Source organism: Erigeron canadensis, chromosome 8 (genome assembly GCF_010389155.1).
Source record: "Erigeron canadensis isolate Cc75 chromosome 8, C_canadensis_v1, whole genome shotgun sequence".
NCBI classification, from domain to species: Eukaryota; Viridiplantae; Streptophyta; class Magnoliopsida; order Asterales; family Asteraceae; genus Erigeron; species Erigeron canadensis.
Window position 1 is genome coordinate 29,590,073 of NC_057768.1, and position 144,179 is coordinate 29,734,251.

The 144,179-nt window shown below is 33.0% G+C and overlaps 10 protein-coding genes across 19 annotated transcripts in view; 4 read left to right on the top strand and 6 right to left on the bottom strand.

Moving 5' to 3' along the window:
- Positions 1–19,503: 19,503 nt before the first annotated feature.
- Positions 19,504–20,314, bottom strand: LOC122580059. The gene has a single exon (XM_043752330.1). It carries the CDS (start codon positions 20,195–20,197, stop codon positions 19,694–19,696), a length of 504 nt encoding a protein of 167 aa, XP_043608265.1. The 5' UTR covers positions 20,198–20,314; the 3' UTR covers positions 19,504–19,693.
- A 2,550-nt stretch (positions 20,315–22,864) lies between these two features.
- Positions 22,865–27,658, bottom strand: LOC122578158 (UDP-galactose transporter 1). Its single transcript, XM_043750057.1, has 5 exons — positions 27,453–27,658; positions 26,343–26,592; positions 25,641–25,848; positions 24,117–24,348; positions 22,865–23,283 (listed from the first exon to the last, which is right to left on the bottom strand). Exons 1-5 carry the CDS (start codon positions 27,561–27,563, stop codon positions 23,062–23,064), a joined length of 1,023 nt encoding a protein of 340 aa, XP_043605992.1. The 5' UTR covers positions 27,564–27,658; the 3' UTR covers positions 22,865–23,061.
- Positions 27,659–35,892: 8,234 nt separating this feature from the next.
- On the bottom strand, positions 35,893–39,997 carry LOC122611118 (phosphatidylinositol 4-phosphate 5-kinase 1). The gene is made up of 8 exons (XM_043784087.1): positions 38,737–39,997; positions 38,488–38,652; positions 38,231–38,396; positions 38,025–38,135; positions 37,492–37,685; positions 37,278–37,408; positions 37,083–37,176; positions 35,893–36,572 (listed from the first exon to the last, which is right to left on the bottom strand). Exons 1-8 carry the CDS (start codon positions 39,819–39,821, stop codon positions 36,263–36,265), a joined length of 2,256 nt encoding a protein of 751 aa, XP_043640022.1. The 5' UTR covers positions 39,822–39,997; the 3' UTR covers positions 35,893–36,262.
- A 25,508-nt stretch (positions 39,998–65,505) lies between these two features.
- LOC122578388 (agamous-like MADS-box protein AGL104) lies at positions 65,506–71,318 on the top strand. Of its 6 annotated transcripts, none has more exons than XM_043750341.1 (15): positions 65,506–65,587; positions 65,862–65,971; positions 66,428–66,533; positions 67,194–67,276; positions 67,973–68,136; positions 68,253–68,306; positions 68,470–68,485; positions 68,656–68,717; positions 68,875–68,908; positions 69,026–69,087; positions 69,554–69,653; positions 69,751–69,798; positions 69,893–70,032; positions 70,284–70,408; positions 71,100–71,318. In XM_043750341.1, the coding sequence occupies exons 5-15, from the start codon at positions 68,090–68,092 to the stop codon at positions 71,174–71,176; spliced, it is 765 nt and encodes a 254-aa protein (XP_043606276.1). In that variant the 5' UTR covers positions 65,506–65,587; positions 65,862–65,971; positions 66,428–66,533; positions 67,194–67,276; positions 67,973–68,089; the 3' UTR covers positions 71,177–71,318. The 6 variants fall into 6 exon arrangements, with proteins under 6 accessions (XP_043606276.1, XP_043606277.1, XP_043606279.1 ...); XM_043750342.1 differs by having other exon boundaries at positions 68,076–68,136; XM_043750344.1 differs by lacking the exon at positions 67,194–67,276.
- A 2,410-nt stretch (positions 71,319–73,728) lies between these two features.
- LOC122579375 (RING-H2 finger protein ATL58-like) lies at positions 73,729–77,698 on the top strand. Of its 2 annotated transcripts, none has more exons than XM_043751540.1 (3): positions 73,729–74,050; positions 74,877–74,959; positions 77,317–77,698. In XM_043751540.1, exons 1-3 carry the CDS (start codon positions 73,814–73,816, stop codon positions 77,585–77,587), a joined length of 591 nt encoding a protein of 196 aa, XP_043607475.1. In that variant the 5' UTR covers positions 73,729–73,813; the 3' UTR covers positions 77,588–77,698. The 2 variants fall into 2 exon arrangements, with proteins under 2 accessions (XP_043607475.1, XP_043607476.1); XM_043751541.1 differs by having other exon boundaries at positions 73,729–74,017.
- Positions 77,699–81,464: 3,766 nt separating this feature from the next.
- Positions 81,465–91,340, top strand: LOC122578968 (vacuolar protein sorting-associated protein 52 A). Of its 2 annotated transcripts, none has more exons than XM_043751039.1 (21): positions 81,465–81,573; positions 83,200–83,271; positions 83,401–83,495; positions 83,788–83,845; positions 84,862–84,957; positions 85,177–85,278; positions 85,397–85,480; positions 85,983–86,063; positions 86,260–86,403; positions 86,496–86,587; positions 87,394–87,475; positions 87,721–87,903; positions 88,020–88,135; positions 88,215–88,273; positions 88,396–88,496; positions 88,660–88,710; positions 88,799–88,978; positions 89,061–89,195; positions 90,076–90,150; positions 90,624–90,681; positions 90,768–91,340. In XM_043751039.1, exons 2-21 carry the CDS (start codon positions 83,245–83,247, stop codon positions 91,070–91,072), a joined length of 2,124 nt encoding a protein of 707 aa, XP_043606974.1. In that variant the 5' UTR covers positions 81,465–81,573; positions 83,200–83,244; the 3' UTR covers positions 91,073–91,340. The 2 variants fall into 2 exon arrangements, with proteins under 2 accessions (XP_043606974.1, XP_043606975.1); XM_043751040.1 differs by having other exon boundaries at positions 83,208–83,271.
- Positions 91,341–93,467: 2,127 nt separating this feature from the next.
- Positions 93,468–107,339, bottom strand: LOC122580320 (histone acetyltransferase HAC1-like). Its single transcript, XM_043752596.1, has 17 exons — positions 107,248–107,339; positions 105,516–105,804; positions 103,974–104,082; positions 103,236–103,551; positions 102,653–103,150; positions 100,639–102,194; positions 100,198–100,494; positions 99,823–100,101; positions 99,604–99,732; positions 99,321–99,521; positions 98,680–98,822; positions 98,284–98,596; positions 97,410–97,549; positions 96,524–96,602; positions 95,318–95,710; positions 94,486–94,703; positions 93,468–93,887 (listed from the first exon to the last, which is right to left on the bottom strand). Exons 2-17 carry the CDS (start codon positions 105,692–105,694, stop codon positions 93,773–93,775), a joined length of 4,965 nt encoding a protein of 1,654 aa, XP_043608531.1. The 5' UTR covers positions 105,695–105,804; positions 107,248–107,339; the 3' UTR covers positions 93,468–93,772.
- A 12,123-nt stretch (positions 107,340–119,462) lies between these two features.
- LOC122580322 (histone acetyltransferase HAC1) lies at positions 119,463–123,821 on the bottom strand. Of its 2 annotated transcripts, none has more exons than XM_043752597.1 (7): positions 123,729–123,821; positions 123,471–123,559; positions 122,603–122,711; positions 121,839–122,178; positions 121,443–121,480; positions 120,520–120,737; positions 119,463–119,780 (listed from the first exon to the last, which is right to left on the bottom strand). In XM_043752597.1, exons 2-7 carry the CDS (start codon positions 123,545–123,547, stop codon positions 119,699–119,701), a joined length of 864 nt encoding a protein of 287 aa, XP_043608532.1. In that variant the 5' UTR covers positions 123,548–123,559; positions 123,729–123,821; the 3' UTR covers positions 119,463–119,698. The 2 variants fall into 2 exon arrangements, with proteins under 2 accessions (XP_043608532.1, XP_043608533.1); XM_043752598.1 differs by having other exon boundaries at positions 123,471–123,556; positions 123,729–123,808.
- Positions 123,822–133,259: 9,438 nt separating this feature from the next.
- LOC122578232 (protein GrpE-like) lies at positions 133,260–140,947 on the top strand. Its single transcript, XM_043750142.1, has 3 exons — positions 133,260–133,540; positions 138,990–139,499; positions 140,515–140,947. Exons 1-3 carry the CDS (start codon positions 133,334–133,336, stop codon positions 140,731–140,733), a joined length of 936 nt encoding a protein of 311 aa, XP_043606077.1. The 5' UTR covers positions 133,260–133,333; the 3' UTR covers positions 140,734–140,947.
- Positions 140,948–141,549: 602 nt separating this feature from the next.
- LOC122579459 (DIS3-like exonuclease 2) overlaps positions 141,550–144,179 on the bottom strand; it is a 7,565-nt gene continuing 4,935 nt past the window's right edge. For both annotated transcript variants that reach the window (XM_043751643.1, XM_043751641.1), the window contains exon 6: positions 141,550–142,328. In XM_043751643.1, the coding sequence (XP_043607578.1) occupies positions 141,990–142,328 (339 nt within the window). In that variant the 3' untranslated portion in view covers positions 141,550–141,989. The remainder of the gene's footprint in view (positions 142,329–144,179) is intronic.

The following is a 144,179-nucleotide window of genomic DNA, read 5'->3' on the forward strand; positions in this document are numbered from 1 at the left end:
TCTAGTTTATACTATATATTATTAAAAAAAATAGCCCCTATTGTTGAAAGTTATACGAGGGAGATTGTCTAAACTGCCCCTAATGATTAAATTACGCTATCAGTCATTTATCTTTGAGTTAATTACTGAAATGGTACCTCACGTTTGCGCCATATTACTGGTTTCATACCTTTCCTTTCGAAATTACGGTGATCATACCCAACGTATGCAAATCTCCACTCGGACCATATTGGAGGCTAACGCCGTCAGCTGGCCATTAAAACCTCCCCCACGTGACTTGCACGTGAGGGGTAAATATGTAATATCGCGTTTCCTAATTACTGAAATTGTACCTAACGTTTGCACGATATTGCTGGTTTCATACCTATATGTTTCTTAATTACTTAAATGGTACATAATGTTTAATTATTAATTTATTTTTATTATTTTTAATTTGTTTTATTTTTCTTTTATAAAAATTCTCCAAAACTTGTTACAATTTAATGAAAATAGTCATAATACACTTATAATCCACTCAAAAATAATACCAAATAGCTATTTCATAACAAAATATAAGTTTTAAAGTTCACGAATAACCAAAAATAGCAATAAAGTATCATAAAACAATTTTAAAAAAATTTGTGAAGAAATTTTTTTTTTTTGAAAAAATTCCGGAAATACCGCAGTGGTAATACCAGAAATACAAGTTAGTATTTACTGCGACACGAAGCTTAAAGCAATGTTTTAAATACCCGTAAATACCGGCTGATATTTCTGGTATTCCTGGATATTTCTGGTATTACCGTTGCGGTATTTCCGAAATTTTTAAAAAAGAAAATTTATTTTTTTAAAAAAAAAATTATTTTTATGATATTTTATTACTATTTTTGGTTATTCGTGAACTTTAAAACTTATATTTTGTTATGAAATAGCTATTTGGTATTATTTTTGAGTGGATTATAAGTGTATTATGACTATTTTCATTAAATTGTAACAAGTTTTGGAGAATTTTTATAAAAGAAAAATAAAACAAATTAAAAATAATAAAAATAAATTAATAATTAAACATTATGTACCATTTAAGTAATTAAGAAACATATAGGTATGAAACCAGCAATATCATGCAAACGTTAGGTACTATTTCAGTAATTAGGAAATGCGATATTACATATTTACCCCTCACGTGCAAGTCACGTGGGGGAGGTTTTGACGGCCAGCTGACGGCATTAGCCTCCAGTATGGTCCGAGTGGAGATTTGCATACGTTGGGTATGATCAGCGTAATTTCGAAAGGAAAGGTATGAAACCAGTAATATGGCGCAAACGTGAGGTACCATTTCAGTAATTAACTCTTTATCTTTTATAATATCTCAATTAACTTTTTACATCAATTATCTACACCACTCGACGCCGCATCTACTACCAATACTCACTCTCACTACCACACTGCGCCATGACCATCGTCGCATTGCATGGAACCGTGCTAATATATATAAATAAGATTTGACATCATTAAATGCATCATACACTAGTTAGCGAATCTCAACTAATACTCAACCTTTAATTATGGGGGTGAATTTGTTGACTCGCAAATTTTGGATAGAGTGTTAAATTAAAACCGACGATTACAAAAGCATGTGATAAATAATTGAATATACAGAACTAAAGAAATAAACGATATGATGATCTTAATAGCCTAATTAAGAGAAATCATGTTGACTAAAATGACGAATCAAAAGTTCAGTACACATTCAAAACTAAAGGGACACCAAGTCAATAGACGGATGATGGTCTCCAGACCTTCATTGATCAACAGGAAGTAGCTAATGATGAAAATGCATCAATTTAATCAGGTAGTTTAATGTAATAATGTCAAACAATGTGTACACATGTAAACATTAATTTCATCATCATTATTAACATTAACATTATTATCATGTAAATGTGATAATAAAACAGTTGCTAGTATTAATAGCAGCATAGTTTGGATCAGTGATAAATACTCTAGATTTTGAAGATAGTAAGGGTTCAATTCTCATCTCATGTAAAGGCAAAAGGTCTTTTTTACCATTTAAGTAGAACTTGAAAGCAGTCTTTCTATCTAGAGTAAGGTAAGGTCTATTTACATACTAATCTCCCCATACACCGTCGAAATATTAAGACTCAGAACCCACAGAAAAACAAAAGTGAACAGTTTCTTTCTTTCCAGTATTGAGGGCTATTCATTGTCAATAACTATACAAGACTAAGAACATGATTAACATCAATAAGCTGCATTGCTGCAATAAGTTGTAACAAAATTAAAAGAAATGTCTATAGCTAAGTTAAACTTATATAAAAATTAACACACTCCTCATTTTTAGATATAGTTACACAAAGTTACATATGAAATTATTAAATTACTCTTAAGAAACACCCATTATGAAAAAAGTTTTTATAAAATACCAAATTTGTCATTAATGAATTAATCTACACTCTAAATCTTTAATTTAATAATTAACACTTTAAACTGTTGTCTTCTAAAAATTTCCACTATCACAATTACATCAACCTACACTACTTGACATCGCCACCACCACCAATAGTACCATCCCCGACACCACTAGACTGCCTTCCTCACCACCGCTGCCGCATTGCCCGGGTACCATGCTCGTACTCTTTTATAAAAATTATTCACCACTTACAAATAGAAAGTGTTAGTTAAATGTTACATACGAAAGTACTAAATTGCTCTTAATACACACCCACTATAGAAAGAATTTTTATAAATTACCAAATTTGTTCTTAATGAATTAATTTACACCATAAACCTTTATTTTAATAATTAACACCTTAAGCTCTTATCTTTTTAAATATTCCACTATCACCTTACATCAACCTACACCACTTGACACCGCCACCACCACCAATAATACTGTCACCGACACCACTAGACCGCCGTCCCCGCTACCGCCATCGCATTGCGTGGATATCATGCTCGTAGAATCAGCTAATTCCAGTGATCCAATCCAATAAACAGATAACTGTTTATGTTATTCGGCCTTCATGAGGGTTTTTTTTTTCCTCCTAGATAGTTAGATGTATACATTAAACGGGTATTGATCCCCGACCACTTGTAAATGACAGAACATATATCATATATGTGATCACTAATGGTTGAGATTATTTTTTTCTTCCAATCATCGGATTCATATAAAAGCAGAAAACTACAATTGAGCCGACGTTTATTTTTATAGTAACTTGTGAATTAAAAATTTGGGCGCTAATGACATTGCATAAAATACTGGCCGACAATTTGAGGTTGTTGAGAAACAAATACACTATATTCTATACGTAGAAGGCGACATCGTTTAGCACAAATATTAGTGGGTCATCTGGAGTACGGGTACGCTGGTTATTTATTTATTTTTAAAGATGAATTTCGATTGAAATTACTCGTAATTAATTAAGGTTTTTGTGCTAAACACTAAAGTCAATGATATATTTATGGGGAGTGCTTACTTTCTATACATAATTTTACCAACAATCAAAGCACAGTTAAGTACTGCAAAGCCCTTATATCAAAATATACAAAAATATAAATGGCTTCTAGCAAAAACTAGAAGCGCAAGATGTAAAAAACAAATGCAATTAAATTCACACTATTTAGGCCCAAACTAGTACACGACCTAGAGTACTGAACACATCTATTGATTTTTATGTCAAGGATCACAAAAAAAAAATTCAAAATCAATTCACTCAATTTCTGTGTAACAATTAACGTGCAAACACAATTTATTTGGAAAAAAACTAAAACACGTAAATTGTATATAAAAAGAAAAATTGTCTAATTTCTTCTTTTATTTTCTTCAATTTTATGAATTTCATCAAGATTCAGACAGAAAACCTAGACAAAATCCAAAACCACCTCCATTGAACAACTATTTAAAGATGAAACATTATATAATTTCAAAATGTAGGAATAGTTGTAACAGAGAAATCGTTAGGCTATAAATGCAATTTCAGTAACAATAGGCGACCAAAAAGTAATTGAGTTACTTACTCGGGGTAAAGCTACAGTGTGGATAGTGTAATGAGATATATGGTTATCTATCTTATCAGCTTATTTTTAATAATAAGTTATTATTTATTTTGAATCACATCTTTATCAAGTTATTGGTTACTACTTACTAGGTAGTCTAGTAGTGGTGACTGATAAGTTAAATATAAGAAACTTGGTGAAGGTTTTAATTTGTAACAAATCCATATTAAATAACATAATTGACATTGTATGTCCCTATTCCTTTCTTTTTCATAAACAAATTTTACTCATTTTAAAAAAAAACTTGGTTAATTTGTTATCTCTTCTCAAACATTTCATTTCATTTCATATATACATCCATTTTTAATTTATTTATAAACCAACAACACGTTAATTATTTAAGCAAGTGAGAAATCTGTTACTCAAAGTTGATTTTAATTCACTTACTTTTGGATAGATTGAAACAGGTAGTCTTGCTTGAAGCTTGATGGGACCATTTAGACTAAGGTCGTGTTTGGTTCGCAGATTCTGATGGAATTGGAATTGAATTATATTCCTTAGTGCGTTTGATTGCTCAATGATGAAGGAATGTCATTCCGTTGGAATGTCAACATTCCCTCATTTGATAGAATCTCCATTCCATGAGGATGGGGGAAGAAATCTCATTCCGTCTCTCCCTTAAATCTTCAAAAAATGAAAAACATTCCATCAAATTCCATTCCATCAGATTCCAATTCCTTCAATAGATTCCATTCCATCCAAAAACATTCCGTGAACCAAACGCGCGATCAATAATGATCATTTTGAGTGTCAACTAATTAATGACGGAATTAATATATTATTTAAAGCATGAAACTTTAGGTATCGGAGATTACTTTGGCACTAAAAGATGAATTAGGTACAAGTACCAAGCAAATCATTATTAAAAGATTGTCACATTTGTAACCAAGCTAAACTAGTTCGATCATAACTTTATAATGAAAATGACATAAAAAATATATATATTATCTTTTTATATATGATGCTACATCTATAGCCAGAACAAAACACAAGTGCACTACTTATATATGGATTGGTTTTGACCCGAAACTGGAAATCGAACCAACACCTTTTTTTGGAAGAGCATTGGAGTTGAATTAATATATCATCCGGCCAGACACCGGAGAGGAACAAGTTACATCAAATAGGCCGTGCTGATATGCCACGAAAGCCAAGAAAAAAAACGTACAACTTATTACAACAATTAGATAACCATAAGAAATTCAGAGATATGACTACCCGAAAAATATCATCACCGTTGTCGCACTTTGCTCAGAAACATGTATCAATCTGATTCTTATAAAGAAGCCACCACCAAATGGAGATCGAGAATACCCGGCCACTAGGCAATGTTTATGGACCTCCAAGCCATATGGTTTGGTTTTTGAAAACAAGAAATTATGATATTCGGTTTGAGATTAGGTTTTAGTTATTTTTAATACTATTAAAGTTGTAAATAGAAAATTAAGCATACAATTAAAACAAACTACAATGGTCATGGTTTGTTTTAACTAATTTTATGTTTTACATAATTTTACTTGATACATTATATATTAACATATATATTCAGAGGCATTTTCGGTTTTACTCACGGTTTTGAGTTCGATCTTTAGGGATGATAAACCTTGAGGGTTTTTTCCTCTGAATACTTGTAACAACTTATAGTCAATATCTCGTTGTCTAGAGTATATGCAAAGCTTCACCATTATATGGTGAGATTTCTCTGATGTCGAATACTGACTGAATGTCTGGGGAAAAAAACATATATATTTACTATAAATATAATAATTAAATGATATAATTATAACTGAAGTAGATTTATGTATGTTTGGTTCACTTTGGTTTTTCAAATGAAACTATAAACCCAATCAAAATGTTCAATATTTTCAAAACGATATCCAAATCAATTGATTCGGTTTTTCTCGGTTTGGATCCGCTTTTGAATGGTTGGTTTTGTTTTCTCACATACCACTTCATATTCAAATACGGGTTAGACCTCGACTTGAAAGCCGACACTCCATACTTTAAAGAACGATTTTCTTGGTGACAGGATTAATCGTAAGGTCCACTGGGCCACTACCACCAAATATTGCTCCAATTCTCCAACTTACACTATTCAAAATAGTTGACTTGATGGATGTTTGTTTAGACCCAATTTTTATATAGACGCTACTTAATTATCGCATATATTTTATGTTAACGATATATAATGGCATATATTTTTGGTTGAATGATAATATAAAGAAAAAAAATATTTGTGTTTATGTTTAACTATATCATTATGTTTTCAAACACGTTTATGGATATATATTTATATTTATTAGACCGATATTATTACTCAAATAATAAAAAGTTTACATGTATAGATTAAAGATATTTTTAATCATACTTCACATAGGTTTTCACGTGTATTAGCCTGGTTAAAAAGTGCTGTTAAGTTTTAATGCATAAACTAAAAAGACATGTAAAACGTTACCCCATAAAGTTATGAGGAAGAAAAACTACAAATTTACATATTGAGTCTTATTCTAGGTGGTTAGATTATATTGATCCTCTAATCAAATTCTGAAAAACGGTGGAGCTATAAAGACCTCAATAGGAATGTTCAATTGCCTATTGCCACTACACATTTACATATGTAGAAAGATTATTTTCCTTGCGATGTTAACATTTAGACATATGCATTCCACACGTTATAAAAGAAACTTGCTATTTGTCAAAATAAATAAAAAAATAAAATAAAAAAATTAAGAAACTTGCTATTTATCTACAAAGATTTGAGTAACACACTAAAAATATTAATATATTATATTGTGACAATTTTCAAATCTACGGGTGAGATATAAACTTTTTAGTATCCAGTGACCATTTTAAGGAAGGAACAGTGTATCATGACTCGCATGCACCGATCTCCCACCCACAAGAAGTCACATACCCTCACATTACACACACATCCATGGACGAAAACAATTTCTGCATGATATAGTTGTACATTGCATAATAAATTTTATACCTTTGTTGTAGATAGCTAAAACTCTTTGTTGTAGATAGCTAAAACTTATTGTATGAATATCACTCCCCATATACAATACATATGTTAGAACACATTGTTCTTAATTATACTCAAATATATAACTCTTTATATCTTTATTTTTTCATCATACTTGTTTACGATGAGATTGAGTACTTTTATTGATGATATATTGTGAGGTAAGATGATCTGTACACCATCTATTTTCAACTGTATACCATCAAATGTGCTTTAGAGAGTTAAACTGTACAATACCGTGAAGCACGTTTGGTGGTGTACGGCTAAAAGTATGTGTACAGAACACTATATATATATATATATATATATATATTATACACATGAGTTCCAATCTAATGAAATCACCTTTAAAATGAGAACATTATAAGAGCACTAAAAAACTTTATTTTGATGGAATTCCATAAAATTAACATAGTTTATAACTAATTATAATTATTTAAATGTTTAACAACATGTTGATCAATCAAAATAAAAAAAGCGCATTCATCTTGGTCATATTTATTAAAATGGATGCATAAATTTAAAAAAAGTTATTTTGTCAGTTTTAATGGATCAATTGATTGTTAAATACTTAAATAATAATAATTAGTTATCACTATATTAATTTTATGGATTTATGATGCATCAAAAATGAAGTTTGTAATAGTTCTCGCTTTAAAGATATTCTCATTGAAATATCACCCTTATACACATAATATGACCATGGTGTGATTATGGTTAAGAGTAATGTAAATAAAAACCTAAGTGATAGTTATTGCCTTATTGGAGTAAGTAAAACATTTAATTTGTACATTACTAATGTTGTATGCCGTAGTTTTTTTTTTTTTTTTTATAAAGTTTTGTTGGGAAAAAGTGCATTTTTCCACCACTTTGGACATCAATAAATATATAGTCGTGTGACATATATTGCGAACCGTTTAGTGGATTTTGTAGTCTTTGGCCAAGGCTACGTAACAAACTAAAATGCGTCCAAATTGGGTTAAAGGTGAATGAGATATCGAGTCTCAAAGTTGTGTGTTTGGTGCATAAGTTGGAGTTGGAAAAGCTTTGTCCCACATTGGTGTGGGATATAAACTTTTACTAGTTTATAAGTAAAGGTTTCTAAGCTATGTCAAGATCTTGTGTTGTGTTTTACTCTGGCTCCTACCCGCGCGTAGGGGGGGTGCAGAAAACGGGTTTCTAGGTCAAAATTCTCTGAACCAATGCGTTACGCGAAAAATTGGGGCCTGCGCGGTGCTCCTTTTTGCTAAATCACCATTATAGCTGCTTTAATGTCAGTTTTAATATCAGTACAGATTTGTGTGTATATAAGGACCTATCAGGTATTTCATACCACACACACATTCTCTGCAATTTCGGTCACGAAACAACAACCATCCCTGTGCTCCATTCGTCTTTCAGGCAAGTGTTAAACGTCCGGCAGTAGTGAATCTGTTTAAGGGAATTGTGTCAAACACAAACCCGGTTCTTCTTTATTGTTATTACATTTTCTTGTTTTGCAGGGAGCTTTCAAATCGCCTCTTTTATTTAGTTCCTCCATTCTGTTCTTGTTTAATTCCTTTATCATTATTTAATCATTTTGTAATATATATATATATATATATATATATATATTTAAGGAATTACATATTGTTATTATACTGTTATTTCCAACAAGTTTTACCTATACTCTTTAGATATCTAATTACATAATAATCTACCAATATATATATAACAAAGTCCTAAATTCATTCTTAAACATATAAGAACCTTTAGATGAATTCCAATTTTGATTTATAACCATTAGATCAAATTTAACTATTTTATGTTTTTAAAATGACAATATTAATACTTTCACTTTATATTATGTACATATAGATACGTGCATGATCATTACATAAACATAATAAAGGCTTATATATTAATTGCAAAAACATGAAAAGTTAATCACACATGTACACATATTTTTTATTCGTAAAAGTGTGGATTATATGTTTACAACAGAAGATTTAACTTACGTTATTTTAACCGGGTCTGTGCTAAATAGTCTCTCACCCTTAATACCATGTAAGAGGAAAATTCTTTAATTAAACTGCCTAAAGGCACAACATTTAATTGGGATAAAACTCCACTATATTTACTTTTTTAATTTTTTACAGCAAGAAATGTACATATTAATAAATATGGAATTCTAGTAAAGCATTAGACGCCCGCAAACAAATGTAGAGAGATACAATTACAATGCAATTGCAAAAGCAATTACCTAGAACCGCTACAACTCGACTCGATCTAAGAACAGACACAAATTACACAAGAAGCAAAGGATTAGAGACTTGTGTAAGATATTTTGTACCATTGATCTATTTGCTCATGTAACAATAGTAACCACTATATTCAAACCAATATATGTAAAAATTTCTTATATGTCGGGCAAATATAATAATAATACTTTTAAAATGATAACGATAAAAACACAACATAATTTCTTATGTATCAATAATTAATGTATTTACATATCAAATAAGTACTAAAAATCGATATAAATATGAATATTTTATTATCATAAAAAAATGATGAATAAATATGATACTGATACACTCAAGATAAATGTAAGAATATAAGAGTTTTGCTAAATGGGAGCACTAAGGACTTTCATTAATGTTCATTAAATAATTTTATATTAATAATAAAAATCAAAAGTTAACTTTTTTTTAATGAACGTTATATGAATCCTATGAATTTCATTTAATATTTTCTAAAATATAAAACGTTACATTATTCAATTTCAATGCTTTAAAGTGTTGTTATAGACTTTAATTATAATTAACATTCAATAGGTTACACTTCAGTAATTTATAATAATTAAACTGAAATTTTTAGTGTTTACTCATTTTATTTCTATTTTTTTATTTGCATATAAGACAATTTTCAAATAAAATTTTGCAAACTTTAATATATCAAATTTTACCGTTGTCTTAAAGATGTGCATTATAAACTTATACTGTGAATTAAAAAACATAATTTTGATGAACAAACTTATAGTTGTTCTCACCAATTTGAGTATATGTACCGTATATTATCCCGTATCTATAATAATAATTTCATCATCTTTTAACATATCTTATATAATCATTAATTATGTTTTTATAGAAACTTAATATATTTATCTCGCGTATTACGCGGGAAAATAATCTAGTTTAGTTATAATAACATGTCTAAGTAAATCAATCTATTTATAATATAACTAAAAGAGAGGGTTGGGGTATACTTGACACCCCTAATCCCCCCTAGCTTAATCCTTCATTCTTATTAATCCTCTAATTTTTTAATATTAATCTAAATTAATTTACACTTTTTGGTTTCCATCACTAATTTACACTTTAACCCTAATCTAAAACAATTAATTTACACTTTATGATTTCTCATCACCAATTTACACTTTAACTCAATTTAAAAATAATTAACTTACACTTTTTGATTTTTCATCACCAATTTACACTTTAACCCAATTTAAAAATAATTAATTATAATTTTTGGTTTTTCATCACCAATTTACACTTAAAAATAATTAATTTATACTTTTTGGTTTTTCATCACCAATTTACAATTTCACCCAATTTAAAAATAATTAATATACACTTTTCGGTTTTTATTGGTAATCTATAATATAATTCACATACGACAACAAAAAAAAGAAGTTACGATCAACTACAAAATGTTTTTTCTTTTTATATACTTTGCACATAATTAATCATTATTATTATTTTTTAATATTGAATTCTTATGTTATTGTTATTATTGTTTCTTTTAATTTAGTTTGAGGTTCGTTATGGTTTTTTCTTGAACAACAAAAAATATGACCACATTAGTTCATCTTGGAGATCTTAAGCCAACACATGTTAACCATCATTTACGACTTCGTGTTGTGCATGTATGGACTGTTTCGGAGTGGAACAACCCCAAAAAAATCAAAACGCTCATTTTCAAATTATATAGTTTACACTTTTAGAATATAAGAAACTTTAAATTTTTTATTTAACTAAAGTTGAAAAAAAAAAAAAGTAAACTGGAATCAATATTTATATGGAGTTTATTTTCGTATGTTTCTTCTTTAGTTTTCGTATTGATTAAGTTGTGATATATGACTTAACTAATCTAAATATTATATATTAAATTTTGTATTTGTAACATGTATTAACTCTTAGGATTTACGATTATATCTTTCTATAACCCTTTAGATATAAAGTTAAAGTCTAAATTTGCTATGAGTAGGTTTTTGATTACTTTAATATGTTGACTTTGATTATTTTAATATCGTTTTGAAAGTAGCTCATTAATGGTGTATACTTAAGATTGACGATTATATCTTTCTATAAGCTTTTAGATAAAAAGTCGAATTTTGCTATAAGTAAGATTATGATTATTTTAATATATCGACTATGATTATTTTGAATATGTTTTGAAATTAGCTCATTAATGGTGTAAGTTTTTAGCCGTTGTTATTCTATCAGGGGAAAAATACTACATATTGAGATGGTGTTGAATATTTTAGTATGATTATTTAGCATGATTGAAAAATTCATCATTTTAGTTTATGTATAACAGATATATTTCGGATCTTATGAAAAACATGGTATCAATTTTAAATAATACATTTAGATAAAACTCTTTGATCCACGTTATGTTTAAGATTTAACACAATAGGAGATGGTTTTGCAAAGTTTTTGACTCAACTCTTTTTTTTTATCAACAATTTGTTTCCCTATCTTTCTTGCATTAGCCAATAAAATCACTTGATCGACGTTTGGAATGTCCTTGGTTGGGTTCCTTTTTTATCCTGAATAATTTTCCTAGATCTGTATACAAAGATGTTTATTCGATTTTTATGGTTAATTTATTTGGGGTTCCTTTTTTATGTTTATTCGATCTGTATACATAGAAACACACACTACAAAAAAAATTTCATTTGTCCACACTTTTAGTGGAGTGTGAATAAATTAAAAATTTTGTCACGCTTTTTTGTGTGTAAAAATATATAGAAATAAAGGTGGGTGAAAATTTTTTCACACTAAAAAGTGTGTAGAATTAATTCTACACACTAAAAAGTGGGTGGAAATTTCTTCACACTTTTAATTCTACACACTTTTTAGTGTGAAGAAATTTCCACCCACTTTTATTTCTATATATTTTTACACACAAAAAAGCGTGACAAATTTTTTAATTTGTTCACACTCCAATAAAAGCGTGGACAAATGAAATATTTTTTGTAGTGACACTTAAAGAACGTACAAGTTTTTTTCATGTTATTTTTTTTGCTATTTGCAGGACAATATCATACATGGCTCAGTCAATGATGAATGGATTGAAAATTTTAAAAGTATTTTGACCGATAGAGTGGCTATTCAGCTAGCAAATTTCCAAGTTGATTTCGATATATCTATTTAATATATTTGAATTTCTAATTTTTTAGTTTTGGCTAATATATTTTGAGACTATCTGTCCACTGGACGAGTCTGAACACTACTAACAATATATAACTTAAATTTCTTTAAAGATACGTTTGTGTTAATTAGCGCATGTAAACCCGGTTGCAACAAATTAAGCACGGCGGTACAATTGCGTATCGCATGACATGCATGGTCTTGATCAGGTGGATCGACAAATTAATTACTTCGGTTTTAGTTTTGGTTGCTTTACCAAGTTTGTTCTCGATGCCTTAATTTTTTTATTATATCCCACTAATTTGGTCCGTGGATTAAATCAATAATCTGATTTTGGTGATTGCACATAAACATAATCACGTTAAATTCAAACGTCATACTGTTTGTTAATTCCGCCATCCCGTTTATACATTATTTTTTTGTTGTGGCCATTGGGTTTCGTAATCAGATTTTATAGCAGAGATGATTGTGGGCATTCAAATTGATTGATTAAGTTAATCAATCACTATATTACGTTATTTCTATATATCTCAAAGCTCTTAAAGTTTGTGGCAATATATAATGTAACATCCCATTTCTAAACTCAAATATGAAGTGTTATTTCCATACTTAAACAATAATACGAGGGTGCTAAACAGATTTATCTCTTAATATTTTTACAATTATCATAGCCTAAACGATCCTTGACCTTAATCTTCAACAAATCCTTTATGCGCGGAAGCTAGTTAAATTCTATTTCTCTACTCTTTCTTAATACCTGTCGTAGAGAAAGAAAAACTGCGGCTGAGCCAATTGTGCAGTGCGCTGATATAGAAATACATATAGCAATGTACAAAATAGACAAAATGTATTTTTCAAACAGATAAAACATTTAACTCGTACAAAGATTTAAAAGGTATTTTTAATGAACCAAAGTATTAAACAGAAACTTTAAATAAACAAATAATAATTCTAACAAATTTATTCATACATACGATCAAAACAATATTTTCATATTTTCCAAAGGAACATATCAATATCCAACTTATCAAAAAACTTACAAAGTTTCATATTTTCAAATCTAACATTATCAAAATATCTACATTTTAAAGTAAAATGTCAGACAAATGTACAATGGACAGATGTACCCTACAAATGTGAAATGACGTGTCGGGCACAACACAACCATCCACCTTACCAGAATAGAACCTACAAACTAGAGTTAACTCATAGGTCTCCCAAAACCAAAAGGCAATATTTTTATTGCACACATACAAACAGAGACGTCGTAACCAATCACATTGTCATGGAAGTGTCACACCATTGGTGCCCCCAATGATGTGCCTGTAGTACCCCTACAGGTGGTTAATTAGCTCGGGGTTTTCATATATCAAAACAACTTTATAAATAGCTTTTCAAAAATAATCTTATCGTACAATGTTTCAAAAGCTTTCTTATTTCAATTCAAAATTTCATCATATATATATTGTTTGTCAAAAGAATTCTCTCATATCTATAATACTTCTAAAATCATAATTTAGATAAATCCTTTAAACATAACTAACATATAAACGAATCGAGCAAAATAGTTTTGAGGCCATAAAAGACATATCAAAATCAGTTTAATAACGGAGTAGAGTAACGCAGAAGGAAACATACAAGTTTAAAACAAAAACCTGTATTATTATATAACGAACATAGTTTAAAATAGGAATCCATACCTGAACCGTAGTCTAAAGTTCTAAAGCCGATCAATCCACCATAATCCTTACAAATCTACATCGAAAGTTACTCTAAAATTAAACTCATGATATAATCTCCCCGACTACTGATCTCTAACTAATAACATCATCATCCTTACTAATATCTAGTCATGTTAATCATTTGTATAAAGTTGGTTTAGTAGTAAAGTCGGACGGTGACACGAACAAAACTTGTGACAAAAGAGGTTATGTATGCTAAAAGTTTTATAAAAAAAGGTTTGTAGTCATTTAAAATCAATCTCAGTATAGTACTAATAAATATTAAAATCAAAATCTCAAGACAAAAGTAATTAACTTTGAAAAACACATGAATTTTATCATCAAATTAGTTATCTGACTACTATACAAAAATATCCCATGAAGACATCGTCTTCTTCACTTAATGCTAGTTTACAAATAATGGACTTCATATGCTTACACATTTAAAGACGCTCATTGTCGACTACACAATTTCGGGTTCTGTTTTCGTTAATCTGTTAATAGTGTCGGCTTAATGTTTTTGGTGGCTCCAAGCGAGACAAATTTTGTGGGCCTTTTTCGATGACTTAAAAGTTTTGATTCAAGTCTATTCTCCCCACAAAGTTCTTTGGTACATGATGCTTACCGTGATCTAAGGATCTATTGACAAGTTTAATCGATAATCTCCCAATAACTAACATCTCAACTTATACTTTCACAGGAGAATGGAATTGATAAAGAAAATGTATGTATTAAAAAGTTTGGAGCTGGCCATTAAAAAATAACATAAATTAGAAGTTCAATAACATATTTACCTTGTCAATCAGTGGAGGAAGATCAGTAGGACCAAAATGAGTTCTGGTCCTTTCGAAATTTTGAGATATAATTAACAACTATTTAATATTTTATAGTTAACATTAAAATTGATGTGTATTTATCCCTCTCAGAAGTTTAAGATATATATATATATATATATATATTTAGAAAAAATTTGATCCTCCTGAAATGATGTTCAAGTTCTACCATTGTTGTCAATTAAAATTTGGGGGCTTATCCACTTGGTGGCCTAAGATGTTGCCTAACCAAAGTATATTATTCAACCGGCATTGTGTTAATTACTTATTTTAGGACTCCAAATAGAAAATCTGTTTCGACATCCATAAAGATTAAGAGTGAGTTTTAGTTTCGACTCCGAATTCATGACACCCAAACATTGGGATCGATTATAAGTTCTTGTTTCGTAGTCCGTTACTCGTTCTAAGACTTATTAGTTATCGTCATTAGATCTTGAATGTAACTATTAGCAATATAACTATAAAACATGATACAAACGAACCAGGGGCGGTACCACATGGGGGGCAAAGGGGGCAAATATTCCCTCAAAATTTAGATTTTGTCATGTAGTTTAAAATGTTTCATCGTTTTTAAAATTTAACATTTTGACCCCTTTTATATTTATATTTCACGGATTTTTTAATTTTGTCCCCTCTGAAATTTTTTTCTGGCTGAAACGACATATGATAAACATTAACATGGCTAGAGATATACCTTCTAAACCTTCGAAACAACTTCTGCTATCCCGCTTAATGATTTCAAAAGATGGACATCGTAATGAACATAATTTGGTTCCTCTCGATCGAATGTACATATATTGTTGTAAGGTCGTATTGTTATTTGTGAATGAGTACGTAAGAGATTGTTTATAACTATGTAGAGTTCGATTCAATAAATGGTGAATGAACCCGATGAAGATCACGAAATTATTTAAAGCCTAGATTTAGCCGACTTCTTGATACAAGACGTAAATTATGGGCTTTCAGTTACGTAATGTGTATAATTATCTCTAAGGCCTAAATTTATCCATGATATTTTAATCATTATATACTCGTATAACTTAAACTCTTAATTTTATGACATTATTTTATTTATGTACATTTATGCACATTTATGCAAACATAGTTTTCCTTCTATACCCAAAACATCACTATTTACCTATCATACGTATAACTAATTATTGTTAGTTATTTATTATTATGTTTTATAAAAATTCGGGGTATTATATATAATCTTAGTATCCTAAATAATCGAGTGGTTAGTGGTAGTGATGGGTGTGAGGTTGATTGTGGCCTTGTGGGGGATAGTGGTCTTGGCCTTTTTGATGTGGGTGGTGGAAAGATAATTGATACTTTAGTTTATGCGCCTCTATAAGCTTATTTAAAAAAGAAAATTCACTCATATAAATGTGTTAAGAGTCTTAGAGATATGTACAAATATTGCAATCATCTGATAATTTCCTCATGCATATGTTATTTGCCATAAACGATAATTATTAGAATTGAAATATGTCACTAATCTTTTCTATTTAACCCAAAATAAAAAAATTATATTAAATTAAAAGAAAGGGACATGTTTCCATATACGAATCATTGCTATACGATATGCCTACTCTAAAAATATAATAAGATGGTGACTGCCAGTGTCACAAGTCAACTATGTATGAAAATGACCAAATATATATATATATATATATATATATATATATATATATATATATATATATATATATACAGGAGATGGGAATATAAGACTGTCGGGTATCTAAGTTTAGGTGTGGAACACTCACAGATTGTTTTTTTAATTTATAAAAATTATGGGGGCCCATGCATTTATTCATTAAAGAAAAAATAATAAAATATTAGTATGTGAGGGTTTCCACACCTAAGCTTAGGTGTCGGACAGCCTTATATTCCCTTTTCCCATATATATATATATTATATATTGTTATTTAACATTAAAAGTTTACATTATATTATTAAAAATCATTCAAGAAGCCATCACCCTCAGCTAGTTTTTTTCTTTCTTAATATATCATAGGGTGTCGGGATGATGCTCTCACATATGCCTAATTTTCTCGGTGACCCAATAATATTAACTCACATGCATTTTACAACATCACAACATGTCACCCCCATCTTACATTTGTACCATTTGGTTTAGTGGTGTCATCAAGATCTTTTAACAATTACAAAGGTAATGATAAATCTAAGTTATTAGCCTATAAATCCTCCTAATTAATATGATTGTGACATATGAAAAATCATGGGGTGAGATTAGAAAAGAGAATTAATGGATTACATGTGTTAATAAGTGGATATATTAGAAGGATTTTTAGAAGAATTGGTTAGTAAAATTTATCATTTTCCAATTATAAAACACTTAAATAACATTTAACTAAATAGAAGACATATACTATACCCTAATAGCTATCAAGTTGCACTACATATTTTGTGTAATTCAACCATAAGCAAGAACCCTATGTGTATATATGATTATTAATACCCGTGCAATGTGGTGGTGGTCGTGTCGGCGACAGTGTGGTGGTGGGGGCGACTGTTGGTGATGGAGACAGCGTCGAATGATATAGTTAATTGATGTAAAAATAATTGATTTATTGGATTAATGGTAGATATTTTAAAATATAAATGATTGATAGTATAATTTAATCATTAATGTTAAAGGTAGTATAGGTGAAAATATTTTAAGAGGTTTAAGTGAAAATATTACGCATATTCAACACTTTTAAAAATAAAGTGTTGCTTTTTTTCTAAATAGTATAGATAATCTATACTAGTATAAAAAGATTATATTTTCTTGTTGAAAAGTTTTTTTAAAAAAATGAGTCGTGAAATAACCATTATTTTACCTTTAATAAATTATTTACATTTTGAGTCTTTGCTTCTAAAATATCTTTACTATCCTTTTAGATCATTTACCTACATCAATTACCACCATCACTAGCCGTCGCCACCATCACCACTCGTTGTTATCACCACCGGTCGCCACCACCACCATATCACCGCTGCATTACACGGATATTCTTTTACACTTTAAAATTTTTCCAACTTAATTTTTTACATCAATTACATTTACATCAACTTACACCATTAAACTTAATTTATTAACCACGTCACAATATTTCTTTTCTTGACCTATCCCGATGGGTTTGCAGTCATAACTCTCCGAATTTTCAAGTTTAATTCAAACCTGAGCCCAACAGATTTAACTAAAACAGTTTTTTAGCATGGATATCTTACAATTTGAAATGTTTGGACAGGTTTATTTGAATGATGTGGCATAATTTCATTGGTTGTAATCGTGTCAACTTTTGGTAGTGAATTGGACACCTTTTTATCCTAAAGTTAAAACAATTAAGTTTATCTACTTAAAATTTAAATTTACGATAACTATCCAATGAGATCATCTACATATTTTTTCAATTTTTGTTGTAGATTCTTTAATACAAATGAATCTCTATTGGGACAAGTGGGAGAGATTTTCTTTTACACAATGAACATGTGAACCATTGTCATCCACATGCAACACCTAGGCCATGCATTATTAATTGGTAGTTTGAAAATTACGAAAACCGCATGATTTATAGATTATTAATGCAGCTTGTAACTATTTTAACGTGACGCAACATTATTATACTTGAAGTTTTGTACGATTGTTATTAACTATACATAAATACTATCAATAATAATAAGAATAACAAATTATCATAAGGTTTGAATCTCACTTTTTTTAATTTTACAAGAATGGATTATTAAGAGGTTTACAATAATTATGGGTTCCACCAATGTTCAAAACAAACGTAAGATACATATACTAGACCTAACAACTATTTGGAACACATTTTTAGTTATTTCAAACTTTCAATAATTATTTGAAAACTTTAAAGTCAAGTATTTCATGTTTTCAATCAACAAATGTATGCCTTAAACGATTTAAACAAATGAAGTAATTTGTTATCTTGACTTTTACCCATAATTAAAATGATTGTAAACTATGATCATATACCAAAAAACTCTAGTGAACTAAATACGGGAACAATTTATGATTATCAAATTACATGCCACTGAATAGTCACTACAAATAATGTTTCATTTGTTCACACTTTTAGTTAGCATAAACAAATTAAAAATTTTGTCACGCTTAGTTAGTGTGGACAAATGAGGTGTTACAAATTAATCATAAAAGTCTACACTAAAAAGTGTGAACTTTTGGTTTTATACATTTTTTAGTGTGGATAAATTTCGACACACTTTTAATTCTACATATTTTTATCCACATAAAAGCGTGACAAAATTTTTAATTGTTCACACTAAGTAAAAATGTGGAAAAATACAATATTATTTGTAGTGAGTAGGTGGTTGATAAAGTTTTATTCAAACAACTAATTACGAGTAAAAAAAAACATAAATTACAAACAAATTAAAAAACAACAACTATTGAATTTACTTGACAACATCCACCATTAATTTATCAAAGTCTATACAAGATACCACATTACAACATGTTAAAATTTTTAAACAAGAAGAAGAAAAAAAAAAAAGTGGCAAATGACATTAAACATTGACACTTACATTTTATCAACTGCTTCATCATATATATCTTCACCAGCTAGCTAGATATATATATAGTGACTAAAAATAATCTTGATCAGAAGATCTTCGTCGGTAAACAATAGATTCCGAAACCGAACATGTTCTCTTACAAGAAGAATACATACTAACAACAAAGCCATTTCTTTGCCCTGCTGAAAACTTTTCATCTTTATTAAAAGCAACATTAATATCGAACTTCTTATCTTTTGAACACTCCAGAAAAGCAGCTAAAAAAGGATCTTTTCCGAAACTTCGACTATTATTAAACTTCTTCATGGTTGGTAACGGATGTATAGCATTTCCTGATGGTGGTAAAGGAAGAAGAGGATACGAAGATTCATTGTTTTTACTTGTATTTTTTTTGGGGATCCCAGGGACCTGTTCCCATGAAAATGGGATCCCGAGATATCGTAATGGAGTTGATGGTATTGGTGTATGATCAAGTGTTTTTGATGAAGAAGAATTATCATTAAAAGATGTGTCAGAAAATGAGAATGATCTGCTCATCCGGCGAGTGTGTCGCCGGATGTCTTTGGAAGACATAGGTGTATGATTTTTTCTTTTCTTTGTGTTGTTGTGAAAGCTAGTAGAGACAATATATACACTTTCCAACTTAAGTGGTGGTTTTATTATGAGTCAAGTAAATTGTTGATGTAAATGGATGTGTATGTATATATACACTTGCATGTGTGTGTTATTGTTGTTGGTCTTTTGGACTGTATTGATTGGTACAAAAACGAAGACTATAATATTAATTTGTCAGACAGGTATCAATGGATCTATAGTTTTATTGATATAAAAAAGTTATGGTGGATGGTTTTCTTTCTAAAATATACTCGTATATGATAAAATAAAATAAGAATTGACAGGTAGGAATTGAGTATATAAAAGTTATGATACTATTTCGTCCAAAATCCAAAACCAAACTTTTGAGGGAAGTTTTGATCTATTAGTTTATGTTTTCCTGGACAAAAGAAGAAAGGAAAAGGCTTGTGCGATATTCGAACCTCCATTTTTATAAACCTCAATATAAGTTCCATTTTCGGCTACTAAACCAACTCATTACGTATCTTAAGATGATCAACTGATTAAACCGGTGTGTCTGTTCAAGTCGTCAGTTAGTTTGTATATCTAGGTTTTGGCTTGGCTCGTATTCGTAGAAACCCAAGAAGATTCCAAGTTGAATCAGGCACAAAACTAGTATTCATCATACAAACTTTCCAAATTTTGATAAAAATTGGTCATTTTTTAGACAAGAACTTAGGTAGAATTTATAACTTGCAAATTTTGGTCGCCTTCACGCACGAAAAGCTTGAAAACCGGCCATTTATTTCCCCTCATGACTAGCGACCACCGCACTGTCGTTTGTCACCCATGAAATAGATGTGTTAGGGTCCATTGTAATTTAAGTTTGTAATTAGCACGTTGTACGTACTCATTTTATAAATACTAGTGAATACAACGACATTCATGGAATGACATGATATTTTAGCAAGCATGGGACACTACCGACCAGTCACATAGTTATTGGAGATATGTAATCTCACAAGACTATTATGATGATGATGATACGCAAGTATTAGTAATTAACCTAATTATTGTGTTAAAAGAATACAATTCGGTTCATGTTTCTTAAAGTTATAAATGTATGAATTATTAAATTTTTCATACACGTCGCTTTTGATTGTTCAAAAATCAAAATGTTACTTTCCTGGTATCGTTTGTAGCATTTTACTTGTTTAACATGTTTAAAGTTTTGTTTATCATGCCCAATGGACAATATCAATTTATATAAGGTATTATTGTATAATGTTTGATGCCAAACATTGTTTCATTTCTTGTTTTTAGCTTGCAAACACTACTCTAGATTTTTATTGCACGACATCAAGGGTCATATATCGTCTTGCTATATAGGTAGAATTGTGCTTTTACTTTATCATAAGAAATACTCTTCTTAGAAAATAACTTTATAAATAATACGTAAAATACAACCAAAAATAACCATAACAGATAACTAACCCTAACCAAAAGAAAACGAACCATACCATAACGGTGTACGAAAAAAGTTAAGGTGTAGACAGTATTACCCCTACTTGGCATTAGTCTCTAAAAACAAGGTTGGTAACCGCTTGATCCAACCTTATTGATTTAATGCATAGTGTATTCATATAAAAGCATATCGTGCATGACTAAGATGTGTTTTGAGGATATAACTTCCCTAAAGCATGTTCCTTGGGTGATCATTGGCCGTGCTGATCCTGATCCTGTTTCTTTTTCATCTATGTTTGCATCAAACAAGTTATGTAAATAAGGAGTGAGTCTGCCAAACATAAACCAGAAAGAGAAAGGCTACTCCATCTAGAGATTAATTCACTACCTGATACAAGATTTCACTACCCGGAAAGCCAGAAAAGGTAAATGATGAACCCAATGCAACCGAACTGGGCAGGGGGCTGTTCTAGAAATATTGACCCAAACTTTGTTAATAAGTTTTGTTATTGGTAGTAAAGTAACCAATATAACCAGTTCCATACTTCCACCCATGCTATATGGCATTTCCCCTTTATACATATTTACATAAATGATTTCATCATTTAATATGTTATATGTGAACTTTTATTTGGGACCAAAGTAATGCACATTGTTTAGCCATTATCACTAGCAGTCTTTCTACTCCTCATAAAGGTACAACTGATTAAATCTCACCTCTTCATACCTCAACTTTGATGAGATCAAGTTTGGTTGTTAAGGTTTACCTAGCTAGATGATTTTGTATGTTCTGGGCTGAATATAGAAATTCTTTTCCATCAAACCATCAGGCAAAAATTTCCAATGATCAACCAAGTAGTGACCAATCCAAACTTAAAACCCACAACCAACCAACCCACCAACCACGAATAAACTGAAACAAAGAGTCTGCAGAATTTTACTACAAGTTCGGTTTTGGGTCTTAACTAACCCATCAATGACTTATAAAACAGAGTTTAAGATCAGGTGTAACATACTTCAGAACTCAGAACAAGCTATTAACTGGTTACCAGCCACAGGTCAGACTGCCAGCGGCTAATAAAAACCAAGATTCATGATAAATAACACTGTGACCCAACAGTACCGGAGTAATCAGGCTAAAACAAAGATAGTAGGGCCATTATATAATGCATAAATATACATATACATAGATACCGTGTCAGTTTTTGGGCATTGTTCATATATCAGTGAATCGGTGATCAAAAAGATAACACATTATATTAATAATTGACAAAATTATATTATATCCTGCTGAACACATACTAATTAAATTTTAAAGGCAAAATATATAAGGCGTCCCCTTGTATTCTCGAATAGCGACTAAAAACTGCATCAACACTTCAGTAAAATAATTATATTTCTAAACACCGATAACAGAACTAAACTTTATCATCTATTTTATCGTTTACAAGTGGAGCCATTTCCATACGAGACCGCGGGGTCCGTGGTGTACGAGGGGTTCCTGGTAATTGGTTAGCAAGCTTGTGTCTTACATATCCATAGAAAGTACATCCTACAAGCGTTATAGCACATCCAAATGCGTTCGAAGGCGAAATTGGATTCTTAAATATCATCCATGAGAATGCAACCGCAAATGCCACCTTTGTAAACAAGAAATTTGTTTTAGGATCAACTTTAAATTCATATAAGGCTTTATGCAATTGATATTTCCAAAATCAGAAATATGTATTCATTGAAATTGTAAGGAGTCAATCTCAAATGTGTTAAAGGAGTTGAAAGTTGCCAAAAGTGTACTTAAAATGCATAAATCAGAAAACCTCCTAAATTACTTTTAGCAGAAACAGCTTCTTTACAAGCCAAATATGCACACAATAATACCACGCATTGCCCTGAGTGGAACCCTAACCCACAACCTTTTGTTTAGTGGATCACCTTGACATTTATATTATGACTGTAACAACATAGTAAGCGTTATATTATTTAACACAAAAATATGATAAGACAATTTATTTAGGATACCAGCCTGATTGACCAGCCATCACAGTCACCCCTATTAACTAATCGGCTCAACCCTAACATTTCGCCACCTGTGGAGATTAGAGGTCACGAAATAGGAATGTTAGGTGGCAGGTATGGGTCAGGTTGGGTTGACGGACCTTTTGTTATGGTTCGAGTTAGATTGACCTGAAAGACTTTGGAAATTTACCACTGCTATACTACTTGTTCCCTTTTAAGCTAACAAATTTAATTCTACACGTGGGCCTCGCCCTTTCCTTGTAACAACTATGAACCATAATCGACCCAATTAAGCAAATGAGTCGACTGCCACCTCTACTGATATTTATCACTTTAACTTGACTGCCACCCAAACAATGCTTTAAAACACACACACACACACCCATCCTTGCTCAGCAAAACTTGTATGGGTTTTATTTTCCAAAATAGATACTAAATAGATTGAAATATGGAGTACCTTAAGATTTCCAGCAACATTGAAGGTCACAGCGGTTGTTGAATGGATGACATAGAATATAGAAAAGTTAAGACAAAATGCTGTTACTCCTGAGCCAATAATAATAATGAAGGCTGACATGGGTGCTGGGTTTGTTCTAATCCATTCCACGACTCCTGCTCCCTCTAGAAGCAGTGCTGGGATTGCCAGTATCATAGTTGCAAATGGGGCCATGTAGTACACTGTATTTATGCTGTAGAAATACAAAACATACATAAGGTTACCACAGATCAGACCATAGTTTCATTTAGAAGAAGGGCGAATTTCACGGTCCTTTAACGTTCTTTTCGTCATTTTCTATTTTAAATAATGTGCTCCAAAATCGAACATGGGATTAAAATAACAATAAGAAACCTGGTCCTGATCCCTTGTTTGATTAAACACTTGTTACATAGTTCTTATAACATTGATTCTCAAAATATGCTACCTAAGATACAAATTGACTGAAACTGCGGATTTATAAATGTAAATTTTCATTCAGAACCCCTTCTTTCAATGAACAGAAATTGTAGCAAATCACTTGATATATCTTACATAGTTTCGCAAAATCTCAAAAGCCGTTCCACAAAGTGGTCTTGTGGAACAAACGCACATCATAAATATCCTAATCATTTAAAAAATTTATGAAAAAAGAAACAACAAAAAGAAACAACAAAAAGAAACAAACCAAAAAATGAAGAACCAAGGATTTAAAATTGTAATTAAAAATGCTCACGTTTTTTAAAAATTATCTTACTCGACGTTTTTGTATGTTCACATATTGAAGTCCTACCCCAGACATTATATTCTGCATTCAAATACAACTAAATCGCAAAAATCAAATCTTTGGCTCTAACTCTACATCTCTATGGCAAAACAAGTTTTATGAGAAGCTGTTTCACTTCAATGAATTTCATAACTGGTTGCATGTTATCAAACTTGAGAACATGATTCTGTCACCAACACCCCCCTCACTGAGTTCATAGTCACCAGAAGCCCAGAAAGGTCGAACGAATTTAAAAATTGAGTTGTGAGAATCCATTTTATGCTATGAAATTTTATGATGTCAAAACATCAAGAATAGCGAGCATGCGGGAGGATTTAATGAAAAGACACTGATAATGCTACAATTTAAAACAGATTCGGCTGAATATATGATATTTCTGTAGCAAAGGAAATAGTAGCAGAAAACGCCAGCTTAGAATCATTAGTTTGCCTAGTATTACAGGAGTGATCAACAAAAGAAACCATGGTATACATTAAATTGAACTAATGCTACAGTTCCAAGTAAAACTTCACATCAAGAAACTAGTATATGCCTTTGTACAAAACCAAAAATGTGCTTTAAATAAGGGTTTCTGGTTTCTATGAAGGGGGGTACAAACACACGGGCCATATCAAGTTATCAACACATGGCATACAAAGTACTTTTTCGCTCTCAAAACATTATTCCCTTTCAAACATTATAATAAGATACGAGGGATAACAATAGAGAATGAAGGATACCTGTCGAACTTATATCCATGAAGCAAAGACTCTGCAAGAATAGTTTTTGTAGACGTGGCAAGACACCCAAATAAAGCAGCACAGAACCCGAATGTGTTAAAGCTAAGTTCTGTAACAGACGTAAGAAATATCCCTCCAACAATTGGAACTAGGGAAGCCCAAATTCTCCAGTCAAAGTACTTTCTCCATACCAACCACTGCAAAATGACTGTTCTAGATGCGTTAGCATTAAGGGTTGCTGGACTATGCATTTTGAAGATGAAAATGTGACTGTTTTAAGTAATCAAAGTAAGATAAATAGATGTGAAAGAACAGGTTGGAAAAGATAGTTTTGGATGTGTTAGTCCCGTTTAAAGTTGTGGTTATTATATAATCAGATATTTGAAGATTTTAGCAGGTTCTGATTATTTAAAAATCAATGATATAGCGACCAAAACGCTCTGAGAATAACTTAAACAAAGTGCTGATTAGGTCATTTTATTTTACCCTTTGATTAACTTTGTTGCATTTAGTATGAAAGTGATTATATGATCCTAAAGAATTGAAATTCAGAAGGAGAATCTGTATCTGAACATTTGGGTCGATAACTGTGACTACAAGTAACACTAATCAGCTTCAAAGCGAGATGCAGCTATATTTCAATTATAACAAACAAATAAATTAAAACTTATATAAAATGGCTATCGTAATTATATATCTAACCTGTTGTAGCTGGAGTAAATGACTTGATTGTTTGCATAAATGAAACGGGTATGTAACGCAGGCTGACATTCCCCAAAACTATATTCATACAAAACACAAATGACATAGGAAAGATCCTTCTCCATCGATCTTCCGGTTCAACAGATATAAGTGGTTTAACCTTCAGCACTTTGATCGCAATATATGCTCCAATCGATGAGCATATAAAGTGTACACTTGATACCGTCAAAGGGAACTTAAAATCAAGTTTCTGAAACAAAAAAAAAAAAAAAAAAGACAATGCAAAGTATCACAAAACACATACTTATCAAAAACAATGCAAAGTTACACGAAACTGCATACTTATAAAATTGAGCTTCAGCACAGCTCATATAAAGTTTGTCTTGCCTCAAATAGACTTGGACTCATTCAGCACCATGCCACATCAATTATGAGATTTTTCTTTCAAGTTTCAAATCAGTTACGAGTATCATTTAAGTATTTAACTTCAAAATTTGTAAGAAACTTAACAATTTAGGTACAAAAAAAAAAACACTTGCTTATGCAATAAGTATCAAAATCTGAAGTCAATCATGTTACATCAAGAGACAGTTTATCAACCTCATCCTAAAATTTGACGCCAGACACCAAAAAAAAATGCATTATAAAATCAATGCGGTAACTAATTTACAAACTTCAAAACACATTCTCGACAATTAACAATTACAAACAGAATCACATGGTTTATACAATAAGCAAAGAGATCAAGCAGCAAAACAGCTCAACTTAAGTGTTAACTTACTACCTCAAAGCTCGACCCCAAACGAGAAGCTATATTACGATTTCACGTCAAAACTGATCCGAATCATTTTATAAATATATAGAAAAATTCCATCATATTCACACCACTAAAGTTGTAACCTTTATTCCATAACTTAAAACAAACAGTGTTATAATAATAAGCATCTATCTAAAGGTCTTAAAAACCACAATCCTGTATACAAAAAAGTTCATTTCCATTCGATACGAATCAAACAATCAAAATTCAAAACAAGATACAACATTTGCATTCACAATATATATATATATATATTAATTGAAAAAACATGACAAATAGATAGAAAAATAGACCTGAAAGATCCATTTGTTCATGATAATGACAGCAACATTAAAGCTCCACCACTGAAATATAGCAAAAATGGATCTAAAAACTGTCCATGAACATAATTTACTTTCCTCCATTTTTCTTTTTTCTTAATTTTAATTATTAGATCCAATTTAGATAAATCCACCTCAGATCCAAATTCAGTACCTAATTATACATACATGTATATATATATATATCGATTACTGAGAGAGAGAGAGAGAGAGAGAGAGATGAAACAGCAGGTATGAAGAGATTAAAGTCTTAAATTTGAGAAAATGTAAGTGTAACGGTGACTCTTGCTGCACATGATATATGCTTTTTTATTATGAGTGTATTGTAATTTGTGTGTATATTTTGCCTTTCTCTTCTTCACGCCATTTGATTTGAGAGCCCTAGTGGTGTGTATTTTGTATTTGTATTCTTTACTCTTTTTGCACCAAAAAGATGGACTGGTATATATTTAACCCGACCCAGATCCAGATCCAAAGTTTATACGGGTAGATAGATATGGTATTTTCTTTGCTAGTAAACAAAAATTTATACGATGAACTTTTTATTATTATTATTATTATTATTATTATTATTATTATTATTATTATTATTATTAAGTGCTGAGGGTATTAAGTGGCTGAATGAATTGAATATATCGGTATTAATATAATCCATATTTATAAATTTTAATTAATATTACCAAGAGATACACTCGTCAAATGGGTTGTTTAATGTTGTCTTTGTTAAGATAACGTATATTAAACTTCCTGATCACGAGTAATTCATACTTAAGTTACACTGGTACTACTTACACGATTATTCATGTAACACATGGTGAACATTCCAAATATATTGTTTTGAATTTTGATTCACAAGAATGCTATTATGCCACACTTAGAAAAAAAGAAAAAGGTATCTATTGGGAATCCTATGAGATGCTAAGTATTAAAAAAGATAGATCGAATACGTGTAGTCAATAGAGTTGATATAGAAAGGCAATTAAGGGTGCTAGGCTGCTAGCTTCTCTTCTTTTCTTTTTTATGGGTGTGTGCATAATGACGTTTTCAAATTATTGATACGATCATTTGTTCTCCATCCAAAAGATCCAAATTAATGTAACTTGAACTCAAGGCGTGCTCTAGGATACTATAGTCCTCGACAAGAAGTTTGACTAAAATATATATCACGGCTTTATATAGATTCAAAGGAAAATTATGTTTTTCTCCTACAAATTTAATTACAATTTAGTTTTTACACATATCATTCATCCAAATAAGAGTGCGGAAGTGAATCCTTGGTATAAATACATTTATATGATATATATGTCGTAGGAAGATATATAGAATGAGTTGTACGTAAGAGGATATGGATATAGAAATGCTATTTCTCAAACCGTTTGGTACGTATTTTCATTAGTTTGGTTGAGCTCCAATTCGTTCAATTTGACCTTTAAGGCCATCAAACTTTAGTGTACCATGGTTGACTACTTACATAGAAAGTGGGTAAACACCTACTTTAAGTTCCAAGTCCAAATTAAATGCTTTTTTAAATGGGCGAAAAAATATGTCTAAACTTTTAATAAACTAATAATGATGATTTCGGGGAAGAAAAATCAAACATAGAAGTACATGCCAATGATTTTTTTTGTTTACTGAACTAATCAAATCCGAGCATTGACGTTTGTTAAACCAAGTACTAAAACCAACAACAAATCCCCTTTAACCTTTGCAGCTAAAAAAGACCATACATTTATTTGATTAAAAGTGAGCCGATAAATGGCTAGGGCTGTAGAAACAGAAAAAATGGGTTTGCTGGTTTGGGCTACATATAGATTAACTCAATTATATTGGGCTGCCCTGAGAGCTGGGACTAAGCCGGTAGCCCTATTAGAAGTTATTATTTCTGAATTCTGATCAATAGTTTATATACGTTTGGGCTTTATTTTAGATAGTCCTAATTCCCGTATATTGTGGATTTCTGATCAGAAAGTATAAAGTATAAATGATAATGAACTACGTAAAACTAATATACTTATAAGGCAATCTTGTCTACATGATGCACGATGGTAAATTGTTCTATAAATTTTCAGCGAATAGGCTGGTAAGACGAAAATGCCCCGATTCACCGACTATCGACTTTGTATGATGATTGGTGATGATGATTTTAAATAATGGAAAGTACCTTATGATACAAGTTAATTTTTACCAATTAGTTTCATTTTATACATTCAGCTTTTTCTATTAGTTTATACTAGCATTGTATTCGCGCAATGCGGCGGCGGTGACGGCGACGGTGGTTTAGTGGTGTCGGTGACGGGTGGTGATCGATGACATCGACAATTGGTGTCGAGTGGTCTAACCGTGTAAGTTGATACAATGATGATAGTGATATTTTAGAAGATAAGGGTTTAAAGTGTAAATTAATTCATTAAGGGTAATTTTGGTAATATCTAATAATCCTTTCTTTAAGGGTTGTTTATTAAGGGCAATCTAGTAATTTCCTATCTAACTATTTTTTAACTTTTTTCTAAAATAGGGGGTGAATAATCATTATAAAGGAGTAGGAGAAAAGATCAATTTCATTTAATTAGTATACCTTATGAAGAGGTATGATTTTTCTTTTGGACAATTATTTTATTGTTATTACATTTTTGTAAATGTTAAACGTGAAACAGTTTACACCTACTCTAAACTAACCCAAATATTCTTAAATTCACCGATGCTATGAATTGAACTCTGGATTTTTTTTTTTTTCAAAAGGCTCAAGCCTCTAACAAGTAGACCTTTTACACACATGTACATTGGGATCTATGTAACTACTATAACTAATAGTCATAACTTTTCATTTTAAGAGTTGTAATCTTTCCTATCCAAAAGTTGTGTTATAATGTATACATATTTCTGGTTTCATTCTGGCACATGAATAGAAGTATAGAACATAATTTCTTTGTTTAGACTTGAACTCCTAGTTGCTTTGGATTAGACTTCTCAATTGTTTTGTCTTCGTAAAGATTTTGTGATACACTTAAGCAATTGATAGGGTCGATATAGTTTATGACAAAACCAAAAAAACCTACACCACACCGTATGATGTATTTGGAATAGACTTCTCAAATGTTTTGTCTTCGTAAAGATTTTGTGATACACTTAAGCAATTGATAGGGTCGATATAGTTTATAACAAAACCAAAAAACCTACACCACACCGTATGATGTAAGGTATGAAGTGAAAAAAGAATAAGGGTAATGGAGAGAACCGATACCACAATTGGATACCCATCGACTCACCCCGTATAAGTCATATGATGCTGGTACAATACCTCCATCCTAATCACCACATGATCTAGGAACCCCGAAGGATCGAACCCGCGTATTTAAACTTCACATATGGGTCTAGGCTTCATTGGTAACGGATACCTTACAAGAATTATTTTTTGTGCTAAGCATGGGGCCAGGGATCGAACCTGAGACCTTAAGGTTATCAAATGATTTCTTTACCACTAGGCTAACTCTTTATTGATATGTAAGGTATAAAGTGTGCAGATAAAAGAGACGTATCGGAGATTTTATAAAAAGGTAGATAGTTTAATTTTATAATAATTTGTTAAATATTTAGGAATATCACAAAACCATCCTAAACTTTATAAGACATGACATGTTTCTCCCTGCGTAAACCCAATTTAAAGATTAATCAAAATATCAATCACTAAGATAGTAGTACAACATACATACCGTGATATAATTAAAGAAAAAAAAAAGAAAGAAAATTAAAAACACATACATACCGTGTAAGTCGATTACATATCAATATATTTTCGAGTTTCATGCTATATTAGTCCACAACATTCCTTGCTCACGTTCTACTGATGCCAAATTATAGTGAAAAACCATTGAATTCATATGAACTAAAAGATTGGTTCATATCCAAAAGGTACGTGGAGCCAGAAATAGTTATTCAGGAAGCAAACTTAAAATAAAAAACCGTTGTCACACTATCTCATGGGTTCAAAAATTCGCATAATATCTTAAACTTTAAAAATCCCCACTATTGCTTCGATCATATTATTGGGCCTAGCTTTATACATGATGTTTTGTGTCATAGTACGTGTGTGCATATATGACATACTATATTAAGTTAGAGATGGATTGCTTCAAGATTGTCTAGCCAAAATGATTGCAGTGAATTGAAGCTCGATCTGAAGTGACCACCTTATAATTGTACGTAAGAGATTGGAGCGATGTTTTGGCTATGTTTGTAAGGCTTTATATTTTATACGTATTATGTGGTTACAACTTACAATTATATGTCTAAGTATTCCCAAAAGAAACAGATATATACATGCATAAGAATTGTGTAAATGGTGATATATACATGTTGTTTATATAATAAGACAAGTGTGAATGCATATAATAAGACATTATAACTTTTAAGTCTGCCATCATATCATATCATAATCTTATTAATACTACATCATCTCTGTGTGTGATCTAATTGATGTGAAAACACCTCACCTGTGGCATATATCAAAATTCTAACCCAAACACTAGATACAATCTTGTTGGATGGACCCTTAAAAATTTTTCTACAAGTAGTGCTCATGGTTCGATTAATCTGCGCGCACCTATTTCAATATTTACACTGACTAGTTCGAATAAAAATAATCATATGTACATGTAATGTTCCTTTCGATTATAAAAATGTTACAATGACATAAACTCAAAGGACACTCCATTTGGTCGGGATTATTGCCACTTTTTGTTGAAAAAGCAATTAATATTCTTATTTATATAGTATGTATAAGATAAGATGTTGCCAATTGGACTACCATCAGAATGCTCGTTTTAAACATTGAAATTTAATACCTTTCAACTAAAGACGACATATATAAGTCTATATAAGGACATGTACGTACGTTGTTGTATGCGAATTTGTAAGATATTTTGCAAGACTATATATATAACGAAGTGCTTTTAGTTGGTAAATTCATAAATGTTAGGATATTATAGTGTTGGATTTTTGAACAGTTTGGTTTTAGATTAAACGTTTAAGAGTAAACGAACAATTTAGCTCGAGCTCGGCTTGTTTCAAGCTTTGAGTATAGTTTATGCTCGACTTTTTTGTTGCATTAGATGCCCGAACTCGACTTTTTTACATACCGCACATACAAGAGTCATCCCGTTCTTACGAAAGCGCTATTTCACCGGTCAATAATTTTTTTCATTATTTTATCTTCATATATGCACCTATATTTTCAAAAACTAAGTACTCCGTATAACAATAGGAGTATATGAAAATCTTAAAGTGTACGTCAGTTATACAAGTATATAATTACTCGCATACATAATTATAACTAGCAATAATATATTGGAATATTCGTCAAATGTGAATAAATCAAAGACTAATTTGAGGTTTGTCAGGTATACAAAGCTTTGGTTCCGAGCTTGTTTTTCAAATAAGCCCGAAATCGCGATCGAATTCAGCTTAAGGTCGTTTAAAGTGCCAATTAAATTCGAGTAACTTGTGGATAATTAATCTGACACATTTATATACCCTAATTAAAAAAATATGATACCTATATAGCGGATCAATTTATGAAACTCAATCAACTTATCCAACTTATAATATTTGGTCGATAATTTGACCTTTTTTTATAAATTCCGGAAGAATGTAAGATGGCAACAATAATATGTATCTTTCTTAATTATTCATATTCAACCCATTTAAAAATATTAAAGCATATCCGGCCTCCTACAAATTAATAGTAGAAATCTGCACGATCGATCGATGCATGTTACTACAATATCAATATCAATTAATATAATTACAATCTCCAATCATTTATATAATCCATCATAAGAGATGCAACATACACATGCATGGAGTGTCTATATATATATATATATATATATTCTAATTTTATAAATAATAATAACTTTGTTCACTATAAAATGTTATAGGTGCTATTGATCGAGTTCTCATGTGTTTCAAATATGTTAAGAGTATAATTTTAGACTTGTACAACACATCTAACATTTACGATCTCTATCCGTATTGGATTAAGATCCTGGATCTAAAGTTCAAATGAACTTTACAGGTAAAGTTAGAGAGATTCTAACCATTAGATTAAAATCAATGATTAAGATTAAAAAGTTATATTTGAATCTTAACCATTGATTTTAATCCAAAGGTCGAGATTTTTTTAACTTTACCTATAAAGTTAGGTTAACTTTAAAGGATCTCTGTCCTTACGTTGAGTTGGAAGTGGCCCTTAACAAGATAATTAAGTAGACGGAGCAGGATAATAGTCATTAGGCTGGAAGCTCTAAGACGGCCGTAAAGCGGTGGATAGATAGATAGATGCCTATTCGGCCATCCCAGTCAAGGGTACGTAACGTACGTACGGGTTGTGGGTTGGAACTGTTTGATTTTAGATTGTATATATGGAGTTCGACTCATTAGGCTTTTCTTGATGAACCAAGAGTTGCTGTATATATACGTAAATTTGATAAGAGATCTCATATAGTTATATTATTGCATATATGCATACTACTCGATCGTAATAAAACCAATCAAACTGATCACACATCTTCACGTCGTCACACCTCTAGATTTGTTTTTTTAATTCACTTATATATGTTAAATTAAGAAAAATCTTAAGTATGTCATGATTATATATGAAACTTCGTATTTTGTGATGAGCCGTTGACGTAGTTAAATAATACCAACTTAATTCAGTGGTCATTACATATCCATATATGATAATTTTAAATTAAAATTAAAACTCTTTTTCTTTTTTCTTTTTTGAACAGCAATTTGAAATTGAAACTTCTAAACATCTATATCTATATAAAATATAAATTTAAAATTAGAACTATTCAACCATTTTAGAACATCTAGCTTTAACTCCATATACATTTCAAGTATTTAAAATGATACAAAGTATATGAAAGTTCTCTTTCTTGGTTTAAAAAGCATACATACTTAAATTCTTAATATAAACCATATTTAAAAAATGAAACACCAAAAGTCAATTATCTATCCAGTGACATTGGATTCAATAATTTTTGGGTAATTTAAATCAATGATTATAATAAACTTTGGAGTCATCATAATGATGTATTCACCATCTTAAACAAACAAATTCACATTTACCCATCTTATCTAATCAAATATATAAAATGGAAAATGATACATCTTGTTCACCAAATAGCCTAATAATCCTCCTAATACATTAAGAGGATGACATATGCTAACCACTAATTATTTTTCATAGTCCTGCCTCCTGATTTTTTCATATGTCATCATCTCATATATAAGAAGATTATTAAGCTATTTGGTTAGAAAATTAACGATTAATAATATAACATTCCATTTACCCATAGATCTATTGACCAGCTTAAACAAATTCACCTTTTTACCCTTATTTAAACATATTTTTACCAATTAATTTTTTTCAAAAATTTTATATAAATAAATAGACTCCCAAATATTTGAAAGAAAAAAAAAAAAACTAGTCCATTAGAGAGGGGGTGTTCAGTTTCAGACACAGACCCATGCTTCGGATCTCTGAAAGCATAAGACACGAAAACAGAGGCCATATGGTCAATAAAGTTGGTAATAGCCCCGCCACCCTGTTTTCCTATTATTTACACTTTTACCCCCCCACCTGCTTCAAAAGACTATTTTACCCCCGTCCTCTTGAAATTTAACAGACAACGTGCTGTCACGTCCTATATCACACACCAACCCACATCACTTTAGCCTAAACATTTGTACATACATATCTTATACTATAATATTATTTTATTATATATCGTATTCTACAAAATTGCCTCCTGTTTTATGAAAAAAGGATTTAAGGTCTACCCAGTCAACTTATAAAAAAGATTTCTCCAGTTGAAGTTATTATTTACCTTTTAAACTGGTAAATAAATCTGTTTTTTTCTTAGATAATGTAAAAAAAAACAAACTTATTTTTCTAACCATTTTTAAGATATAATACTTTTTGACTAGGCAGATGACCGAAAAAGATGATACATTTTTTTTGTGTTAATCTTATGAAGTTTTTAAGACGCACCAGACCATCCAGAATTTATAGATCACTAAATGGCAATGGTAAAACCTTTAAATTTTATTTACTCTATTTAAAATAATAAAAAGCATGTGGGCTTATATAGTAAATTTACCACCACCCTACATAGAAATGTTTTTTCAAAAATTTGCCAAATATGCTTTCACAACTTTTGATGCAACTTCCTGTGCCCCCTTCCCAAAACAAAAGTAAAAGTCGTTCAACCACACACCATTCCTGTTCTGGTCCTGCTACTACTTTCATACAACTTTGGCTAATTTACCCTTTTAACCTTGCAAGAATATATTTTGAGGAATTTTCCTAAAATATGATACAAAATAATAAAAATGTAAAAAAAAAATCTTCAAAAAATCCACCATGGTTTCATTTCACTCTATAACACTGTACATTTTTTTTACTTATTCCCAAACACCACCTTTCCCTCCTATAACCTTTTTTTTTAAATATTTCTTCACATATTCCTTGCTACCCACAAAAAATTTCAAGGAAAATAATTCAAGAAAGAAACACAGAATAATGATAATAATCAAATTCTCCCTCACCCAACACTGTACAAACAACCCGACCAATCATGGTTGTTCGTGGTCCTTGAGCCGCGGCTGATTAGGCAAAACTCAGCATGAACCAACGGTTTGATTTATAGCTCAATGGTGTCTTTCAGATTCAAAGAGTTTAGGGGATTGAATCTTTTTTTGACCGGTTGGTTTTTGGATCATCTGTCTTCTACAAAGATTCTGCCTATGAAATCACGAAACCGTTTGGAATATAGCTTTGGATCCACAGCCGAGATGGATGTAGGGTCGGCTTGTAATGATTTGTATGCATGTTCAAGCTTCTTGCTAATATCGTAGTCTTGTAAAATGTCGATGATACCAAAGTAGAGTACTACCTCGTAGGTTTCACCGCTTCTTGAAGGTGTGAAATTGTTTAATCCACCAGGAGTGTATTGGTCAAAATCACTTCGTCTGCCCATCCTTTCGGCTCTTGCTGGCATGTTCGCTCCAAGCCTAATCAACGGTTTCCTGAAAAAATAATATAACCAAAAACTTTTAATAATTATGCATGAATGTTGTAATACAAGTCAACTATTACCTACGTGCCAGATGGATCAACAAGAGCATTTGCAGGATTTTTTTTTAACAATATTGAGAAGAATAGGTCATAGTCAAAGGCCAAACAAGAACAAATGTCGAAAATGCATATATATGGTAATATTTATACATATAGGTCCCCACAAACATATATTGTCTGATGAATTCTACATCAAAATGGTAACCAAACACATTCAAATTTAATATTTTCAACCACCATGATCTAAACAACATTCAAAGAAAATGGTTGTCAGCATAAAGACCATTAAAATTTATAAATACAAGCTCAACCACCTTGGCATTGTCACAATTTATAACAATTAAATAGGCATTACCCGAGGAACATGCAGTAGCATACTAGCATTACCTAATTAATCTATGCAAGACATGTAAACATGTTCACGAATTGACTATACTTTTGGTTTCGTAGGGGAAACATACCGGCCAGCAAGAACACGGTCCATGTCTTGTAACTCAGCTTCAAGAAACCGACATCCACGCATGAACTTTTCGTTTTGGTATGAATCGCTCTTTCCTGAAATGGTGTTTGCAAATACAAATAAAGAAAACTTTAATAGGCATTCAAGCACTAGATATGTAGTAACAAGTATAGGTATTAATACGTAAGAAAATTACCATTTCGCAATAAGAACGGCGATAGACCTATTTTGTCACCGGTGTTGTCATCACGAAAATGCATGCCAACTAGAAGACTGTAATCCATTATTCTCTCGGCTTCTAAAAACTCACAATCTCGATTGATTTGTCTGGAAGCAAATAAAACCGACATTTGTAAGAAAAATAATACAAGGTATAATGTGTATGGAAGCTAGAACTGCCGAACACTAACTTGATTAGCTCTTTGAACCAGCTTTCTTGAAGGCGGAATACATAGTTGAGATCAAGATCTTTCAGCGTAGTAGTTTCATCAATTTGATCCTCAGGTTTATCAGTAGTCCGCCCATGTGACGATCCTTTAAGGTCAAATCTTCTATGAATTCGATACTCCGAGCAAAATAAATTACCCATCACAATAAACCGAGTCTATAAATGGAAGCAGTAGACGTAGTCAGATATTGTTGCAAAGCTAGGCAAATGGAACAGTATATGGAAGTGTTTGGATGTGCACTTTATTATTAGTTACACGACATTGAATAATCAGTGTCAAGGAAAAACATAGCAGGCAGTACAAAATATTCTTTAGGTGTGCTTTGTGAATCGGATTGTAACTACATGTCTAAAATGGACTATTTCTAAGTCATCAAATCATAAGAATCACACAAATTGTATACCTATTAGCTATATGATCAAATATCATTTACAAAAACACAATTCCAAACACTCCTCTATGGTATCAACAATTCAAGAAAGCAAAACCAATACCTTAATGCCGCCAACAGGTTTGACGCAATGGACACCAAAGAACTTTGTGACAAGAGAGTTCTCGTAACGGCAAACATGTTGGTAATAACTTGGCAGCATTTTGATTAAAACCTAAAGACACATTCCATAACTTTAGTCTCAAATGTCAACATACGAATAACAAATTGTTTTAGTATGTATAACAATCAATCAAGGTCTAACTATACCTTAACTTCTGACTTCTTCACAGTTTTGATCATAAACCGATCATCCTGTGTCAAATAAAAGAAACTCCCACTCTTCCCAGGTGACGAAAGCTCGCGAAGAGCATCGTTACCACAAATCGCCAGCATATAATCCGCAGGATCTACTTGAAACAATTCTCTCAAATGCCTAAAACCAACCAAACAAGTAACAAACTATCAAACAACATTCACACACTAATCCTAGATTCCTAAATGCAAAAATAGCATCAAAACAATACCTAAACACAATCGGACAATAATCCTTCCATCGAAACTCCACAGATTGATGTGGTGGAGTAAGTTTGGATCCTTCAGATGGAAACCTTGTCCAAAACTTCTCTTTCGGATCAAAATCACTAGTCTTAAGGTCTCGAATTATCGAGGCATGTTTCCCTACTGAATATCTGTAAGCAAATTACTCACTACATTAACAAATACATCAAACTAGATTTTACATAAATAGTTAATGAAACGAGTGATTTTTTTACCTGATTCCAAGTTGAAGATTAAGCATCAAATCATAATTCTTATGCCCTTTTGAAATCATCTGTCCAGGTTTTTTCGCCTCACCACCATTAAAACAGCACGGATTTCGTCTAAATTGTCGAATTTCGTCTCGGTTTAACCCCATTGCATCTCTATACAACATTGAAGCCTCAGCATTATCAATTATATCACAAGTTATATCACCAGCTTCCCCATCACTTTCCCAAATACAAATTCTTGGAAAATTTCTTTCACCATTCATACTTCCCCTTGACCCATCCACACTTGACCTTTTTTTCGCAACCACAAAATTCTCATCCAACAACAACGGTGCACATAATTTACCCCCAAATCCAATTTTTTCACAATTACTGTTCCCATTATTATTACCAGGGTAAAAAGTACCATTTAATATTTGATTCGGTTTTAAAGGGTTTTTAAAATTAAAATTATTTTCTTTACTCCAACATCCAACATAACAGCCACCATCTGGCCATGTATATATACCATGTCCTTTTGGTACACCATTTTCCCAGTTACCGTCATAACGGTTTCCGTTAGCCCATATTAAAACACCCCTTCCGTTAATAACGCCGTTACGCCAATCACCAACGTACTCATTACCGTTTTTCCATACATAACGGCCGTGACCATCTTGTAAATTTCTTTTCCAGTTACCGTCGTAATAATCACCATTACTGTAATGTTTTTTCCCGTACCCATGTTTGCGGTCAAAAACCCATGAACCACGGTAAGTATCACCTTCTGACCCAGTAAATGTTCCGGATCCTTCCATCCGACCCGACTTGAACTCACCTTCATAAGTAGCTCCAGATGGCCATGAAAATTTACCTTTACCAGAAGCTTTACCTTTTTTCCATTCACCTTCGTACATACAACCATCAGCCCATAAATATTTACCAGATCCATGTGGGACGTTGCCGGAAAAGCTTCCAATGTATAGATCTCCGTTTTGTAAACGCTTTTCAGTAGTTGCCGGAGAAGGGGTTGTCGTTAAAGTTTCAGCGACGGCGACCTGAGATCTTGACCGGGAAACTGAAACTAGGGTTTCATCGGATTCTGGCATGGTTTTTGAACTGGGTTTTTGATTTTATGAAATGGGTTGTGATTATTTTTAATAAATTAGTGACATTTTTGTGTGGAAATTATGGAATTTGTTTGAAAGAAAAAGAGTGAAAAAAATCAAGAAATAGAAAGAAAAATCTTGAAACTGAGAAAGTGAATTGTGGGTTTTGTGAGAGAGAGTGAAAGAGAAAGAAGGAGAGAGAAAGTGAGTTGGATGTTACTACATCTTTTTTCTTTTTGTTGCATTGGAAAACAAAACGTTTTTGAGAGGCTGTGTTGTTGTTGTTGTGCTTTACCTTGTTGGTTTATACTATGATGTATGTATTTTTGGTCTTAAACACACAAAAGATAATAACATTATCTTATGCTAAAATTTATCTTTACATGGAAATTATCTTTTACCCTTGTCTTACACTCACCTTCCACTTTGAAATTTACATGGTTGATCCCTTCAAGTTGCAACATTTGCAATTACCAGACCTTTCAAAAGCATAAGCTTTCTCAGCCCACATCAAACAAGGACTAATTAAGGACTAAGTCCTTCCTAAAACATCCCTAATACAAAAAATTGTTTATGATTCATCACTTAAATCACTAATCCTGTAAACATCTCATAAACATTTATTTGTTCAACTTATCCCTTCAAAAACAAGTGAGCCATGAACAAATCAAAGACAATTAGGACTAAGTCCTTCCTAAAACATCCCTAATACAAAAAATTGTTTATGATTCATCACTTAAATCACTAAACCTGTAAACATCTCATAAACATTTATTTGTTCAACTTATCCCTTCAAAAACAAGTGAGCCATGAACAAATCAAAGACAATTTGACAATTTTCACCTGATGTTGGTTAACTCGTCCATTATATGTTATTTTCGTCATTGCAACTTCTTACATTCGAGTAACATTTATAGTAAAACTATATATATATATATATATTATCATCTTTCTTCAAAGCGTCATCATTTTTTTAGTATAGAGATTATTTTATTCAATTTTTTATTATTATTTTATTGTTATATGATACATTTTCGCTTTAAATATTTGATGTAAATGTATCTATATCACATTAATACTCTATATATTTCATTGTTATTAATTATCTATATTGACAAACTTTTGTTAATAAAAAATAATCACTATATTATTGGTCAAGTATTTTTTGGATTATCAAACGTTACTATATTTTTTTATTTTTTTTATGATAAACTATTATTAAAATAGTTATGTATTATTACTCAGTTATGTTTAAATTTAGAGAAAATAAATACCCAGAACAATACAAAGGTTTACATTTTTAGTTTATTTTTAGCTTATTTATTTTTATTCCATAATGTATCATGTATGTATTTTTTGTATTAATAAAAATGGAAAAAAAATTATCCTAACATGAAAAATTATCTTTTACCCTTTCAATGTAAATACATTTAGGGACAAGAGTGTAGTCGGCAAGTTTTATCAGTAAGTTGGATCGGCTAGTATCGACACTTTGGCAAGGTTGTTTGTAGCATGTACATCGACAAGCATTGACAAGTTGAATCGGCTAGTATCGGCACTTTGGCAAGGTTGTTTGTAGCATGTACATCGGCAAGCATTAGCAAGTTGGATCGGCTACATTTGGTCAATGCTAATAAACTTTGGGTAAGTGTCACATGGCACTTTCTATTGAAAAAGTGAACTTTGGAACGTGTGTGTGACTTTTTATTTTTAATCCTCCTCCCCTAACTTCTCTGTTTCTCTCTCTCTCTCTCTCTATATATATATAACATACACATACATATTATCAAACATAATTAAACAAAACACATTTTATTATTATTAAAAAACACATTTCACAATAAAAAAAAAGACAACACATAATTAAAAGAGACAGTATGTGATAAAAACACGAAATATATTAGAAGCCTACGATTACTCATCATCTTATATTGACATACTTTCTAAGCCACGGTAAGCGTAATCGTTGAGCCACCACTTGTCGTGTTTGCGGGCATTTGACTTCCCACGTGGTTTTGTCTTCCCCGCAATTGTCGTGGTATGATTCGGCCTAAGTGCATTGGTTTGTAACCGACCTCAAAAACATCATTGACTACCCTCTTGACCTTATTGATCTCCTCCTGTAGAAACGAAGAATAGTGCTCTTCGTGCTTCGAAATGTTGTGCCTCGGTGCTTGTATTGCCTCTACCTATTGCTCGCATCATCGTATTTTCTCCTGTAGTTAGCCCATAACCACAGAGAGTTCTATTTGATGGAGGGTATCCTCTTTGATATCAGTCATCATTCGTATTTTCATCTCATCTACAGTCAGACGAGGTTGGTAAACATTCTTTTTTTATGATGAGGACGTCATTTGGTTAAAAAAGTGAGCTTGTAGAAGGATGAAAATTGGGATGGTAATGAAACTGAATTGAGCTATGCGTTCGTATTTATGGAGTGACAATCCAGCTAGCCGTTCAGGGTCTAGAAGTGTAAATGTTTTTGAATTTTTGACCGTTTGATGGACTTAAAGTGTAAATATTTTGAATTCAACCGTTGGAGGGACTAATTGTGTAGATATTTTGAATTTTGAATGTTAAAAAAACGTCTTGTAGTCTAACTTTAAATACTGGCTCCTTCATCTGAATTTTTAAATCTGAAAACATAAACTTTTATACATCTGAAATGGCTTATTCATCAAATGCCACTAGCTGAAAACCCCTAATGACTGTCGATTAACTACAGGACAATATCATGGCTAATATCCTCGACCACCAATTGTTTAAAGAAGAACTTGTTACAGTTATGCCAAAACTAAATCCGAAGAAGCAATGGTGTCGAGAACAAATCGATTATATACAAACCAGGTATTGTACTGATCTCGAGTGTCAATGCTTTACTTATTTGCAGGGGAATATCGACAAGATTCAAGTTACTCTGGAACAACTTACTTGTGCGGTTTACAACTTGAATCATTTGATCATATGGGCCAAAGCAGTTTATGAGATAAATGAATGAACTATTATGTTGTATGTTTATCTTTTAATAATTTCGAATGAAATGTTTTATTTTTATGTATTGTGTTTTTAAAATTAATGAAAATTTGGGGTTTATCTGATAATTTTTTCTTGACAATAATTGGCAAGTTTTTGGTACTACACCATAGGTTTTGACAAGTTTTGGCTTCATTTTGGCAATGACACGTGTTAAGTGTTTATTGGATGAAACCTTGCCAAAAACATATCAATTTTGCTAATGTTTGGCTCTACACTTTACCCCTTAGGGGCCTTCCGTTTTGGACTTTACGTAATTGGTCCCTCATCAATAATTTGACATGCAGAGCATATGATATATTGATATTATATATTATACGTAGCATTTTCAGGTTTTGTTCCGCTTGTAATCAATTGTGGAGGAATACATGCGATAAAGTTGAAGTACGAATGTCGTGAATTTAACGTATGGTTTTGGATAATCTTTTAACTTTGTTCGAACAAGAATGAAACTTGCACACTTAGATACTCCCTAATCTAAAGAAATTTTCCATTTTTTGTGAGTAAAGCATGCATGAAGTCGTGACAATCTATGTTATTGTGAAAGAAAGATGATAGTTAAAAACTTAAAACATATCAATGATAAAGTCCAAAATATGGTCCAATTTTCTTAGCTAGTAAACTATCAATGATCCTTGTTTGTTGTGTTTGCACAACGTTTGTCATCTAGAATGCAAGTTGATGCCTTTTTGTCATCAAGGTTGGCCCGTCAATGGAACAAAAATAATACTTGTAGTACAATACTTTTTTTATTAATTTATTATAGAATAGAAATATAATAAACGTGACTTGACTAATTTGATATAACTATAAATGTTTTTACAATTTAATTAATGCTATTCAAAGTAAAAAAAAAAAAAAAAAAAAAACCACAATGGGTTTATATCTACCAATTAGTCATACATATTGTTCCTCTTAAGAAGAAATGAAGAAAGTATGCCTTGAGTCAAATGTGGTCAATTTTTGGCATTTGGTCGGTATTAAGCTTGTTGATTTTGAATGATGGTTATCCTACAAGTTGTGCATTCTACACAGGGCCAGAACCAGGATTGAATGTGATCGGTAGTACAAAAATTTTTTTTTGGTTTCGTATCGACGTAAAGTATTGATAAAGTCTAAATCATTACGATTTTGAACATTTTTTGGATTTTTTTTTTATATATTTTGACGGCTTTAAAGAGTTTTTTTTCAAGATAATCTTTTAAAAGTTTAAAGTTAGTTTATATGACCCGTAGTATCAATAAAATATATATATATATATATCATTTTTTCAGAAAAATTATACTACAAAAATTTAACGGACCCATAACCCAGATTACCCTTCGTTATTATGTGGTTCCGCCAGTGATTCTATAAATGTAGATTTAGGAGAATGTGAATTTATCATTTTCCATTTGAATAATATGTGAACAATATTTGGTATAAAATCCATATAAAGCAATTAAGATTTCAGTATCCATATATAGTTTGATGGTTTTTAGTTGCTAGTTCTAATAGGATCGTCAATGTCAATGACTCAATGGTGTAAACTTTATCTAATACTATCATGAGAATGGTATAAGAAAGGTGAAATATAGACAACCATTAAATTAGTTTTAGTATGATCGTCAATATATAATTGTGTAAACTATGTCTGATACTATCATGAGCATGGTATGAGAAAGGTGAAATATAGACAATCATACACATACTTACGATTGATTGCTTTTAGATTAGCGTTATTTGACTCGCATAGTCCAATTAAGTTGTATGATCGTGACAAACTTTAGGTAAATTTAATAAGTACTTAATTATGAATATCTTCATCAATTAGTGATTCATAGAACACACAAGTAATTAAAATGTCATGTTTTGATCATAATAAATGAACATGGAAACGAATCGATCTATGGATATGCTTAATTATTAGTATAATCTTTGGCTTAAGTTTGTAGCATTGATAACCTCGATCGGTAAACAAGTAACGTTATGCATGGTTAATGAAATGCACAATATCAAGCTTTAAATTAAGGTCAACTAGATATGATATAATGAGGTTGATAACAACCTTTCGAGCATTTCGACGTCTCATCTTATATCTTCCATACATCTTAGTTACGGTTTGGTGTATAAAAAGATGACAGCCAGATGGTGTACGTATAAGTCTAGTTGGCTTGAATAGATCGTTATTGAAGTCAACATATATACATAATACATGATAAAGATTTGACACTAGTGGCAATGAACATACAAGATATGAGCAATATTTATGGAAGTGGAGAACTTTGATTATGAAGTTTGCAATAGCTTAAGAATACGTACATACAATGGATGCATGTAATATACACATACATATACATATAAATATACTTAATTCTTTATTATGACTTAGCTATATATATATATATATATTAAACGAACACAGTGTATATATTTATACTATGTCATAACTTTTTTTAAATCGTATTCTTTTAATAAATTTTGGTTTGTAGCTCTAGTGGAAGTTATAGTTGGAGGCGCGTACAAATTTTTCGGTTTTACTATTTTTGTAACTTCTTACTTTCCTATTGGGAAGTATATACCATACTTTAACTAATTATGCTCAAATTAAAAATGAACTAAGAGTTTGTACATCGTTTTTTGACAATTTAGTAAATTGTTCAAATTATACAACATGATATACGTGACAACTCATATGAATATTACATGTGAAAGTTCTTGATTGGTCCGTTACATATTTTAAACGTTTATACTAAGTTTTTAAGACACTATATCTAATCTAATAGTTGGTTCCCATTAAAAATTTTCGGCCATAATTATCTACATTTCGACGCACTTTAACAACTTCCTGTTATACCAATGGTCTTGCATCTTGGTCTTGATACTTACTATGTTCTATTGTAGTTTGTAAATTGTAACGTAGATAAATGTGATTTTGTTGAAACTCGGTATGGAAAGCTAGCCATGACATTAACACACTCGATTTAAACTATCTCATGTCAGAGATTGAATCCTCGACATTAACACACTAGATATCTCGCATATTTGTCTTCCATGAGATTTGAACAAACAAGCACTTTGATTGTTAGGCAAACATAAGTTTAATCCACTAGAAAATAACAGTTAATTATAAACATTTTCAACGTTGACAATGGAACACTCATTAGTACACCATGAAGCTAAAATTCATTTTAAATACCAGAGGGGGTTGTATGAAATGGGATAATGCAAGAAATGGGTTATGCATTAGGCATTTGTGTGGTCCATTCATGAATGTCTATAATTGTTGGAAGTTGGAACTAATTGTGACTCCTTTTATGAATCTTTTATATTAACTTATGGACACCCATGTGATAGTTTTGGACGTCCATGCTAACTATCCACACGATCTATTACTTTTTAAACACGTTTGAACTTTTAATTAAATGGAATTTCCTTTAAACTTAGCCTCGAATTTTTTTTTCAATAAGGTGTTCGACTGATCCAATGAGAGATATATATAGCCTTAAATCTTCTAGCCGAACGGATTATAGTCACAAGGAGCCATCCGTTCGCCTCTTCCTTAAAAGTTAGCTAGCTTGTTTTGGACATAACTTATGATAGTAAATGCCTTTCCCATCACGTAATTTAAGCCTATTTTCCATTTTTGAGACGACAACAATAAGTCAATAACCATCAAGTTTAAAGCTATCAAGCATCAATCGACTAGAAACCGTCCTACACTCCTACGCACTGGTATTTGGGTTGTCTTCTACATAATATAGACAATTCAAAGTTAGAGGACCCCTACCATGTACCACAAAAGAAAATGTCTCCCTAATGTTGAATGAGTACCACTAAAAGAAACATCGCATATGAACCAAATGAAGGGATATATTGTGCCAAATCCTTTCAAGAAATTAAGGGTGCGTTTAGTCAAGAAAACTCTCATGTTTTCCATTTTTATTTTTCAAGAAAACATGAAAAACAAGAAACGCGTTCAAATTCTATTTTTTTTGAAAAGTTTTCCTAGAAAATGAAAATTCCTTTTTCCAACTTTTGCACTAAAATTAGAAAACTGTTTTTTTCAGTTTTTGTTTTCACTTTTCTAGTTTCCAAACCTTTTATACACCTAAAATTAGAAAACAAGTGAATTTGAACATGTTTTCTAATTTTCTAAAATGGAAAAATGAAAACTCCATCTTTTATTTTGAACGCGTTTTTAAAATTTTCAAAGGGTTTTTTAGAAATGAAAAACCTTTTCATTTTCTAGAAAACTAAAAATGAAAAACTTGAAAACATTTTCTCGAACTAAACGCGCCCTAAATATTTTTACTAGGAATGATGAGTAATGTGATATGGAGTCAGGGGATCGAAATACTAAATGTTAACTTGTAAGAAATAAGTTGGCAAAAGGTTCGATTTGGATTCACTTGGATATTATATATCTATGTTATTTGTATAAAAAAAAAGTAATCATCGTGGACTCTGAGTTCTAGTTATGACAATTCAACTACTTATTAGCACAGTATTCACATAATGCGGTAGTAGTGGTCGTGAGAGCAGTCTGGTTGTGTCGTCAACCGGGTGGGATGGCAGTGACTATTGGTGCCTTGGTAATGTCGGTGTCAAATGATGTAAGTAGATAAAAATGTAACTGATGTGAAGTTAGTTGAAAGTGAACATATTTTAAAAAGAGAAGCGATCTGTACAATACTAGTTTTTGAACATACACCACTAAATATGCTTTAGAGGGTTGTACTGCACAGCACAATAAAGTATATTTGATAGTGCATCACCAAAAACTGTTGGTGGACAAATCACCACCCTTATAGAAAATAAGGGACTCATGATGTAAATTAATTTATTAAGGTAGATTGGTCATTTCGTAACTTTTTTTTCAATAAGAGCGTATAATTTTTATATAACAGTATAGAAGTATAAATGTATAATATAATGTCAATAAACGGCATAAATATAAGTAGACAAAATAACTTTAATATATAAAAAAGAAAAAGTGAAAAGGGAATGAAGGATTTTTTTTTTTGTTCGGATTATCTAAAAATAAGAAGCTACTCGTATTTTTTTTACCCGAGGTTTAACAATCTGATCAGTTCTTATATATGTGGCCGATTCCAACTAATTTCTCAGACTATAATGATTCAAACCAAGGATCTTATGAAAAATATAACTGATTGTTACAAGAGCACTAGACAATGATTTAAAAAAAAAACGAAAAAGTATTCAATAAGAAATATAAAGTAACGAAAGAGGCCCTATGCCTCCCTAAGGGTCCCTGGTGTATCCTCTTGCTCGAGCACGGTCTTGTTCCGATTATAATGACATTTAATACTTGCTTGAATTATCAATTTTTTGTCTTCCTAATTCATACAACTCTTAACAAGTGGCATATATTGACCCTATCGTCAATTAATTAATCGGCAAATCAACATTACTCTGTTTATCATATTCTAATTGGAATCGAAAGCGGTAACTTGTTATTAACATGTCCGTAAGTATGGAAATGGTTAAACAATGAAGTTTGTCCTATTCAGGGTATTTAAAAAAGCATAATTAACTCGGATGTATGTGATCTAATAAAAGTACGTATTTTAATTTGTGACCAATTTAAAATACTTCCTAAGCCATTGCAAGATTTTTACAAAATAATATTTGAATTTGAGACATCTAACGAAAACACCTGATACGTTGATAGTGTTTCTTCATCATAATCGACTATCTGAATAGGGATAAAGGTATGAGAATGTACCCAACTATGACAAAAAGGCTATGTAATGTATCCTACTACACAACTTGCTATTCAGTGTAACCAACTACCTTTTTTGAGTTATTCCACGTAATCAACCTGCTATACAAGGTAATTCATCCGGTTATTTATTTTATTTATAAAAAAAAGGAAAAACGCGTAAAAAAGGAAGAAAAAGAAACAACAAATTTTGTATCACTTCTCTCTTCTAATTCAATCTTGTTCATCATCGATTCGACCTGAAAAATCGTAAGGTTTTAATCCCGATCAAATTCTGATTATCTTCGTTCTTTCAGTTTCCTGATTAGTTGAGTTTGGTGACGGTTATGTTTTCCAGTGACACTTTGAATTTTCTGGCAATCTCGTAATCGAAAGTTTGTTGGTTAGGGTTTGTGCGGAGATATTTTCTGAGTGTTTTGGTGTTGGTTTAAGTCGTAACTCGAAGGAACAACAAAATAATCGCATCTTTAAAGTTTTCCGGCGAGATTACTATTTTTTTCGGCGAAGGTGTTTGAAAGTTTTCCTGGCAAGGATTTGTTCGAAATTTGATTTAGAGTATTTTGGTGTTAATCTTGTGTTCTAATTCAAAGTAATGAGCAAGATAGGGTTTATTCAAATCGTTTCCACCATAATTCTTTTGAGAAAATCGATCTTTCAATCAACATAATGGATCTGGCAATACAACGAAATGTGGCTGGTGGTGTATAAATATCCAATACAAAGAAATGTGGTGTATAGATCTCTTTTTCTCTACAATTAAAAGCCCACGCCACCACTCCTTATATCGCAGCTGTCGGACCACTACAACACCGCCACCACTTCCCATATCATCACCTTCATCATCAAAAACCCTAATCACCTTCATCATCAAAAACCCTAAACACCATCCACCACCAAAACTGCCGCCACCTGCCATAGTGCCATTACTACCGTCGCGCCACCTCGCAAAAAGAATTAAGCTATGACAGAGAAAAAGAGAGAGAGAAAGAGATAAAGATAGTCTGATGAATACATATCTGTGTTGTTTTTTTATTTTAATTTGTTGGATTTTGATTTTAACTTGGGGTTGAAGGTGGGTGCATCTTGTGATTTTTTTCTTTCTATTTATAAGAAAATGTTTGACTGCTTTTTTCTTTCTTTTCGTACACGTGGCAAGCTTTTTAATATAAAAAAAAAACCTGGAAGATGTAACCGGCAACTTGTTTCATAGTCAGTTGCATGCACTGAAAAACCCAAAAAACAAACGTGGTTACACTGAATAGCAAGTCGAGTAGTAGGGTACATTACATAACCTTTTTGTCATAGTTGGGTACATTCCAATGCCTTTATCCCATCTGAATATTCACCGGGGTTCAATATATACAACATAACTAGAGTAGTGTCCACACGTTGCAGCGGCGACGGTTTATAACGTGTCAGACCGCGTAACGGTTTATAGCGTTCAGGTTATTTTCATGAGATGCGTCAATGGATCATCTTACTGTATCTATCATTCTACAAATAAATCGCGGATTAGGTGCAGGAAATAATGAAGTGTAAAAACTAACTATAAAAAATAACTACTTACAACTGTAGGGGAGGAGGTCAAAGTAATTTAAAAAAATAAATAGTCAAAGCTTAAAATTTATTGCGAATGTAAAAAAGGACATAATTGGTTAATAATTTCTTGAGTTATAAAAAGTTAATTACTATTTAAACATTTCGTGATATAATTTATACCAGTTAAGATGTTTTTTCTTATCCATAGCAATACCTTCAGCAATAACTTTAGAGTTGAATGGGGTTTTTATCACAATGGGGTTTTTAGGTCATTGTGACATTGTGGCTTTTTTTTTAAGGATAATTTTAGAATTTTAAGGATAAGTTATGTGAATGTAGTGTAAATTAGATAATTTAAAGGTAAAGAGTTGAATGAGGAAGATAATAGTTTGTTTAATATGAGTATAAATACTGAAGGAGTATCATTGGAATCCCATTAATGGATTGCAACTTTTGATAGATAGAACATATAATCGGATTGGGGCCGGGGAGGTGCAAACAAGGCAATTATTTCGATATTTAACTAACTTTAGAAATGTTACAATATTTTTTCTCTATTTAGAATGCTTGATATTTTAATATCAGCTTTTTAAACTCAATACAGAATAACAGAATCACGCATCTGTGTTTCAAGTAAGACCATAAATTATATCTTTTTAATTGTTACACGACTTTAATTATATATTAATATATTAGTATTAATATTAATTTACATATCGTGTTTTTAGTTAAGCTTAATTTTAGCTTACATATTCATGCAAACAATTGATGGTTGAACTGATTGTTGAGATATTGCATATTGATGGAAAAGAAACAAAATATTAAAATTGAGACTTACTTAGCATGAATATACGTACTAGTACACATTAGAATAGCAAATTGACAATATCATTGTTTTATGAGCTTTAAAATATGTTTTGCCGATCATGATCTTTAATATTATGGTTAACACGTACACCGTGAATTTAAAATGCTATATTTTCATGAAATAATTTTTCAATGTATTATTAGTTTATTACCTTATTAAGAGTCATTAAAAAAAAAGTTATTTGTTCACACTTGGTTATAAAAAGTATGGAAAAATTTATGAATTTAATCACATATAAAAATGAAAAAATTTACATTTAAAAGTATGAATAAATTTTATAAGTTATAAATTTTTCGCATCTATAAATGTGTAAATAAAATGTTAACATTTAAAAGTATGAACAATTGTCAAATATTGTCACACTTAAAAGTGTGAGTCAATTTGTAACACATAAGTTCTTCACGCTCCCTATGTGTGAAGAAAATAGGTGTTACAACTTAACTTTTACACTCTTAAGTGTGAACAATTGATACGTTTTTTAAATTTGTTCACACTTTTAAATGTGATTAAATTAATAAAAATTTTCATACTTTTTAAAAACATGAGAAAATAAGTGTAAAGAAATAACATATTTATTTGTTGTAGTGAGTTAAGTATATACGAGTATACTTTTGAAAAGTATAATTAATAGACTCCTTGAATACATGTATATGGACAAGATATAAGACACGTATGCATGAAAAGAAGCGTTGTGTATGCAGTTGTATACAGAAGATTTTAGAGATCCTCGTATTTGTAAAGTAATATATCTGGGATACTAATGTTGGGCAATAACAATAAGAATGAGTACCAAAATACCAATATTATTCCACCTAATTTCTGATTAATTAAATTATATATAGTTAGCAGAACGGCAACCTACCTAACTACGGTAAAAACGAAGGTTGATGATATACCATTATTTGGCAATTATATGCGAGCACAAATTTTATTTTATTTTTTATCGACAAAATGGATATATAATAAAGTCACTAGCAAGAAGCTAGCGGCAAAAAAAAATAATTACAATCTAAAAATCAACAATTACCTATATATTCTAGATCTAGCGTCGGGTCTTTAACTGCAAAAACTACGAAAAAAGTGAAAAAACCTCATATCAATTAGGATCTTGAGACAGAAGAAAAACCCAAAAGAAAGACTCTCACATGTAAAGACCAAACAAACTGTTTTTATTCCAAAATGTTTTTGATACAGTCCGATACAAAATGTTATAGCTCCATATGTTATTGTCGTGTCAAACCACATTGTCATATTATTACAAGAAATCGTTTAAAATGGGACAATTATTATTGTTATTATTTATAGTTAACCTTAAGTTTGAAAGGACGAGAGAGGTACCCGCATAATGCGGCGGCGGTGGCAGCGATGGGTAGTGGTGACAGTGGTAGCGGTAGCGGTAACGGTGTGGTTATTAATGTAAAAATATAAATGTTTCGCTAATAAAACCCTAATTCATATAGAGGAGCATTTGCTTTATTAGGTATTATAAATATAGATTATAGATTTAGATAAATATAAAATATTAAAGGCAAATCTGATATTTCAAAAACGAAATAATTGAATTTAAATAGGAGGTTTTTTCTTTATAATGGAGTAAAGATGATAAAAAGACTCACTAGTTAACTTGCCATCATCAATTTGAAAGGTATAAGGAAGTAATCTCTATTCAATGGTAATGTTTTATGGTAATATCTTTTTATCTGTTTTAACTGGTTTCTTTTTTAAGAACGTGGATCATTTACTCGCAACAGGGGATCTATATTATGTTATCTTAACCGGTTTCGCACCAGAGAGCCCCCTCACTCTCAATATCTAGTAAGAGGAGAAATTCTCAACTAAACCCCTCAAAGGCATGACATTTAATTGGGGTAAAACTTTGTCCCTCTGCAGGACTCAAACCAGCTTCATTGGAAGTCTTTATTTATGAAAATCCTTTAAATGTCTTTCCTATATCTCGAACTCGAGATGATCTCCAACATGTAAATTTGGTGCTCAACCATCGAGCTATAATGGGAAATACATTTGTTTTGACTGGTTGATTAATGATTTTTTCGTTTGTCACAAAACTAACACTATCCTTTTATTATTAAAAAAAAATATTAATTGTTTCTTTGTAGGTAATCAACCCTATCATTATCAATTTATCACACATTCACACTGTTTTGCAAGCCTCATGGTCAGTTTGAATTCACCTTTCTTTTTCTTACCGAAAATGAATGCGTAATGCTTTCAACTCTTTCATAATGATTTTGAAACAATGGTAACCAATCATAACTCAAAACAAAACTGATTGGACAATTTTATTTTAACATACTAACTAAGACCGTTATCTTTGTTAATACTTAATTAAACAAATGAAATCTAATTGTCCTTGTCTATGGTTATATGCTACCCAACAAGCAATCCTTGTCGAACTACCCATACACTTATCTTTGTCAAACTAATGACAATTTTGTTCTTTTACCCTCTATCTTCGGGTTTTTTTTTTTTTAACTTCTTGAAATATACCGTCGAATAGACTATGTACACGTTTTCTTTTAAGTTAGCATCACACATGTTCTACGCAATGTGATTTCAAGTTTTAATTTTTTGTTTTCAATTTTTAAACAACTATTAAATAAAACTTGTCTCACTATTCGGGTGTCGTTTATTTTACCGGATCGTGCTACATCCAAAATAAAGTAGACATTCAAAAAGAATACCCTAGAGGTCTCCTACTTTTGGGACCCTCGAGATTCAAACTCGTGTCTTCAAGATAAAACTTGATGACCCAACTAATCAAGCTAAGTATGTCTCAAGTTTTATTAATTTATGATTGTAGACTTTGCTATGATTGTTAAATATGCAAAGAAAGAGATATAAGTTGGATAAATATAATAATTGATCTTATTGGTATAATATACTTTTATAATTTTATAAAATTAGTTTTCTTATTATATTATATACTGCTATATAAAGATAACTAGATTATAACCCCGCGTAATACGCGGGGAATATATATATATATAATGACATGATGAACTTGGTAAAAATTGAACCATTAAAAAGGCATGAAGTTACATTGATGGTCATTGAGATTGTGGTTAACGGTGACCGGCCAGTTAGAAAAATGGATACATCATCCATTAGAGGTCTCGCTAAATAATGTTTCTGTTTGATTGGATGTCTTTTATGCATCCGAATATGTCTGTATTGTCTATACTTGAGCTTTAACGTTTTGTTTGATTAATTTAGTTATTTACAAAATTTATTAACCAACTAAATTACCAATCTATACATCAAATGTTATGTGTTAATCTAACTTAAAGTTATGGATAATATCTTTACGATTTTCATACAACTATTTTTTGATACATATTTGTGATAGCTTATTATAGATTTTGTATTTGTTTTTTTTTTTTTTCCAGTTATTCATTAACTCAAAAATCGTTGAGTAATTATTGAAAAGTTATGTCAATCTGTGTATAGTACCGATTAAAAAGAAAATTTTATTAAATAAAAAGTCAAAATTTATTTTAAATATGAAAAATAATATAAAATATAAAAAATATTAGTTTCAATAATTATATAATAAATAACATTAACAAATAATGTCTAAAAATGTATATAGGGAAATAAAAATTATTTAGTTTATTGAATTAAAATTAAATCTAAAAAAGTTAAAAAAGGTATATGACATCATTGTTTTGATCTAATGGTTATAACTAAAAGTTGAACTTTATCTAAATGTCCAAACTTCTTTATTATAGAATTAAGGTTTCTTTTTGATATATATTTAGAGACGTATTGTTTTCTTTTGATTCCTTGATGAAAAACTTTAATCGCTCAGATATCTAGATATTTTAATATACTCGTATTAATAATGTAATAAAATATAATATATACTAATCGAATTACCATATTTACGTAACTTTTAACTAAATTAATTAGGTAATTAATTTTTAGTTTTGTTAAACGAAACGTAATACGCGAGTAAACATATATTTATTTTTTATCTTTATCTTTATCTTTATATACACTAAAACACAACTGATATAGTAACTTATTAACCAATTATAAGGCTCAATTTTATCAAATTAAAACTTGCTTATGTCATAATTCATATTAAAAATAAAAACTATGGACTCACACAAAAATTATTATATATATTTTTATAAAAATTTCTCACTAGTTTATAATTTTTTCTTAACATCAATAATTACATTTTATAGCCTCATTAAATACCTAAATTATAATTATTTTATATGTTACCATCAACTTGGAATATCTTTTTCCATTTTTCATCATGTAACAAATTTTTACTATATAAATCTTATCTTATCCCCAATATTTAATATGATTAATAAAAAGAAACAAAGAATTTTACATAGTTTTATGTTTTAAGTTCGAAATTTCTTTTTATTTTTATTAACTAATAACTCGCTATTTAATATTATCTTTCATTTATTTTTATGTTAAACTCTATCTTTTAATTAAATCATGAACAAAAATAGTTTTTAATCAATATATATATATTTAGTTTTTAAATTCATTTTAAGAATTCTTTTTTTTCTCTAGAAAATTCATATATTGTTTTGAATTAGAAAATAAAGGGTATAATTCTCATGTACATTTTTATTAACTATTTTTTAGTTTTTTTTAAATCAAAAGTTGGTTTGTAAGTGATGATACGCAACAAATGACAGATAAAAAATATAAACAAATATTATCTACAACATAATACTCCATCTGTCCCATGTGTCCTATTTTGACCTTTTAAAGGCTTCGTTTTATAACTTTGACCTTAAATAAATTTAATTGTGTTAAATAATTTTCGATGAAAGTTATATCAATGAAAACATATCTAAAACTTAATCAATTCATATAATTTTCATCAAATTTTATATAATACAAACAAATATATAAGGTCAAAGTTGCACAAAAAAGACTTTGAAAATTCAAAACTGAACACTTTTAGTGAGACGGATGAAGTATTACATAAGTTGAAATACACTATATGCGTTCAATGTCTTATAATTATAACTTTTTTAAATTTTCTAAAACTACATATTTTACATCTGAATTTACAAAATTAACAAATAATTTTATCTTGAAAATGTTATAAACAACCCGTGTATTTAACACGGACGTAAATGTAGTATGTATAAAAATATAATTTTCCTAAGTATTTATCAACCAATTAAAATGTTCAATTTCACTTGATAATATTTGTTTATGTCGTTTATCTAATGAAATAAAAAAACTCATTAGTTGACAATTTTTTTATTTATAGTCTTTTTGTCTCATTGGATTTTAATAAACTTTGAACTTAATATATTTTTTTGGATTATGTAAATCTTGATGAATATGGGGAATTATTAATTATCCTAATTCATTAGCCTAAAAGTTCTCATAATTCATAGGATTGTGATATGTAGAAATTAAAGGGTAAGATTAAGAAAAGAGATTAAATGGAATTCACTTATCACATTGATATGATTTTAAGAAGAATCTTAGGCTAGTGTTTAAGAAGATTAATCATTTTCTGAACCAAAATTATCCATAAACATATTTAATACCCAATATTTAGTAATTATACTATCATTACTTACTATTAAACCAAACTCTGTCTCTTTTTTTTTTCATCTTTGAACATTTAACATACTCAAAATGTTGCCCGTAATGACCCATTAACCAATCAAAATTCTTGATTTTACTAAGTAATTATTATCTTGGACCTAATATTTAATTTAATATGATTAGCATAAGTCAAAGACGATTTTTACAAAAGATTTCATTTATTTGTATCTCAAAATCTATCTTTTAGTTTGATCATGAATCTTAAATATACTTAGCTATAGTTTTTCAATCGATAAACAACAAAATATTTTGGGTGGATTGATTGGCAAGGTATATTTTTTTAGTAACATTAGTAAAAATCTAAAAGTTTCCATAATATAAATATAGGATATCCAAATATAAATATAAATATACTAAATAGTTACTTTAAAAAAAATATGGTCAATCGTTTACATAAAATTTAATATTATATTATTTATTTATTTATGGTCCAAGATTCGTAAGGAATTTTCCGTGTACATATATTTATACTAATAATAATTATTATTATTTATGGTCTATGATTTAAGGGGGTTTTTTGTCTAATCATTTAAAGTATAAGTATAAATATCGTCATTTATTGAAGATGAAATAATTAAATTTGATCTAATGGTTCTCAATCAAAGATGTAATTCATCTAAGGGTTCCTATTTGTTTAGAAATAAATTTAGGACCTTGTTATGTATATATTGGTAGATGTTCTAAGATATCTGTATTGTCATTTAAACCAAAGTAATTTTCATTGTACATGTTATATTTCACTGTCTTACAGTCAACTTATTACTAATAAAAGAAAGATGAACAAAAGAGGTACTTTTAATCCATTTATTGAGTTAGTTGATATTTAATTGCGCTAAATATATCAAACTATAAATTCGTGTGCATTTGTACACCCCAAACTCTACATTGTCTTTATCGTCATTTATATATTTCTGTAACAATTCATGTTTATTTATGATCTTTTCTTAGTTACGTACAATAATTTATCTCGTCATTTATTTTATTCTTAAATTTTCAGCTTTTTAGACAATGAAAGAGTACAATTACGATGAAATTAATTCTGACATTTTTCTTTTGTTTGTCTACATCGAATGTATTATTTAGTTTAATTTAAGATGACCATAAACTATGGATAGAGTGTGAGACAATTGTAAGGTACTCTATTTGTTAAGCGTATATTTATAAATAAACAAACACTCTTGACCTAATACTCAACATATGTTTTAGTGAATTATGTGGACAACTTATCCTTCAAAAAAACAGCAAAGAACAAAAAAGCTACTTGTATATTCTGTTGTTTAGTTTGAAAGATACAAATACGCAGATAAGAATATTCTAAAGTTGAATCAATTTTATAGATAAAGTTGGATTATTGTCAACCACTAGATTACAATCAAACGTTAGAATTTAAATTTGATATTTTGATAATGACCTTTGATTTTAATTCAAATATTGAAGTTGTTCCAACTTTGTACAAATTTAGAAGATCTCTATCCCAAATAAACTATCCTCACAACTCGTGTTAAGAACCATCTCCAATATTGTTAACTATCAATATCAATTTGCACTCAAAAAGAAAAAGAAAAGAAGTTTGGGCTGTTATTTGGTTGCAATTTAACCCATATTGACCCTTTTGAGGCTCTAGCAGTATTAACTAATGCAATTTAACCTGCTATTATTCGCCCATTTGTATTGGACTATTTTTAAATAAGGAAAGAAGTTTGGGCTGCTATTTGATTGCTGGTAATGCTGGTTTTGTTAAAATTTTGCCCGAAGCTAAGAGAACGGTAGGCCCAAGGCAAATCTATTGAATACTCTAAGTCTGATTTGTTAATGCTCAAATTATACGTATTTAATTGAGCATTTTTTGTCATTTAACGTACAAATATGACCCATTAATTAAATTAATGTATTTTAGTTACTTATTACTTGCATGAGTGTTTTTGTAGGTTGCATTGGAAATTGATGGGGAAATGCATTAAAAAAGACAATAACAATGGTGTACTGTTTTGGCCATAATTTATTCATTCGGACTCCGATCGAGACGATTCAACTTTCTACAGATTCAGAAGATTATTATCTACAAGTTTCATATTGATCACTTTCGATGAATTAGCCACCATGATCACGTTTTGGAAGTTTGAAGCATAGAGATAAAACATGAAAGCGACATTATTCACCTCAACTCCATCTATTAAACATTTGCAACAAATGAATTGAAGATTTCATTTGAATTTGCACGTTTTTGATATTATTTGGCTCAGTAGTTTGCTATTCACGTACTATAGTTGCATCCTATGTCCCCTGCAATAATGGTCTTAATTGGCACAAATCCAGATATAAAAAGAGCATGCACCAGATCAATTGAAGGTGTGCCTGAGAGGTGCCTAGGAAGAATCCCATGGTCTCCACACCATCTCAATAATAAACTAGTCCAAGGTATCATCCAAAAATCTTTAATATTAGTTTGAAATAAAATAGTTTAGTTTTCAAGTTACTTTACTCTCGTGTAAAACTTTCGCTACTTTCTGAATAAACTTCAATCACCAATTCTTAGAATTAAATTTGTAGTTGTTACATTGTTCAAAGTTACTAGTTTTAAAGCACTAGTCCGTTGAATCTTTCATTTCAAGTGTAAGCTCGATTTTTGATTCTTACAAGTTTTACTTTGTTTCTCTTAAGTTTAATAATAATCGCTTTTGATTCTCTCATTGCGAAAAGTCTCATTAAGTTTAGTTAAAATTTACAAAGTTTTGGTTTTATTTATTGGTATTATTCTCAAATTAAAATTAGGTAGATCACAAGGGTTAAGTGGAGAAGCCGTTGGAATCTAACATTTGAGTAGAAGTTAATTGTCCTTATATATTGCTTATATCGATTATTGTTCTCGTTCTGCAGTTACCAATCTTATTTGGTACACTTCCATTTCAAGGTTAGAATTTCACTTTAACTTAAGAGTTTATCAATCAGATAGTGACAGTCTGATTATAAACTGGGGGTTGAAAACAATTCCTAGTTACAAAGATCAAACAAACTCTTTTCGTTAAAAACCTATTTTTAGGCTGTAATGACCTTAAGATTTATCTTTTGCTCCTCTTACGCCAAAATTTACTTTTCAGTCATTAAAAAGCTTTCAAAAAGATCACTTGTAGTTTGTTAAGCAACGTGACAGTTCAGTCACAACCCTTCAACTTTACACTTTATTTTTTAGACTAAATTTAATATTGTTATTAACAACTAAACTAATTCTCTTGGATGATCCTGGACTTACGACTAGCTATATTATACGCGACGGGGTACATTGCCTGTGTACATAATATAATTATTAATATATCCTTGTTTTATAAATTTAAAACTTGGGTGATTTTTACAAGCAAAACGATTTAATAAAATATGCACTAAAATACATCCTCAAGGTGCAAATATAGGTTAATCGGTTCAGTTATTTTTTAGAAGTAACCAAAACCGTTATTTTTTTAAATAATCGATTCCGGTTAACCTATACCGGTTAATAACCGGTTACTCTTTGGAAAAACATGAACCTATGCAACCAATTTCGGGTTATTATAACAGGTTAACCGAAGTGGTAAACCAAACCAGTTAACCAGAAACAATACAGCAGTCAACAGAAGTCTTGAAATTGCGATATGTACAAAGCTAACAACAATGGATAGAGTAGTATATTACATGGGTTGGACTGGGCTGCAGCCTTTTGTCAAAAACCCACTATAAATGTTCTAAAAAAGCCCAGGACAAATAAAGTTAGACATGGCTAAGCTATTGCTCTAGAATATATAATCATGAGAAATTATCACAAATCTTCCATGTGGTTTGCTCAATTCGCATTTTCATCCTTGTGCTTTTTTTTTTTATCATTAGGTGTCCTTGTACTTTTCATTTTCATTACCAGTCGTCCTTGACACTAACATCCGTTAGTTTTCAACCGTTAAAACCCTCATGTGCAGTTTCGTCCAGTTTGTAACCATGAGGGCATTTTCGTCCAGTTTGTAACCACATAGACTATTCATGATAAGACTAACATCTTTAAGGTTTACACACTTCATCATCTTCCCCACAATTTACGCCACTATCTCTGACTGGCCGTTCACCGCCTGCCAACACCAGAAAAATCGCCGAAAGCCGAGAACCACAACCCCACGCCGACAACCTCCATTTCCTACCTCCACCTCACACAATCTTTCTCTAAAAACCCTAAAACGGGTTCCTTTTTCTCCCTGGGCATGAACACCACCAACCTACCACTTGCTAAGAGGGGGTTTATTTTGGCTAGGGTTTATGGGGAATTAGCGTCTGAGCGTTTTGGTACTAACCTTGATTTCTAAGTCAAAGAATCGCATGAGAAATCTAGAAAATGAGTTTTCCGGTGACATCTTTCTGGCAGCAACGGCCAAAGAGAAGGGTGGCAGGAAATCAGAGAAGAGAGAGAGAGAGGGGGGGCGAAGAGATGAAGTGAGGTGGTGGTTCTCGGCTTTCGGCGAGTTTTCCGGCGGTGGCAGGCGGTAACTGACCGGTCAAGGATGGTGGCCGAAAATGTGGCGGAAGATGATGAAGCGTGTAAAACTCAAGGATGCTAGTTTTATCACAAATAGTCCCTGTGGTGAGGTGGCGGTTCTCGGCTTTCGGCGAGTTTTTAGGCGGCGGCAGGTGGTAACCGGTCGGTTAAGGATGGTGGCCGAAATTGTGGGAAGATGATGAAGTGTGTAAAACTCAAAGATGTTAGTTTTATCACAAATAGTCCATGTGGTTTCAAACTGGACAAAATGCCCTCATGTGCAAGGTTTAACGGATGAAAACTAATGGCTGTTAATGCCAGGGACGACTGACAATGAAAATGAAAAGTACAAAGACATCTAATGATAAAAAAAGCACATGGATGAAATTGCGAATCGAGCAAACCACATGGACGATTTGTGATAATTGGAGTGGGTCTTGTTCTTCTAACCGATAAAATCCTACCACTAAGAGAAAAAACCAACTCCGAAGCTACCGTGGAAGCTTGGACACTTAATAAATCATGTGCCATGGCAGCATGAATGGGAAAGTGGACTACCTTTTCTTTCCACCAAGCCAAATTATCAAACTTTGAAAACTCTTCGGGAAGCATTGTGGCCAAAAAGTCGGTTCCAATATACCTTTTCTTTCGAGCTCACTACTTGGGACGCTACCTCAAGACCGTTTATTACTAACATTTCTCATATTATTATACAAATTTAGCCCGGGGTTCAACCGTGAGCTTGATGACCCCGAAGCCATTTGTTGGCGTATGTTTTATGTCGAACCATATTTAACTAAATACAAATCAAACATATCTTTTAAACATTTTTTGTTAGGGTTTGGTTTTTATTTGGCAATTGTGAATCGAACGATTTGGGATATAATAGTGGCCGTTGACTGATGAGTATAAAATATAAACTAGAAAAAATCCAAATATTATACAATTAATCGGTTAACCGATTTTAATTATAAAAAACCCCGATATTCGGTTAATCGATTAAGAATCGCTTTTTGGTTTTGAAAATGCAAATCAATTACTAACCTGCGGTTTTTCTTAACCTATAATCGGTTTGTACGGTATCTGTTACTAATCGGTTACGGTTATAGGTTAACTTTCGAATCGGTTCGGTTAACCAGTTTTTTTGTGCACATTTAGTCTGATGCTTAAAATAAAAATAACAAACATAATAGCTTATGTTGAAAAATACTTTTTGTTTGATCTTATTTAATAAAAAATAAACATATATAATATAACGCCCGAACCATTTTGACTCGAAAAACATACAACAATTTGAAAACTTATGTTAAACTGTTGGACAATTTTATACTTAGAAAAATATTGTCAATTTTCGTCAAAAACTAAAGTCATCAAAATTGAAAAATAACAACTGAAACCTTCTTAGTTAGTTAATATATGTCTACGGAATGAGTTTCAGGTCCCGAAAAAGTCAGACGAAGCCTCGGCAAATTTTTAGTAAATTTCATAGAAGAGGACGACTCGTGTCCTCCAGAGGCCGTCCTGATCACAAAGTCCATCCGCTGCAGTTTCGTAAATTTTGATACTTTAAACTTCATTTAACCTTTTATACTCAAAACCAAGCTTTTAACAACTGATAAACAACTTTATTTTGACCAAAAACACAAAACAAACATTTCAGAAGTCTTCATACCATCCATTTATATAAACCATACAAGTAAATGGGTCATCTTACCCATTTTTGCCAAACTAAATTTCACACTTTAACATAATTCTTACAATACTAAATGTTGAGGTGAAACTAATCAAAACACAATACCATAACATTAAGATTCATCATTTCATAAAAAAAAAAAAACAAGTTTTGGGGGTACTTGGAGCACATGGACCAAAAAGGGAATTCTAACCATCAAATACGTCCAACCATCGCATGATGGTTTCTTACCCAAAAGCTTCTTCAAATCACTTCTATTTAGCCGCTTCCTTACCTCGGCTACTACCTTCTCCTATAAGAAAATTTAAACAACTAAATCATAAGCCAAACGCTTAGTGGATACATATGCATATGAACATAATCAAGTTACCAAAACATCAAAGCAACATATATATAGCCTATCTTTTGATAGCCATTTTATTCATATCTATCATAAACACAAAATCATCACAAATCATTTTCAACATGGCCATGGATAGTGCTAGTAGGACTTTACTAACCTAATAGTCTTTATCAAACAACTATGATAGTAGGAATTTACCCACTTACTAACTTTCATAATCAAACATCAAATATGCTAGTAGGAATTTACCCACCTACTAGCTTACATATTTATAATTCAATTCTTGCTAATAGGAATTTACCCACCTACTAGCTTTCTTAATCAACAAACATATGGGTCCTAGGAATTCACCCACCTATAACCTCTATTAACAAGAACATGATCATATGCATATACACCCACCTTAAATTTTGGCTATTAGGTTCTACTTAACTATTAGGCACAATTAGGTGGTCTTCGCCATCACCTATTCATATACAATACATATCTATGAGTTCCATTATCTAAAATCTTCCTTCATTACCAAACTAAATTCACCATGAACTCATTCATTATGGTGTTTGACTCTACAAACATTTCAACACAATTTCATGATGATTTTCATAACATAATTCTAGCCAAACACCCAAAAACGTAAGGTTTATCACTAAGGGGTTTTATCATTAAAAACTCATTTACAATAACCCTAAATTTCTCCCTTTTAATTCCATTAGGGTTCTTTTCTAAAAATCCCCACATAGCAAAATTCCCAGATTCAATAGTCAAGAACCCTAATTTCTTAATTTAACAAATTAGAAGAATTTCTTACCTCAAAGAACAATAAGACAATTGAAATTCAATTTTCCTTCCTTTCTTCCTTGCCAAATTCGGTCACCACCAATCCTCCACAAGCCCTCAATTTGCTTTTTAATTATTTGAATTAAATAATTGATTTTAGAAGGATAAATTTCATATATCACCTTATCAGTTTGGAAGATTGTAGAACAATTTGGGGAAGTAAGAATTTGAGAGGGAATTGTTAGTGAAATTACGAATCATAAGTAATGGAGTTGGATACTCCATCCACATGCCACGTTATATTTCAATTTCAGTGGGTATCATACTCGTTAGTCACTAAAGTTCCAATTAAATTAACCCTTTATCTCAAAACAAAATACTAGAAAGTTAATTTAATGTCAAAACTATGATAAGGGTTAATTTTATATTACCTTAAAATGTTGGGGTGTTACATATAAGCGTTGTCATTTAGAATCCAACAATTATTTAGTCACAATCAAAAGTGATACATTGACAAGGCTCTATTTTTATTTTAAATTTTTTTTATACTTAATATAGTTAATAATTAAGAACTTAATGCTTTCAGGCAAATTTTATGTTCTTTTTTTTTTAACTTAATAAACGAAAATAACCGTCAATTACCTATTTTTTATTTAATACATACAGACATGGACGCGTTTGGTTCGCGGAATGTTTTTGGAAGGAATGGAATCTTTCAAAGGAATTGAAATCTGAAGGAACGGAATTTGACAGAATGTTTTTGATTTTTTGAAGATTCAAGTGAGGGACGGAATGAGATTCCTTCCCCCATCCCCAAGGAATGGAGATTCCATCAAATGAGGGAATGTTAACATTCCAATGGAATGTGATTCCTCCATCTTTAACCAACCAAACACACTAAGGAATGAAATTCAATTCCAATTCCATCAGATTCCATCAAATTCTGTGAACCAAACACGACCTTAATGACTAAAAAGAAGAACTAGCCGACTTTTGGGTTATAAGAAAGTTCAAATCCAACTAATCATTATAAAAAGTTATACATGATTATAAATAATTCTGTAACAGAATTCAAATTAGATTGTACATTCTCTCTTTGTTCGAGATCTTATATCAACAAAAAGGACTTCAACTTGCAACAAATTTATAGTTATTAGAAAAAAACTAATATTGGCAAATGTGTTGTGTTATATAACCAACTGGGTTGGATCAGTGGTTAGAATTCATGCCTCTGGAAATAGAGGTCATGAGTTCGATCCTCATGCCCAGCAAGGCTGGGGGTCCTTTTTTACCTATAGTAGAACCTGGAAGCAGCCTCTCTACCTTTGGTAGGGGTAAGGTTGTCTACATATCAACCTCTTCCATACACTGTCGAAGATGGTATTAGAACCCAAAACCCGTGAAAGACGACATTAGGAGTTACTTACTTAGAAAGGTACAAATATAAAACACAAGTAATAAAAACAAAGTAATTAAAACTGAAATTTTAAAAGGAAACTCCAAAATGGCAAAATGTATTTAATGTTGTGTAAAATCAAGAGAAACAAGACCTTGGGGACCTGTTCTGACAAATAAGCAAAAAATGGATTTCTCTTGAAACCCAAATTGGGTGTTAACTTAATACCCCCAAATCATGCACAAGATTCAAGTTTATTGTTCTGGGTTTCAATCAATTCGGTACGTTTCGTTTTCTAAAATGTATACTTATATATATATGTATGTATATATTGTTGATTTCATAATTCCCACAAAAAATAAATTGTGGGTTTTAGTGGTGGCAATGAAACTATAAAACCCTTTTTAGTTAGAATGATTTTAGCTGTTAAAGTAGTGATTTTTTTAAAATTTTGTTTATGTATTGTGTTGTGATAACATGGCATTTAGAGATTTTTTTAGTTTTTTTACATTTTTGAGGTGACCAAAGTGATGTCAAGATAAATGACATATGTAGGGAATGAAACGAAATGGACGAAGGACACGATTAGCTGATAAGCTAATAAGACGAGTGATGTTGGATGATCGGATTAGCTCGAGGGTCTCGTTTGTGGGCTATTTTACAAGGTGAGTATATGGCGTTGTGTTTTACGGGGTCCATGTAATTATATGCTTTTTATTGACAATATTGTTATGTAAAGTTTTTTGGATGAACAATTTATGTGAATGTCTATATGTGGTGGAGATACTTGATTGCACCATTAGGAGATATAGTTGTTACGGATAAGACCTCGTGTATTAATAACTAGGATTTTGTTAGATACGGAAAATGTCTAAATTAATATGATGCATGCTATGCTTGCTATGATAGAATTATTCGATATGATAGAATTATTCGAGTTGCTCAACTTGATTGATGATCTAAGCCAACTCATCACTGCTGTTTTGTGTGATGGTAGAATTCGCATACTATGTTTGTGAAGAATATGAAAACCATTACTGTACTTTGTAGGACTTAGGCTTACCGAACTGTTTCAATAAATTGTAACTATATAAGATATTGAATGGTAGTATGTGTAATAGTAGAGACAGGGGAGAACGTTGAGGAAACGAGGAAAAACTGTGGAGTATAACAATTGGCACTGATATTTGAAGGAGGATCATTATCGTGAACAGCTCCACGATAGAGGTATATGTAATTATATAAATATTGTCTTGCTTATCAATTTACTTGATAAACACAAGTCTTGGTATCTGTTTTCATTTTTATTTTTCCGGGATGAGAAAGTTAAAGTCTTGTTACTTATAGAACCTTTAGGGGTAGGACATTAGGGGTTAGCTTTTATTTATGGACTAATTATATGGAATGTTAGGGTATGTATTCTGTTTATAGTATGTTAAGATTAAGCAGTACCATTGCTTTTTTTTTGAACAGCAAGCAGTACCATTGTCTTTGCCGCTTTACCTTCTCTTTTGTTAGGAATTACAACCAAATAAAAATTTTTTTATTTAACAAGTGTTAGGTGAAAATTAGTGATGATGTCCACCAAATATAGTATGTATAGATTTAGCAGTACCATTGTCTTTGCCACTTTACCTTCTTTTATGGGAATTACTACCAAGTGAAATCTATTTGTTTGATATGTGTTAAGTGAAAATTATGGATGATGTCCATAAAAGGCAAATGTTAAAAGTGATTGACCTAATGGGGAAAGCACTACACAAATGACTTTTCTAGTTAAGTACTACTTCATGAATCAGGTCAAAAACGGACAAACCCCTTGTGACTTACTACATCAACCATAGACTTTCGGGGATCCCCCTTTCATTTCCTTTTTTTTTATTACAGGAACGAACTATCGTTATTTCGTTTTTGATTATCAATCACAATCACACACAGTTTATGCGGTGAACACTTAGACGTGTGATTTGGTAAGCAATTTATTATTTACTACGGCATCTCTTTTTATAATTCAAACATCTTGTACAAATTGACAAAAAATTACGGATTCTGCTAAGATTTGTAGAAAAAGTGTGTGCAATTCGTGTATTTGTCGTAGTGGCACTTACAAATGTTGCAAAGGTCATTACTACTATGCTGTTATTTATGTTAACTTTTGTACACACATATAATTTATAAATGTGACAGAGATTATGTTTCCTAAACATTTGCATAAACCTTATAGAAAGAAACTACACATACAATCTGCATATTGTTTTAAATGCCACTTAACTCATCCCCTTCTCTAATGAGTGACTTGGATACAAAGTTCACGAGTTTAAGGTGCACTAGCCCGCAAACCATGACTTTTAAGATTTCATTCATGAATTACTACAAATTTGGCTCACGTGTTTCGTACTTCATCTGCGAATATGCCTTGCTTTTTCACACTGACTATCTATGTATTGAATACTTTAGTATTTATTTTCGCTAAGTGACACTAACGGGCACCGCCACCGCTCTATCTATACGTCACCGTGCCTAGCACTGACAAAAGTAATTGCATAAATCTCTTCACATGCATTACCCTTCTTATTTCTTCACCTCTTACTTTATTACTTCTTACCCTGTGCATTATCAAAAGTCGATCAATTTATGATTCAATAATGGGGAGAGTGAAATTACAGATCAAGAAGATAGAGAATCCAACAAATAGGCAGGTTACTTTCTCAAAAAGAAGAAATGGGCTCATCAAGAAAGCTTATGAACTGTCTGTTTTATGTGATGTAGATGTTGCTCTCATCATGTTTTCCCCCTCTGGAAGAGCTAGCATTTTCTCCGGCAGTGGAAGGTATATAGATCAGTCTCGGAGCATAACTTCTCTTTTGTGCATTTAGTTCCTTTTATTTTGAGTTTTCTTTTTCCCTATTCATTACTTTCCTAATTTCCCATTTGGTCATATGACAGTGTTGAAGAAATTATGTCACGGTATATAAATCTTCCGGAGCATGAAAGGGGAAAGTAAGCATTAATCAGCGTCGGCGCTTCTATGATTATTTTTTCTTAAATTAACTTGGGATTATTGATACTCCATTTGATTTTAATTTTTTAATTTCTGATTGTTCATCGTGTATGTGCACGTTTCTCGCCTGTGGTGTATTGATGCACCGAAAACTATATGAAGGTTGCAAAACCAGGAGGTACATATTTCGCTTTGGTGCCATCAGAGACTTATTATAATATTAGCTCCTAAGTAATAAGATGCTTTCATTTTCGTTTGAGAAACAATTGCACATTTATTTGAACTGAGGAATATTGAGGAAGAATTGGATTTGAATTAAATTCGTTAACTCTCTATATTTCTATGCAGTATTTAGAAAGGGCTCTGGGGAGGTTGAAAAGCGAAGCGCAGGACCATCAGAACCTAGCCAGGTTTATTCCTTTCCGTTTTAATTTTGCAATTGAATACATCCATCTCTTATTACTCGTCTTTTATTTATTTAATTTGGGTTTTTTCTTATTATCTAATCTCAGTTTTTTCCTGTTACAAAAACTTCCGAATTTACTAATCTGTCATGTTTGGTTTCAGAAGCAGCCCAGCGAGCGGGGAGTCACGAGCTGAGGTATATAATTTTATACACGATCCTTTATTGTAGAGATTTTCTGGTTGCTTATGTTCATTGCATTTTCCAAATTATATGTTCCTTATAACTCCGTAATGATACATTACTTTCAAATAGGAAATTCAACAAGAGATTGTCCGATGCAAGTCGCATATGATAGAAATGGAGAAGCGGCTCAGGTATAGATCTGTGTGTAACTTGAAGACAGTAGAAGAACCATCAAATCTGTCAGACTGTGCACTAAAAATTAATTCAAATATCGTATCGGAGGCAAAAATAATTTAATTAGTTATAACATACAAATCTTGAATACTTCTGTTACTTCTAAATTTTTGAGATACCTCTCACCGGTTTTTAAAAGAGGACAACAAAATAATATATATACTCATTAATAGGTATACTTGAACCTTTGAGTACGATTAGTTTTAGTGACTTATTTAAAAGTAATTTTCGAAGCCCCTCTCCAAGGAAGAAATATATGAATTTAACCAGTATTTAACTAAACTAATTTAATCATAGTGAATTTGTTTTTATGGCTCGTTGCATACTCATTTTTAACTTAAATATATGTATAGATATATGTTATTGTAATCATCTCAGAATTTTGTTAAAAACTTGATAATTTAGTATCTTTTATCTCATTAGGGTCTTTGAAGGGGATCCTTCAGAAATCAGAACCATGGGCGAGGCTGAGTATCGGGAACACATCCTTGAGGAGACTTTGAAACATGTCCGTGCACGCAAGGTACATTTCGCATATCAATTTTTCAATTTAAATTCAGGGTTATATATCATGCTTAATGAGCACAACAGTAATCTGAACTCTTTCCATCCAATTTTAGCAAGTTCTAGAGAAGTACAACTCTACAGATGCACGATCAACTGCACAGGTATCTCTATATGCTTCTAACAGAAAGAAGTGAAATTATAATGATGATACTGTTTGTTTTAGTTTAGTCAGGGTATTGCTACTTATGAATGTAGGTTGCGTTACCTCAGAAGGTGATAAATGTTAACAACATGGCCAGTGGAAGCTCAAGCAACATATTTGACTGGCTTCCACCACGAGATCCACAAGTCCAAATCATGAATTTTATGAATTTCAATGGACTTCTACCCCCGAGGTAACTATAAATACATGTTCTGTAATTTGTGATTCGTTGTGTCAGTAGGTGAATGACATAAGTCTCACGTATGCGGTTCCGTGTCCAATGTCTTAAAAAATATGAGATTTTTAAAAAAGGAGAAAACTCGAGTAAATCGAAAATAGTGCTAAACTTTCATCACTTATAGAGTAAATATACTATTTTATTGAAGCATTTCTACGTAACACAAATATCTTAGCCTAATACTTTAATGTCACCCTCTTCTGCAGACAAAATGAGAATGTGAACCGAGATGGTATGATGGAGCCTGATAATAATGCGAATGTTCAACGACCTGAATTTGGACAAATGATTGACATGAATCTTTCTCCTTGGTCACAATACTATGCTACTGGTATGTTTGTCACACTTCTGATTTTCTACACAAATGCTGTTTGTGAATATATGATGGTAACATTCATATAATAATAATTTTCAAAGTTTACATGCTGGAGTAGTACGATTTTGCATTAGAGCATCTCCGATAAATGCATCAAAGCTTTGCATCATCGTTTAGGTGCTAACAGAGCATCTTTTAACAATATGCTTGCACTAAAATACTTTTATCTCCAATGTTTGAAGCAAATTGTTACACCAAATATTTATCTGAACTCTTCTACACTATAATTTAGAATTACACATTCAATTTTGTTTCAGTTAAGTTATTTTATTATATTAAATCATCTAAATTATTACAAAACTTGATTGTTTATTTAATAATTTTATAATAAGTTCATTACATGGCTAATAAAAAAAAAGTTCATAGGCAGATATGGTGCAAATTTCAAAAAACTCAATAAGTTTGTTTTTGCAAAAGCATTATTTAGTTTCATGTTGTCTAATAAACAGTTAAATTTTATGAATATGATCCGATGAATAGTGTTTGCTTCAAGTTCGGTGTAAAATGGGGTGAATAGTGTTACACCATCAGTTCATACCATTTTGGTGTGTTGCTTAGAAGAGGCTTATACCATAAATTGCACCATTATGTGTTTTAGATGCATACCTTCGGTGAGTAACTATGTATGGTATCTTGTATTTAACAGGAAATGGTCCGATGCTGATGGGAAACCCTGGAGAGCGGGCATTCAGTGAGACTTTCCTCCCGCATTATTCACCTTAGAATCAAAATTAGAGTTTTAGTCTGTGTTAATACTCCTATGGTTCTTTTCTGTTCTTTTTTTGCTCTTGTTTGTGTTTTCGATTTTGATGTAGGATGATCTCTTATCTATATATATAACACATATGTTATGTAGTTACTTGCATGCTTGTCGAATATTTTGTTGATGCATGAACTCAGATCCTCCTAAAGTTTCCATTAGTTTTTGGGTCACAAGTGGAGATGGTAAAATTGTCAGGTATACTGGGTGTGTTACGGATCTAAACAGGGTATCGAAATTTGGGTCAAAACAGAATGGGCAACTCTTTCCCTCTTTTTCAGAATTTTTCATTAATAATACTAGTATCAAAGGTTCTTACAAAAATATACAATCAAAATACAATCCGATCGTTTTCGAGTAAATCACTTTAAAATGTTGTAACCTTTGATAACACGTGGATGATCGGTTCAATCCTTTTGAGTTTTGACCCATTTCATTTTTAACCAAGGTTTAGTTAAAATTCTACCCATCTGACCCATTAGAAATAACTATGACCAAATGAGTGATACTATAACCTTATACGAATGCTAAATGATCTACCTGTCATCGTTCTTTCCATTACTGCAAGTATATCAACATTCTACTATTACTTTTCTACTAGGGACATAACTCTTTTAATTAGTTTCTGCTCAATTTCTGTCTTATTAAAGCTGCCCATTTCGAAAAGTTATGATCACTGTTGACCTTCACTTCTGATGTTTTTTTTTTCTTTTTTCTGCAAACAAGTTCCTGCCAGTTAAGCTCTCCACTCTAATAGTATATTCTTCTTGGTCATTCCCTATGTTCAGGAGTGTATATATCAACCAAATGCATGACCTTCCAAATCATGATTATTTTAGTTCTTCATTCTGGAAGTGAAAATTCTATAAAAAGTGAGCGGGAAGCCCTGGAAAACAATTGAGGAGTCTCGAGCACTCCGTTTGGGTTACAACACCGACCAACCCAACTGAGATTACATTTCCAGGATCTATTATTAATCCACAAGACATTGATATTTATCCACTCAAGTTATGTTACTAAGGTTCCAATCAACTCTTCTACTCTAGTGCTCATATTTGTTTACTTCTGCACATCCTTCTTTTACAAAGAATGGAGTTTTAGACAAATCTTTCGCTGTTTCTTATTCATCTGTTATGGTCGCGTTATCTTTTAGTACTGTTTTGTAACTAATATTTCCTTCTTCTAGAGAACATGTTGTTCTCTTGATGGAAATCAATGCCTGCAATAACATAAGCATAACTAGATTAGATATAGTGTATTAGTGTTGTCAATTTCATCATATTATATTTCTGCTCAAAGCTTTTGAACTTCACTCGCCATCGTCATATAGTTCTATTCCTTCATCAACGTGGTTTGCATAGCGTCTTTGAAGGCCTGTGGGGTTCTGTCTTGCATTGTAATCTTTGGCCTTCTGCTGAAGATGTTAATGAATCGAGTTGGTTCCTGATCATGGGTGCACTAAACTAGATTAAAACTAAGAAAACTTGTGCGTTTACGTATAGACTGAATCTATTGAAGATATATATAGATTGTGGCTATCAAAATTTGTTTTGTAACTATTGAAAAACTTGAAGTGTCTAAGATATATAGGCTATGAAAATTTGATTTTCGTGTTCCAAATTAACAAAAGTCAGTGTGTCCATTACATAGCAAAAAAAAAAAAACCAGACAAAACAATTGTCACCTAGATTTTATAAAACCAGAAGGTCATGTTAAACAACATTTGTTACGATGATCATTTCATAAGGTGAAAATATATCATAAATCATGTTAAGTAAAACATAGATAGTTACATACTTTTAAAAATTAATTAGCCCTTCTTAAAACTCCTAAGTACAGCTAAGTCGATCATATTTTATTACAATTTTTTTGGAATCTGAAAGCAGCTTCAAACTTCCCTATACACCGTTAAAGACGATATTGAAAAAAAAAAAAAAAAAAAAACCGTGAAAGATTGGGAGTTTTTTTTTCTTTCAATATTGATGGGTTGAAAAAGTAACTAACTTATTACAACTTGATGTTGACTTATAGTACTTTCCCTTCATTACACATACTTTCTACCTTCTAAAATCTGAAAATGCAACCATTCATCAACTAAAAAATGCTTCCAAATTTCAAAAAAAAAATAAAAAAAATCAGACAACTTTCCAATGTCTTGTACAACAAGATCAACAATCAATCCAGAAACCTTTCTTCCTTGCGGGTACATTTCAATTTTTTTCATACACTATCAAAAATAAGAAATGATTATCGTACCAGAATGTTAATAAATCTAACATACAATACAACTTTTAAAATATATTGTACAAGTCAGTAAAATTTATATGTGTTAAATTAATTAATACATGTGGTATAAATATCATTTTCTATCGAAGATGGTATTAAGATCGTAAAAACATGGGGAGTTATTTTATTTTAAATATTTTTTCAATATCGATGGATGAAAAAGTAATTAACTTAATACAACTTGATGTTGACTTATAGTACTACTTTCCCTTCACTACACGTACTTTCTACCTTCTAAAATCTGAAAATGCAACCATTCATCAACTAAGAAATGCTTCCAAATTTCACCAAAAAAAAAATCAAACAACTTTCCAATGTCTTGTACAACAACATCAACAATCAATCCAGAAACCAACACAACAAATTGTTGGAATTGGAAAAAAGCATTATCAGCTCAAGTTAAGCTCTTTAGAGGTTTTGCCTTTGCTTTCACTCTTGTTTTCACTTTACTCCTTTTACTCTCCTTTTATCTCTTCTATCTTCGCCTCCGCCGTCTCCGCCGTACGCCGCCGTGGCCGGTATCTTCTCCCGCTTCCAACGCTATATCCAATGTATACCTGTTATTTATCTGTTATTATTTATTCTGTTTATGGATCTTGATTTATAATACTATGTTAAATTTTCATGATTGAGTTTTTTATTTTTTTAGAAATTGAATTTTGACATCATGGGGTTTGTAAAAATTGCATCTTTTGGCTGACCCATGTTGCAGAAATGCATATATATTATGTTTTTAGTAACTTTCTTTGGCAATCTGTGAGAAAATTGGGAATTCTATTTGAGTGAGAATATTTATACATATCGAATATCCGAAATTGGTATGTTATGTTGTTATACTTTCTTTGGCAATTTTCCGTTTAAAGGGTTTCATTAATGTGACAAAACCAAATTTGGTTAAGCATTTGGCAATGTATCCGACTATGGTCCTAAATCTATGGTATGTAATCAACTTAACATGTTGCCATTTTGAGTGTGTCTAACTTTTAATTGTTTGCTATTGTATGTATTTGGTGGCATTTTTGGTGACTTGACCGCTATGTGTCATGTCACCAAAAATACCCCGAGTACATATGGTAGCAATATTTAAAATTAGACCATACACGATAGAAGCGCTCTATGTACGATACATACACTAGACTTTGGACTAAAGTTTAATACATTACCAAACATTTACCCCGACTGAATTTACATTACATTTTTTTTATGAGCGAGAAAAAACTTTTGTGCACCAATTTGTCATAATTAGTATATTACGTTTATCTTTTATGGCCATTTTCCATCTAAGGAATAGGCAATTTATGGTTTTCTATGGATTAATTGCTTTTTGAAGTTGTGAATTATGAAGTTGTTTAATGAATTTTACTTCTTATATTTTAGGTTGAGTTAGGGGTGAAGAAAGAACTGAGGGAAATGCTGCCCGTTATTGTGTTTAAGGAGAGCTTTTCTGTTACCGATACATTGTGAGTATTATTTTACTTCTATTTTGTATTCTCATTTTATAAATTATATAATATAATCATTTTCCTATATAATATGATGCATTTGCTTTGTGAGAAATTCACTAGAAGAACATCAACAAATTTGGCGAAAATTAATTTAACTTTGTTTCTTAAAAAAAACGGAATTATGAGTTTGTCTCTTATTACGCAACCTCTATCCGTTCGGATTGGAGTAACGGTTGCTTTAAAAAAAGGGTAACGGGGGGGACCCTAGCCCCTGTACCACAATTGGATACCCGTTGAATCACCCCGTATGAGCCATATGATGCCGGTACAATACCTATATCCTAATCCCCACATGATCTGGGCACCCCGAGGGATCGAAGCCGCGTCTAAAAACTTAACATGTGGGCCTAGGCTTTATTGGTAATGGGTTTTTAAAGGAATTACTTTTAGTGCCAAGCGAGAATTGAACTTGGCACCAAGTGCTTCCCTTACCACTAGGCCAACTCCTTGTTGGTGAGTAATTGTTGCTTTATAAGACTATAGTGTGATTGAGACTACTATCACTAGCATAACCTCCAAACTCAAATGATAGACCATGTTCTCTGGTGGTATAAGCAAAGCAACAAAGCTAGATTACTTTTTTTTTTTTTTTATCAAACGAACGGTGTAAAGGTCCGTGTTTTATCTTATGAGGAAATAAGCGTTATGATTTCGTGAGCTTTGAATATGTCAATTGTTCTATCACAAAGTAGGGATATCATTTCTAATAAAGTTATCATATCTGGCATTATTGGCTGCCCACCAAATGGAAACACTGGTTAATTTCTTGTTGATCATCTTTATGATTTAGGGCTTTTTGCTACTTATATTAAGTTTCTTTAATTGCTTTGTAGATATTGAACTGGACAAGTTTTTTAAGCCAACTCAACAAATATTAATGCTGAACTATTATTCCATATAAAAATTCAATTTGTGTAACATTCTTTTTTGGTACTCCAAATGGAAACTAAGCCTGCTAAGCTAAACAGAGCATGAAATTTACTACTTTATCGTACGCGATATTCTATCACTACATAATTTCATGCTTGCAGCCCGCAATAAGGAAACTAGTAAGCCTTATTTTAGCTTCTTAATCTATGAAAAATCTTCCTATCAGTTGTCCCGTACTCTTGCGTTTGTTAAAATTTTACCTACTTTTTCTGGTCCAGGCTAGACCGAGACTGTTTCAGGGACAGTTCTTGAACCGGGCCTTGAACTAGTAGTTTTTGGGCCAGATAGGACCAGGACCGGGCTTCATCATCCTGTCTTTTCTGGTCTTTTCAGGACCGGGGCTCGCGACGGGCCAAAGACCGGGCTCAGGCTTTGCCTTATTTGACCATCTTTAACCTCTTTCGAAGCAGCTTTGAGTCTTTGATACTTCAAATGACTGCTACAGTGGTACGCTAAAAATCTAAAAACTATTTGTTGCCAAATTGGCTAATTTCGAAAATAGCTTCGCACATCATGAATCGGTTAGTATGTCACGTAATTGTCTACCTAAATATTGGGCACTAGAACATATCTCAATTCTCAAATGTCAAGATCTACTTGACGATTTTTTCTCCTTAAGTATGCTGTCTTTTGAAGTTACATGCAACTTGTGGCAAGCATAAACTTGAAAGAGCAAATCAAGAACTACTTAAAATGTGTGTTTATTATTTTCTGTTATAGTGATTTTCGAGCCCCAGCACCAATATCAACTGTTTAATTTTTTGAGGTGATCTTTATATTTTGTGCAATTCCTTATGAATGGGGGGCATTTTAGGTTATGTGTTATAATAATGATAAGGTAGCTTAAAAGAAGCGGGTCAAAATGGGTCACATGGGTAAAGTGTCGTCTAAAGTGTATTTTTAATCCACAAAATCTGTTAGATTTTTTATATACAAAATAAAATTATATAATGAAAATATAAATTTTTGTAATTATTGTTTGACATACTATTTAGTTATATTTGATGTTCAAAAGTTTTTGACGCAAGGCATTTTGAGTCAAATCCAACCTGTCTCAATCATGATTCACCTAATCCATTTTGACTCATATCAAAGTTTTACTCATTTTGACCTGTTACCCAACCTGCCAAAAGCAATTTTCTAAATGTGTTAACTGTTAAACCTCCCAGATCAATTTAGGCAATTTTAGCAATCATAGTTCTGACACCACTTAATGAAAAGTTATATTTTGAAGAAGAAAGGTGGTTTATGTGATCCGGCCTGACCCGTACAAAATCTGCCATGACACTTTACCCAACCTGCCTACTTCCATCTTTTGCCACCTGTATCATTTTCCAACCGGTTTTACTTGTTCTGAATGTTAAATTCCATTGAATTTGCAGATGTTCGGTATGTCTTGGGGACTACCAGGCAGAGGATAGGCTGCAACAGATACCAGCTTGCAAGCATGCATTTCATGTGGAATGCATTGATAGCTGGCTTTCGACTCACACTACATGCCCTCTTTGCCGTCTCTCTCTTCTTGCTTCTTCTCCAACTGAACCAAAAGCAATAACCGAGGCTACATCTACCAATGCAGAAAATAGTACGGGTACATCTCTGCGGATTGAAAATTGTGGCCCGTCTTCAATAGATTCCGAGGTTATCCGATAGTTGTATGGCAAGAACTCTCAGATTATTTGGACATGGAGTAACAACCTTTGGTTAAAGTGTAGTTAGTTTATTGGACTAGCATTATAAAGTTGAAGTAAAGCTTTATCACCATGTCTTGCTGTGTAATTGTAACATTTGTTATTTTTAAGCTGTCATTTTGTTTTCATTAATCGGATAACCCATCCACCGAATATAAATATACATGTACCTACATCTTTTTGCTTCGATATAAACACAGGGTGCATAACGTGTATTTGATCATCATTTTGATCTACAAATTGCATCACCGGGTCACCACATCTGGTTATGTGGTTTTGTTGCTAGGCCCCTTTGTGGTACGGATGATGGGTGTAGGTTCAAGATCACAAATTTCTTGGATTCCTTTTTGCTATCAGAGCCAGGGGTACATGTGTATTATCTTTGGTGGATGGGTTATCCCATTAGCGGTGGTTTGAACGCAGACCCAATGGAAGATGTGAGCCAATATCTAACACTAGGCAAGACCAGATTTCATATCATTATCCACCCTCTCAAATACAAACTTATGAACGAATGGAATGTCACTTCTTATAAGGTATCATGTCTCACTCGAGTTGCGACTAGCATAAACTCCCACATTTTGACCTTCTACAAGGACGTTTTCAAACACCACGTATGTACATCCAAAAGTTCACCTCTGTTATCTCTCATTAGCTGTACCAGTTTCCTAGTCATTGTTGCAAATTAGTAATACCATATGTACATCCAAAAGTTCACACCAACATATAGGGATGTGTACGGGTCAAGACCCGTCCCGAACCGGCGTGACCCGTGACCCGAAAATGCATGAAAACAATAACTGTGACCCGGCCCGTTAACCTCCCGGGCGGGTCGGTTCGGGCCCGGGTTTTACCTGGTCGGGCTCGGGTTAAACAGGTTTGACCCGAAAAATTTGTTTCCCTTCAAAATTCGGCTGTGATTTCTATAATATATATGAACTTGGTTTCTTTTGGAGAAAGAGAGATGGTGTCATCAAGTGGATTTGGTGGTGGAGAAGTAGAGTAAGAAAGAAGAAGGTGAAAAGTGATAAAGAAATGAAAAAATATAAATTATGGTGAGGGTCTGAGGGATATAGCATACGAATATATGTGTGTAGTGTGTACCATGTAATGGGGTGGTGGATGAATGTGGTCCTGATAAAGTTAAAATACATTTATTGTCACCATTTCCCAAACTCAACTACAACCGTTAGATCATCTTGATATAAAACAAGATATATTTTCACATCTCCTATGTACCAACCATTTACTACATACATACACTCTTCCGCATATTAATCACACAATTTTATATACCCTTCTCCCCCAACACGTTTTTATGACTCAGTAATAAGCAGCAGCAGTAATGAAATTCATCACAGTTAGGGTGCCTTCAAAATAATGAAAGATCTTCAAAACACAGAAGGTTTTGCTTATGATGATGTTTATAATTTTTGTACAAACCTCTGTTCTTCATCTTTTCTCCTTTCTTTTTACTATAGATATAATTTTTATATCTATATATATGGAATGAGTATGTATAAGAAACTCCAAATATCACTTAATATAAATCTCCCATTTTAATATTCGGGTCTAACGGGTCAAACCGCGGTTTTCTGACCCGGACCGGCCCGAGAACCGTGAATCATCAGTATCATGAACCGTGAACCGGCCCGTTTGGGTGCCGGGCGGGTCGGGTACGGGTGGGTCAGTGACGGGTTACGGGTTTCCGGTCCAAATTCTCATCCCTACCAACATATACCAAAACAATATACCCTTCTCATTGTCATCGTGGATGAAACATTTGGTTTCTAGGTTAGATGAATTATGTAAAGTAAAAAAAATCAAATATGATGTCATGATCTTCTAGAAGCATTTTAAAGAGATACTTCATTTCTTTGAGTAATATAATACTTCGTATAATATAATGGGAGATGATATTGGTACCATTTATTTTATTTTGATAAATCAAACCACAAACTTGCATCATTAGCGTGTACAGTGAGTTATAATATATATATATATATATATATATATATATATATATATATATATATATATATATATATATATATATTGTGGTAAATAAAAAAATAGTGATACTCTATCACTTCTAATGATGAATATGTTAATTGGGTTTCATTTTAGTTATATGGTTCACTTAAAAAGTAAATTTTATGTTTATCTAATTGCAATGTAGTTCTTTTGTGCTTCCATTTATGTTTCAACCAAAGATTTCTTAACTATAATTATTATCATTTATATTCAAAAGTCATGACTAAGTAATAAAAGAAGTTGATTAATGTTTTTTCTTTCATTTGATGGGGTGATAAAAGCTTTGCCTTTCGGGGAAAAAAACCAAGGTTTAAACATTGGTAATAATGTTTTTTGGTGTATTTAAATAGGCTAGTAATAATTTAAAGTTTGTTGTTAAAAAAAATGTACAATAAAAATTAACTAAATAAAGAAACATGTGTCTTGTATAACGAAAAATTAGTTTGTTTTTTGAATTTTGCTTATAATATCTTACCAGTTCAGAAATTTTTTTCTTAAACAGAAATTTATCCAAACCAATATATAAAGAGGAGAAAATGTCACAAATGGTCCCTGTGGTTGTCCATAATAGCATTTTAAGCCCTATGCTTTTTTTTCGTTGCTACCAATCCCTTGGTTTTTCATTTTCATTACTAATAGTCCCTGACAGTAACATCCGTTAGTTTAAGGCCGTTAGTGAGGGTATAAATGTCCATCTACATAAAAGATCTTCTTCTTCTTCTTCTTCTCCCTCTTTCAATCATCTTCCTTCTTCCGGCCACCACCACCAGTCCACCACCAAAATCCACTCAGTTCTAAAAACCCGAACCCATATATACATCTATCTTAATCAAGCCCAATCTTAAAAACAAAACCTACGATTCCTTTATAAAAAAAATCAGTATTACTAATAGAAAAAATCAAATTCTAAGCTGCTGCTTCAAGAACCCAGCATTGCAAACTTACCTCGCCACAAAATATTTCTTCAGTAGTGGGTGTGAATGTTTCCAACTAGAACGCCCAAATAAAACACAACTTCCAGTTCATACTATCCTTTTATCCCATATTTTGTGCATAGTATGATTGAGTTTAATTGTTAATTGAGCACCACGAGTTTAATTGTTAATTGAGCCCACCTGATAACGTTGCTCCTTTCGACTTAATCAACAACAACAACAAAAGTATATTAAATTGAAGTTGGTGAATGTTATTAGGATGGAAATATAAGGTCGGGTTGGGTGGAGATGTGGCAAGCCATGAGTGGTTGGTCAAAAGTCAACACCAACCATAGTTCATACATTGTAATTGAAAGGTGAGATGTGTGGGCGTGTGGCTGTGGTTCACAGCTTCACATAAGACATACAAGAACAAGAATTCATTACCAAAAATTTTTAGTTTGTGAATATAAGATTTTTATTTTCTTAGGTTTTTAACATTTGGACAGTTTTTGTTTGTTTAATTGATACTAGGTATTTTTTTTATATATATATATGTATGAATGTATGAATTGAGAAAGATGATACATATATCTACATTGATCTAGTGGTATATATGATTTTTGAAGATATAGATAAGGATAGGTATAATATATACTCATATTAATTAAAAAGGGTTTAATTATACAAATAGTCCTTGTAGTTAGTCAAAAGACGATTATATCCTCACATGGTTTGCAATGAAAATGGAAAACTAAGGGACCATTAGCAACGAAAAAAAATCACAGGGGGCAAAATGCTAATATGAACAACCATGGGGACTATTTGTGACATTTTCTCTATAAAGAGAGAAGAAAAGAAAAAGGCCAGCACCTTTCTCCTTTCTCTGATTTTCACCGTTTATTTCCCTCTCTTTGCGGTCACTGCCACCACCACCACCACCACAGCGGCGGCGCCGGCGACCATCACTGCCCACCATTAAATCCACAATTAAAACAAGGTAATTCACTATTTCTTGAGATTTACTTATTATAATAATTATAATAATCATTGTTGTTTCCCTGATTAATTGCACCATTTAACTGATAATAAAAATGCTGTAATAATTGTATCTACTGTATTGATCTCATCTTGTGGATCTTGTAACTAGATCTTTATTATGTAATCTTTGTTTACAAAGCCGAGATCATGGGTTTATCGGTTTAAATCTCGTCCTCGTGTCGCTTTAATCGTTTTACCTCGCCCGTGTTAGCCCTTTTGTATAATGTTGTCTAAAGGTTTTAACTTTTTAGTCGAACCGTTTGTGGGTATGTAGTACCCGGTTGAGGGATTAGGCTTATAAATGTTAAAGTGAACATTTTTGACTGCAATGATCAAAAGTAGGAAATGAGCCAATCAAGCTTGGAGCTTTCTACCAATTTTCTATATTTTCAGTTCTGCCGCTTAAGTAACCAATCTATAACATCAACGTGTTGCTTTTTGATCTTTGTTACGTCTATGCCTACTTAAGTATGCCGCTAGTGACTTGTACCCGAGTTGGAAGATTAGGTGGGCGACTAAGGCGTTTTTGAAATATAGACACGTGAAGGTATGATCTATGTTGGCTTTAGGCCTTAGGGGGTAACTTGAGTATGTAAGCCACTCTTCTAGGATTGGCAACAAACTTATATTTGTGGAAACCTTAGCAGCCAACGTCTTACCTTAATACACTTTCACAGAAGATTGTTGATCAGGCTTTGAGTTGAAACAGACCAACTCAACTAGGCTGTGATGGATTGGATGCATTGAGTGGTAGATGAGCTAATAGTCTAATACACTGATATCTGTATCACAGTATCTGCAGATTTATTCTCTCATTCTAAACGATAGATGTATTTTCCATGTACCCTAAAATCGTTCCCAACCTCATATCTTTCGTCACGAAGGAACTAGAGATCCTTGGCTCCTTTCTTGTGAGTTAGTATCCTCTTGGTAAAATTTGACTTAAAGTTTGTTTCAGTGTTTCTTCCGATACTGGTATGAGGTCTGTGTTGATTGTTAATTGTTTTATCAGATCATCTGGAAACATTCTTTTTGATATTACCGGTCTGTTCACTTTTTCTAGTTTTGATTGTAGGGTGTTTGTCAGACGTTCGATTTAGCTAAACAGTAGGTTTTTTGTATGGTACTAGATTTTTTTTTTCAAAGACATATGATGGTCCTTTATCAAGCCAGTTTTGTCAGAACCTTACGTTCTCTCATAGGATCGTCAAAAGTTTCATTATATCTGCCGTTAAAAGCCTTAAAATATTCCATGTCTTCTTTGTTCATTATATATCCAAGTTCCAACCACAAAGTATATTCCGGAATGATATACTGATCAGGGAGATGCATCTTTAGCCTGATTAGCAGTTACCCGAGTTATTTGCAATGAAAATATGTAGTGGAACCCTTATATGGACTCATATAAAGATCTTGACAGAACAATTGCATAATGGGATTGAAGGTGCATCAGAAGTGAGACCTTATTGATACCGTTACGAAATAAGTCTGTTCCAATGCTGTCTTTAAATAGTGATAGTTCTATGTTTTATTCCTGTTTTTTTGGTGGCTCATTTTTTATTTTGTTAACTTAGTTTTGCTTTAGTTCTACAGGCAACCTGGTTTGTAATTGCTGTATTGACTGAATAAAATGGCAGAGGTAGCAACAGAAGAACTGGTAAGAGTTTTCCAGAACTTGTTTATATATAATGAGCGAAGAATAGTTTTTGGATCAGCTTTTCGGTTCACCTTCTTTTTGTTGTTTTCTTTGTGAGAGGTGTGTTTATGCATATGTTGGTATTTTCAGCGTAAACTTGAAGATGAAACCATGGATGCCAGTAACTCTGTTTTTAGTTTGGGAGCCGTAGTTGGTGATTTAACTATTGAAGAGGATTCAAGCAGGTGAGTCGTTTACCCTTGGCCCCGTCCAGGCTTTAGATGATTTGGTTATGGGGCTTATCATTGTTTTCTAATATTAGTTTCTTTTTGTTGCTTGATTTTGAATGTCGTTTTTATGCAAGAAGGTATTCCAGTATACATAATATGTACTTCAGTGGTTCTAAATTGAAAATGTATATCCGCATATGAAAACAATATACATATGTACGCACATATGCATGTAAATTGCATACGTGCTTGCATGTAGATACTCATACATGCATATTATTCTGAATCATTGGTTGGTTTGTTTCAGCAATGATATATCATTGGAAGGGCTACAACAGGAGCTGGAAGAGTGCAAAACTGATGAGGTACCTTTAGTTATAGGGCTGCTTTTCCAGTTACCTGGTTGATACTTATTAGATAGATATTGATATTGATAATATTGAAATACGGGTATAATAGGTGGTAAAGAAATATATAATAGTGAAGAAAAACACCCCATGTTGCAGTGATATTAGTATGTGAAATTAAACACCCCATGTTGCGTGATATGGGAATTCTTTAAATTAGAAAAGTTGAAAAGACATGAGTTGATATTGATTAGCGGATGATAATATTTACCACACATGGCTGTATCTACTTGCTTAAATATATATTTTGCAAAAGTTGTGTGTGTACGTATGATAGATTCTTGAAAAACAACAGACAATGATACTGAAATTGAGATGGTTAAGGCCGATTCAAGATGGACAAAGTCTCGCGTTACAGAGCTTAATCTGACAGAACAAAAAAACCACCTAAAACTAAATAAATTACCAGAACTTCTTAAAACATGTCTGCTAAACATAGTTAATTAACTGATCCTAAAAAGTAGCTAAAAACTGCTTGTCCAATACTTCTGTTTTCCCGCCAGAGAATTGGTCAAATAACTATTTCAGGAGTAAATTAAATTGGTCCTTTTCAGCTGATAAATTGACTTGGTTCTTCCTTCGTGAATAGACCTTTAGTGGAGCTGTATTTTCGTACTTCGTATTAATGTATGTATCTGTGCATTCACATTTATGTACATGCGTGTGTGAATACACAAGTCATAAATATAATTGCTTCATTATGGTCAGCTACACTTAATCTACAGTGAAAATAGGAGAATAGGAGATAAAAACAGTAGGAACTTTTGGTTAACATTCATATATTTCTATTAGTCAGTGTGTGTGGGCAGTTTGTTGACAATAATGTGAATTTTAATTATCACCAAGTCCTTTCCTTTATTCTTTATTTTTAGGCAAAATCCTTATTTTGATGTACATTATCCATATATTAGCTTGCTATGAAGGTTGTAATGGGCATATTCTTGTCTAATGTGGTTGTTACTTGTTGCATGTAGGTTGTTGCAAACATACTATCTAAGGGTGTGAAACTGCGGGAGTATACTAAGGGAGTCGAAAACAATCTACGCCAAGTAGAACTGGACTCAATTCAGGCAGGTGTCCAACTTATATATATCTGTTTGATTTATCATCTATATTACTTGTTCTATTTTACATGTATTAGAACAGCTTTTGCTCGGGTATTTGTTATTATACTGATCATATTCAATAATGATAATGATAAGTTATATATGTGTGGCATTTTCTTTTCTTCTAAATTTCTTGCATAACCCTGGTGATGTCTCTGGTAACCTTCGTCTTTTTATCAACAGGAGTACATAACAGAGAGTGATAATCTAGTTTCCCTTCATGATCAAATTCGTGATTGTGACATAATACTTTCACAAATGGAAACTCTACTTGGTGGGTTTCAGGTAGTTGATCGCATTGTGTTGCACTTTTTTAAACATTAAAACAATTTTATATCGCATAGAAATTGTCATTTAATTTTCGTATTATGTTCTTCAAACTATTTCATATCTATCGTGGTAGGTTGAGATTGGCTCGATCAGTTCAGACATAAAAATACTTCAAGAAAAATCTTTAGATATGGGGCTGAAGCTCAAGAATCGTAAGGTATTGTCATAATGGTGTTTATGAATGCTTATTGAGGTTAAATAGTGTCGATACATTTGTTGTGCGGACACTGGTCATTAGTGCGGAATATGTTCTTAATGCACTAAAGCATATGTTATAGAGGAGGAAAAATGGCCCACAGCACTATTTGGTGCGATTAGGAAAGGTTTGCTTTGGGTTGAACTGGAACACTTTTATCCCGGTATTTTATGTTCAAGTATGATTACAAAAGTTATATTATTTCAATAATAACGAATAACCTTAAGTTCTATATAAATTGATCTAAGTGCATTTTGGGTGGGCTATTGACCCACTTGAACTGTTCTTTTTTTGTAACTGAAATTGCTGGAGATAAAACATGACTGGAATTTCACTTATTCACAAGTATAATGGGAAATATAGCAACCTGTAATATTGTGAGTCTGTAACTTTGGGTGGTCTATATTAATTAAAGATTCTTTCTAATCCACTATGATTTACAGTATTTTGGCATTTATCACAGGTTGCAGAATCGAAGTTAGCAAAGTTTGTTGAAGACATAATTGTACCACCAAGGATGATAGATATAATTGTTGATGGAGAGGTAGTTGTTTTGGGCTTCTACTCATCTTGATTGACTTATTGTCACTGTTGTTTTTATCTCATAATTCTACTGCATTTCTCTCTTATCTGTTCTTTTCCAGAAAATGTATCCCGTTAATCGTATGATTTATTGTATTTCTTTTACATCCTGGCTGATGTTTATGTTCATTCCAAAATTTTATTTTATTATATCTTAGGTGAATGATGAATACCTGAGGACTCTTGAGATTTTGAGTAAGAAGCTGAAGTTTGTGGAAGTAGATTCCATGGTTAAAACTGCAAATGCTCTAAAGGATGTGCAGCCTGAGTTAGAAAGGCTTAGACAGAAAGCAGTTTCGAAGGTAAAGCAGACCATATAGTCCATTTTTATTCTCTCTTTGACTTCAGTTTATTTATTGTAATTTTCTTTTGAAAACTCCTTTCCTTTTTTCAGGTATTCGAGTTCATGATTCAGAAGCTGCATGCTTTGAGGAAACCTAAAACAAATATTCAAATTCTTCAGCAGAGCATCTTGTTAAAATATAAGTGAGTTTGTCTTTCAACCATGTTTGGTAGAATATCCAGCAATCATCATATGTGGAGTACCAATCCAACTGTTGTACTCCATCTGTCCAAAAATAAATGTCCACTTTGAAAACACACTCAATTTATAAAATGTGTAATCATTACGCTGTCTACCAATAAAATATCATTTATACCAATTTATGAAATGTGAAAACACTCTTTTGATTGGATAATGAAAGTGGACATTTATATTGGGATATCCCAAAATAGAAACATGGACATTTATATTGTGACAGATGGAGTAGCTCCTTAAGCAAGGTTGCATATATCGGCCATATCGGCCGATATATCGGATATCGGCCTTCAACCGATACGAAATATGGGTTATCGGCTGAACTTATCGTTTTGGTCAAATGTCGGTCAATATCGGTAAAAAAAAAAGTTGACTTAAAAAAAAAACACGGGTCAAAACCAAAAATAGGGTTTCTGACTTTAAGATTAAAAGGTATTTAAGATTTGCTTCGTAACATAGCAATTAAGATTGAAAGGTATGTAAACTTATGTCAAATTGTATATATTGTTAGTATATATACATATATATTTTAGATAAATTCCTTTACTATTTAGGGTATCCGATATATCCGATATATCGCATATTGGGGGTCGGCCGATACGTTACCGAAAGCAATATTTACAACTTTGTCCTTGAGAGACTGAAAAGTTGGACTGGGTGACATGTTTTTTGTTTATAACAATTAGCATTTTAATAGGTATAATATTCTTTAGTTTATGAATAGTTATTTTTCCCACTGTACTTAATCATGCAGGTATGTTATGTCCTTTCTCAAGGAGCACGGGAAGGAGATTTATAATGAAGTTCGGGCAGCATATACCGATACAATGAACAAGGTAGAATAAGTTCATTCTCGTTAGATAGACTTCAAATATTATTATTCTCAATTCATATGTTAAATTTTACATTTTGTTAATATATGTGTTTGAAGTGGATAGGGAACTTTTTAAGTTTATACTTTTTAGCATGTAGGGACTTCGTAATTTGTAGTATCTTCAGTTATATAGAGTCTATTTACACCGTATTAATGTGTTAATTGAGTCTGTTATGTGGTTTTATGTGATATTGTTATGATTGGCAGGTTTTAAGTGCTCATTTCCGTGCATATATTCAAGCGTTAGAGAAACTTCAGCTAGATATAGCAGGTCCCACTGATCTGATTGGTGTTGACACCAGAAGCACAAGCCTTTTTTCAAGAGGAAGGGAGCCTTTGAAAAACCGGTCTGCTATCTTCGCTCTCGGAGATAGAATAAGCATTCTTAAGGTTTATATATCATCACCTATGAATTATTTTATATACATATTCTTAGTAATTTTAAGTTAATATTATTCATTTCCTGCTACTGTGCATTTAAGCTATGTTATTAACTAATGTGTTAGGAAATCGACGAGCCTTCGTTAATTCCACATATCGCTGAAGCAAGCTCAAAAAAATATCCTTATGAAGTCCTCTTCAGGAGCTTACACAAGCTGCTTATGGATACTGCTACTTCAGAGTACTGTATATTTGTTTTCAAGAATCTCTATCTTACACACACACACACTATGTTTTTAAACCTTAATTTTGCTTTACAGATATGTCTTCTGCGGTGATTTCTTTGGAGAAGAATCTGTATTCAATGAAATATTTTCAGGTACTGAAACTCTGAAATGTATTCGACCTCCATCAAGTTGATGATCAATTGCATATTAGCAGCAGTGACAATGCATAAACAATTGTCTCGATTCCTGTAATTTTCATTATTAATTTTGTCAGGACCATTTGCTGTACTGGATGAGCATTTTGGTACAGTTCTTCCAAATTGCTTTGATGCAATTGGTATAATGCTTATGATCCGCATAACACACCAACACCAGGTAATGGATCGTGTTTATTGATATAATAGTGAATTGTGCTTGTATGTATATGTACGTAGGTCGTAGATATGGGGCACTGCCAGATATATATTGTACTTATCTTTTTTTGGTGAGCTATCACTTGTATTCTGTTGATAAGTGAACTGTTTTTCACTCTTTTCAGCTCATAATGTCTAGGAGACGGATTCCATGTCTTGATTCTTACTTGGACAAGGTAGGTATACTTATGGGGTTTCAAAATATATCTGTATTTCTGTGTTTAATGGCATTCTTATCATTTTAACTTGGATGATCTTGGTCAGGTGAATATTTCGTTATGGCCACGTTTCAAGATGGTTTTTGACATGCACATCAACAGTCTGCGGAATGCAAATGTGAAGACATTATGGGAGGATGATGTGCATCCACACTATGTCATGCGGCGATTTGCTGAGTTTACAGCTTCACTTATTCAACTGAATGCTGACTATGGGGATGGCCAGGTTAGGCATACAAATGCATGCATTCAGTTAACTAATTATGTAAATGGAGATTTATTGATTAATGTTTTTGCTAAATTTTCAGCTTGATCTTAATATGGAAAGACTGAAAATGGCCATGGATGACTTGCTTATTAAGCTCGCCAAAACATTCACAAAACCGAAACTGCAGACAGTTTTTCTTATTAATAACTATGACATGACAATTGCAGTTTTGAAGGTATGGACCCTTGTTTATTATCGTCATAGAACCAAATATATTTAGTTGAGGAGAATATTTCAACTAAATTACTTATGAATGGATCGATACAGGTTAATTTCCAAAAGAAACCTTCAAATGCGAAAGGGTCATATGATTCAGACGGAAAAAGTTGCCCAAAGGGCATTTTTAATGCATAAAACTACTGGCTATCAATTTATTATCATAGTTACATTATATTAAAATTATATAGATCATTTTTGGTTCCTTGTCCCAGATTACTTGTCAAGAATCTTAAAAGGTTTGAAGCAATAAAAGTGTCACTTATGTTCAAATGTGGCATCCCCCAAAGAGTGCCAATGTATGCAACATGCTTTCAAGTTCTGTACCAATATCTACATACAATACTTGTTTACTGGACAACTTTTATATGTTGACATGACGTTGTTGATTTTGGAACAAAATATGAGCACATTGCACAAATTGGTATTTTTAGGGGTACATTGCGTGCATTGAAACAAAATTTTCAAAGTACATTGCATATTTGCATACATTTAAATATTTTTATGAGTAAACAAAAGCTTATATTGTTGATATTGGAACAAAATGTGAGAGTATGCTGCATACATTGGAATGAATGTGAAAGTACATCGTATTATTATAGCTTTAAACGGTCTTAAAGTTTTGGACAAAAGTGAAAGTGCATTGCATTATGACCAGGACCACGATTACTCATTGTGACCTGTTATGCGACTGACCACCTGCCCATGCTTTCACCTCTGAGATAAGTTTGGGGGGTTTGTTTATAGTGTATCAGGAATATGCTCAATAATCCAATTACACTTGTGTGATCCAACTCTGAAAACTGTGCAAGTATTGATGTATGTCGTTTCGATTTCAGGAAGCGGGGCAAGAAGGTGGCAAAATTCAGGTCCATTTTGAAGAGCTTCTTAAGAACAGCTCAGCAGTTTATGTGGTGAGTTAGTTAACACCCATATAGAAGCTTACATGAAGCTTTGCATGTAATTAGTCTGTAAAAGGTTTATTGCTCATAAAGTTAGAAGTTTATTGGAACACAGTTATTTCTGGTAATCATATTTGATACACTAGATTTTTTTTTGAACATTCATACTTCTATTAATAATCAAAACTAGCGAGAAGCTAGGATACAAGAGATAAAGATAAAAACAATTACAGGGAATTCTCTAAGTTAAAGCTACTCCATTTGTTCCAATCTAGACGCAGTTTAGATAATTTCAAGAATTTAAAACTTATAGACAAAGGAATGGCCCTATTTATTGGGCCTAGTCCCACCTCTTACCAAAATCTTTTGCCGGGTTTCACTTGATTCTTTTTTGAGCCACTACCCAACCTGTTTTCCTCGTCCATTCCATTACCTCTAAAAATTTTACATGCAACCACTAAACACCTATTTCCTTACATGTACAGGAAGAATTGCTGTTGGAACATTTTGGCAGTCTGATCAAGTTTGTCAAAACGCGAGCCTGTAAGTGTGTGAATCCTTACTATATTTCATGTTTGAGATTATGCTGGTCAAAAATTGTGGACTAATTTTGATGATTTTGACTGCAGCCGAGGACCAGAGTTCTGGAGCTGGGAAACCAATCACTTTGGCAGAAATTGATCCTCTCATAAAGGATTTTGCTAGTAGATGGAAAACAGCGATAGAGCTAATGCACAATGATGTAATAACTTCGTTCAGCAACTTTCTTTGTGGAATGGAGATTCTAAGAGCAGCCTTGACACAGCTTTTACTTTACTATACAAGACTCACAGATTCCAGGAAAAGAGTCGATGGTGAAAATTCCCACAACAAGGACATCGTCTCCATGTCATCCATAATGTATGAAATCAGAAAATTCTCTAGGGCATTTTAAAAGATCATAAACAATGGTAACATTTTAGTGTACCATGTGCTCATATAGTCAGGCATTTTTCTTTAATTGATTAAATAATGTTGTGGATCTTGTTTATAGAGTTCTAACTATGGATCCTAATATTCAGCATCTCAGTTAGACCTCTTATAGCTGTGGTAAGTATACGTACCAAACCAGCGGTGACATGATCGGATAATTGTGTCATAAGGGGCTCATGCTGAAACTGTATTGGTTTGGTTGGAGTGAACCGCCTCTTTTTTCTCCGTTATTTAACCTTTTCAATTAATAGTAAAATCAAAGCAAAATATCACGATGATTACCCCCTAAACTCTTAAATGAGTAATTTAATGTTTTCTTTATGATCTACATAAATTTTTGCATGACAAAGTTATTTAATCTTTTCTTTGTTTTCTCGAGGAATGATTTACGTGATCTACTTACACGTTTGGTTACAAATTTGCTATGAATCTCGATTTGCAGTAGGCATCACAAACGAGTTATTTTTATAATGGATTCAGTTTTTATTATGCGTAACGTAAACTGTTATGAAATTGAAGGAAATTTGGTGGAAGGAATTTAATGTTTCTTCTTGTGCGTTTTTTTTTTTTTGCTGATGCGAGTTAATGGTTTTGCAATTAGGTTTCTTTTTGTCCATTCTTTGCATCAGGATAACTATACAAAGATCAGACAAAAATTAAATGTCAAAGATTAAGTGGATGAAATTTTATAAAAGTTATGCAAAAGCTAAAAAAAGAAAAACCATTCAACGCCCTAACATAAACATGAAGTTAAAGGCAAAAGCTAAAAAACATGACTAAGATATTAGTTATGAGAAAAAATTAAAGATTAAAAAGTTAGGTTTATAATGAAAGTTTAGAAGTGAGCCTAAAATGAAAACTTTAATGTGTTCCACTGTCCCACCAAGTTACTTGTAAATAAATGTATATAGTTCCTACTTATTAAATTGTGACAATTAATTTTTTTTAACGACATTTTATTCTACTTCTAGTCTTAAATTACAAATATGTATGGAAACCAAGACTCTCGAAAAACGCTTTGATGGGGCATTGAATTCAAATTAAACCTACGAGCTACTTAGACTTTCAAAAAATCACAAATGAGATCCGGGTTTGAAATTAAACATCACGGAAACTTTTTATCTTAGACTGTTCGTGAAAATACTGATTAAGTTTTGTACATTGGAGTCAAATACTCGACTTTCTCTGAATATAATGTATTGACAGTCAGATATTTGACTTTCCGGATTCAAAGGCAAATAATGTCTTTCTTTTTTTTTCAATAAAAAAGTAACATTCATTTTGTGACAATAAAATAAGTCAACAGTTAATTTGAAAAAAAAAAAGAAAGAAAAAAAAAAGGAAAAGAAGCCAAGGGGTCACAAAAAACAAGGGAGTTAAACATTATTTAAGTTGATGGTTTGGCGTACGTGGTTTACAATAATATTATTTTATTTGTTTCAAATTGATTAATGACCCATTATTATCACAAAATTAACATTATCCCTTTAATAAAAAAAAATGAAACTAAATGGGGATATTACCGAAACTTCGTGATACATCGCTGCAAGCAATTGCGCATTGTCCCCCGGCACTAAGGCGTCGATGACATCATAGGCATTCTTTCCGGTCGGCAACACCACTTTATTATTGGTAAACAGCGGCGTTATGACTCTTTCACTCAACTGCTCCTTTATGGTATTTGCAACTGACTCATCCATTTTCTCCTTATAGTTGTGGATTGTTAAATTGCATAGCCGGGCGACTCGCCAGCTAGCTAAGATTAATTATTGTAGAAAGTACCTTGATTGTTTAAGTGTTACTGAAAAAACTTTATTGAAACAGCCTCAATCAGATGTGACTTTTGGTCCGAGTGGTGTGCATTTTACCTTTTGCTAGCAGTAGTTTTCCACGTTCATATGACTTAAATGCGTAGCCAGTTATTTGATTTATTTTAAGAAACTGTTAGTTTGACGCGTTCAAGTTCAATCAGCAATGTAACACAGGCATCTAGCTATCATGTTAAAAATCAAGTGTTCAATAGAAGAAAGTTTGGTGGCCCTTTTCACAAGCTTGATCAACTCTAGTCGTCAAGTATTCACGAAAGAAAAGACTTGGCATGTTGCATCAAATGAATAATCTTGTTGCAAACAAGGTGTCTTGGATAATTGTGATCATGATATTTTCGGTACAGTAATCATATAACCTCCAGCTTGTCTTTTCTGTTTAAATTTACAAATCAAATCTAATTTCAAGCCGCCTTAGTTTTTGTGCATCATTATATTAAAAAATTAACAAATGATTCCTCGGTTTCATGTGAACTTCAGAAGCTGAAACAGCTTAAATCAAGCAATTAGCAGGTGCTCCTAAGAAAATGGTTACTATAAGATAGGATGGTAGTCTATTAAAAAAAAGCAGTACATATATGCATAACCTAAGGTATTGACTACCATTCCAAAAAAAACGAAGAAACCAAAAAAACAAAATCTCTTATCTTTGATGTTTTCATTCTGCATGACTTCTAAATTACATTTGTACAAACCTAGATGTAGTCTGTACTTGTGTGCCTATGCTGCCCAGCTACCTGCTGCTGCTCCGTTCCATAAATATACTTGAAATTTCATCCAATCAAAGCGACTGCAAACAAAACTGTACATTGATGTATATTTACATTATGATGTGATCATCCACTGCTGCCCGCAACCTCTGCAGCACGCTGTCTCATCATCTCCATAACAGCAGCTCTCCGTCGACTATCAGCTTGTTGTGTCAGCCTTCTCATATGTTCCCGAAGGTCTCTGAAACAAGTCATAGAAACCCATGTATATCAGATGCTTGATAACCAAAACCCCAAAAGGAAACCACAGCTCTTTCCTTCTTGGATTGTACCAAGACAAATGTAGGGATGGCAATTTTTAACCAAATTAAATGAAGATGGGTTAAATTGGATTGTTTTGTCTGATAATGGGTCAAACACTTGTTAAGTATAAATTAAAAAGTCGCTATAAAAAAAGAAATGGGACACAAAAAGGGCAAACAAGTGCCAAACCCAAAACCAGTGTTTTTTTTATGGAACGTTACACAACTCGACCATTTTGCCATTTCTTAATGAAGCTGCCTTCTAAATGTCTATTTTGAGTATATTGTTTTGCTTTTTGATAACAAATAACTTAAATATTTACATGACCAGGAATGGAGCGGTCAAATGGGTTATTATTTTATGCAACAAGTTGTTGCGATATTTTAGATGTTTGAGAAGTGGTCAGACATTTTCACCACACCCTGTTAAGTAAAACATTGCAAATTTTTTTATGAATGAAAATCTATCTAATATCAGTAGAAAAATGAAATATGAAAAAAGGATGATGGTGGTGGGATAATGAAAAGAAAGGAAACCTGCAGCGAGGAACAGTGCATGGATTGTCTTTACATGACCGAGCATGAAGTTGAAGGAGATGCCACATTTTCTTGCATGTACCACAACCTCCAGATGCACGTACTTTGCAATGCATTCCATGTCGGAAAAGTCCCTTCACCTTCCGACAATTGGGATACTGACATTGCGAAGCTCTACACTGAGATGCATGAACCAGAAGATCAAGCATTTTCCTTAGCTGCATTACAAATATTCACCAACCAATATACCATGTTATCCACTTTTAAATAATCCTTAGAAGAGAAAAACAAACCACGCGAACAATAACTTAGAGGTGGCAATTTCAGCTCATATACCTATGAATGGCTCAATTTAAGTTATGCATTTTTTTTCTGAAGGGTCAAACATATTAAGCTAACAATTTTAACTACACATGAGATTAGCCACACCGGATAAACAGATTAAAAGACATTTGAGAGTTATTAAAAAGCAAAAAACATAGTAGCTTGCTTTTTCTTTTTAAACTTAGATTACTATTGTGATAATATTTTCTGCCAACACCGTTGAGTCAATATAGTTTACAGGAAAAAAAGCCGAACAGGTCTAATGCCAATGCAAAGTAAGTGAATAAAACCCTCAAAATCATTATATTAGAAAGCAAAAAGGATTAGTATTGTAGCTTCAACTATGGAGATCCGGAGTTTCCGATACCGATACTAGCTTGCCCAGTAATATTGTGGCATACCTTCTGTATTTTAGTTAACCCTATCCCTAGCATTGAATTGCCCATTTTGAATTGAGTCTCATTACCTAACCACCCATTTTCCACCTCTGTATGAAATATATATATACCTGAACAACTCGCAATTGTCGAGCTTCTTTGTTTTGTGCATCACGTTCAGCAATTGACGGATGATGTGTTAACTTATGAGGATGATCAGTTCCTCTACCCATTCGATAGCATGAATTGCACAGATCATAGTCCGGGCAGATCTCACACCGCCAACCTTGCCCAGTTTCTATATCGAGACGGCATGCAATGCAATTTATCACAAAAGCTGGAGCGGTGGGGTTGTGAAGATGATATAAAGCCATCATTGAAGAATGTTTGGCACGTCTTAGTGTATCATATTGATAATGATTTCCTTGGCAAAGACTGAGGAAAGCTTGTCTAGTATCAAAGAATTCACTCTCAAGAATCTCATCCTTGTCTTTGGTATCTGTAGCTACATCATCGATTTCGACCTGCATAGTTCACCCATTTCGAATTTTAATTAATGGCCAAATCAGACAAGACAAGATCAAGGGGTTTTTGGATGTGTTTTGAAACTAATTGTATAATATTGAATAAGTAGAATGAGATAAATGACTGCTATATGAGCTGTGCTTCGATGTGTTTCTGTAGTTTAAGTTGTACCAATCAGATAGTTGCTTGAGTTTTCGAAAGATTTGAATCACTTTAAGAAACTAATCGATAAAATGACCAACAAAACCATTCTTTTAATAGAAATTTTCATACTAGATAAACCACAAATATATTTTTATTTTTCAACCAAACAGGAGCAAGAAAAACGATGCATGTAGCATGCAGTATTCTGCACACATTTTTATGTGAGTAAGTTGGTTGAAGATGCAACTCTTTTTTCTCTTCTTGCCTTTGAACTAACTACAATTTAGCAGCAAACAGCATATACTATTCTTAAAAATCGTGTGTTAACGCCTCCAGAATACTATCAGATAAAAAATCTCAGAAATTAAAAATAGTTTTAATAACAAAGAAATATTGGTAAAAAAGAGGGTAACCTAAGTAACTTTAATAGTTTTTAAATAATCGGTTCTGCTGTAGCAGGTATGAAACTGACCACCCAAATCTGAATCTGAATCACTTCATCCAAAAAGTAAAAACTGATTATTACTTTACGTCCCTATAACTGGATAATGAGTTTTGAAATGTACAACCAAACACCCCCTAGGATTAAGGGAGAACAAATACTGTCAAAATGTAGCTACTGGAGATCTCGTACACAAAGATAACATCTCAGAAAGGAAGCAACTTACAGGATGAAGTGGATGTTTCAACCTTTGGTTAATAGGATGTCTCTCCCTCTCCTCAAGCGTTTGTTCGATTTCATAACACCTGCAATACACATCAATATTAATCAACCACCGATACTACATAAATTATATAGAACTGGCCAATGGTATGCAAGTTTGTAGACAACATGAAAATTGTAAGGGAGCTAAAAATGCGCATCAACATGGATAGCTCATCCATACAGCATACCGGATTTTTAAATTTAGTAAGCTAACAATGTTTAAAATATGGACAAGGTACTATCCTCTCAGGAACAGCTCAAACGTATTTCATATACTAGTAATAAAGAGCATTAATGAGAACCACGCGAAAGGTGAGAACTGGGAAAATGTGAGAACTGAGGCAAACCATAATTAAATGGTAATTCACATGGGAACAAGTCCGTTCATATTCAATATTACTGGGACGTTCACATATAACCCAAAAACAAAGAGTTGAAAACCTCTTAAAACACATGTTATTTGATTTTTCAAAAGTGAATAACCTGGTTCATTCACTTGTAAACAGATCAAAAAAGAAGTGCATTAACAGGTGTTCGATTCTTTTATCTTTCTCACTTATTTGTTCACGTAAATTTACATGTAGACGGATATTTTAACATATAAACTAACATGTAATATTGTGGTTCTCAGAGTTCTCCCATTTTGTGATTCTCATTTATATAGAGGATCTAACAAAAATAGATACGGTAAATACGCGTCAAACAAATCATATAAGTCGACAAATTTCCATATGTCACACTTTTATATCTCCATTGAAGTGTCTAAGCAAACTTGGCAGCATTGAGTTGACAAATTCACAGTTAAACCAAAGATGAACAACCAAAAAGTGAGACATCATAGTGCTTGCCTATTGCAGAGTTGAAAATTTTTGCAATTGTTGCAAACCCAACGTGTTCCAGACACCAGTAGAAGACAGCAATGTGTGCACGAATGTTGCAGGTGTACCATAATGAAATCTTCCTTCATTGGGGATATTGTTTCACCAAGCTGTAAAAAGTTTTGGCATGATCAATTTATGTCAAAATTAGGAAAAGAAGATGAAGCACAAGGTTAAAAACACATAAAAGTAGGATTACATTAGTGACAATATACCAGAGTAAAGGCAACTAGTTTTATAAAAAACGACCTATTCAACAAGTTAACCATGCAATTGGAGAGTAATGAAAGTGACTAATACTGAGAGTAGACCATATAGCCAATTTAAAAAACCATTGAGAAAGATGGTCATATAGGCGTAAGGATATGCAAGACCAGTAACCAAAGAAATAGCATGACAACAATATCTAAAAAAAATCACAAAGGATAGTAATTTAAATAAATATTTTAGCAAATTACTGAACTATTATTCTTATGTGTATATACACATATGAATAAGAGTAAAGAAATAATAGTGAAGGTGTTTCCATCAGATAGATTAACAAACCCAACATAACTCAAATAACATGTGGTCTATTTTGAAGCATTCTAAGTGCCCATAATTCAATCCAACCTAAGTCACATGACAATTTGCAGCACACACTAAGTTCTTAAGTTTCTGTTTCTATTTCTACCCTATGAAAGTAGCTTAAAATATATAATTTATATTGAACACATATAACCTTTCAAATTACACAAGCTACTAATTTGGCAAACATCACTGGCAATAATATAACAACGAATATATGACTAGGAAAATCAGATGGTGTTAACAAATAAAATCGGATATTGGAGATTAAAATTACCCTATGCATGAGTAGCAAATCTTTTGAAGCATTTGAAGAAAGATCAGTTTGTCCAGAAGCTTTGAGAGCTCTTTTCGTTATGGTCCTTTTCATGGACCCTTTCTTATTGTGTTTTCTTCCATCCTCCTCTTGACGAAGCTGATAGATTATATCCTCGGCTGCACCAGGCCAGTAATCTCCATCAAAATAAGGCAATCGAGCTGCAGTCACCTTAGCTTTACATTCACCAGAAGATACAAAGAAATGGTCGTATAAATTTGTGAGTTCCACCACGATATCTTCCTTGGAGGCTTTTCTCAACATTGACAAATACCTGATAAGCGAACAGCCCGTATCAGCGAAAGATGATTTCTAACATTACAATACCAAAGTAGGGCATATTTTACACCCACTTACCATTCCCTTAGTTTATCTGACTTTGGTGTCTTCTGAATTTCAGGATGGCAATATAAGATATAATCTTCACCCTTCAATGGAGGGCACGCCCATATATAACAGCTGGTAAACCCACGTAACTTGCAATATTCTAGATACCCAATCTGAAAAATTGACAGGGAAACATGATAAGACTCAACAAAGATCACTATTGTAGAAGGGGGACAGGAAGATTACATGTTAAAAGAAACCGCCTGATGTAATATATTATTATATTTAGAAGCAGAAATGGGCTGTTGAGATTTGTGTTTGAATGGTCAGAGGTGTGACTATTTCAAAAACTCTTACTGTCTGCGAAACTGATATGAAATGATATAGTATATATATGTATATAAATTTGTAAGAAAAGTCGGTGCGGATTGAGAAATGGAAATAAAGTTCTTTCAAATTAGTTAACAGATGAGGTGTAATTGTGTAAGTATATTTATTATATCCTCGAATAATCAGTTTTGTTGCAGTTAATATGAAACTGATTAACCAAAACTTTTTGTTTGACCCTTCGATGATAAGATAATCAAAAGAAGATTCTATTCATCTAAACCCCAAAAACCGAAACCAGTTCCAAATGCAAACTCAAAATAATGAAATATCTAGTAACTTGCCAGAATTTCATGATATACAAATGTACGCAGAGCTTCTCCAGTCACTGTTCTTATTTCAGGTCTAAAGTACTTGACTGAATCTAAATAAGAGAGATAAACACGGCGATGATTTGGTTGCTGACATTCTGCTCCGAATTCTTGAACATACATGCCAAACAGGCATACTTCTACCCCTTCGATTTTCTGAAACAACAAAACAACCTAAAACAAGCAACAGTAGTGTTAGTTTAGTAGTTAGTCAAATTAACATCTTCATGGTTACAATATTAACAACTTCACATACCTTAGATTTATACGCAAATTCTGGGGGGTAATTTTCCTCTTGAAAGATCTCAAGGAATCGCTGTTTGACTTCCAATTTTTTGTCCACAGACGAGACAACTCTAACAACAAGTGCTTCTGCTCCGGGAACCTGATAACACACAAATTGTAAACAGTCCCATAATGATGATCAACTGAAATATCAGAAATGGATCAAAATTGTTCAGAAGCTTTAAACCACCTCATCATAACTTTTGCCATGAAACCTTGCTCTCTCTAATCTTTCCTGCTTCAATCTCTTGAACAACCTGTTCTCAATGTGATCACTAAGAATGGTTCTCGGTAAATCTTTTGCTCCAAGAACAGCACTTTGTGGTAATGGGACCCGCTCTCCTTTTTCAACCTCTTCCACATAGCAATTGGGGCAAGTGTACTCTGCTTGTCCCCCATCATTTCTACGACCATTAAATAATGCACAAATCTGATGTTGCCAAGCTTCACATTTGTCACATTGGACCCACTGTAAAAAGGTGGAAAGATTAAATGCTTATCACTTAAAAACTTACTACATTAACACAAGATTTACAACAGTCAACAGATATAGCACATAGCATACCGGTTCTTCTGTCTCCTCGTCATTCTTCTTTTTCTCTAATTTTGCTTTTAAAAAATTAGTTCCATCAACACTTATGGTGTCTCCACGGGTCTCATTATAGCACGGAATACAGAAATAATGACGTGTATCACCACTTCCAATGGTGTAAAACATTGCATTTCTTTTTATCCGAGCACCGCAGGGTGAACAATATATAGGTGGCGGTTCAAAATTGAGCTTTTCAACTGCACATAATTGACATGAATTCTCGTTCATTGCGAACTCCATAGCTTGAATCTTTTCCACCTTTGCTTTGCTCTGTACAGAAAAGAACAATGAAAATAAGAATCAAGATGAATAACTTGTCACATAAAGAAAACACACACTCCCACCAAGCATTAAGGTAAAGATGTATAAAATAACCCTTTGACAATAATGTCAACAAAGATCCAGCTATCTAACCTGGCCAACCCACTGCCTGAGACCGGTTATATGCTCCCGAACCTGCTCTGGCGTGAACAGTTCTGTCATTGATACACCCTTCATTTTTGGCTTCCCTGATTTGGTTCCACCAGAAGTCTCGGTAACAAGTGGTACATCTTCTTGTTTAGACTGGCCCACCTCCTCAATCTTAAGAAACTCTTGCTTAGGGAATCCTGTGGCCTCCTTTGACAAGGCTGAGACACCATCACTAGTTTTAACTTTTATGCACTCTTCCATGTAATCCTTCTTAACCACCTCAGTGATCGCGGGGGTTCCTTGCATAGAACTTGTAGGAACTTCCATTTTCACTCCAGTGACCTCATATCTTGGTGGTACACGGGTGTCACAATCCTGAAGACCTTCAGAAGTACTAGCGATGGAAACTGGCATGATTGAGCTTTCATCTTCAGAAACTGGTGTTTGAGATGGTGGCTCAATTTTCATCCGCTTGACGGAAGGATGTAGATCTTCTGTAGTTTCAACTACAGATGGACTCATTCTAGTAGTATAATCACACAATCTATTTCCCGACTGTGAAAATTTTGTTTGACGTACCGCTACTCGCTGCAAGAAGAGCTTTGCCGGAGCACAAACAGGACAACTTTGATCCTTGCAGATCTTGCTATGATGAATTAATGTTTTCGACTTATGGCAGCGAGGATATTGACATTGAACATCATTGCATGTCTTGATATGTTTCCACAAGTTTTGAACGGTGATGCAATTGAGTTCTCGGCAGTTGCCTGGGGAGTAACCACAATTACGAGCATGCCGTAAGAACAAAAGCCATCTCATTTGATTCTTGTACTGTAACTCACGGTCTATATTTGCAGATGGTGCGTCTACTGATCTTTTGATAGCCATAGACGGTTCTGAAGATAGAATGTTGTTCTTCTGAGTATGGTCATTCCTTCCCTGAAATTGCTCTTGAGTTTTCAGTTCGCTTGACAAGTTACCTAACTGATTTGAAGGTTCCTGTGATCTTGAATGCCATTGACCCTGAACTCCTGCCTCTGGTTGACCTGATCGACCAACATTACTTCGAGAGTCAACATCAACGTAAGGCTGTTGCAAAAACTGTTGCTGCTGATCTGGAATTTCTGTCATTGATAAACTCATATCCTGAGAGCCAGAATTCTGCTGGAAACTAGCTGTTTGGGTCGACTGTAAACGTTCATAAACTTGTGGCTGAAAAGTTTCATTATGACGTTCCATTCCAGGCTCAGATTTTATTCGAGTGCCCAAATCAGATATCATCCGAGACTGTCCATATGGTAGTCGCTGATTCTGCTGGTTCTGTTGCCTTTGAGAATGAAGGAATTGTTGCTGATACGGAAGAGACTGCTGAGGATGCACATTCTCAGATTGATCTACTGAAGGCTTCAAGTTTGCAGGCTGGGCAGAATTGTGCGAGTTTGACTGATTAACCACCAAGGGGGAGCTTGTTCTCTGTAATGCCGATAGGTTTACCGGGTTCACATTCATCAGCGACGTACCTGAACTTGTTGTAGCATAAAAATTTCCAGATCCATCACCTGCCACAATAACCATATGAACATTAGAAAAACTCTTTTTAACAAATGCTATGTGCATCAAATTCATGATCAGGTCTGAATAGACAAATAAATTACTAGAGGTGGACATTTGTAACCATTTTTTAATCAACGGGGTGATTTGGATTATGTTTTATCACTAACAAGTTAAAAGTAGAGGTAAAAAATGAAACGGTGAAAACGGACAAAAGTTGTCTGAAGCGTATTGTTAATGCACACAACCTACTAATCACTCCATGGAAAAATTTAATTACTATTGTAGTATATCTTTGTCATTTTAGTAACACACAAATTATCGTCATAAAACTTGGGCAAATGGTGTTCCAGGTCAACCCAACTCAACCTGTACCAAGAACCGCCGGTTTTTTGACCTGCCCTGACCCACATGGCCTGCCCATTTCACACCAGTACAGATAAATGCAAAAAACTAGAAAGGGTACCTTGAGATATCTGTCCTTGATGTTGATCAAAATATTGCGACATTGGCTTGGGAGAGTTTCCGTAATGAGAATCTGTCATAAAACCCTCAGAGTTTCCCAAACTATTAATCACCTGTGAATTTTTACCCATCATCCCTAAATTACCATTTAATGCTCCATTTGGAAACCCATAGGGCTTTTGATTCAGAGTAGACCTGATCCCACCACCCATATGGCTTCCCAGGCTATGCAAGATTCGGCTGTTTTGGCCACCAACTTGCTGCTTCTGTTGCAACGACTGAGACACCATTGCTGTGTCAGCACTCGGGAGAACAGGAACATTACTAGTTGGCTCCAACTTCATGTATGATTGGTTAATTGTGCTATTACTATTGTTAAATCCAGGAGTAGGCATCATTTGGCTGCCCATTCTTTGTCCAGCCGTAGATGAAATTAAGCTATTTCCACCTGAGCTTACAGAAAAATTGGACAGCGATTGTTGAGATCCATCTGTTAAACCTGAAAAAGAGGATCCAAATTGTACTTAAAAGAAGAGAAGTTAATAATACGATAAAAATATGCAACAAGTGAAAGATAGAAATACCATCAGTTGAGCCAAATGAACCAGTGTGCATTCCCCTGGAAATCCCGGTGTTATTCATGGTATAGTTTACAGCATTGCCAGCTGATGACATTATGTTATTACCACCATTAACACCAACCAAGGTGTTATCTGTAGATGATGGAACCATTAAGTTTGAGTTCCCACTTTGAGCCACGCCAGGAGTTGGAAGCATTGTTCCCATGGCAACATTAGCATTATTCTGTTGCTGATATTGTCGATTTTGATTGTTGGGAGGAGTGCGTCTGAGCAAAAGATGTATACGAGCTTCCAGTGTCCCTAAATTCATATACTCCTCCTAAACATACAAAAAAACCACAGTAGTGTATAATGTGTTTATCTAGCACATGGTTCATAAAAACCAACAAATCAGCAGATAGATTGAAAATTAAACCGCAACCTATATGGCAGCATTTAATCCTAAATATTTACTACCATTTTCTGATTGCGTTTTAATTAAATCCTTATCTTATAACAGAACATAATACATTTGGTTTGTTTAAAAGTAAAATAGAAGACATGAATGCAGCAACACATGATTCTTTAAACATTAATGCCAGAACTATATAATACTATTTAGCCTTTTTAGTTCTTCAATAGAAAAAGACTTCAAAAGTTGGGGTTGACCAAATCAGGATAGGTACAAACTAAGCAATCATTCAGCTAGTAGCATAGAAACACATCAAGTGAAAGTTTAATAAATTTATATTAAAAACAAACCTTCGTTCTAGCAGTTTTGTACAAGCCTTCTTCCAAGCGCCTAAGAAGATCTTGAATGTTGTTCTTTGGAGGCATCTCCCCAGTTTGTCGCTGCAAAAGTACCTCGTAGCTAAAGAAGAAGATAAGATTTTTATCAGAAATTTAATCTATTCCAGACATCAGTCAATTTTAACTACGTATTAAAGGAAGAATGATCATACATGAAAAGGTAGATTATAATGGTTGGTGGCGTTTGGAGTTCTAATAGAAGGATCAAGATTAAGCTTTTTAGATCTATAAATAGGGCTCTTTTTCAGCAATACAAGGATGCAATAGCAATACTTCAAAGAAATCTTATCAAATTGGAATATAGAAGAAAAATTAACTACGGAAGGCCCACACAAGTTATATAAGAAGAAGATGAAAAAAGGAAACCCCAGAATGTAGACAGCATACATGGTAATAAACAACGGTACATATGCATTCACCTATCCATAATATTAAATACTCCCTAATATATATAGAGAAGATAAGTGTCATCAATGTTCAATGCTTGATGCTTTTCTCCTACTTCCTAAACAATATTTAGACGCACTCCTTCACCGACAATACAAATATACAACATTAGAAAATTAAGTGAATATAAAGTATTTGTAAAATGATAAGATCATAGATATTTATCTCATTATTGTAGTTGGGACCAAAAAGGTAAACATTCTGAATGAAAGTATGAAACAGGAATAACTTACTGGGACATGCTCAACGTAAAAAGTACGATGTAATCATGCAAGCCGAAAACAATAGAATGCAATTATATCAAATTTAGTCAGGAATACCTAAATTCTAACAATACTTTTTTAGAGTTCCAATAAGTGCACGTCTGCATCAATACTAATATGGTGACACCTAGACAATCTATGGTGACACCATCAAATGGCATTTGTTCAACATCCAACACAACTATACAATCATTAAATAGTGAACAAAATGTACACCCAACCTTCCATCTGATCCCAGATGTCCCACATAACACATTATACTAGTATACATAGTTGTCGCGTCTCGAAATCCCAGACTTTTTATTTGTGACTCGACTAAGAGTCAGGATATTTTTAATTTGGTGTATATATATATAATTGTGTATGTATTAATATTTTTACATATAAAAATATAGTTTGTATACATTAATTTTTGCATATATTTACGCATCTTTCACATGTATATAACTTTAATATTTAATAGATACATAGCCAATGTATATACATAGATACTGATAAAACTATGACAATTATTGGTTCATTGTTCTTCTCTTGACTCGAACAAGTTTACGACTGGCCTCGACTCGGACAGACTCACACCCCAACTCGCAAGTCGGACTAAGAGTCAGGAGCAACTAAGAGTACCTACAGAATTGCCACTTTTTCGGTGTGACTTGACTCATATGAGTTGACTTTTGACTCATAAAGTTGTAAGAGTCTAACAACTGTGCTAGTATATACATTTGCAACACATCCACAAAGCACCATTGATATAGAAACACATATGAAAAAAAAAATAGCTTACATCTTATCTTGAATAAAATGGCGTGCATTTATTGAGCCAGACTCTGTATTGTGTGAAACATGGGTACCATCGGAGTTTTGCATCATATTCGGTTGCTGCTGCATGGCAGGCAATGAATTACCAGCTTGATTGGAAACCTGCCTCGGATACTGTCCCCCAATTTGTGCTTGTAGATTCATTTTTATTCTCTCACTTTTTTGCTATTATATTTAATTCATAACAAAATGACAACTCCACACTTCAGATCACAGGCTCCTTATACAATCTGTAGAAAAGATCTTCACTTTCCCTAAAAAACCACAACAGTAATATAAGAACTTGTGTATAGCCACAAAAATTATAGATTGTAACTGTCACGGTCATAAGGTAGTAGGATATATTTCTTGTTCCACTTTTCATAAGCATACATACCTACATATCTTTTGACTTAGATTAGTAATTTCGAACATCTATCTAATGCAAATGCCAATATTACTAAATCAAGTAACCACATACAATAAATTTTACAACAATGAGTCAAACATCAACCAGCTATATTAGTCAAAGTATCAAATACACACATTTGATTCTGTAAGACATCAAACCCTAACACAACAATAACACAAACAGAAACAAATGAACATAACTCGCAATAAATGAAATATATTTCTTGCCAAAATAAGTTCCGTAATGAATCTCCACGTCCGACCCACCAACTCCTAACCATATACTTCATCTACATAAAGATCTTCACTTACCCTAGTAAAACCATAATAATGCCTATATAAAAACTCGACTCAAACTTATTCAGGACATCCTAAAAGCACTAAAATTTATTGTGTATTTCTCTTTTACACACTGGTATATATGGATAAACACGTGCGTTGGTGCATAACATATCTTTAAATTCATTTTTCATAGTACAAACACGAAAAAGCATATGCATCACATTGCTCCTACACCAAACAACATCATATATCCCAACTAATTCTTTTAAAAATGATACTAATACTATAAAAATAACATTTATACTAAAATGTGTAACAACATCCATTCCATTTTACAAAATAACACTTCCATTCATTAAAAAGATCGTCTCTTTCCCTAGAAAACCACAACAACAAAAACAACAATACAAGAACTCGAGCAAAACAACAATAACTATAGATTTTCATTCCCATCACACCATCGAAAAAAGGACTAGAATTTTACTGCTTTTCCACGTTTGCTTTTCTTGTGTGTCCATAGCCACAAGCCTATAAATCTTTCAACTTTCTTTTAAATCCTAATAAAACAAACACCGAAAAAGGCCATTTCTCACAAATCCGAACTAATTAAATGCAAATATTACTAACATACAAAAATGCTGACACTAAAAAAGTCAAGCATCCAACTAAAATCAGTCAACATTACATAATTCACACATTTTGAATCTATAAAACATCAAACCTTATTAACCAACTATCTAAAATCAATTAAAAAACACATTCCAATTGCCTAAAAACAAAAAAGCACTTAACTTTACATGTAATCAATATTAATTTTCCATTTTTTTTACATAATTAAATAATTAAAAGCTTAAAAAGCTGAAAAATGATATGGGTATTATCAAAATTGGATAAAGTTTCAATCTTTAAATCGATTGATTGAAGATAAATTAGAAGAAACTGGAATTGAATGAAAATTAGGGCATATATATAATCAAGAATAATAGAGATCGTATAGTGTGCATATATATGTAAGATAAGAATACCTTCGATTGATGATTGGATTTGTGTCAATTTAGTAAAAACAAAGAAAGAAAGAAAAAAAAAAGAGATGTTTTCAGACAGACACGCGACTTATGAAGTGAGAAACAGGAAAGGGGTTGAATTTTTCGTACGGTCAATATGGTAATATACTACAGTAGTAAAAATACACATGTTTATATATCGGGACTTATATATATATTGTACTAGGGGTGTTCACGGTCCAAGAACCGGACTTGTACAAGACCGAAACGAGGACTGTTTGTTCAGAAATTTAAAACCGAGGACCGGACCGATGTCTTCGGTTCAGTCCATGCTCGGTTTATATTCGGTTTTCGGGTCTAAAAGGTTAGACCGAGGACCAAGTATTGGGCTTTATTTTTAGTCATGTTTGTTTGATTTCAGCCATACTTTTTGAGTTTTAGTCATGTTTGTTTGTTTGAATAATAGACGTAAAAATTGACAAGTAGTCATGCTCCTAAACATGCATGTAACCACCGGTCAAACACAGTTGATCGAAGTATTAGAAAAAGAAAAGCTTCACCAAAAGAATAATAGATGTAATATGCTTATTTAATATAATTGAATGGAATCATATGACATGAAATTCAATATAAGAAAGTCCACAAAGTTAAAAAGCAAGATGAAAAAAGAAAATGGGTCCTAATCCAATACTTCATTTTCTTCATAGAACTCTACAACTTTGAAACTCCATTTATACTAAATACAAAAAATTAAAAATAAAAAAGCAACGCATAGCTCTTAGATTTTCACAGAAAGACAGTTTAGTTTAGCTCAAATATGGGAAGGCCACAACCCTCCCCCATCTCCATTACCTTCTGCCAATACATGTAACTACTGTATACTTATTTTTGAATTGGGGTCTTCAATTATTATGTTTTTTCAGCCTGTTGAGTTGGGTTGTTGTGATACTTGGCCAATTAATTGGGTTGTATCAACTCTCACGCACTTAAAAATGTTATTGTCCTCAAGGACAAGTCGATTTCGCCACGGTAGTCGTCATTCGTGTTGTCCGATGTCATTTAGGTCTTCACTCTTTAATGTTAAGCTCAAGTTAGTGCACAAAGTTATGCCTAAAGGCCTCCCTAATGAAGCTTTTTTGGGTTCAATGTCAACAAACCATATGGTTGATGGGAAAGCTATTTTTAAATTTTGTGGTTCCCCGTATGGAAGTATAGATGGAAACAAGGCATTTAGGTTACCATGATGCATGAAGATTATCTAGGACCATACCAACATGGAAAACTGAAGGATTGTCATGTGAGGTAGTGAGGAACTCGATACCATGAATTGAACCAATAAAAAGATTCATCATCAAAGAAGTCAACAACATAAGGAAATCGGTTTTCCTCGTATATTGCGTAATAGGAAAAGTATTGTCCAACCTCACGGGGTGCTTCAGTTCTTCCAAAGCCATGGAGGCCAAGGCTCAATGACAACACCAATATATAGGTTTACGGAGAAAACTTACAAAGTCGGAAGGATAGTAACCAATAAAGTGGATGGAACTCCAAGAACAAAGAGGGAAAGACAGGGACTTTTGCCAATTTTTCTTTTATTTCCTTTAGAAACTAACATACGCATACAAGGATAACTACTATTACTAAACTACCATTCTACTACTACCATAAATAAAATTACATCTTTCTTTTGCATAAGAACGTGGTCACGTGGACGTAATTAAAAGTAATGCTCCTAAACATGCAACTGTCGTAGACTTATTCTTCAATCCATTTGGACGTGGTGGAGTCTTCAATCTATAAGGCTCTTGAGCATGTTGAGTTGGATTGTTGTAATACTTAGCCTAGTAACTAGGTCGTATCATCTATAGTGTTATTGCTAGTTTGACATAGTATGTTGCATTATATAAGAATATGGATTATCATTGAAAATATGAAATATGTTTTTCTTTTTAATGGTCAAATCATTAAGCTTATTGATGTGATATTATAAAAAACATTGATTTTTTTTGTTGTATGGTTGTGATCATTAAGCTTATAGATGTCATATTATAAAAAAAAAGTAGTATTTATAGTGTCTTGTGCACTTCAATATTAACGCTGTATTTATTTGATGATGAAACTTGTATGAATTATGAATCATATAAGTTTACATTATAATAATGGTAACTTATAAAGTCGTAATGACATCATTAGTATTAAAGATTTATGCATTACTTAAAGAATGAAGATAGAATTATATTATTTTGCTCGAAAGGTTTCCAAATAACATATTGAGTATATTATTAACATACACATAAACACATTGTCCTTTTCTCATAATAGAGTTATAGTCTTTAGCTCCAAAAGTTTGTATTCATGATACATGCTAAATATATTAGTAGCATACCCGTAAACATACGATATTTCTCTCGTGATTATAATTTTTTTAAGAATATGAGATGAATGATGAAAAAATGTCAACCCATAACCATGTTTAACATAAGATAAACAAAAATGGCCATTTTTAAGTATATATATCAATAAATATGAGAATCATTCATTAGTGTTAAAAGTGTTCAATGAAGTAATAAGTTTTCATAAAAATAAAATAATCATGTTAAAAAATGACCGGAAAGTGTTGAGTTATTTAATGCGTATTAATTACAAATTTAAACTATTAAAAATGGTTGCTGATTTTTACACTGCATTTTTTTATTCATTCACTGAAATAATAATAAAAAGACAATATTGTCCTCCATTATTGTTTTAGTTTGTACTCAATTTTGGCCGTTTAGTTTTTACTCGGTTTTGGCCGCCAGAAAAAATGGGGTAAAAATACTCCTTAAGATCGTGCAATCAATAATCCACCATCAAATAACCCACTAAAGGCTTTCCTCACTGCGGCGCAGTGAGGTCATGGTCATTTTATGCCGAGCATTCGGACTGCGGCGCAGTCAAGTTTACCACCCCCACTGCGGCGCAGTGGGGGAATTTTCCAGACAATTTGTTTTCCGGTTTTGAAAACACAAACTTACCTCAATCCGCTTCACAACACGCTTGAACCTGCACATTCTGGACAAAACAAATTAAAACTATCTAACGAAATTAAAAGCAATTTGACAAAACAAAATCAAACACGAGTTGCCTCCCAAGAAGCGCTTAATTTATTTACGAGTCGTGAGCTAGACTTGATCACCATTTCAAACTTGTGAATCATAAATGGGGATTTCTTCAACTATCCCCTCCTCCTGTTCCTCCTCCAAATACAATTTGAGCCTATGACCATTGACAATGAAAGACCCATTTCCATCCCTTTTAAACAATTCGACATAACCGGACGGATACACATGTTTAATTACAAAAGGACCTATCCACCTAGAAGTCAATTTCGGTTGTTTGATTTTAAACTTTGACAAGAATAACAACACTTTTGCACCAACCTTAAATTCCTTCCTACGGATCATTTTATCATGGTAAATCTTGGTCTTTTCTTTGTAAAGCTGGGAATTCTCATAAGCTCCCAATCTAAGCTCATCGAGCTCATGGAGTTGCAACAACCTAAGTTCACCGGCCTCCATCATGTCTAGGTTCAAATTTCTCAAAGCCCAATACGCCTTATGCTCTAATTCAATCGGCAAATGACAATTCTTACCGTAGAGCAACTTATATGGCGTCGTGCCAATAGGCGTCTTAAAAGCCGTCCTAAATGCCCACAAGGCGTCATCTAACTTTTTTGACCAAACCTTGGGGTTATCCCCGACCGCTTTTTCCAAAATTCTTTTCAAAGCCCTATTGGTGTTTTCCACTTGACCACTGGTCTGTGGATGATAAGAAGTTGAAAAGTAATGATGAACACCATACTTCTTAAGAACCTTATCTAGTTGATGATTAGCAAAATGTGTTCCACGATCACTAATTAAGGCTCTAGGGCAACCAAACCTACTGAACAACTGTTTCAAGAACTCAATGACTACTCCCGCGTCGTTTATAGGCAAAGCCTTGGCTTCGGCCCACTTAGACACGTAGTCAACAGCAACTAGGATGTACTGAGACTTGTTAGACGGCGGGAATGGTCCCATGAAGTCTATGCCCCAAATATCGAAAACCTCACATACCTGAATCCCTTGCTGTGGCATTTCATCCCGTTTTGTGATGCTTCCTTGGCGTTGGCAAATGTCACAGGTTTCAACCAACGTTTGGGCCTCTTTGAAGATTGTCGGCCAATAGAAACCTGCATCAAAAACCTTTCTACCTGTAACTGACAGACCATAGTGACCCTCGGTTGGCCCGTAATGGCAAGCATCCAAAATCTCTCTAGTCTCAGCTCCCGCAACACGTCTCCTGACCATACCATCTGCACAAATTCTAAACAGATATGGGTTATCCCAGTAATAATGATTAGCATCCGATATGAGCTTCTTCTTCTATTGACCCGAGAAATCATTTGGTATTTCACCTGCAACCAAATAATTAGCAATGTCAGCAAACCAAGGACCTTCATCAGAACTAGAAATGACATTCAAATATTCATCGGGGAAGTGATCCTTAATTTCCCCATCCTGAAGCTCCTCCCGGTTCGGGTCCTCCAACCGGCTCAAATGATCAGCTGCTAAGTTTTCGGCACCTTTCTTATCCTTGATTTCGATATCAAATTCTTGCAACAATAGAATCCATCGAATCAGTCTAGGCTTTGCATCTTGCTTAGAAAACAAATACTTCAAAGCAGAGTGGTCAGTGAAAACAACAGTTTTACTCAGTACAAGATATGACCGAAACTTATCAAATGCAAAAACTACCGCGAGTAACTCCTTCTCTGTAGTGGTGTAGTTTTGCTGAGCGGGATTCAAAGTTTTACTAGCATAGTAAATTGGCTTGAAATGCTTATCATCCCTTTGCCCAAGCACCGCTCCAACAGCATAGTCATTCGCGTCACACATCAGCTCAAACGGTAGATTCCAATCCGGTCCAACCATAATGGGAGAATTGGTCAACTTATCCTTCAATACCTGAAAAGCACTTAAACAAGATTCATCAAAAACAAAAGGGACGTCCTTCTCCAACAAGTGGGTCATCGGACGAGTAATCTTAGAGAAATCTTTAATGAATCTCCGGTAGAAACCGGCATGGCCAAGGAAACTACGTACCCCTTTCACATTTGAAGGTGGGGGTAACTTGGCTATCACATCAATCTTAGCCCTATCCACTTCTATTCTGGCCCTAGACACCTTATGACCTAAAACAATTCCCTCGGTTACCATGAAGTGACACTTCTCCCAATTCAAAACTAGACGAGCCTTTTCACACCTAGTCAACATCTTATCTAGGTTATGCAAACAAGACCTAAAGGAATCCCCAAAAACCGAGAAATCATCCATGAAAACCTCCATTGAGGTTTCAAGCATGTCCTGGAAAATGGCTATCATGCACCTTTGGAAGGTGTCTGGGGCATTACACAAATCGAACGGCATTCGCCGGTAAGCAAAGGTACCAAATAGGCATGTAAAAGTGGTCTTTTCTTGGTCTTTCGGGTCGATGGGTATTTGGAAATACCCGGAGAACCCATCCAAGAAACAAAAGTATGCATTTCCGGCAAGTCTTTCCAACATTTGATCAATAAATGGGAGGGGAAAATGATCCTTACGGGTGACATCATTCAACTTACGGTAATCTATGCAAACCCGCCAACCCGTGACAGTCCTAGTGGCCAAAAGTTCATTATTTTCATTTTCAATGACCGTCATGCCCCCCTTTTTGGGAACACAGTGGACGGGACTTACCCAAGAACTACCCAAGAACTGTCAGCTATAGGAAAAATTATCCCTGCATCTAAAAGCTTAATCACTTCTTTCTTAACCACCTCCTTCATATTCGGATTAAGCCTCCTTTGTCTCTGGACAACGGGCTTAGCATCATCAACAAAATCTATCTTATGCATGCAAAAATCAGGACTAATACCTGGAATGTCGGTGGTTTTCCAAGCAAAAACCCGCTTATGAGCTCTAAGCACGGCTAAAAGAAGATTCTTCTCGTCACTCGAAAGTGCGGACGAGATGACAACGGGTAAAGAGGATTTACCTGCTAAGTAAGCATACTCCAAGTGGGCAGGCAATGGCTTGAGCTCCAGATCAGTAGGGGGTACATCAACCGAGTTTGGCACCCTTGAGCTTCCATCAGCAACAACCTTTTCAAAGCTCTCATTTTCTGGAGATCTCTCATCCATATCAAGCGCCATCTCCTCTGCAAACAAATCATCATCACCAATGTCTCCGGCTCCCAAGCAAACGAGCTCCTCATCAACTTCTGTCTCCATGAATTCCTGAAACTCTTGATCCAAAGCATCATCAATGACGTCAATCCTGAAACAAGATTCATCAGTCGAGTAAGAATGCTTAATAGATCGTTCAACATTAAACACTATTCTATCCGTACCCACACCCAACGAAATTTCCTTATCTTTCACCCGGATAATAACATCCGCGGTGTTAAGGAATGGTCTACCTAAAATCAAAGGTACCTTAGTGTCTTCTTCCATTTCCAGGATCACAAAATCAACAAGAAAGACTATATGACCTACTTGGACAGTCATGTTCTCAGCAATCCCAATGGGATACTGAAAAGAGTGGTCAGCTGGTCTTATACTCATACGAGTAGGTCTCAAAATACCGGAAGCCAACTTACTCCAAACCGAGTAAGGCATCAAATTGATACTTACACCTAAATCTACTAATGCCTTACAAGTCAAAGTACGAATGGAACAAGTTATAAGAAAACTCCCTGGATCCTCAAGCTTAGGCGGAATCTGTTGATTCTGCAAGATCGCAGAACACTCAGCATTGAGATATGTCGCCTTTACCTCATCCATCTTTCCTTTGTCTGTAACAAGTTCCTTGATAAACTTCGCATAATTTGGCATTCCCTGTATCAAATCAACTAAAGGCACATTAATATGAACATTTTTAATCATGTTAACAAATTTATCATATTGTTCCTTCAATTTGGCCTTCCTGAACCGCTGTGGAAATGGAACCTTAGGCTTATATGGCTTAGCCTCGGGTGTCACTGTCGGTTCCGGTGGGGTAACCGGAGTCTTCACAGTCGGTTGATCTTCCATCATAATCTCCTCATCAACATCTTCAACTTCTTCATTTCCTGTATCCTGCACATCTGAAACAACAACATTAGGATTAGGAGGAGGGGCATAGGATCTACCTGTACGAGTAGTAATGGCCTTCGCTTGCTCCTGACGAACAGGCGGTGGAGTGTACTTCTGACCACTGCTGGATCCTTGATTCTGCTTTGGATTCTGCTGAGTGTTACTAGGCAAAGCACCCTGGGGCCTAGTTAGAGCAGCCATCCTACTTTCAAGATCCTTAAAGTTAATATCTTGATTCTTGGCATTCATCTCCACCTTGCCATTAATCATGTCTAGCCTCTCACTCAACTCCCGAGTATCCTCCCTTATGTTCTGGATACTTGTGTTTGTCTCAATCTGATTACTCATCATCTGCTTCATCATCTCTCTCAGCTCGGCATTAGGATCGGTAATAGAAGAGGAGGAACCCGATCCTTGACTTTGCTTAGTCTCCTGCTGCTGTGGCTGACTTTGATAGTTGCTTTTTTGCCACCTGTTACCAGAAAAACGAGAAGTATTAGCAGGAAAAGAAGAGTTATAGGAATTGTTACCTGATGACCGATTCTGAAAACCGGTGTTCCTCTGAAAACCTCCTTGCTGGTTCTGAACAAAGTTGACATCTTCAGGTCCCCGGTTGGGACACTCTTTGGAATAGTGTCTCCACAATGGTCACATCCATCAGCTAGCACTTTCACATCTCGCTCTATATATCCAAATCTCGCTTCTTGGTTAGCAAAACCTTTATCCATCCTTGCCGATAAAGCTTGAATCTCATCAATTACACTAGAACTATTGCTTCCATCGGCCCTTGCAACCTTGTTTTGCTTGAATCGGCTCTCATTCTTCATAAACCTCTTATCATCCATGGCCGCATTATCCTTCACCATTCGCTCCAAAATGTCAAAACCTTCATTTGGAGTAATCTTGCTAAAACTCCCACCAAAAGCATATCCCATTTCTCTTTTAGAAGCCTTGGTCAATCCATCAAAGAACAATTCAACAAACTTCTCCTTGGTCAATTCATGACCCGGACAATTCCTCAACATCTCTTTAAAGCGGATCCATGCATCTACACATCTTCCCCATCTTCTTGCATGAAAGACCTAATCAAGTTCTCCAATTGCCTTTGAGTTCTAACCGAGTAAAACTCTCCGATAAAAGCTTCCTTGAGTTGATCCCAAGTTGTAATTGAATTCTCGGGAAGATCATTAAACCAATCATCGGCTTCCCCGGTAAGAGTGATAGGAAAAGTTTCAAGTTTCACGGCATTCATTTGGTTTTGGCCATATTGGTAGAGCCGTGCCAACTTCTCAAACCTCTCCAAGTGCTTATGTGGATCCCACTTCTTCTTTCCATCAAACTTTTGTTCCTCAATACTCTTTAAATGATTCGGTTTCAAATTAAAGTTTTGATCGACCGCCGGTGTTCTAATGGCAGAACCACGAGCCGAAGGAATATTGCGGGCTCGGTCTCCATACTTGATATCATTCGGATCTCTTGGTGGATTGTCACCCATCTCTTCTTTTACAAGTGCAAGGTCAAAGAATTCCTCAAGAAAGAAGCCTTCTTCGTCCGAATCCGGTGGTGTTGTGTAATTGATCCTACGTCTAGGTGGAGTTTTCAGTGGACTAAAAAGAGGTCTCCCCGAAGAACGCAAAATCATCAACTATTAAAGTATCCTGCAAAACACAACTAACACCACACGTCAAATGCACCTGTGATAGTTCAATAAAACAAGTCTAAACTAATAAAGCAAATAACTTCCTCACGCGTGAGGAAGGATCAAACCACTAAATAAACAACTAATTTGGCACACAATCCCCGGCAGCGGCGCCAAAAACTTGATGTGCAAAAATCGAGCTTTAAATTTATAAACTAAAACTACCCAAAAACTCACTACTACGCACTCACGGGCAGTGGACCCGATTGTTTGTAATTTAGTTAAGAGGTAAGTCTGAGTTCGTTCTCAGGGACTGTGAAATGATTAGTTGTTTGTTAAATGGTTTGGAAAACAGGTGTTGCTTCGAAATTCCCCTTTGACAATTAAATAAGTTGATTTGCAAGATGATTGCATAAATTTAAAAAACAAGTTCAGACAATGTAATTAAAAGTCATCCACCTTGACTTCCCTTGACTTCAAATGTGATTGCATTTGATGAAGAACAAATTCTCTAGAGTTTAAAAGATAGTCGTGACAAGATTACACTACTCACGTGGTACCACCAACCGTGAACAATTATCGAATCACCTAACTACTATTCGAATTACCCAAGCCGGTACCACCAAGACCAAGACAATCCTCCTAATAATCAGTTTTATTGACTCTCAAATTATCAATTGAACCTATGTGACAATAACGTGGTACCACCAACCAATATTAATCACGTTGACAAATTTAATCTCTTCTTAAAATGATATTCACTATCATACCATGAACTAGTGATAATTACTTATAGACAAGTAACCGTTTTAAAATCACATACACATTCAACTGGTACCACCAACGAAGAATCATATGCAACCAATATCGAAATTAATTAATGAAAAGAATTAATATCATCAAGATCACGGAACAACGATAATTAAATAAACCCTTTTGAATTAAAAATATAGCAATCACATTATCCGTCTCGTTTCATCAAGGTGGATGATTAAACAGTTAGCTACTCATAATCAATTCAAAATAATCAATGAAATAGAAAAGAAACATGATATACCAATTGTTTGAAGAAAATAAATTGCAAGACAATAATGTAGATATGATCTAGATGGGTGCCCGTAATGTCTTCGATGAATCCGCCTAAGTGAAACACTTGATTGGAGAAGGAAGAATCCCGATAGAGCAGCTCCTAGAAAGAGTTTGAATGCCTTGAAATTCGTGCCTAGGGTTTATATTTATACCCCTTCAAAATCTGATGCAGAAACAAGTCAGGATGTGTTCTCCCGTGCACCCACTACGGCGCAGTAGGGTTGAGCCTTCCCTCACTGCGACGCAGTGGGGTGATCTTGACTTTGACTTCGGCTGACTGCAGCGTAGTGGTTCGCGTGATCACCACTGCGGCGCAGTATGATTCCACGGCCTCTTTTCTTCTTCAACAGACTGCGGCGCAGTCTTTCTGTTGCCATCCCCACTGCGGAGCAGTGGGGTTTTTTCCATTTATTTCCGTGGATCAGGACTGCGGCGCAGTGAGCTTGTGCCTCCCTACTGCGGCGCAGTCCAGAGCTTGTACAGGACCAACTTGTTTCGGTCTCGATTACTTGCTAAGTTCTGCCGTCTCGTCCATTCAAATCGACTTTCATTATCATAACGTATTTCCTGGCCAATAATCAACCGAAAATGTATTGAATTTAAAAGTATTTTAAAGATAGAAAGTTGAAAAGATGGAAGATGTAGTTTGTTTTAAAGTGGAGTATAGATATAGATAAATATGGTTGGAAAATAATTTAGAGATATTTTGAGTAGATTTAGTGTGTAAGTAGAAAATGTGTTAAAAATTATGGGTATTTTTAGGTATTTTAAAGATAAAAAATTGAAAAGAGGGGAGAGTTATTTTGTTTTATAGTGGAGTATAGATTTTGTTTTACCCGAAAATGTACCATTTTAGTTTGTGACGGTCAACAAAGAAATCAACATGCAACTGCAGACAATAGAACTAAATTGAATGCAGACACTAAACTTCCATTTTTAATAAGAACATGCACGTCTTTATGCCAACATGGATCTTGTATGGCTTAATTGTGAGAGCGATCAAGACATAGTAGAGTCGACAATGGTGGTGTGAATATTAATATTCGAATAGGTTCGTAAATAAGTGGAGTAACTCATATCATCCAGTTGTGGCCTACACATCTGGTAATCTAGTAGTAGAATGATGAAAGCGAAACATATTTGTATGTTGTAGTGGCTTAAATGGATGTAAGATTATACAATGGTCTAAAACGGACATTTGAAAAATTAGTTTGTTCATTTTGAGTTTTGACCACAAACCCAATGAATATGGATAGTCTGCCTGCCCCAACAAGATATTGAGAAAATATGTTGGTCAAAAGTTCAAAACTTAAATGGAAACCAGAAGTTGTCAACTAAATTTGTAGATATCCATATTGAGATATGGATTAAATAATGAGTAATTTAATTATTGGATGTCACAATAGTGCTTCAGACAATGTGGGCAAAGAGATGTTCCAATCACAGACCACTAAAGTTGTTTCAAATGTTGGCACCCCATAAGCAATATAGAAGCCTAAAGACTGATAACATGCATTCCAAGATGCTAACCTATTCTTGAGTTTGTAACTAGCCATTTGGGAACAGTTCCATGACTTTCACATGAGCGCAATTAACTCGTCGTAGATATTCATGAAAAATTAGATATATTGTGTTACAAAGAAGCTCGTAAGTAACCGAAACAGCACAAGAGATTGTGCTACAAGGGTTGGACAGGTTAAATCCTTCCTGCCAGAGATGATAAAATGGGTTGTTTGGGTCGGATTGGGTAATGGGTCAAAAACGATTAAAGCTTCAAATGCACAAGTCAAATGCTCAATGAGAAATATCAACAATTATCGAAATCAATTTTATATTTGTATACGTAAACAGATAATATCAAACAGAACTTCTTTTACTAAAAATATTGACTATACAACAAACTAATAAACAATACAAGTAAACTATAAATTTTATTAGCGTATATAAAAAATAGTATAAAGAAAAACAAAAAATTAGTCAAATCGTGCATCATGCACTACTATTAGAATATATACACCTATGTATAGATTTTAGTCCATCATTTATTGATTCCATAACAAGATTAATGTGAAACTAAGTAATAGTTTGAACACCCCTAATTTATTTCTAATAAATATTACCAAACAAGAAGCTCTAAGACACCCCAACAAGAAACTCTGCTACAACTACAAGGTTTTGGCTAGGTTGACTTTCCTGCCTAGAGATGATTGTATGAGTCGGACTGGAAAATGGGTAAAGGGTGTCAAATGGACACGTTAAATTAGCAATCTTGGTGCAAACCAAGGTCTCTTAGATACCTAAGAATGAGTCATGATCAATATACTTTGAAGCTTAAAGCATACCATGAAAAAAGATATCAATTATAAAAATGAGCTATACAAATTAAAGTCTTTAGTATAATTGATAATGTCATGAAGGTGGACATCAGTGATATGGTAACAACATCCTCCCACTGGCTACATTTTATGCACGTGCACTAGTGAGAACTCCAACATCCCATTGTCGAGAACTAATCAACATTTATTGAAAATGAATAAAGAAACGTAAAAAGAAAATGAAGAGAAGTTTCTCACGCTTATGTGCCTATGAGCCCAACTACTTGCTGGCTGCTGCTATTCCATTCTTAAAATATCTGAGTTTTCATCCAAGTTGCAGCGACTCATCATATTCATAACAAACCATTTCTGCAAATCTCTAAGAAACATTATAAAAACCCGTGTATCAGAGATACTTGAGAAGAAAATAACAAGTAATCCCCTCCCTCGTCCCAAAAAAAGAACCCGTATCTATTTCCTTCCTAGATTGTACCAAAGACAGAGGTGTCATTTTAACCAATTAACATGAAAATGGGTCATTTTTGGATTAATTGGTCAGAATGAGGGTCAAATTTAACATGGTAAAATACAGAACAATAGCTAATAAAGATAAAATGGGGCTGGCAATAAAGACGGAAGTCATATATAATTATATAAATATATAAAATTAGTTGTTTCAACTTTCAATCAAATCAAATATATAAATAGAATTTAAAATGTTGGCAAACAAGTGTTGGTGGGTCGCCCCAAGATGCATTCTCACCCACATATAAAAACAAACTGCTTCAATCAAGACGCATATTGACCAGTTACCCAACGTGCTTAGCTTACTTGTTTGCCACCTCTCAATGAGGACGTTTTTATGCAAATTTCTATATAAACTTTATAGTTATGCCTATTGATGACAGATGACTGAAACTAGTAATCTGGATTTGGGCCCAAAATTACGTTTATTTTGTTGCTACTGTATATATTAGATATCTGATAAATAGCCAACATTTTTATTAAACCATGGGTCAAGTGATACATTGCATATCTTAATGGATGAAAAGAACATCAAGTAATATCTGTATAGATATAAAATATGGAAGAAAGTTGAAGATGGAAAAGGAGGAAACCTGCAGCGAGGGACATGGCATGAAGTGTCTTTACATGACAAGGTATGACGTTGAATGAGATGCCACATTTTCTTGCATAGAGAACAGCCACCAGACATGCGTACTTCGCAAAGCATACCATGTCGGAAAAGTCCCTTCATCTTCCGACAATCGGGATACAGGCATTCCCCTGCTCTACACTGAGATGCATGTACAAGAAGATCAAGAAGTTTCCATAGCTGCATTACCAATATACACCAAACAATTAAACATGTTATTCACTTGTAAAAGCATCATTCTAGCTTATTTCTATGAGCAGCAACCAATGTGAAATAATAACCATGTAACTAATAAGACGTGGCAATTTCAACCCATATACATATTAATTGTTTGATTAGTGTTGTGCTTTATCTCTAGTGGGTCGAACTTGTTCAGTCAAAAGGTTTAACTAAACAAGTCAAGATGACATTAGTCATCCAAATGTATTAAAATGTATACAGACTCCTACATCGCTTTATTGAAAGCACTTATCACAATAATATAAACTTTTTATTAAAAAAAAATCAATATTCATTAAACTAAAAAACTTGATGAAATATAATTGTTGCGGATCAGCCCAACCTATCTAACTTCTATGTAAATGTATCGCCAGTCATACGATAAAATGGATGGATTGGGTCAACTTATACGATTTTTAGACAAAATATCTTAAAACAACAGATCAAACGAGTCATATTGTTGAATATACCTATTTAATCACATTCGACTATGATAATGTAAAGTTAATTTTTTCCAGGGGACCAAAACTGTTACTGGTCAACCCAACCCAACCCACCTTACCAGAGTATATATCTAACTCATACAAAAGGATGACTCGTTTTGAACCCCCCCCCCCCCCGGGGGGGGGGGGGGGGGGGGGGCGCTTGCCACCTCTACACATATACCTTATCTTGTTGATCATGCTCGGGAACTGAAGGATGATCTGTCAATTTAGGAGGATGATACAATTCCATTAAAAACCTCAATCAATAGCAGAAACAAAAAATAAAAACACAACTCACAAGTCAATTGCGTTGTTAAGTTTTTAGGGTAAACCAAAAAAAAAACAGAGATAGTAGAGTACATGTGCTAAAAATGCAGAGAAAAGAAAAAATAGGGGAAGAACATTTACAAATTTAAAAATAAAACAAATTACTTACCTACCTAAATATATAAGTTTCCTAAACAAATTACACATAGTTAATTATATTATCAGCTGTAAGAAAATAAACTTAATCTGAAGTAATGATTGGTTATAATATATATATATATATTATGCAACAAGTGAAACATAGAAATACCATTAACTGAACCAAATGAACCAGTGTCCAAGCCCCTAGAAAGCCCGGTGTTATCCATGGAATAGTTTACTGCATTTCCAGCTGATGGCATCATGCTATTATCACCATCAGCATCAACCAAGGTGTTAATGGTATTTCTATGTTGAAATACCAACCAGCTATTAGATGATGGAGCCATGAAGTTTGAGTTCCCACTTTGAGGCAAGCCAGGTGTTGGAATCATTGTTCCCGTGGCAGCATTAGCATTATTCTGTTGCTGATATTGTAGATTTTGATTGTTGGGATGAGCGATCAAAAGATTTATACGAATTTCCAATGTCTCTAAATTCATATACTCTTCCTAAACATACAAAAAAAAAACACAGTTGTGTATAAGGTTAGAAAACTTGAAAATATCAAATACTTTGCAAATTGTGTAATACAGTAGGATAGTCCTACAAATTCATATGACATTTGAGAAATCTAATAATTTCACAACATTTTTGAAACAAAAATCTATCAACAAAACTAAAAGGGATACTTCAAGCGTATAATTATGTGCGAAATTTATAATATTTTAAAGAATTCGAACAGTAAGCTAATATAGCTTAGGAAGTTCTCATTATACACCCCTCTTATCATCATAAAAAATAAGGATTGATTCAATTACTGCTCCCAATTCTGAAATGTATACGTTAAAGTGGAATAAGAATTTTTTAAGGAATCATTCAATTAATAGCATAGGAATACATCAAGGGTTTAACATATTTTTAAATAAAAACAACCTTCGTTCTAGCGGATTTGTACAAGCCTTCTTCCAAGCGTCTAATAAGATCAAGAAGATTGTCCTTTGGAGCCATCTCCCCAGTTTGTCGCTGCAAGAGGAGCTCATAGCTAGAGAAAAAGATAAAATCTTTAATCAGAAATTTGATCTATTTGAAGCATCAATAAAATCGACCACTCATTAAATGAAGAAAGTTAATACATGTGAATGGACGTTAAAAAGGAAACATTAATCCATTCATCCATACATACAAATATTGATTTTCAACGCTTGATGCTTTTATCCTACTTCCTAAGCAATCACTAGACCCCCTCTCTTACCAAAACAGACAAAACAGCAATTTACAATCTCCGAATTTGTACATACATAAATTAGTAAATGATGAGAATATAAACTACTTGTAAGGTCATATCTCCCGTTATTGTACTTGGAACTAACAACATGGATAACTTTAAGGATGAAACCAAAAAAGGTTGCTGACATATACTCTCAAGTTAAAGTGTACAACGTAGTCTTGAGAGCTGATAACGTAACAATAGAATAAACTAAATCATGTTCCGTCCAAAATGCCAACTAAATACTATTTATAATTACTTGGACTTGCAAAACTGGATCAACACTAATATAGCAACATCTAGACATCTTACTAAAACACACTTTCACTTAAAAAGCAAATACAGACATTTACAGAACTATATGAAATTTAATAGTGGAAAAAAGGGCATGCCCAACCTTTCCATTCAATCCCAGATTCAAACTAGTATACATATTTGCAACGCACATACGGACACCCTCAAGATTACCAGATTCAAACTAGTATTACACAAAGCAGAATTGACATATTTACAAGTGAAGAAAGAATAGCTTACATCTTTTCTTGCATAAATTGGCGGGCCTTTATAGAATCAGGCTCTGCATAGTGTAAACCGTTCGAGTTTTGCATCATATTCTGCTACTGCTGTAATAATATAAATTCAGATTTTATTTTTATTCATTTGACCAAAAAAAAAAAAACTTAACAAAGCAAAAGAATGATATGGGTATTGTCAATATTGAAAAAAGTTTCAAACTTTACATCAATTGAATAAAAATGTAATAGGGATAGCAAAGTGTATGTATAATGATACCTTTGATTAGTGATTGGATGTGTCAATTAAGCAGAAAAGAAAGAAAAATATAAAAAAGAGATGTCTTTTGACACCCAACGAGGCTATGGCAGTTTTAATCATCCAGTGTTATATATACACACGGGGCTGGGGTCTTTGACTTACGGATAGATACACAAATACACAATGAAAAACTTTTCATGTTTGTTTATTGACTTTCTTTTTTTATATATAATAATAATTTAATGTTATTAACATGTACCAGTATAAAATAAAATTATTATATTTTATCCTATGGAAATTTATAGTTTTCATTTCCATACATAATTTTTTTTAATTTGGGTGATATCAATCTTTAGATGACGGTATCTTAATCTTAATCTTAATATATATTATAAAACAGTTGAAGTAATGACTAATTAACCAATCAAATCGCTTAATTTCATCAAATTGACTTTCGCTTATGTCATCATTTAGATTAACTATAAATTAAAAATCCTAATAATCATTATCCAAATATATTATTATATTAGTGTTCATATTATTTTGTAGAAAAAAATCTCATTAATTTACACTTTTTTATTTTCCATCAATAATTTATACTTTTTAGCCCTAAATACTTAATTTATATTTATATTTAACCATTAACTTGAGAATTTTTTTTTAATTTATAATCATTTAATTAGTTAAAAATTGTTTTAATATATTAAATATTGTTTACAAAAACTATTTCAAAACCTAATGACTTATTAACAAATATTAAATTAGATTTTTATAAATTATAAATATTAATATATAGTTTAATATTTAATATAAACACAATTTGAACTCTAGATACATGTCCAAAACATAATAACAGATGACGATATATAACATCCTTATCTTAAACACATTAGGAATCACAAAACATGAAACGGTCACAGAACAGATGATGAATGACTACACAGGGTTACTTGAATACTAAATCGAAGTCAATATGAACTCTATTCAAGATGCATTATATCTCTCAAATCAAAAAGGCGCGCACACACACACACACACACACATATATATATATTTGTATATTAGGTTTGCGTATTAATGTTTAAAGTTACCATTGTCACTCAAATCAAAAAACCTAATTGTTATCAAAGAGTATGAAAACAATCTTAATTGTTATGTAATTATCATAGGACAAGTGATTGAAAATAAACCTATGCGTGTTATGGGTCCGCATCATGATCACATACATATACTTGAATGTCAAATACATTATCAAAAGTATGTTTGTATATTAATTCTTAATTATCTTTCATAATAATATTACATTATGAGTACAATTGGTTTCAACATGTGCCTTGTGGAATGAATACGACAAACAATTTCATCAATATATCTCAGCTAATAATGACAGTGACGAACATATGATTATTGTACTACAACTTACAAAGTGTAACACTTAAAACCTTATATCTTTAAAATTATAAACTTTTATGACTTAAATATATGTAAATCTAATATTGATAATATCGTAAACCTCGTGTTCAGTGTTGGACACGAGTCTAAAATCTAGTTTTAAAACTAAAATGCAAAAGCCGACATTTTTGTCAATGTTGATAATGCAAATCATAAATATGGCCATGTCATTATTCAATAATGGGAATCCACCTACATAATGATCAATTTGATTATATACGTCAAAAATAAAGGCATTATAGCCTATAAAATTAGATACTTGTAAGATTTTAATTTAACTATAGATACACGATGAAAAACTTTTCATGTTTATTTATCGACTTTTTACTTTTTATTTTATAATAATAAAATTTTATGGGTTATTATTAACATGTACCCCGTATAAAATAAAATAATTATATTTTATCCTATGGACCTCTATATTTTTAGATGGAAGGATTAGGGGCGGTTTGGCGTACACCCTTCAATCATAATATAGGTATAATGCCACAAAACTTTAAAAATGCAACTTAGAACTATGGACCATAAATACGTACACATACATACAAGTACAGACATATTCAAATTTATAATTAGCAAATAACCAATAATTTTACAATTGTCCTTTTTATCTTCTTTTTTGAAACTCATGCACAAACAAAAACCCATGGATAAAACCAAGGCACCCACGAAATCAAACTAAACCAACCATTATTTCACAAACGGTTTCTTTTCAAAATATTTGTAATAACATGTTTTCAACACATATGAAACATACATCAACCTGAAATCCAAAAATTAAATTTTTTTATATATAGAAATTATGTATGGAAATGAATGGAAATAATTATTGACCTGATGTGAAGTGACCCATATTGAAATCGGGTGTGGGTTTTATAGCATGCTTTTTTTTGTTTACTATGCGTTTACGACGAGTACTTTGAGCAGCTTCACTCTCTGCAGTTCACCAGTACAACTTCCATGGACGGATATCCTAAATAAACCACTTACGCATTGGCTTAACACATGTTGTCCCTAACCCCAACTCGTGAACTTAGCCGATACAAAGCTATATGATAGCACCCAATTTTTCCGATTCGGCGGTTCGATTTATGATTATTGTGTATACTACATTAAAATTTCTGACATTATTATTACTGATCCATAAAAAAAATATCTGTAAAAAGGGGGTGTGAAATTCTTTTATGGTAAAAAATTCATTTATTTCAATTATTTTGCAGAGCTAAAATTTGGATTTTTTTTTTCTTTAATTTTTCTTATAGTTGAAAAGTTAGAGATAAAATTGTGAATAGCAAGTCTGTTTGCTTAAAAAGACGAATTCAGAAGTGTGTAATTATAGTGTTTTGATGGATGAAAGGATAAAGAATGGAATGAGAAGAAAATGAAAAAATGAGTAGAAAAAAGGTTCATTGTGGGAACTAGGAAGTGGAATGGACAAATTATGAAGGAAAAAATAGTGATTAAAGAATGAGATTGCAATTTTTAAGAACATATGACCCACTAAAAACCTTTGGCAGTGTATACAACAAATAGATAAAAAAAAAAAATTAAAAAGGAAAAAAGACCACCCTAATTTTAAAAGAAGGGGTGTGCTGGGATGTTGCGCCTTTTGCATGGAATATATATATTATATAACTGACCGTACAAAGAGCTAATACACAGTTATATTATATCCATAAAAAAAGATGATACGAGTATCACTACCATTTTTTATATAGTTGAAAAGTTAGAGATAGAATTGCGATTGCAATTTTTAAGAACATATGATTAGGGATGGTAAGGAAACCCGTATCCGATGAGGAAACCCGAAACCGATACTATTGGGCCAGGTCCGCGGATCTAGGGCCTGGTTTAGGGATGATTTTATTTTTTTATGCGGATACGGGTCCGGGGACGGTTTTAGATATAAACCCGCATATCCGTCCCGTATACCCGAACCCATATACCCGATCGTATATATTAGATTTCATAATAATAAAATTTCTATTTTCAGTTGGTCATGGATAGTATCAACCCATCAATGCATAAGAATAGTTCTCCTAATGGGTTGTAGGTAAAATAAAACAAGTATTAAAGTAAAACAAATAAAACAATATGGATCTCTTCATTGAAAATCATCGTGCATCATTAAAATCATAGTGTATCATTTATTTCGTGAATCTTCGTGCATCAATTTAACTATGATCCAAGGGTCAAGATCTTGTCTTTTTTATTTTACATTAATACTTGTTTTACAATACCCAACCCCTCTCCTAATGATAATTAGATTCCTTTTTACATATGTTTTGCGTACGTACTGTGGTGCTTTGTCAACTTAATCAGCTTCATTAAGATATTAGGTAGATTAGAGATGAGTGACTAGATTGTTCATTTGTTTGGTATCCTTAATAAATCAAAATGATAGTTGTAGTTAGAGTTAGTTTAGATGTAATCGTTGATTTCTAATGAATCCCCGATTACCCGTGGGGATACCTGTTACTTGACACTTAGTAAGTAAACGGAACCCGTCGGGTCTGGGACGGGTATTTTTAAACTGGTCCGGGATTACTTAAACCCGACCCGTTGCCATCCCTACATATGACCCACTTACAACCTCTGACGGTGTATACAACAAATAGATAAAAAAGGAAAAAGGACCATCCTAATTTTAAAGGAAAGGGTGTGTTGGGATACTGCGCCTTTTACATGGGATATACAAATTATATAATTGACCGTACAAAGAGGTAACACACACTTATATTATATCCATCAAAAAATATGATACGAGTATCACTACCATTTCTTATATAAGAAATTCAATTTGAATAAATGTAAGCAAATATATGGTTCTTTGGCTTTTAAACAATATGAACTTTAAATTAACTTTTCTTTAAATAGAGGTACAATTTCTTAAAATAAATGTTAGACTCAATATTTTAGCCAATTAAAATAATTTTCAGTGAGTGTTAAATGATATTTTATCGGGATGTGTAACCCTACCAGGGGAAAATGTGTAACCCCACCACAGAGGGTATTAGCGGCGACGTTTCCCCCATGTCTGTAATGGTAAATCTGAACGAGAAATTAGCGGGCCCCCTGTCAGTGTCAGAGTATTAGCGGCGACGTCGCCGCTAATACCTTGGTCGGGTTGACTTTTGCTCAGTGGTGTTACCCTCTGCCTATTTTATTGGTGTTTTGGTGGATTGTGTTATGCTTACATACTCTAATTCTATAATTAAAAAAAATTGTAAATACATAATTGTATAATAATAGGTTGTTCCGTCCGCACCTTGGGCGGAGGGAGCAACTTATTTTTTTCAACCGATTAGGAATCACTAACTAATAGACTTGGACCAGACTCATAACTAAAAATTGTCACATAAATTTCAATCTATACTAGCTTGGTGTAAAACCCACTCAGATAGTGAGGAGTAAGACTCAGCATTGGGGCTATCCATAAGAAATCTGTGGGTGATGTGGTAGCTATCCTTAGAAGGTCTTGTTGCAGAGGACATCCATGAGGTTGTCCATCCTTGAGGATCCTTCCTCACGGATCCCCATTAATATTGGATTGTCTTCCATAAGCTCCCTTTCTTCCACTGGTCCCACAACTCTCAACCGTGTTATGGGTTATCAACGATATTGGGTCCATCTTTAGTTATGATTGGTAAACCTTCCAAACATTTGATACCAAGCAGACTAGGTTTCCACTTTTCAATAGATACTCCATCTGCCTTGAAGAAAATTTTTAGCTTTGAAAATCCAGTCTAGTAATCTTTATTGCCTAGAGACGATTAATGGGTTGTTGAGTCGGACTGGAAATGGGTAAAGGGCGTTTGATGGACACGTTAAGTAAGCAATCTTGGTACAAACCAAGTCTCTTAAATACCTTGAAAATAAGTCATGATCAATCTACTTTGAGGCTTGAAACATACTGGGAAAAAAGATTACAATTATACAAATGAGCGCAACCCAAAGTCTCAAGTATAATCGGTAATGTCATTAAAGCGGACATCAGTTATATAGTAGCAACATCAACCCACTGGCTACATTTTATGCACCTCAGAGCACCCAACACCTCATTGTCAAGATGCAATCAACATGTATTAAAAATGAACATGAAAAAAGAAATTGAAGAGAAGTTTACTCTGCATGTAAATATAGTTTTATCACACTTACGTGCCTATGCAGCCCAACTAGGTGCTGGTTGCTGCTATTCTATTCCTAAATATTTGAGTTTTCATCCAACTTGCAGCGACTCATCATCTTCACAACATTCGCTAACCGTTGGTACCCAGCCTTTTTTTGAACATCTCTAAGAAAATTATAAAAACCCATGTATTAGAGGTAATTGATAAGAAAATAACAATTAATCTCCTTCCTAGTCCCAATAAAAGAACCCGTAATTATTTCCTTCCTGGATTGTACCAAAGGTAAAGGTGTCATTTCAACCAATTAACTAGATAATGGGTCATATTGAATTATATTTGTTAGATTAAGAGTCAAATTTAACATGGTAAAATATAGACCAATAGCTAAAAATATATTGTGGAAGGGCTGACAATATAGATGGATTTATACCTGGCAAAATGGGTGGGTCGGCGGGTTTTGGGTAACGGGCCAAAGCGGGTGCGGGTCTAAGCGGGTAATTTTAGAAATGCGGGTCAAACGGGTGTTGGTAAAGGTGGGTTGGGTGCGGGTCGGGTGTGGATCAACCCGCTATTTTCAATGAAATTTATGATTTGTGTTAATACTAATATTTTTTGTAAATCTATAACCACTTAACTCCAACATATATAATCGTGTACTTTCAACATTGTAAAAATCCAGGTTATTAATTTAATTGAACTGATAAATTATTTTTATTAGCAAAACCTTTAATACTACTATTATTTCATGATTCAACTAAAACAATTAATGCTAAAAAATAAAAAGAATAATAAAAATTTAAAAGCATTGGAAGTTACAGTATATACACGTGATACACAACAATCAACATAATATGACATACAAATGAAGTAGACATGTGTATCTTCTTCTCACCACACAAAAAACTTCACTCAACTTTCATATATTCATATATGTGTGTGTTTTTCATCACTTCGCCATCTCCGATTACATATATATATGTTGCCGCAGTTCAACAATGGCTATTAAACCCCAAAACCGTTATATATTGCACTTCACCAACCACAGGGTAAACGACGTCGGGGTAGTGACTGGAAATGGCACGCGACCGGCGAGGGGGCTCTGGTAGTTGCGCCGTTTTGCTGGCCAACGGCGGTGGTTACATATGAATTAGTGAACTCTTGACTGGCTAAAGTGCCAAACCCGCTTGACATGTCAAATTTAATGAATTAGTGAAATCAGTGACATTGTTGGAGTTGTTGCATATATAGACCCGCACAGTTACCCGCTTATACCCGTTAGAGCTGATGAAGAATTTTGAAGGTTGAATTAATACCCACCCGCGTTCAGTTTTAATCGTCCATTTATACCCATTATGTTAAAATATTTACCCAATATAGCTCAATTTAAGTGGTATGAGTGTGGATTGTCAGGCCTAGATGGATTTCATACTATAATATAAAATTAGTTGTTTCCATCAAATTAGATACGTATATAAATAGAATGCAAAATTTTGGCAAACAAGTGTTGTGTTGGTGGGTCGCCCTAAAATGCATTTTGAACTACATATAAAAACAACCTGTTTCAACCGATACACATATTGACCGGTTACCCAACGTGCTCAGCAAGTTTTGTTTGCCACCTCTAAACAAAGAAGCTTTTTACTCAAATTTCAATTTTAAGTTTATCGTTATGCCTGTTGATAACAAATAACTGAAACTGGTAATCTGAATTTTGGCCCAAAGTTTTGCTTATTTTGTTACTACATATTAAAATTCTGGTAATTGGGATACTGGCATTGCCCTGCTCTACACTGAGATGCATGTACAACAAGATCAAGAAATTTCTGTAGCTGCATTACCTATATACACCAAACAATTTAACCATGTTATTTCATTGTAAAAACATTAATATTCACTAGCTGATTTCTATGAGCAGCAACCACAAATGAAAAAATAGTCATGTAAATAATAACACGTGGCAATTTCAACCCATGTACCTACTTAATCGTTTGATCTGTTATGTGCTTTATCTCTAGTGGGTCGAACTTGTTCAGTCAAAAGGTTTAAGTAAACAAGACAAGATGTCAATAGTCATCTAAATGTTGCAGATCTACCTAGCCTATCCATTTTATCACTTATATAATGATACCTTTAATTGGTTGGTGATTGGATTTGTGAATTAAGCAGGCAGGCTGGGTTTTTAAAACTCTAGTACATACACAGTTAGGTAACATGATAAATAAAATTATACATACAAGTTTCTTACTGAAGTTGGGTATCATTTAGGTAACAAAACGTACTTTCATTTTTGAATGAAAGAAATATTTGTCATTAGAAACGCATTTATATTCTCATAAAGTACATGATGATTGTATAAAAGTTAGGTAACATTTAGATAACAAAAATTGTATGAGTATGTTTGATAAAGGTAGCTAGACGTAAGAGCTGAAGTTAGAATTAAGGGCTGAAACTTGAGACTATAAACGAAAGCATTCAATTGACTAACACTCTTTGGCATACAAGCTTGTTTAAAAATGTATAATTATATTAATGGGCATATAATTTTATTTTTGTAGAAAAAGCATAGAAAATAATTCAAAGTAATATATGATATATACTAATTCTGCTTACTAAAAAAGTATAATTGAAATTCACATATGTCTAAGCATAGCATCAAGTCTATTATGTAGGAAAATTAGATTAAAAAAAGGGGCATCTACCGTACTATTGCTCTCACATCTCCTTTCTATTTTTCTTCATGTGATAAACTAAACAAAAATCCCATAGAATGTCAGTACCCAAATAAAAACGGCAGCAACACATATTATATCCCCTTAAAAAAATGCCGATTTAAAAGAAATAAAGGGGGATCATATAGAACTGATATAAGCAAAAGAGCATATTCCTTCAAAGTTGGAAATTTCAAATTATACTTGGAATTAAGATATAAACAAAATGTCTTATATGAGAAAACAACATGTTTTTCTTTGGTAAAAATTCAAAACTTTCTAAATCTTCTATTCTTTATCTCCTCTTTTAAGACTGATGATAATCTAATTTGGCATTAATTTGTTACCCATGTTTTGACACTAACAACATACATTTTTGATAAGCCAATTATATAATAATCCAAATATTGTAATGTGTGAGAGTATCTCCAATTTGTTCCCCACGTTTGCAACTTGTGTTATTAATCAAGTGAGGATCGTTGCGATAAAAGTTTTTGAAAGTAGGTAATTTAATGCATAAGGTTGTTTTTTTAAAAAAAAACTTAATCCATGAACTTTTATTTATTAGTCTTTTGGGGTATTTTTTTTTTATTGAAAATAAATAGCCAAGAGATTTTTTTTTTTAAAGTTTCATCCTCCAGCCCCTAAAAAGTTTGGGGCAAATATCAAATATCCTAAATTACAAATTTTCAATGCATAATGTATAATGGTCGTAAAGTAATGTTTTGGTGAATATGATATTTCATACTTTTAGGAGAGATATATATGAAATTAACTCAAAAACTTTTAGAAAACCCTTGACAAACATACACTATATACAAGTTTTATTAAACATCTTTTTTATCTTTTTATGCAACAATGGTCAAACATTTGTAATATAATATTCAAAGATATATTGTGTTTCTTAAATAATAATAAAGATGAAATTAAATATTAGTTATGATTTGATTAGTGCTATGATGTGTTTGTAAACTTTTGCTTAGTTTGTAAATCTATCATTTCTCTAAAATAAAATAGTGATTAATAATATTAAAAATAATGAATATTAAGAGTAAATAACATTAGAAAATCAACTTGATTTTGACTAGGAAAGAAATAGAAACCGAAATTGGAAATTCCTGAGATTTGACCTGACCCAACCCAACCCAACCCATGATTTTACCTTTGTGATTTCTAAGATTTGACCCAACCCAATTCAACCCATTATCTCAATCCAACTACCACTTTCTGACTATCCAAAGTACAACAAAACCCCTTTCACCAATTATATCTAAACAACAGAAAACAACAGCACAGACAACCCCAGAAATTTCTACAATCTCTTCTCATTTCAATGGCTTCTCTTCCTCTTTCAAATCAATACTCTCTTTCAATTCCCAAAACCCCACTAAATTTTGCACCCAAAAACCTTGCTTTTCAACAACTACACACTTTTCAAAAATCTTATAAACCCATTTTAAGGCCTTTAAAATCTTGTTATTTGGGTCAGAATTTGGCTTCTTATAAGTCTTTTTGTACAGCTAAAGACGCCACTGTTGAGGTATTCTTTAAGATTACTGAATTTTTTTTATGATAAAGATTTGATTTTTATGGTTTATGTATGTTGAATTTGTGTTGTTTGTGTGATTTTATTAGTGGATTTTGGAACTTAGTTGTTTGCATAATATACCAAGTAATTTTTGTATATCTGAGTCATGAAAAGATGTCTTTATGTTCTTGGTAGGTCAATTTGAAAAAAAAGATTTTTTATATAAAAATGTTAACTTTATGTATGAAGATGTTGGATTTACGTATAAAGTTGGTACATTTATGTATAAAGTCGTTAAATTTATGTATAAAGTTGTTCGATATATGTATAAAGCTGTTAAATATATGCATAAAGCATTTAGATTTTGTATACAATGTTAAGGTAAATACTTCTATTTAATGATGTTAAACTTCGAGCGGGACAACGAAAAAGTAAGCGTGTACCATATTGCGAGAGTTCAAATGAAAATCATGTGATTGTAAAGTAAAGCTAACCATGTCGTACAAACAAGGTTCTAAAAGTCGGCCGAGTGGACCAAGTTCTTGGAATCGGCGTGGGACTACCAGTTTCAAGGTTATTTTGAGTTATAATCATATCCATGATTGATGATTTGTTTTATATGTTTTTACTTTCCAGGAGTTTACCTAAAAAAAACACCTTGAATATCTTGTTAGGGTTAAGTTGAAGGCTAATACATATTACATAGGACTGTTTCAAGTTGAAGTTAAGAATACCTGTCTTCTAAACATGGAAATACCGTTATGCCATTTGAAACTTTAAAAAAATCATTTTGACATTATCAGTCAGAAGTGATCTTTAGTTACATTCCCAAAAGGTATGTTAAATTTTGCTGTGCTCCTAATCAAACTGTGGGTGAATATGATTGTATAAATAAAAATATTGGTGGACAGTAGAAGGGGTGCATATCTATTCTGGTTCATAGAGAAATCTTCAAATTAGTGTTTTGAGGTGACTTACTTTATTACAAGAGTTTGATAATTTTTTTGCTCTATGCTTAATTGCCCATTAACCAATTTTGTACACCAAACTTAATAACAGGAAAGTAATTATGCAACCGGCAATATATCGATTCACTGTGTTATTTCTCATCTCTTACTTGTGATTTGAAATTGATAAAATTGATTTTTATAAAGGAGAACTTTCATCATTTGTGGACAATGAAGGAGGGTGTGTGTGTTTGCTTTGAATTACTATGTTCATAGGACTACCAGTGACCCAGTGACCATCCTAGCACTCTGGGAGTGATTTGTATTTGGTATTTGAAGTTTGACTGTAGAGAGTGTCTTTTTTTTCCTTTTGTATGCATTTTCTCTGTTATACTACATCTTGACCCCAAAACTCGCAAGCGTCATTTTGTTTTCTCCAAGCTTAACCCATCTTTTCAAAACCCTCATTTGTTATTAATGACTAAACTTGCTATAATTATCTTTATTGTATGCTTATATAAAGGATGTCCAGCCTTATTTTTGGTCTATATATTTATAACTATAATCTGATGTCTTTGAACATATGGAACTAGTTAGGCTTCTTGCATATACAAGAGTTGAATTCCAACTTTTTTATTTCTTTTTTTTGTCTTTTTTGGAAGATTTAGATTGTTACGATTAAATTTGTTTTATTATTATGTTTTGTAAATTCTGATGAATGGATGGATGAACAAAATTATGAAGTAGATACAGTTTAGGAAGTGAACATATATCTAACACTTGGTAAACATCAATAAATATTGGTAAAATGACATTCTTATATTAAAATAAGTAGCATCTTAAAAGAAATTAGTACTTGTTTGCGTTGCAACACATACATGCTACCAAGTAATGAACAAAGTCGGATATCACTTTACTAGAAAAAAAATACTAGAGCATTAAGGTCTCTATGCATATAAGTATAAAATACTTGTGTAGTCTTATGTGACGTTGCAGTAGATTAATGAGTCTGATATAAAATATCGAGGATAAGATACTTTATGATTTGTAATGAGATTACATTAATATGTCATCATCATCTCAATCCTTCATATATCATTACTTGGTATCCTTGCTAGACTAATATTCACAAAAATCACAATTAGCCATGATATCAAACCAACAATGTTTTGAAATGTGCTTAAGTTTTGAAGAAAGCTACTCCCCGAGCCTTAAATTTCAAGCTATCGACTTCCATTTTTTGCATGAGGTTGTAGAGTTCTTAACTTCAAAGACTATGATGGCGACTTACAAGAGGAAGAGGAGCACAATTTCTACTTTTGCTCCATGTTTAGTAGACCAATGTGTACTAGGAACCACACATCTACATATGTTTGTATGAGTTAGCATCCAACTCTTTAAGCTCATCTTGAATATTAGTTATACAAACCCAACGTTGGGTCAAACGGTCAGAGTTCGGTGGAGGAACCAGTCTTAGAAAACAGAAAGTGTGGGGTGATCCACTATAGTTTAAGTAGTGGGAGATTGGGGTAAATGAGAGTGGGGTAAAGAAACTGCCAGTAACCCGTTTATGTTTAGTTCTTTCCTTTGTTTTTGGTTCTTATTATAATCTGCTGTGTTATAGAGACTAGCTCCTCTCGAATCGGGCCGACTATCTTTGTTCTCGAATCAATCAATATCCTGAGTTCTATCATTTTGGTTCCATTGCCGGGAAATTAAATGGCTCCTCAAACCTAAAGTAACCTAGATCCAAACACTTCCGATTCAAACAACCCAAACATGTAGCTGTTCAATTGGCGGCAATAACATCTATGGAATCCCTGCTAATGTTGTAGTCCTCAGAGCGTGTGACAAGAAGAAGGAAAAATGGGGACATGGTCTAATGGATACGAAGAAGAAGATTCCTCTGAAGCCATAACCGCCCTTACAATAAAATCAACTTCCTCTAATTCAGCGATGGTGATCCGCGAGGATGGATTTTGAAGGCTGAAAAATATTTTTGATATTACAATATCCCTGAGGACGAGAAAGTTGATGTTGCGGCCATGCATTTAGAGGGGTGATGCCTTAGATTTCTACTCTTGGGTTGCTGATCAGGCTATCGAGTTCTGGGATAAATTGGTGCGAGCCCTTCAAAAGAATTTTGGGCCTGAGTTCCAGAATCCAGGTAAGCATGTATGTAGCATCAAACAAATTGGAATGCTCATCAAACAAGCAGTGCTCGGGCCAATTAGTCACACGTGACGAGCGTTTGGCAAACTCAACAGGCCCAAAATTCTTTTGAAGGGCTCGCACCATTTCATCCCAGAACTCGATAGCCTAATTAGTAGCGACCCAAGAGTAAAAATCTAAGGCATCATCCTTTATATGCATGGATGCAACATCAACTTTCTCGTCCTCGGGGATATTGAATATCGAAAATATTTTCAATATCCCCAAAATCCATCTTGGCGGCTCACTATCGCTGAAAGAGGGGAAGTTGATTTTATTGTAAGGGCGGTTATGCGGTGAATGCTTCCAAAGGAGTCTTCTTCCTCATATCCGACCCCCTCCCCATTTTTCATTCTTCTTGTCACGTGCTTTCAGGATTGCAACATCATATTGCAGGGATTCCATAGAAGATGCTATTGCTTCCGATTGAACAGCCACAGGGTGTGGATTGTTTGGATCGGAAGTGTTTGGATCGGAAGTGTTTGGATCTGGGTTACTTCGGGTTTGAGAAGTCATTTGATTCTTGGCAATGGAACCAAATTGATAGAACTCAGAATATTGAAGGATTAAGTTAAACAAGAACAAAGATAGTCGGCCCCATTCGAGAGGGGCTAGTCTATAATACACAGCTGATTATAGTAAGAACCAAAAACAAAAGAAAGAACTAAAAATAAACTGGTATATAAAGCGTAAGTTAATGACAGTTTCTTTACCCCACTTCTTAAGTTATAGTGGATCACCCCACACTTTCTGTTTTCTTGGATTGTTTCCCTGACCCAATGTTGGGTTTGTGTAAATCATCTTCTCTCTCTTCTGTTATCCTTCTGAGATGACATAAATATCAGGCGTCCTTGTAGTTTGTAACACTCCCCGCTTCTGACACTCGTTGCTGTTATGTTATACTTGTACATAGTGATGCAGAGTGCTTAACTAGTACCGATATAATAACTCGAATTGTGGTAGCTTAACAATAAACCAGTGCATTACATTCATAATTTGTTACAAATCCTCAAGGATTTACAGTCTTTATGTATAGTTATAGTCTAAGAAATCTTAAAATCCAACTACTTTGCATTCGCAAGATATTTTTGCTGTGAAGCTTGTTTTGGAGAAAAATTCAGCGCATGAGCACCAATGCTCATTAAGCAACTTTGCACAAAAGGTTTCATCATGCAAAACTTCTATGTATTAGGATACAGTGTTTATCAATGCAAAAATTTACCAGGAAAATGGGCAAGTCTCTAGGAAGCAGTAATATGGACTAGTAATATGGACTAATAACTGCATGGTTTATACATTGTCTCTAAGAAGCCTAAATATCATCACATAATTGGAGTATCGGCTTTTTTTTTTTTTGTTTTATATATATATATATATAGGATAGAGATCAAATAAGAAGGTATCTTAAGGAGAGAAGGTTCGTTTTTTATTTTTTTTAGCTTGTTTTTTTGAACTTTTTTTCTTTTTTTCACTTTTTTCATTCTCTCTTTAATTCACTAATCCCATAGAAAAATTCTAAAAAAATTTTAATAATATTTTTTTTTCAAAAGGGCGTAACCCGTAAGCTATAGGCGAAGCCTGTTGATCTATGGCGGAGCCATGATGGCTAAGGGCGAAGCCCGTTAGGTAGATCACCCCATCACCGATCACCCACTATGACCTATCATCCTCTATGACCTATCACTCCTACTAGCTACCCCTTATTAATATCCTTAAGGGCGAAGCCCGTACCGTACCCTTACATGTATAACTCACTAACTCGGGTTAGAAATTTTTTTTTTGAATTTTTTTATGGATTGAGTTAATTAAAAAAAGAATGAAAAAGGTGAAAAAATGAATAAAAATCAAAAAAACAAGCTAAGAAAAATAAAAAACAGACCTTCTCTCCTTAAGAACCTTCTCTCTGGATCTCTACCCTATTATATATATATCAAAAGTCACTTTCATATGAGATTAGTAACAAAGGCTTAATTACTTAGAAGTACCTTTTTTGTTATTGGTTTTAGCATATTATAGGTTTCGTATATCCAGCCCCTCGATGCTCAAAAAATTTGCTAGGTCCGCATTACTCCTTCAGGTTTAAAAAAGCACTTGATCTATTTTGTTAGATTTTCACAAATCATGAAGGTTAACAATTTATTTTGCTTTACATGTACTAATTGAGTTTGTCTCTATTTAGTCTTTATATGTACCAATGGGTTTCTTCCGACAGCGGCGAATATGCTGTCATGTGATTTTTTGTATTTTGTTTAATGCCTTGTAAATAGTCTCAAGTATATATTACTTTTTTCTTTTTGTGTTAGACAAGTGAAGACGTGGCTCAGTTTAATGATCTTGAAGAATCCGAAAGCGATGCAGAACAGGAGACTGTATTGACTGTTAAGTCCTTACTTCAACTTTACAGAGAAGCTATCCTTAATAAAGATGACATAACTTCATCGGAAATTGAAGCTACACTGTGTCATTTAGAAAGTGAGAAAAATAAGTTATCCGAGCAGTTTGCGTCTTTGTCAGCTGATACAAGTTCTGGGAAAGAAAGGTATATCCGGTTACAGGCGGATTTTGATAATTTTAGAAAAAGGTCAGAGAAGGAGAGGCTTAACGTAAGGAGCAATGCCCAAGGGGAAGTGATTGAGAGTCTTCTGCCCATGGTAGATAATTTTGAAAGAGCGAAGCAACAGCTGAAGTTAGAGACAGAGCAGGAGAAGAAGATTGATGCAAGTTACCAGGGTATATATAAACAGTTTGTGGAAATAATGAAGAACTTACAAGTGGCTGTTGTACCAACAATCGGAAAGCCATTTGATCCTATGGTAAGTTAGTTCTTTTGTTTTGTTAGATGTGTCAAAATGGTGGCTCGGGAGGGTTGGGCAGTTAGAGGTTGAGTAACGGGTCAAAATAGGTAAATTTTTATGTGGGTAATATTGGTTGGGTTAGGCTGGCTATGCAATAATTTTTCCTCCTTTTTATACACTAAGTAATTAATGTTTATGTATAATTCTCAAAAATACATTTAATAATAATAAGATATATATTTTTTCTGAATAAATGATTTTGAGTGTTGTAACTTGTAAGCACATAATAGTGTAATACACGTTAGGTGACTTTTTCTTATTTCACTGGTTTAATTCATTTGACCCATTTCATATTTAACTAATCTTTTTACTTTTTATATGACTATTATGTGCTTACAAATTACATCACTCAAAATCATTCATTCAGAAAAAATATATATACACATAATAGTGTAAGACACATTAGGTGACTTTTTCTTATTTTACTGGTACAATTCATTTGACCCATTTCATATTTAACTAATCTTTTGACATTTTATATGACTATTACATTACCTATTTTTTGAAGTATATGCAACATGAGTTGACTTATTTTTATACATAAATGGTTTAATTTGCCTTTATATTTGTTTCACTGCACCTGTTATTATATTTACTTTCCAACAACGGATTTTCAAACAGATTAAATGAATGAACCTAGAGTTGCATTTGCAATACTCATATATAGCTCAAAGGATACAATCTTCCTTCGCTTAGATACTTTTTGCAATGAGAATTTATAATGTTGATTTTTGGGGGGTGACATTTACTAGCAGAAGTGTTAATTTGTTACTACAAAGTATGATGGTTAGAATAGCTCATATTTGTATACTTGAGTGGGTATCTGTTCCTTTTAACAATGATGTTTGCAAGGTAGTAGCCTCGCTGGTCACTCCAAAAAATTATCATTTTGAGTTTTTACAGCATTTTCTGATGGTGTGTATAAATTCAGAGTCTTAGTTGTCTCATGTGTAATTGTTTATTTGTGATGTAGGTTCACGAGGCAATTGCACGTGAAGAGTCAAATGAGTTTAATGAAGGGATTGTTATAGAGGAGTTTAGACGCGGGTTTCTTCTTGGGGAACGACTACTTAGACCAGCAATGGTTAAAGTTTCGGCTGGCCCTGGTCGAGCAAAATCTGATGAAGTGCACCCAGAGGAATCTACAGACTCAGACGATCAACCAGAGACGGACGATTTAGGCGAAAGATAGTTGAAAATTTTGCACCATATAGTGTTCAATCTTATATGTTCATTGGCAAATGCCATTGTCCATGTTTCTTACACATATTCCGGTCACATTCGTTATGAGTATTTTTACCTCACTTTTTCCCCGTTTTTCTTGTTATGGTAAGTTTATAGAAGTTGAAGGGATGCATGTTGTACTTTACTGCTACCATATGTCTATCGTTAAGGATTTGAGTGTCTCTGTGTGTGTGTTTGTGTATCGTGTCCTATTTTATATTTCTTTGTCAAATGCATTAACTGGGGAGATAGTTCTTAGTGGTGACAAAAATCTGGACAAACTTGTTAGTGTTTTATTTTGTAGCATAAAATTCTAAAGAAATACTTTTCAGGTTCTTTACTGAGATGAGAACTGAGATAAACCATTATATATGCAATTCGAGTTTTGTACGGACTTTTCAAACAAGGAGAAAGTGAAACTGTTGCTTCGCATTCTTTATGCTCCCTGCCAAACATATTACATATCACATATGTGTCTGTCTTCTTTTGATGTTTCTTGCTTTAGGTGGTTGGCATTGTTATTGGTGTTGGTCTGCCAGAGCTATGGAAAACAAGTTTAATCAGTGTTGGGCGTAAACTCATACACAAGGTTCACTTTAACACAATTAAGAATCCATGACAAAGTAACAATAATTTCGACAATTCGATGTAGACCCTTTTATGCATCTGTAACACTGGCTGAGATGTTATGCAGAAAATGTACCCATCTTTGTTTTAAGATCCACGACCACAATGCTATTCCAATTATATAACCAAATAAAGTTTCACTAAAAAGCCCCATAACTAGTTGAATAATTCTTCAGACATATGCGTATAAAGGCAAAACAAACAGATTATTATGTTTAACAAACATTGTTGATATATAATTTCAATCTGTTACATTAGCCAAAAAGGAAGCACTAATCGTATCTCTGGTTACAACCTATGCCAAGGACACCCAAAGTTGAAAAAAAGTTTGGGCAGCCATTCTTCATGTAATATCAGGTTCTAGCTATAACCACATCTTGCAGCAGGTGCAACAGGCCTACAATAATATTAACCCATGGTCACACCAACCACAACCACCACCATGAAACCTGCATAGTAGTCTGCTATTTAAAAACAAACAGCTACCAGCAAACAAAATAATAAACCCTTTTCTCTATGTGGTCAACATCTTCCAACGAACTAATATCCATCTACAGCTACCTTTGTAAAAAGCGTTTAACCTTGGAATACAAATAACTAACAAAAATATGAGCTCATGTATAATCTTGCCCCTATATCGATTGGGCCGTCATCCCCACCAATAGGATGAACTGCGACAGGAATCGTTGAAAGAATGTTTAACACAAGGGGAAAGACCGCTGGCTCAATGTCAGAATTTTTCGATAAACCCGGTTCTGATGCCATGTTGTACGGAAATTTAACCATTGCAACTTCTTCAATTGCCTTGAGCCTACTATTGTTTCCCTTTTTATGTGAGCGGTGGTTTGGAATGTAACTTAGAATCAATGTTGACGTCACATCAAGCCATTCGGCAGTAAGACCCTCAACTTCGTCATAGTATATTCGACGCTCAATCTAGAAGCATGAATTCACAATAGAGGAACAATTAGTGAATGATATACAAGTGAATTAATAGAGATAGCAACTTTGGATGTATTAACAAAAAAAAAAGTCATCTAAGTTATGTATTATCTCTAATAGGTTAAATAAATTAGACCTATAAAAAAGTAAGAGGTCAAATATGTTGAAAATCACCCAAAATGTATTTTTACTGCACAAAACCTCATAAACTTTATTTAAAAATATCAAATCTTAATAAAAAGTTGTAGCCTTTGCAACCAAATTTGACAAACTAAATATATGTCAAAAATGTCTCGGGTTAGCCTAACAGGCTAACACGACCCGGCATAATTTTATCCATACCAAAAAATAACCATTCTGACTCGTGATACGATCTGGATTATTATTAACTTATTTATAGATACTATTAGTTATATTATTATTATTATTATATTATTAGGAAAGTATTATTATTGCTATAGATATTCTATGATATCTTTAATAATATTATTTAGTTAGCTTGCTAATCAAGCTATAGGTTTAGTATTTATATAGATCATTAGGGCTGTAATATTATTATGGATGAATCAAATTGAGGCCTTATGACTTTTAGGAGATCCTTGCTTCTCGAATTGCAAGAACCCTTTTATCGTTTTCTTTGTTTATCGATACGAATCTGATTTAGTTCGTATCAATTGGTATCAGAGCACTTTTCTGGGCCTATTTATCAACCCAAAAAAAAAAACACTGTTCATTGACACTGTTCACGGGGTACTGTTCATCGAAAAAAAGCAAGCTGAATAATGACAAAGAAGGAAGAAACAGGAACAGCAGCAGATCTGCGACTCACTGTGCTTTGGAGTCAGAAGTTAGAGCCTTGCGTTTGGAAGTGAATCAGAGACATGCGAAGATATTGAAACTTCTCAGTGCTATATCAGCTAATCCTATTGCTTTAACAACAAAATTATCCTCGCCCGTTAACCTAAACACACTGGTACAACAGCCTAGAACTCGTTTTGATGATTTAGATTTTGAAATACCTCCTCAAACTGAATCAAGTGTCCAGCCTTTAGAAAAGGTTCTTAAACCAGTACAGGAAGAGATAGAAGCAAAACAAAATGTCGGACCAATGGACTGTGTGAATGAGAATGAATATAACGACATCGATGTTGGTGGTCCCGATCATAGAGTTGATCAGAGTACTTGCGGTGGAGATGGTGATGAGGCTACTTGCGGTGGAGGTGGTGGTGAGGCTGCTTTGATGGTTGGGCAGATGCAAAATCTGTTACCAGAGATTTAACATGAGTTGGGCAATAATAATTCAAATGGGCCTTTTGTTAATACAAGTAAGAAAATGACAGATGAGGCTTTCAGGAGGATTCAATTTGAGTATGATGTGGCTCTTGTTGGGTTCGTTTCACGTCAAAACAATGCAGCAATGTATGGGCTAAACTTTGACACAAGAGACGGTGCTATTTTTGAACAGTCATGGCAGCATATTCTGGGTTCTGTTTTGCTGCATTACTATCTTCCAGAAGAGGCATCGCCACATATCAAAACATGGGATCCTGGAATTACTTGAGGAAAGGGTTCTGTTTTGCTGCATTACTATGTTCCAGAAGAGGCATCGCCACATATCAAAACATGGGATCCTGGAATTACTTGAGGAAACTTTTTAAAGCAACACCTTGAGGACAAGGTGTTTTTGGGGGAGGGAGTAATGATACAATCTGGATTATTATTAACTTATTAATAGATACTATTAGTTATATTATTATTATTATTATTATTATTATTATTATATTATTATTATTATTATTATTATTATTAGGAAAGTATTATTATTGCTATAGATATTCTATGATA

Coding starts and splice junctions, on each gene's coding strand:
- LOC122611118 (XM_043784087.1), bottom strand. CDS start 39,821: ATGCCAGAATCCGATGAAACCCTAGTTTCAGTTTCCCGGTCAAGATCT. Junction 38,136..38,230: donor TGAAGAAGTCAGAAGTTAAG/GTATAGTTAGAC, acceptor ATGTGTCTTTAG/GTTTTAATCAAAATGCTGCC. Junction 36,573..37,082: donor GACCGTGTTCTTGCTGGCCG/GTATGTTTCCCC, acceptor TTATTTTTTCAG/GAAACCGTTGATTAGGCTTG.
- LOC122580320 (XM_043752596.1), bottom strand. CDS start 105,694: ATGAATCTACAAGCACAAATTGGGGGACAGTATCCGAGGCAGGTTTCC. Junction 103,151..103,235: donor TTCATTTGGCTCAACTGATG/GTATTTCTATCT, acceptor CCTCTTTTTCAG/GTTTAACAGATGGATCTCAA. Junction 99,733..99,822: donor ATGGCAAAAGTTATGATGAG/GTGGTTTAAAGC, acceptor GTGTGTTATCAG/GTTCCCGGAGCAGAAGCACT.
- LOC122580322 (XM_043752597.1), bottom strand. CDS start 123,547: ATGATGCAAAACTCGAACGGTTTACACTATGCAGAGCCTGATTCTATA. Junction 122,179..122,602: donor ACAAATCCGCTAGAACGAAG/GTTGTTTTTATT, acceptor TTGTATGTTTAG/GAAGAGTATATGAATTTAGA. Junction 121,481..121,838: donor TTCATTTGGTTCAGTTAATG/GTATTTCTATGT, acceptor CTAAATTGACAG/ATCATCCTTCAGTTCCCGAG.
- LOC122578232 (XM_043750142.1), top strand. CDS start 133,334: ATGGCTTCTCTTCCTCTTTCAAATCAATACTCTCTTTCAATTCCCAAA. Junction 133,541..138,989: donor CTAAAGACGCCACTGTTGAG/GTATTCTTTAAG, acceptor TTTTTGTGTTAG/ACAAGTGAAGACGTGGCTCA. Junction 139,500..140,514: donor GAAAGCCATTTGATCCTATG/GTAAGTTAGTTC, acceptor TTTGTGATGTAG/GTTCACGAGGCAATTGCACG.
- LOC122578388 (XM_043750338.1), top strand. CDS start 67,952: ATGGGGAGAGTGAAATTACAGATCAAGAAGATAGAGAATCCAACAAAT. Junction 69,799..69,892: donor ATGCACGATCAACTGCACAG/GTATCTCTATAT, acceptor TTATGAATGTAG/GTTGCGTTACCTCAGAAGGT. Junction 70,033..70,283: donor AATGGACTTCTACCCCCGAG/GTAACTATAAAT, acceptor CCTCTTCTGCAG/ACAAAATGAGAATGTGAACC.
- LOC122578158 (XM_043750057.1), bottom strand. CDS start 27,563: ATGGAGGAAAGTAAATTATGTTCATGGACAGTTTTTAGATCCATTTTT. Junction 25,849..26,342: donor ATTTACTCCAGCTACAACAG/GTTAGATATATA, acceptor CATCTAGAACAG/TCATTTTGCAGTGGTTGGTA. Junction 23,284..24,116: donor ATGTTGCTGGAAATCTTAAG/GTACTCCATATT, acceptor TTGTTTACAAAG/GTGGCATTTGCGGTTGCATT.
- LOC122578968 (XM_043751039.1), top strand. CDS start 83,245: ATGGCAGAGGTAGCAACAGAAGAACTG. Junction 84,958..85,176: donor TAGAACTGGACTCAATTCAG/GCAGGTGTCCAA, acceptor TTTTATCAACAG/GAGTACATAACAGAGAGTGA. Junction 90,151..90,623: donor ACAGCTCAGCAGTTTATGTG/GTGAGTTAGTTA, acceptor TTACATGTACAG/GAAGAATTGCTGTTGGAACA.
- LOC122579375 (XM_043751540.1), top strand. CDS start 73,814: ATGTCTTGTACAACAACATCAACAATCAATCCAGAAACCAACACAACA. Junction 74,051..74,876: donor CTTCCAACGCTATATCCAAT/GTATACCTGTTA, acceptor CTTATATTTTAG/GTTGAGTTAGGGGTGAAGAA. Junction 74,960..77,316: donor TTTTCTGTTACCGATACATT/GTGAGTATTATT, acceptor TTGAATTTGCAG/ATGTTCGGTATGTCTTGGGG.
- LOC122580059 (XM_043752330.1), bottom strand. CDS start 20,197: ATGTCTTCCAAAGACATCCGGCGACACACTCGCCGGATGAGCAGATCA.